Source organism: Equus caballus, chromosome 29 (assembly GCF_041296265.1).
Source record: "Equus caballus isolate H_3958 breed thoroughbred chromosome 29, TB-T2T, whole genome shotgun sequence".
NCBI classification, from domain to species: domain Eukaryota; kingdom Metazoa; phylum Chordata; class Mammalia; order Perissodactyla; family Equidae; genus Equus; species Equus caballus.
The window spans coordinates 20,854,687-20,998,865 of NC_091712.1; the positions used below are offsets into that span (position 1 = coordinate 20,854,687).

Genomic DNA, 144,179 nt, shown 5'->3' on the forward strand with positions numbered 1-144,179 from the left:
CAGGTATTAAATCTTGGTTTGGCTCAAGTGACTCCATTTTGGGCCTGTATTTGTTTTTTAAGTGAATGTGAGTCTTTCTTTTTTTGCTGGGAGAGATTCGCCCTGATCTAACATTTGTTGCCAATCTTTCTCTCTTTTTTTCTTCTCCTCCCCAAAGCCTCAGTACATGGTTGTATATTCTAGTTGTAAGTCCTTCTAGTTCTTCTATGTGAGCCACCACCACAGCATGGCTACTGTCAGATGAATGATTTGGTTCTGTGACCAGGAGCTGAACCTGGGCTGCCAAAGCAGCTGGCTCAATGTGATTTTTTTTTTAAATGTTATTGAAAGTGGCAGTTTTGCCAATGTTTTATAGCCATGTAATACAGGTTGCCTTTTTTCCAGCTTCCTATGACATTCTGCCTTCTCTAATTAAAGGTACTGCAAAGTCACAGGACACAAGCTTGGCTGTATAATTCTATAATAGACAGGGAGTGAAAAATTGGGAAGAATAATCCAATTTACCAAAGTAATATGAATCAATGCAAATTTGTAAATTTGTTAAAATACTCATAAAAACAACAAAACTCAAAGAAATAGCATTAACAATACAGTTGTCCTGCTTATATCAAATCATAGCTCAAATATTAATAGGATACTGTTATGATGTATATTCTTTAGAGCATGACTTTACTATCACACCAAATGCCAGGTAATGACCTTAATCTCTCAGCCCTGTTCTGAGCTTGAACTCCTGAAAAGCCATCATTCATCTGGTACAATATGAGTTCTTTTTGCCTCTATTTGGCATACATGTGTCATTTACATACTAAGTCTGCCTTTCTTTCTTGTTGGACTACCTCAGTTAAAGTAGCACAGTATTCACACAATGGAATACTGTGTGAGTCTTTGGTTATAAATACTTGATTATAAGATAATCTTCCTTATAATCCAGAATATGCTCATGTGTTTTATGTCGGTCTCGGCCTATTGATAGTAATACTGTGAGCTAAGAGTGTCTGAGGCGCTCACCTGAGCCTGTACTACTTGTGTGAGCCCCTGACGACATTTCCCTGAGCAGAGCCAATGTTGTGGCTGGAGGCGGTCCCTGTGATTCTTATTGTGATTGCAAGATATGCCTTAGCAACAACCATCAGGGAACTTCGAAAAAACAAGGTGTATTATTCACACGTCCTGGAGGGCACATGGCACCCCCAACGGCCACACAGTGAGGTCTCTGGTAGACAGACAGGGAGGGAGCATGAATCTGGGTCTCTGCCTTTATTGGGATCCGAGGGTGGGATGCCTTGGGTTTCTCAGGTTCACTCTTTATTGGTGAATTTAAAGCATAAGAGTGGGAATTAGGGTGAGGGAAGGGAAAAGCGGGGTCCGCAAGCAGTTATCCTGGTTACCCAGGGCTTTCTTAAAGGGGAACTTCATGGGTGGGGGCAGCCCGGTTCCTCATCTAGGTGTTTAGCTAGTAATTGTGTCACACAGCTGGCAATATGTTTATTTGAGATGGATGTCTTTGAAATGGATGCCCCTGCAATCAAAAGCTTAATGTCAGGCACTTACATTATAACCAAAAAAGCTTACTGTCAGGCACTTATACCACATTGGGTCAAACATATTAATATTATTTTTGATGTTAAAACACAAACATTTTTAAATCTCACCATTCATGTACTACTGAGAATATGGTCTGTAGATCCCCAAGCTGAGAAGATTGATCTGAAGGGTTATTGAGGTTTTAAATGACATGACATTGTTTAAGGAGCTTAACACAATACTTGAGTAAGTGCTCAATAACTTTTAGTTTCCTTCCCTTCCCTTTTCACTTTATAGATTAGAGTTTCGTAGTCCACTGTGAGCATTAATTTGTTCAGCTCTGCCTTCAGGTGGAACATCTGTATAAATCCAGCTTTGTGAATATTTTTAACCTGAGAGATTTTCCATCTGTTTGGGAGTTATAGCAGCCCACATTATCCTCACTTGAGCTCTTAATGATAGACGTGTGATGGAAACAAGACAATTTAACGTGTAAGCGTTCCTACCCTCCCCATTCCTGTCTGTGCAGATTCCGCCCCTCCCCCACCACCTTAGGTATTCATTTCTTGCCAGTCTAATTCTTGGTATTTTTGTAACACGAAGTTAGGAGACAGGGCGAGGAACCGGGCCAGAGATGCATGAAGAGAAGGGAAAGGATTTTTGCTTTCTGGGTCAGCCCTGAGTTCTTGCTTGTGGAGAATCCAGGTAATGAGCAAAGCAGAAATGAAACTATAAAAAGAAGCTCAGTTCTAAATTGATCTAAATAAGAAAGAGTTTGAGGTGGGGGCAGGCGGAAGAAGACAGAAAAACCATAAAAGGTGGGTGTCAGGAGCATTGGGGGAGTTCCGGGAGACTCTGGAACAAATATGGAGGGTGAAAGAAGTATGGAAGAGAGAGGAGATTTTAAAAGTACTGTTGTGAGTTGTAACATAGATCTCCTTAACACGTCTTCAGAAATGCACGTAAAATATTAAAATTCCTTTTGAAGTTACCTTGGGCTATTGGAATATATATTTCTTCAAATGGAACTCTACACTAAAACTGATTCATCTGAACCCCCCCCCCCCACACACACATACACGTTTTATATTTGGATCATATGCTGTCCTTCCTAACTAAACAGCCAGCATCAAGATTACATATGGATTACTCTTCAAAGCTCAGCAAAATCACTAAGGTTCATTTCCCGGAGTGTCTTCTGTGTAGTTCGTGTAAGACTTTCATTTGAATATACTTTCAAGAAGAGAAAGTTACTAATATGGATATCACCTGTGAAAACAGGTGCTTTTGTCAGACTTCAAAATGCATTTTAAAACTGCTAGGCATGGTTATTTTACACACACACATAAAGTCACAAAGTATTGAAGAAGATGGCTAATTGAGCCTCAGTCCATCCTCCCTTTATCTAGCCACACACCTCAAGACTGAGTTTCCCAGCCTGCCTCACCGCCAGTTGGCTATTGGACTAAATTTGTGCACGTGGAAAGTGAGCAGAGGTGATTGTGCAAGTTCTGCATCAGATACTTAAAATTGCTTGCCCTCTAGATTCTCTCACTACCCCTTTCCGCAGGCTGAACTGAGGACAAGGAGCTGCACCAGTTTCAGCCACTGGATAGAACAACATCACAGTGACAACAACATAGAAGGATCCCAGATCTCTACATGGTCTTTCGCCCATCCAAGCTGGGCACCTCCCCCCTCCCTCCAAACTATTTCTGCACGAGAGAAGTGCACTTTTATTGTTTGAACCGTAAGAAGTATGTGTTATTGTAGCTTAGCCTATACCACAATCAATACATTTAGAATATGTGGCTTTCAGTTTAGGGAGTTTTTGATTAATGGGTAATATAGCTTATATACACTACTTTCTGTATTATGCAAACAATCTCTTGTAGTAAAAAATCCGGTCATCAGGGATCCCATCGTGTTGGAGAAGTACCATTGACAGGCGTGAAAATTCATCTCTTTCTGTACAATTATGTTGTGGTTGATTAAAATAAAGCTCAGATTTGCAAAGCTAGAACTGTAGTGAACCAGCTGATAGCTGTACATTCTTACAGCATTTATTCACTTAAATATAAAAAATATTGAAGGATTCCAGTTTCCAGTTAGCACCTAAGGAGCATGGAAGTCGTCTCGCCCATCCACACAAAAGAAAAATGCCGAACGAACTGAAAATCACCCTCTCTTCATTAGATCCATCAGAGAACTGAGGTCACAGGGCAAAGCTCTGCCCCCAAAACTGTAGAGACAGACAGGTGGATCCCACCAAGAGAAAGCTCCTCGGGAACAGTGCCAGGGCAGGAAACCTAAACTGTAATTGACAAATTGCTAGAGGCTCTGCATGGACAAGAATTAAAAGTTCTGGGTGGGATCTGGCCTTGAGGAGGCAGGGGGCACTTTTTATGAGTTTTACCTCCAGGAACCCTACCAGGTTCTCATAGTAAAGATCAGAGAAAACTCCCCTTCAGTTTCTGTCAGGGGAGGGGGAAATAGCCATTCTAAATACGCCCAGAGCATTCTGTTGTTCTTAACAAGGCCTGCCCTCAAAAGAAATTGTTTTTCGAGATCCTAATCTGCTGAGTTACACCAGAGCCTAACTGACCTGGAGGAAGGGAAACACCCAGCTCCAGCCCATTCTAGCCATCCTGTCCTACCTGAGGTCAGGGGCAATGGGCAGGGGGAGGTCACTGAGAGTACATGTGAAGGTCACAGCCCAGGGGCACAGGCTCACTAAGAGACGGAGACCTAATCATATGACTGTAGATTAGGTCCCTCCACACCTTACCACCACATCAACAGGGCTCCTGTGTAATAACAGAGGAATACAGTTGAAAGAACTGCGCATCTCAGACGATATTTAAGAATAAGTCTCTAGGGAACCTAAAAAATATTGAGTGCCTACTATGCACCAGCATTATGATATTTGCTGGAGATACAGTGGTGTTAAATAAAAGCTCTCCCCTCCTGGAGCTTATATGCCAGTGGAGAAACAGGACAATAAACAACATGATTTCGATTAGTGATACATGATAGAAGAAAAGAAAGTCAATCAAGGTCCAGGAAGTCATGGGGGAGGAAGGCACAGCTATTAGATAAGACAGTCAAGGAAGACCTACCTGAGGAGGTAGCATCGAGCCGGGGCCTGAATGGATCAGAAGCTCGCTTTGTAAGAGCAGAGAGATCCATATTCAGTCCGTTCACATGTTTGCTCCTGACGCTCTAGACACACATGAACACCAGGGATCCCAGAGAAGGTGAGGGAAACATTGTCCAACCTCCAATGTATCGGGAAGATCAACTGCTTGATGTCTGATGCCTAAGGTGATTACAGGGTAATGTGCGATGAGGAAAAGAAAGTCACCAAACCCCTGGATGAGTCGGGCAGTAGATCTGTGACCAAAGTTCCCCTCCAAAAGCCTGTCAATCTTTCCGAGAAGCCCTTCAGAAGTTTGTGACTTATTTGTTAAGATTCCTTTTCACCGACTGATTGGTTAGTTACAGAATACCATAATAATGTTCTCTATTAAATAAAATATTCTGTGATTGGTTAATACATCTTCCCAAGTTTTTGAATAATATAACTTTATTTCTATAAGCTAATCAAATATCCTATTTCTAGCTAGTTAAATATAGTGTCTGTAACAATTCTTATTTCAGGAACTGGGCTTTTAGTCAGCACCCTTAGTCACTATTTTAACATTGTTTCTATGGAAAAGTCAGACCCAAATGATATCAAATTACATCACTTTGACAAACAATGCTCTTTCCAGAAAAAACAAAACAGGATTCCATATATAATACTTTAAAAAGCTGAAAACAATGGTTTTCACACTCTTTCTGAGCAGTGAAGTTCTATATGTAAAATGTAAATTCAGGGCCGTTCTCAGTGAAGTGTGACAGGAGAGCGGAACCTGCCTTCCCCACCGCCATCTCCGTCATTCCTGGATTGATCTGTAATTGTAATATTCATTTTTTATGTAGTTGTTTACATTCCAAAACCAGAGAGGAGGGTACTTTCAAAGCCTAAAGTAATGGTTTGCAAACTGTGCTTGACAAAAAGAGTTGTGTGGAGTTGCCGTAGGAGCAGGGTAGAGAGCAGGGAGAGAAGGAGGAGCAGAGGGAGTCTGGAGTCAGAGTGACCAGAGGCGGTGACTCAGGACCTCAGGCCCACGTGTCAAGAGACATAGGCTATGTCGTGGTGACATACAATCTCAGTGACGTCATGCCACAAGTGTTTGTCTGTCACCCCACAAATGCCAGTGCAGGTCAAAAGTCCTTCTCATTCACCTGGTAAATCCAGGGTCCAGCTGTCATCATTGTGTGATGCCACTATATCAACATAAGGACTCCACTATTGCTGCAGTGGGGAAGGGAGAAATGAAGGGTCCACAGGAGGTTTTAGGGCCAGCTATGTGACAGGCTCCATGGGCCAGAGTGCAGTCAGCATGGTCCCAACGTAACTTCAAGGGGATCTGGGAGACATAGCAGGCACCTAGAACATACAGGGAGCACAAAGTATTTCTACCGCAAAGCCCTACCACTGCTTCAATGAGAGCAGCTGTTTATTTATTTCCTTGTATGTAATGTTTCCAGGGGGTATTTTATTTGATGAAAGAGTTTCCTGGCTAAAAATATGTATGAAGTCACTGACTCAAATATAAAAGTGATTATTAAGATTGCCTGATTTTGGTATACTTCTGAGAATATAAAACTTTCATGGTTTGATCAAGTTGCAGAAGATTGTTGATAGACTGACATACTGACTTGTCAGAATCAAGAAAAAAGGACACCATCACATACAGATGTTGAGTTTCTGTTCTAGAACAAGAGTCCTATAACAGGGCATGAAGTATTGGTGCCTATCCTCCATTCCACCCTTTTTCTAGTTGGCCTTCTTGGGCTACAGAGAGCAGAAACCTAAGATCTACATTTTCCAGACTCCCTTGCAGCTTGGATTCTGAACACAACTTATATTTGACGAACCAGAAGCACTCTGTGTGAGACTTGGCATTTGGAAGTAAGGTAGAAGGCTTGCCCTTGCAGCTGTGCTGTTTCTTCTGTCAGGTCTCCTCACAGAGACATCTGAAGTCTTTTGTGCCAGCATTAGCAAATATTTCAGTGTCCACATACGAGTTCTGTGTGGATGTCAGAGGGACAGTGCAGGCCATCAGTACTGCTTGTGTGAATCATAGTTCTGGAGCCAGCAGAAGTGATAGCTTCTTAATCATGGCATTTCCTGACTGTGACACAGGGGTCATGGTATATTTTGGATCGGGGGCAAGATAGAAGCTCTTTTGGTGGCTCACTCTGTGGTGTACTTAGGGAGTCATTTTTGAAGAATCTGCCTAGAGTTGTCTTGTTTAGCACCACTCTTCCCCCACTCTTAAGCTCTTATTGATTATGTATGTCATTTAATGTCCTGTAATAAATCCCTTCCCGATTAAACTCACTAGAATGGATTCTGTTTGCATCAATTAAGCCCTGACTGATAGAAGACCCAAATGTGGAACAATTATAAATCTTATAATGGTAAAATAAAGAAAAAGATAATACTACGTGGAAACATCTTGATAACTTACTCAAATGGTCTCCCTAACATCCTCTACCAGGATAAGTGCAACTCTTGCTCAGATCTTACTACTTAGCATTTTGCTGGATTTTATAAATGTGCTAAACTTGGCAAAAGATGAAAGAGGAGAGGAAAATAGCCTTAAAAAATTTGACAGAGACTGCAGGTTATCTCTCTTTTTCTTTCTTAGCAGGAATCAGCAAACATTTTCTGTAAAGGGCCAGACAGAAAATATTTTAGGCTTTATGGCCATATGATCTCTTTCATAACTACTCAGCTCTGCCACTGTAGTGTGAAAGCAACAACAGACATTATGTAAATGAATGGGCATAGTTATGTCCTAATAAAACTTTATTTACAAAAATAGGCACTGGCCAGATTTGGCCTACAGATCATAGTTTACCATTCTCTCTTCTATACTAATAGTATCCTCGGCTTTGTGTATGGGGACATGGCCTCCTGGAATAAAGACTACATTTCCCAGCCTTCCTTGCAGCTAAGTATGGTCGTGTGACCTGTGGGATACAAAGAAAAGCAGTGTGGTGGTGGAGGAAGCATGCATTTCTATCTCCTGTTCTCCCTTCTGCTGGTTGAACTGTGGTCCTAATGGCTGAAACTCTAGCAGCCATTTTGGACCAGAAAATAATCTCAGTATAGAAAGCCATTCATTGGGGAAGCAACAAGACAGAAGGTGACTTGATCCTTGACATCTTGGAATGTAAAGTAGGCTCTTAGATTTAAGGAAAAGGTAAACTATTACACCTTGTTTAAATTTTGATTTGGGTTTTTTCTGTTAGTCACAATCAAACAGTCTTAACAGAGAAGGCAAAAATTCAAAAAGCATAGCAAATGAATAAGGAGCTGCCCAGTAAATAATTTTTGCTGAAATAACAAATGACTGTGAATTAAAGTAGGCACTACATGAAATAAGGCTACTGGCGCTTGGTTTAAAAGATCTAAATGTCAACTTTAGGTACAAAATATAAAAATTTATTTGGTTTATGGTATTTGTAATACCAAATTTCTGTATAAGAAATTTTTTGTAGAAAGTAATTTGGTATATTCATGATATGATATAGAGAAAACTAAATTTCATTAAAGGGCAGTAAAACAAGTCTAAATCTAGTTATAAAGTATGGATTAAAAATTTATAACAAAAACACTCAGCAATTATGGGCTAGGCTGCCAGTGTATGTGTTCAGATTTATATCCACAGTCTAGTCACTGTGCTACTGAAATAGTTTTTTCAACTAGTTTCTACAAATATTTCTCTAGTCCAATAATACCATAAAAGTAGTTTTTCTCATCCATACCCATGTCCCTCCTCCCGCATAAAGAGAGTATCTCATTGGTTGCTATTTGTTTTTCTAGGTTAAGAAGAGAAAGGCTGAATTAAGCTATAGCTAAGTTATTTAGAACCTTGCAATTCAAAATGTGGTCCTTGGACCATCAGCATCACTTGGGAGCTTGTAAGAATGGAGATTCTTGGGCCACATTCCATGAGAAACCGAGTTTAATAAGATCCCCTGGGTGACTTTGCATACCCATTGAAGTTTGAGGATTCTGCTTTTCACTTCTTTCTCATTGACATCAAGTAGCAAATACTCTTTAACTTCTGTTAAATCTCTTTCAATCTCAAAAATACTAACAACCTAAATGAAATACTTCTGTATTCCTAAACTACCTACCAAATGCAATAACTCAGGTCAAAGATCTGGAAACCAGAAAAAGAACTAAAATAAAATATATGTCTCACAGGATCATGTTCTTTCCCTTTTATGGGTTCAAAGCACTTCTTTTTACTGGAAAGCACCTGCAATTAGGATCATCTCTGGTCCTGAGGACGAAGAATGGAATTTTAGTCATAAATCCTAACAATAAAATGCCATGTCTGGATAGCCATTTGGAGATCCTACAGAGTCTCTTAAACTCTGATAAATAAAACTAATAGTTTTATTCCTTGAGACATCAATTTATTAAGATTCTGCAACAATAGATTATTATATAATACTATTTTCACGACAAATATGTCAGTTTCATGAGTACTATAATTTAAAGAATATAAAAACTTGTATTACAAAGTGGAAATTGTTTTCTCCCAAAGAAAAACCTCTTGCACCTCTGTTTGGTTAATACACCCAAATCTATGCTTCAGGGATTTGGAGGAGAGCTACAAATGTAACTAAGGGTTTGAAAATACAAACTTTGAAGAAAAATTAAAAGTTTCTAGAATTAAAATGCTGAAAAGAAACTGAAATCTAATCTCTAACCTTTGTCAAAGAATGATTTCCGGCTTTTCACAACTTCTAGCATCAACCAGAAAAAAACGAATTTCATATAAAGCATGAGAGTTTTAGGTAAGACAGAAAATTAATAATGGGATATCCCCTTCTTTGAGAATATTTAAAAATATATTGGGCAGAATCCCATTGTGGTCTATTTGTGGTCTTGACTAGATGTGGAAAGATAGATTCTGTAACTCCTCAAGGTCCATTTCAACGAATAGTGTCTGTATAAATAAAATCCCATAGTGGAAATCAACTCAGGCACATTGTACCTTTCACCCTTCCATTTTCTAAGCTTTGGCTGAAGTATTCAGAAATACTGGCAGCTATATCACCTCTTCTGAAGAAAAAGTAGGTAGTGAGATTCTTGGGCCATTTTAAACTGGCAGTTTTAGAAGACTTTTAGTATATTCCCAATAGTTTTAAGAATTTATATCCTTATATACTTAAAAAGCCCTTTTCCTGCCAGTATGACATACCAATTCACGTGTGAATTAAAGGCCTTGTTAAATGTCTGAGTCAAGAAGAGGAAGATTCACGAGAGATCTGTTGCTTGACTTCCGTGCTGCTTCTTATCTGGCAATTTTAGTGTAAGCAACCACCCCCTTTCGCCTGGGCCTGGAGGGTTTACGGGGACATGTGACTTTCAGTACTAAAATCAAGACAGTTGGTAACTCTACAAGTTAGTAATACATCTTTCAGTTTGTGCGCACGCATGCTTACATGTTACCTGCTCACACACATTTAACGTCATCATTTTCTTTTGGGTTTGACCTCACTTTAGAGCACAAATAATGACCAAACAAATATACTGCCCTTTTCAATGTGTGTGCCAAGTAATGAACTATGCAACTAAGCCAATAGTTAGCTATTTATCAACTCATCTTAAAAAGGAAAGAAAAATATCCATATCCTTATTGTTAAAGGAAAATTCTCAAAATAGAGACATTTTGTCTTGACTATGCTATAGGTGAACAGTTCTTGAAATTGTGCTTCCTTTTCAGTCTGAGGAAATCCATTTTCCAAAAGTAAATTCATTTTAATCACGTGAGGCTGAAAGACCGAACTCTACACCACAACTGGTGGAGGACGTTCTCTGGACTGAGTGGCTCGTCAAGTGTAATGACAGGGATTTTCACTGTCTTGTCAATCTCATTTTTTCCAAACATTTATAAAGTTGTAGAATTGGCTGTATCTTCTTCTTTTAAATAACATCGCAGTGTAAAACAACTGATGCTGAATTATTCAACGTATAACTTCTTAGACCAAAAACGCATCAGGGATGTAGAGGCATTGATTGAATCAATGAAATCTATGACTAGATAATGATACTCAAAAAAGAGTAAGCCCCCTTCCTGACTCTTATGTCATCATTTGAAGCAGTTATTAAGTAAGCTCTTTCCTCTGAAAACATGTATCTAATGGGAAAATTAAGCATTCATCCTGTCTTTCAAGTAACACTATATTTCAGAGTAACCAAAAAGAAAAAAACAAAACCCCACTTGAGAGAAAACTATTTTACAGAAGCATGCCACCTATTAAGAGAAAAGGAAGGATTGAATTAGATTTTAATCATTGTCAATCCCTAATGAAATTATTGACCCAGGCAAAGACTGTCAACTAGTGTTAAAAGCATTAAGGGCATGATTTATGGGGAATCTGACATTCACAGAGTGCCAGAGTAATACCACAAAGATTTCTTCCAAGTCAAAGGAGGAAAACATAAGTGTATGTTCATGGAGGATCAGATTTTCATCACCCTAATCCAGTGGTCAAATTTAGCCCCACAAATGGTGGAGCCATCACATATTCTCTCTCCGGATGTGATACACAATAAAATACAAACCATCACCCATGACATATTCTAGCCAAAATGTTTAACGTGAAGCCAGCAAACTTGTAGACAAAACTTTCAGCATATGAACATAAAAGGGATGGGGAAAGTCCTAAGACAGTACCAGAAGGCACCCAGACAAATTAGGAAGGTGAATCATTCTGTTGGGATTCTTGGTCTGGTCTATTCAACAAGTCAGTACGTAACGGGAAAAAAATTAGGGATGGTGCTAGAATAAAAAAGAACTGAGAGACATAGCAGCTAGGTTCAATGTGTGGGCTGGACTAGACTCTAGTTTGGGCAGAATAGCTCTAAAGGGTATTTTGGGGATTATTGAGGAAATCTGAATATGGATAAGACTACTAGATAAGATAAAAATTTTGACTTATAAAGGTAAAGATCATTAACTTAGAAAATCAGGATGGATGCAAAACTACTTGCAAAGTATTATCTCATTTTAGTAGAAATGCATACCTGTATAAAGTACCTGAAAGCATAATCAAAAAGATAATAAAGATAATCTCCAGCAGTAGGAATACTGTTTTTATTTTCATATTTTCGCTGATCTTATTTTCTAGCTTTCTCAAGGCACATATACATATGCAGTCATTGCCATCCCCTAGACTTGCTGGGCTCCTGCCTCCATTACTTAGTAGCTGTATGACCTCGAGCTCAGATTCTTCATGGTAAAAGGCTGATACTCAGACTGCGCTTAGGACATTGGTATGACTATTAAATGAAATGATACATACAAAAACTCTAGAACAGTGTCTGGCACCTAAGAGCACCATAATTGCTACCGTTATTATTACTGTAACATAATTTGTTACTGTCATTATTTTCTCTCATAGTGAAGGATTCCACTATCCACCCAGTCTCTTAGGGCTGAGAGTCACTTAGGGGCCTCGTGCCCCCTCCCACAGTAGATCAGTGATGTCCATGATTGGCATTTAGGATTGCTCCATTCTTACAGGATAAAAATGAAAGCAGTGGGCATAAAATACAGGCCTCTCATTATCTAGCCTTTTCCCTTTTCTTGGCTGTCTCATGATTTTCTTTTCTATCTTCTAAACTTTAACCTTAAGCTGTCATCACTTGTTCATCTTCTCGAGGATGTCACTTTCAACGGGAATCTACCTGACACTTATTTAAAAACAAAAAGCATAAAACACTCTTCATCTGCCCCCTTCAGGTAAAGACGACATTTAACAATGATTCAGAAAGTAATTGCTTTCCGAAGGACACTCATGATTTAGAAACGCTCCCATCATTCTGTGATTTTGTTCCTGAAAATGACCCGTATTGCCTATTGAAATGTTTATCACACTTTAAAAACTTGGAAACAGAATTTTCAAATTTGTTTTTAAATCTCTCAGAGTTTCAGTGAATTATTAAAGTCATTTTTTAAAAATGAAAATGTAACACTTTGTGATTAATTTGCAAGGACTGATTGACACCAAGGTTACAAGCATAATTTCAACCAAATGTATAATTGGTGGATGGGGCTGAAAACAAGTAGCAAATAGTCAGAAATCCACCTCTTCTGTGTGAATATGTCTTTTCCTGAAGTATATCTTTCAGAGATGACATTAGAAACAAGTCTCTAATTAACCTGAACTTGAGTGCCAATCTTTAAATCATTATTTAATCAAGATTTTTTAAAAGTATGAAGCAATTTAAATTACATTGCTTTCACTAAAAATAGCCTTGTTGGTACTAATATTACTTATTTATTAACAATGATATTTTAGTAGGAGCAAAAAATATTTTTGTTTCATTGAGAGATGAAACAAAATTCTATTAAAATATTGTTTCCTCTTTGCCTTTTAAAAAACTGTGTTGCTGTGTGTTTTACAATTTACATGATATATTAGTGGAATAATACACATATACCACTTACAAATAAATGATTATATATTAGAGTCACTTGCCCAAAATATTTTTACTGATAAAGCTGTATAATAAAAAAAAGCTTAAGGATCATTGTTCTAGGCCAGTTTTTCTCAAAGTATGGTTTGAGAAGCATCTGTGTCAGCATCACCGTAGGTCCTAAGCCCATAAAACCTGACTTTGAGCTTCTACAGTCAGGATCTGGAACCTGCATTTTTAACAAGTGCCACTGCTGAAGGTGGTTCCTAGACTACGTGTTAAAAAACACAGCTTTGAAGGAGATAAAAAGCATTCTGTGGCGACCACAAGTGCCCGTGAATAAGGCATTTAAGTGGTAGCCATATGTCATAGGCAGTGCCCATAATCAGCTGCCTCCTCGTTAATCTTGAGGGAAAGACTTTGCAAAACTGACCTCATCCAGGTGTATAAACCTCTGACACTCAGTGAAGATGTTATTTCCTAAAAGATGACTCTGGAATAACGGCCCTTGTTGCCCTGGAAGGACTTTAAAAATGACCCTGCTTTCTGCAACTTCAGGTGTTGTGGTATGGGTTCATCATTGGAGGATCATCAGAGGATAAACTCATGGAAAAGCTTTGATAAGTGTGATTTCATTCTGATTCATCAGAGGGCCCAAGTTTAATACATTCTTTAGAATAGGTAAGTAAATAAATAAATAAAATTCTAAAAGCACTCCCAACAACTAGCACTACCTTTAGACCCAGGCAAAGAGCCACTGTCCTGAACCCCTCTTTCAAAGGACCTACATCTCACACACACACACACACACACACACACAGACGTAAATGTATTAAAGAACACATGGTACCTCTGTCATTGGGGATTTATCACTCAACAGGACACAACGCAACTCCAAACCCAAACATCTGCTCCTCTGACTAACACCATTCAGGGCCCATAGAAATGCTTCTACACACTGTTTGCTGTGTGTCCTCACAGTAAAATGTGATCACACCCAAATGCTGCAAAGGTTTGGGATGTGCTGCTAAGAGCACTGGAGGTGAACACTGCTACCAAGAGCACGGAGAAAAGATAAATTAATCAACTCAGCAGATCCTGTGAATGCAATATAGCTTTTCCTCCTGCAGTATTGTTTCTCAGAAGTGCCTGGCGTCATGCTCTTGCTTCTCCACCACATGATTCTGCACGTCCAGTATTTAGGGAATCTTTGCAATAGTTGCACCTGGCAGCAAAAGAACATTTTGCAATATTAAGCAATTCATATCACTCCAAAGTTGGTATGCAGATCTAGACAAATCATTCGTGAGATCTCATACCAGCACTTTACATTAACAACCATCATTGTTCAATATGATTTGAACAATAGCATTGCAAATAATTTCATTTATATAAAACATTTTAAATTAATTTTCAAAAAAATTAAATAAAATTTCAACTTTATATAAAATCTTATATTGATTAATCAAAATTTTTCTTTTCTATTTTAATTTTATGTATAATTTGAGTATTTTAGAATAAAAATAGCACTTCATAAATAATATGTATTAAAATAAATTTAAGCTTAAATTTTTCTATATCTATTTTAATGTGCATTCTTGATGAAAATATATTCAAATTTTAGACACTACTTTTAAAATGTAGAATTAAATTTTATTTAAAATCCTTCAGAACACAAATTATGTTAATTATAATAACACAATTAGTGATTTTTGTTGAAGACAAGAAAAATAAATTTAATAGAATAAATACAGAATAAATTATGAATTATGTCTCTTAATTTTATTACTCATCTAAACATTGCCAGCCCAACAACAAAACATCCAGACATGTGCAATAACAATTAAACTAACTCGTCTTTCATATTTTCCCAACAAAAATCATAACTTCACATAGTTTTCAATTTTTCATTATGATGGTATATTCATCAAGGTACAGGATGGGACATATTTTATTTAACAATGTTTTAGCTGATTTATAACTTTTAAATATTTAGACATATGGTACGTGGGTGCTCATTTGTACTCTTGCCTTGGGCTACACAAATATTACAGGCAGGCTTGACAATTGTAACAAACAAAAACAAAACAAAACAGACACAAAACAGCAAGAAGAGGATCATGAAGTTGTAGGGCCACTATCATCTCCTTAGGCTTTTCAATCAAAGTTACTGGTTTTCACCCCACTCAAGATATGCCACTTACAGTCATGCTGTGTCTACTTCTAAAATAAAGCAATGATTCCAGATTGCTGGTCTATTCTAAAGCATTTGCTTTTCATTGCTAAACAACTTCACTGCCAAGTGGGAAGGATGTTCTCCAGATTTAGAGAACCTTCAGAAGATTCAGCAGTTATTGGCTTTTGAGTGTGAGTTCATATATGAAGATTAACATGAAGTATACCTTTTTACCATGATGACAAAGCTGTGCAGACTCATCTATTCCAGGTGACACTGAGATGCCACTTGCTCCTCACCTAGGAAAAACGTTACATACAGAAAGAAAAATGAACACACTGGCATTGAATTCCTGCTAAGTAAGGAGCCAACAGGTGTGCAACTACATATTTAGCTGAGCCTACAGTTATTTAAAGTTCTTTCTCTCTATCCTTCCTTTGTACTTTGTCAACCTTTAAAATAAAATGGCTATTTTACCAGAAAAACAAATTTATTTGAGAATAGTCAAAGAATTGCAATTCAGGATGTGTATGCTATGGTTGACCATAGGAAAATCCAACAAACAAGGGAGAGGACGGTTATTTTATAGAGAAAAAGGAGCAATTGTTTTGAACGAAAGTCCCTTGGAAAAAAGCAAGAGTTCAGGATGGTGATGGCTTCTCATTGGCTGAGTTGCTGAGGTAGTCAATTTCTGTTTGGCATGTAATGTACTCTTCCTGCGACTGATGATTCTTTCCTGTTGGTGACTTCTGTTGTGGTCTGTAATTGACTATCTTTCCTGTAATTGACCATCTTTCCTGTAATTGACCTTGAGTGGTACGGCATGAGAGCTTCCCCTTTGGGCTCTTGACTCCATTTTAAATGAGGTTTCCCTTTATTAATTTCCACATTTTCCCCTTTTGATCAAGATCTTTCTCCAAAAGCATCAGTGATCAAGAGTCAGGTTCTCTGCACGTTGTAGTTTTGTCCCTAGGTGCCTGGAAGGACCTTTCCTGGTTGTCACATCCCACGTTGGAGGGAAATGGTACAGTGGCTGGAAACCATTTAGGCCATATTTGAATAACAAGGAAGGTTAGGAGGGAGAACTCTCAGGCATCCCTTATTCAAAGTGTATAACTGTCCAAGGTCATAAGCATCAGAAATCATCTCAAATTGTTGAGCTAACATCACCTTATTACAAAAGTCATGTTTACAAAGGTTTGACAGGCAATAGGTACAGAGTTCAACAACAAGTATACAAAGCAGGATTAAAAACAATACAACACGCCCTGTTTGTATTATAGTTCTAAACCAGGAGCCCAGACCTGAGGGTAACCAGCTGAATAAATCAAAAGAGAGTGGGCTATTGGGTGAAATTTGTTGCAGCCAATGTGCTTGCTCCTTAATTCTAGGTAATTGGATCTCTACTTCCCCAGGGGTGTTTATTCATGTGCAACAGGAGGTATTTGTTACTGCACAGATACCTCCCTGCTCAGCAAGTGGGTAATCAAGAGCTGTTATGGTTATATAAAACTATTCTGGCCCATGAGTTAAGTGACTGTTGTTGGGTTACAGCTGCTTTAGCTGTGGAATTGGCCAACTGTTCTAATGTTAGAGAGAGATCCCTGATCATTTGTTCATTGGCACTTACCCCAATCCATGGAAAGAAAGCTCTCCCAAGGAGGCAAGCCCAGAATCATGCATGGCCCTAGAAGCTTTTGTTTGAGGCGATTACAGGAAGTTAGCGGAATTGACCGATGAAAGGCTTCAGACTGGTTATTCAGGGAGAACAGGGCAAGGACACGCTGTCCTCGTACTCTCTGGGTATCAAAGCAATGAAATGCCCAAGCATGAAGGCTATCGTCCAAGCCTCCACATATGAAAATGTAACCAGAGAGTGTACATAAAGCTCCTGCATAAGTATCAGTATTTATGAACTCATTCACTTCACAGAGGCATTAGCACTACTTAACCAAGACTCACGCATTATGTCGTTACTTATCAGGAGGTTGCCTAAATATATGGGTATATCAGAGAGTGTACAAATGATCCAATATACACTGGCTATCCCATAGAATGTTGGGTTAAATAAAGGCAAGAAACAAAATTAGATGGGCTTAGTACACTGACTTTATAAAATGAGCCTGCAGAACAATTTATACATACAATGGCATCTGGAATTCCAGTGAAATTACTTATAGGGTAATCTAAGGGGTCATTATTGTCTTGAACGGATTGAGGTTTCTGATGGTAAATCCAGCAATCAGAGAGGTTTCCTCCTTTTGTGAAGGATTAAGAAATACAGACACGGGTGTTATCCTTCCATAGAAGGGAGGGAGGAAACAAAGTGAGAGATAGCAGTGAAAGAAAAGCACACAGGCCTGGTCTGGACATCTTGGGCAAGCTGTCCGCCTCAGACGTCAGCTGCTTCTCTTCCTGGTCCATTTGATTTGGAGGCCCCCAGTGTGCGTACAGGACTAGATGTCAGGTAAAGCCTTCTTCAGCTGTGAGGTATGTACCCAAGGCTCAAGATCCTGAAGTTTGGCTGCATCTGGGAGGTGAGGAGGGCGTAGTATATTCCCTTTCAAAAACATTTCAAGGGCAGTAAAAGTTTGGAGTATCATAGCCAGACATTTAAGTAAACTAGAATTTAGGATCCAGTCTGGCTTACAGGTATTTAACAAAACCCTAAAGACAATTAATACGACTAGAATTCATTATCTACAAAGGTGAAAACATAATTTTTCTCTCCACAATAATCTCATTTTTATTAAAGATAATCATAGTAAATCTAATTTGTTTGTATTGAACTTCAACTGATTATTTAAAGAGGCCAATTTTTCCAAGCAATTCCTTAAATCTATCTGCTCATTTCTTAGTCTATGTACATCTTTCTTGAATATGACACTCTAGTCAAAGCCTTGGTAATGTAGCCAATATTTCCAATTGTGTCCTGTTACAAGGAGAACAGATTTTCACTGAACCCATGAAAATACATATGGCGTCATGAAAAGAACACTTAAAGAGTTTCTGAATTTTGGAGGGATCAGGTAAAGAGAAAAAGATAAATATTTCAACCCCTATTGCAAAGATACACTTTACTGCATTGCTGTAAGTTAAAGATAGCTTAAAGGAGAGGAGAAAAAGGGGTCCTTTACATCTGGAAAACCAAGCATCAAAGCAATCAGTCCACCACTAGAGTTTCAGAAATTCCTGCCCGGTTCAAGGTTACGGGATCTTAAAGTTATCAAAACCTGGATTCCAGAGTACTTGTCAAAGTCTTTTCCATGTATCTCTTTGAAAATGCAACATATTTGTAACAGCATCAGAGTAAAACAATCACTGTCTGTAACTGACAGAGGACTTTTTAAACAGGCAATGGGTATATGCAATTAACAAGGAAATTTGGGTATTTTTGTAACATACATTTTAGATAGCAACTAGAATTACAAGTAATAACATTATATTAGGACATATCACATGTTTAGGAATTTTATACAATTTCTAGAGCACTTTTTAGTAACATTCACCCATACAATATAACCTGAAAAGGTTTATCAGTACTTACTCAACTGTGCTTCTCATGTAATTTGACATACCAAATAAGCCTAATTAGTGTAATATCACTCTTTTTTTTTTTTTAAAGATTTTATTTTTTTCCTTTTTCTCCCCAAAGCCCCCCAGTACACAGTTGTATATTCTTCGTTGTGGGTCCCTCTAGTTGTGGCATGCGGGACGCCGCCTCAGCGTGGCCTGACGAGCAGTGCCATGTCCACGCCCAGGACACGAACCAACGACACACTGGGCCGCCCGCAGCGGAGCGCGCGAACTTAACCACTCGGCCACGGGGCCAGCCCCCTAATATCACTCTTTTTATAATGAAAGGGAACAAATCTTTTGAGATGCCCCAGGAGCCCTCTGGAAAATTTGAAAGTTACATCCAGGTTGAAAAGACTTCATTTAGAATTTAATATTTTGGGAAGCTTGTCAAAAATATCAAAATGTTTGGACACTACCAAATAGGATCACAGATCGTTATGAAATAATACTAAGTATCTATCTGACCAAAGTAAAAATAAAATGTTTAAAAGCAAATATAAATGCTTACATGGTTGTAAGCAAAACTTAACTCCTTTAATACTAAGAAGACTCAGTTCTGTTAAGTAATTAAGAGCCTGATAGAAACACAGGAAATTATTTTGATAAAATACAAAATCTCTGTTTTCTTGGCATATTATTTAAAGGTAAAGAAGATCTCATAATCTGTTATCAAAAGCAGACCAATAACCCATGAAAACCTGTCCTTTACAGAAAAGCAAGCCAAATTTTAATTTTGCATCAGCTTATTTCGGTATTAAAACTCATTTCAATAAATTCATCTTAATCTTAGCCAGCTTGACCACGTATTAAAATTCCTTTCCCAAGATTCCTTTCCACAAACCTTCTACAACTTTTTACACTTATATTTTGTCCTATGTTTTCGTCTTTCCCATTCCATAATAACCAGCCTCTCCTCAACCACTTTCTTTTCTCTCAACAGAATGCATTTCCATTCCTCATACCTTCTTTTATTGAATCACACATCCTACTTTCCTAGCATACACAGATGTTTCCCTTATTGTTACATATATTGATCAGAATTCTTATCCCTTAGAATCTTTAATTCCTAGTGAAAAACTAAGAAGTAAGCAATTGTGAACTATATTAGCATTTTTCCGCTTGGCAAACTTACAAATACCTCTTCTAAGTTTCTAGAAACATGTGCCTTTTTTTCATAGAAAATTTCTCAGCATGGCATAAAATGTGTTCCTAATAGACTCAAATAGCTTTAGTTGCTCTACAATAGGAAACCAAAAGTAAATAAAACTATGTTCAGTAATCAATGTTCGTCTCATTTGGAAATGATTTAGATATTCAATGACTGTCCATTATTTAGTTTAACTTAGTATAAACTTTGATCTTATTTACATTTATTTAAATTACTTGCTTTTAACAATCGCTTGGATTTGACATTAAGTAGCCAACCATCATCTTAAGTTACTTTCTTGCTGACAAAGTTTGTAATAGAGATAACATGAGCTTAATAAACTCTGGTAGAATGAAAGCTGTATGTCTGCATTATATTCAGCATTGATAACTTTAAAGACATGTCTTTTTCAATTAAACCAACAACCTAAAGCCAGCTTTCATTTACTATAGTTTAATCCTAGATCACATAAACTTGAAAACATTTGGGTTAGTTTTGGTTATATATCTGAGGTTTAGGAATATTTAATTTATAAGCATTTAATTTCAAGCCAAATACATAGAGCTCTTTTATAGATCAATCTTAGCAATACCATCCAAAGGTAGAAAAATATCACATACAAACATAGACATATATAACATATAGACAGACACAGAGACCTTACAGCTTTTGTTTTAAAAATTTCAGCCATGTCTCAGGTACAAAGTTCAAAGGAATAGTTGAATTCAAATTATGTTTCCGGCAGATGAGCTAAGTTAAAGTTACTTTCTCAAATAGCCAAAGTTTCAGCACTAGAGATGGTGCAGAAAAGTAGAAAGATGGCACTCGAGGTGAGGCTTGAGCATAAGGCAGAGAAAAACGGGGAAAAAGAAAGAGAGGCCTCGGAAACCATTTTGTCTTCCCTCAGTTTTTCAGTCGTTTCAGCTAATTTAGATACGGTATCTTGTAGTGAGCTGATTTTAGAGTTTTGTGCACGTTTATAAGCCTCCAGGTACCAATTAAAATAAACATACCATTTGTTTTGCTTAATTTTAAAGCTGTAGTCTTCCAATTTTGTTTTAAGGAAAATGAATTTGGGGAGATCAAAAGTTCCCTGTAACAGCCATTGTAATTCTGGACTACTCTTGGTCACTTTGGCACACTTAGTTAAAATGTGCATGTAGAGGGCCCAAAGTTCTCAAATATAAACCCAGCCAGAGTCCTAAAGGAGGGTTTCCCTCAGAACATTTAGATGACTGGGATCCCATTTATGAAATATCCTTTGAAAACCCAAGAAAGTTGCTAGATTCCTAGCCCTGATCCCTGAAGGAATCTAAAAACAAAAGAAAGTTGCTGGATTTCTAGCCCTGATTCCAAAAGCAAACTGAAAACCAAAGAACACTCCTGGATTTTCAGCAAGCCTGAGCCGCAAAAGGAACTGTGCTACCTTCAGGAAACAACCAAATTCTCACCAAGGATGATGCCTTGAACCCAAGGACACAGCCTTAAACCAGGAGGACAAAGTCGCTCCCCCAAGAGGACAAAGCCTCTCTCATCTGGAATAAAGTTGAGGAGGTCAGAATGCAAAGGAAGTAGAGCTCAAAATTGGACAGGAGGCTAACCAAACCAAAAGTAGGCAGCAACTCACGGAAGCGATGAGCACAAGGGGCTCAGTGTAGGTACCTCACTTGGTTCCGGGGGTTGTCTTCTCTCAGGTGTCTTCTTTGGATCCCACTTCTGACACATATATGTCAATCTTAAAAATAAAACAGCCAGTTATTTTATCAGCAAAATGAGTTTATTCAGGAATAGTCAAAAAGAATTACAATTTGGGATGCGCATGCTATGGCAGATCACAGGCAAATCCAACAAAGAAGGGAGAGGAACATTATTTTATAGACAAAAAAGAAGAAATAGGGAGGGGTTGTTTTGAACAAAAGTCCATTGGGGAAAAGCAAGAGTTCAGAGCGGTCATGGCTTCTCATTGATTGAGTTCTGGAGTAGTCGTTTCTGTTTGGGATGCAATGTACACTTCTTTCTGTAATTGACGATCTTTGTTGTTGTTGACTTTTGTTGAGGTCTGTAATTGACTATCTTACCTTGAGTGGTACTGTGTGGGAGCTCCCCCTTCTGGCCTCCTGACTCTATTTTAAATGGGGTTTCCCTTTACTAATTTTCACACTTCAAAGAAGCAACGTAGTTTGATTCAGGGCACAAGCTGTGGTACCTGCCTGACTGGGTGCAAATCCTGGCTCCACCAGTTTTCAACTTGCGACTTAGGGCAATTCTATGCCTAGGTGTCCTGTCTACAAAATAGGTACTAATGGCTACTTATCCCAAAGGGCAGCTGTGAGAATTACATGGGTTAAGTGCCTAGAATAGCGGATGGACATGTAGGAAGTGCTGGGTGTATATTATGCAAATTTTTTAAATATCCCTAATTTTGTCCTCATTTATAAGAGCACTATCAGGACAAATGTCTTAAGCTGACTGCTACAGCAGGTCAAAGAAAAAAATTGCAACATTTGGATATTTCAAAGCTCCCTTTATCCTCGACTTTGGGCTATTTAAATTGCATAATTAATTGTCGCGACACCTGTTTCCTTTTCTCTTTCTTGTAGGCCAAACTCCCTTCTAAACAGGATTTGTGGTGGTCTACAACATCAAAGCACACTTCACAAAGATCAGTGACTGTCAAAACAAAAAGATGGCTAATTACTTGGGATCCCTGTGTCGTCCTAGGTGCAGATCTGACCACTCCCTTCCCACAGCTGCGTGCCTGTGGCTCTGTGGCCCAGATAGCTGGACAAGGATGATTCTCCTCATGCTGGGAGAGGTGAGGGCTTCTCTGGGTGAGCCTTGAGAATTACTTCAGTGCCACACATGACAAGTTTATTCACAACAATTCCTCTCCTCCAATCCCCTTCTCCCTCCAAAACTTTTCTAAAAAAGTGTAAAAGCGGAGGACCTGAGGCGGGTTCGAGGAAGGCCTGGACGGGGGGGAGGAGGAAAGAAAGGTCATGCGGTAACCCCAGTGTGTTTACTCTTACCGTATTTTTTTTTTTGACGGAAGCCCTAAAAATCTCCCTTGAAACCCAGAGGCTTTTGGCATAAAACTTGAAAAAGTCTGATGTAAGAGGTGAAAATGCTGTTTTTCAATCAGGCTCAAATTTCTGAAATAATGATCTCTTTTTGCATGTTTTCAGGAAGGATGTCGGTAATATGGTTACAAAATTTTTAGCAGACACATAAAATGGCTCTTCTATCGTCTTCAAGTTCCCTCATGCATTTCTACAGATGATTTACACATTTACTGCACTCAAGCAATCTTTATATCAGACACTCTAAAACTTTTTAGATGAGGTGTGTTTGTTTCCCTGTGCTTGCTTAACAGGTTTGTAAGCTAAGTAAGGATCATGTCTTTTAAATCAAATTCAATGCAGTTCCTGGCACAGGATTTTGCATGCAGGTGCCCCGTAAATATTTATTGTTGATTATTAAAAAACAAAACAATGAAAAAATAGTTCAAATTGTGCAGGGTTTTTTTTTTTTTTTTTTGGCGTGGGGGAAGGAGTGAGCCAGAAAATAGTAATCTTTAAAAATTAATCACTATTTTCCATGACTATAAAATTCATAAGCATCAAAACTCAAACACCAATACTGTGCCTAAAAGTATAATAATAGTTTTAAAAAACAACGGTTAAAATAAAAAAGAACATAGGCTCAAAAGATATTGTAAAAATAATTAGGCTGATTCTCTGAACACATGCACCATTCTCAGGAGGAGAGGGGAGAAAGCACTATTCATTCCTTCTCCTTTCCAGTTCATCCTGGTTTTGGCAGACTCTAGTCATCTAAAAAGCACTTTTCTTAAGTGTACCCGTGGTAATTAGGATCATCTTTGTACAGGTGTGCATTACATAGGGTACAGGTTTCCTTCAGCCAGGAAACCCCAAAATACAGTGACTTAAAGAAGGAGAAGATTGTCTCCCATAACAGTCCAGAGCTCAATAGTCTAGTCCAGAGCCAGCAAACAGCCTCAGGTTGAATCTAGCCTGCTGTTTCTGTTTCTGAGGCAAGAATAATTTTTACATCATTAAATGGCTGAAAAAAATCAAAGGAAGAATAATATTCTGTGGCATAGGAAAATGATATAAAATTCAATCTTCAATGTCCATTAAATAAAGTTTTATTGGAACATAGCAACACTCATTCATTGATTCATTCATAAAATATTCATTCATTGAAGTCAAGTATTCATTCATAGTCACTATCTATGGTTTTTTCACTACAATGGCAGAGTTGAGTAATTGCAACAGAGACCACATGCCCCACAAAGCCTAAGATATATACTATCTGGCCCTTTACGGAAAACATTTGCGGAGCCCAGGCCAGGGAGCTCTCACTCCTGTAGTCCATTCAGGGCCCCAGATTTCTGTCATCTTGTGGCTCTGCTGTTCTTTAGGTGGGCCCTTGCCACCTCTGTGTTCTAGCCCTTGGTAACAGAGACGAGTTAAAGAGGAGGGCAGCCAATTTCTTTTTAAGCATGTTAAGCAGAAGTCGCACATATCACTTTTGCTCACCCGCATTCCTTTGATGAGCTTAGTCAAATATCCTACACACAGACGAAGCAGGGAGTATGGGTGTGGGGAAGCGGAAGTCAACCAAAATCTTGACACAGCATGAAGTACACAGAGTAATTAAATCTCAAAAATCTACTGAGTACCTGAAGTCTATTGAGTGCCAAATACAGAGAGTCATAGTAGCCTATGGTCAAAAGTCTTCGCTATATTTATTAAAAAGGCCACAATTTTATGGGAAAGCAAACTGATTTTCAAACTGGAATAATCTTCTAGAAGAGACTGTAGTATTTCAATGCACATTTTAAGGATGAAATGTTCTCCAGGCTCCCCTCAGAATCCCAGGATACAGAGTATTTTCATGCACGTGATGAGGTAGATGCTTGGTGATTGTTGGTAAGTTACTGAAGATATTTTGGTATCAAGGAAAAAGATGGGGTGTTGTGATCCCATGGTTACTTCAGGTCCTGTCTCAAGCTCTGTGAAGTAGAACAAGACATTAATCCACCTGGATCTCAGCTCTATTGACTACTTATTATTTATACTTTCTGTATTTATACGTAGTGCAGAAATTGCAGTGACAAAGTATTTGCATTTTTGTGCAAAGTGAATTTGACTAATAGACAATCATTTCGAAGGTTCTCATCTTGACTAGTTGCTTTGTGAAAAATATTTATTCACATTCCACAAAGAATTGAGCAAGAAGAAAGATGCGTTTCACTTTTTCAAATCATCGATGCAGGGACGAATCACTTTTATAAAAAATCTTATATTGCTCATGGTTGGTTATCACTGCATTATGTGATGTGTTTGAAAAGCTCTGTGCAACCATCCGCCACTCTGGAGAAGATGGCTGCCTGAAACTGCTCTCCTGTTTCTGAGCAGGACCTCGGCTATAAACGGCAACCTCACCCTAGGACGGTACTGAATTAGCCTTCTAAATTAGAACCACAGCCAAGTATTTCGATGCTAGACATGTTCTGAAATTAGAAACAGAATAACTTTGGAAGTCTTCGGAGTGCAAGATGGTCTTAAAAATTTGAAGATTAAATTTACTACCATCTATTGGGTGTTTTGTAACATCTTTCAAAGGCTTGTTAGAGCAACCTACATATGGAAAGGAATTCACCACATATATGAGAAAAGTTATTTCAAATCAATGGGAGAAAACTCTTTAATAAATACCATAGGCATAATTGGCCATTCAATTGAAGAAGAAAAATAGCAAATTAGATTTCTACCTCACAACATATACAAATTAATTCCAGAAGGATTAAAGAGCCAAGTGAAAACAATTTTTTAAAGTATTAGAAGAAAATATAGAAAAACCCTTTGTAAGGAAGACACAAAGCCCAGAATCCATAAAGAAAATCCATATAGGTCAGACCTATTGACCTATATTCATGTTTAAACTTTCTATAAGACAAAGGACAAAATAGGTAAAAGGCAGACTTCAGATCAGGTAACATATCTGTAATATATAAAGCATATGTATCATAGGAAAAAAATGACATAAAGAACCTTTATAAATTAATAAGGATGTAAGCAATGGATATAAGCAAATTTCTTCAATTAAGAAATACAAATGGCTTCTAAATAAATGAAAACGTTCTCAAACAATGAGACATGATTTTACTCATCATACAGACAAATGTCATGAAGACCAAATATATGCAATTCTGCATAGCATGTGAGGAAATGGGGACGTTCATGTGTTGGTGAGGCTGTAGGTTGCAGGGAAATTTGGAAGTATCTATCAAAATTTAAAAATCATGTTTCCTTCAACCCAGCAATTTTACTTCCGTGTAGCTCTTCCTAGAGAAATACTTACACATGTGCAGACAGAATCATATACAAGGGTGCTTACTGTTCATAATAGTGAAAATTGGAAAGATGGGAACGTTCATGGGGAAAGGCTAAATGGATTGTGGAACATTAGGTAACAGTTAAAAAGAAGGAGTTACATTTATAGTTGTGCATGTAACATATAAAGGATGCTCTCACTTATTCAAAAATCTCATAAAACAAAACTGTGTTTTGTTTGTACTTGTGTCTGTGAATGCCTAGAGAAAGGTCAGGAAGATGCACATCAAACCAGCAGTGGCCACCCCTTGGGGGTTGTCTCTGAAGGTGATTGGGGGGTCTGGCTGAAGAGGAACTCTCACTTGTACTCTGTTCTTTGTTTGAGAATGAATTTATGGAGAAGACACTCTCTGAGATAAAGGGTTATTTATGTAATTAAGGTTAAATTATGAGCAAAGCGAAAACGCCATGTGAGATATTTGCTACTAATTTGCTCACAATGTTTCTGCAGCTGTATGTGTCACCATTTCTCATGCTGTTCCACCTAGGCACTCCAGTATGTATCTCTACAACTCAAACTGGCCCAGTGTCAGGTGAACCTGCTAATTGTTCGTAAATTTACTATTTTATACCATTTGGACGGGAAGTAACAGGCATTCCTTAGCTTTATAATTTATTTCATTGCCTAAGTAATAACTGGAAAAGACAGTTTAAAAGCAATCATTATTTTCAAAAACTTTGACCAATATTTATTCTGAAATGTCAGGTTCCTTGGTAAAATATCAAAATGCTAAAAATGAAGGCATCTTTTTTAGTTTATTAGAAAGTAAAAATTACTTATATTTATAACTAGACTCTAAATCCAATAGAATGGATTAAGATTTCTGCCAAACCTTACTTGAAATTTTTCTACCTTTAGCAATAGCAATAAGTTACTTCCACATTTTAAAAAATATCTTAATAATAGTGTAAGGCAAGTGTGTGGAAAACTTAGCATCTTCATTTTACACTGTAATAAATTCAAGCTAAATCAACATCAAATTAACCAGAATAAAGATTAGGGCTCAAGTCTTCTGATCTCTGGCCCATGTTTTGTTTTGGTTTTTTCCTTACATATGGCCATCTGCCACAAACTAGACTTTCTTAAATCTTCTCATAGTGCTTTCTAAACTGAAAGCCTTACTTCTGAGAATTATCGTACAGCATTTCATATACTGAAATTGGAATACAGCATAGGAAGCTAAGCGAAATTCATCTTAGAAAAAGGTGAAATTGAATAAAATGTCAAATGTATCTGAACTGAGTTAAAATGAAAAAGAAATTTCACTCTTGCACAGAGGATGAAGCTTGCAAAAATAAAATTTTGGTCTATCACAAAATACATGTTCATTTGTCTATTAGAAAGGGATTCCCCACACTATTTCATTTAAAAATGAATCCTCCATCGCTCTTTCACTTTTAAGCGGATTCTAATTACTAAACTATAGTCTAAAGGAATTATCACATGTTAATTTTTCAGTGACTTAGCCTGAGACTAAGGTGTATATTATTCCTATACCACATAAAAAACATTTTGTAGAAAGATTTTTTGCTGTATATTTTATATCAGATTTTAAGAAGCAAATCTTATACGTAAATATACCTTAAAGTCCTCTAAATGCATTTTAAAATTGTGTAAATACAGTTCAGACTAAAACAACAAAATTCATTTGTCCTCTATTAGCCTGTATTACCGCATACAGCTGGATAAATCAGTAGGGTATTTTGAAATGGCAAGCAAGGACACACATGCCTGTTGTTTTACCTACGACAGCTGACCGAAATATATGTCAGAGGGGCGTGTTACAGCTGACTTCCTTACGCCTGGTGACCACCAGCAGTCAGAGAGACCACAGAAGAGAACCAGCCTCTTTCCTCCTATAAATTTTCAATTTGATGTGCTTTTGTTGTGAAACATTCGCTGCAAGTCTGTGGCTGAAACTTTATGGCGTATCCCAGACCCTAACTCCCTGCCGGGAGGTCCGTGGACCCAGGTCTGCACTGAACCCCACATGCACTACAGCAAGTCAAGGGCACGGCAAGCGCAGGATGCGAGCGCGGCCACCGCAAGTTACATAATAAAAGAGAACCAAGGACACCGGGAAACGTGATCAAATGATAATATTTATCTGCCTGATGCGCAAAAACGTAAACCTTCGTCCCTTTCTCCTTCAGATTGTGCCACTGCCGGGTTTGTTGTCACGTATTTTGGAAGATAACATAATGGAAAATTCAGGAGACTGATTAGTCTTGGAAATAATAGCTCTAGTATTTATTTTAACCATTTCCAGGCCACAGAAAAGGAAGATGCTTAGGCGAGTCACTGCCTCAACCCTGGCCAGCCCCCTTTAGGGGAGAAAAGGACAAATGACACTACAACTTTCAGGTTTGGGGAATCTACTTTCGCTCTTAAAAACAGATGAAAGGTGTCGCTGCGGCAGCAAGGACCGCGGCGAGAACGCGGGCGTCTCGGTGCTCCGCGCCTTAAGGATCTTCTGGCTGCCGGAAGCTCTGTGCTTCCAGTTGCACCCAAATCACAGTTTTCACTACTCCTATATTTGGGGTGATGGTGGGAAGCCAAGCATCATCAATAATAGAATCTGATAGGCACTCTCTCTCCTCGCACTGTGTCCCCGATTGGAATTCTTCCAGGTTCCATTCCCTTTGCTTTGTGCAGATCCCTGGCCCTGGGCTCCGTCTCCTCCACACCTGGGTCACTTTGGGTTGGGCACCTGGGCTCCCCTCGCCCCAGTCTTGCCTCCCTCCACCCGTGTGTCTGGTGGCGAGCGCACCCTCTCCAGCGCTGACCCAGGAAGGTGAATGTGGGGCTGGCTTTGAGACAGCCAGGACCTAGGAAGCCCAGCGACACCAGAAGAGAGACTCCTAGGTCACAAGCACCTCCTTGTAAAATGCTCGCGCGTTATAGGCGCACACCCAAGCTCTAACTTCACTCCGGCTAATCGCGAGGAAAATAACAGGCGCGTTGTAGTGGTCTCTCCTGCCTAGCCACTCGCGGTGAAATTTCCGACACCCGGGCCAGCTAAGACACGGGATTTGCACCACAGCCTCTCAGATCCCAGACCCCGAGCCGGGCGCTGCTTGCGGCTTCTCCAATTTCTCCGCTAAGTGCGAAGGAAATCGCTCCTTTTGCTCCGCGCCTGCGAGGCCCACGGATCTGGGAGCCGGGCCGGCCCGGGAGGACTCCGTGGGCCGGGGGCTCCGGCGGCGCCCGCGGCGGCAGCTCCTCCGCGAGGGTTAACAGCAGTCCCCGCGGCCCGGCGGGCGCGGAGGCTTCCTCCCGCCGGCCCGGGAACGTGGATACCGCGCCCGCAGGATGTTCGCCGGCTGGGCCGGGCAGTCAGGAAACATGAGAAGGCCTCAGTATTCCTGTTCCCGGGCCGCGCGCGCCCGTCTGGGTAAATAAAGCCGAAACGACGGCGGTGGCGGCGGTGAGCGCGCTGGAGCCCGCGCGGAGAACATGCGGCGGGGATGGGAGTGCGCCTAGCCTCGACGCGGGAGAGCCAGCCGCCCTGCCGCCGGCCGCCGGCCCCACCGACACAGGTACAGCCCCCGGGTCGCGGCGTCCTCGTCCGGCCAGCGGGACGGGAGGCTCCCTCTGGCTCCCGAGCTGCTCCTTCCCTCCACCCTGGACGCCTCCTCGCTGCTCGCCCTTCCCCCACTTCCCTCCGAGGTCCGGTGGGGACGCGCCCGGGGGCGACTGAGGCTGGCCCCAGGGTGGGCGAGGAGCCTGGGAGCCCACCTGGCCGCGCCTCCTTTGCTTTAAAATTGTTCCCGCGCAGCGGGCGGGGCAGTTCCGCAGGGAGGGAGCTCCCCAAGCGACGGTTTAGAGTGACTCGGGGTAAGTGGAGAGCACAGGAGCCGAGAAGAGGCGCTGGGGACCGCGCGTGGGCGCCCGGGGAGGGTTCGGAGTGGCGGTTCACACGCCCCTGACCCCTGGCGTCCCGACCCGGCTCTGGGACCTTTGCCGCCCCCTCCCACCGCGCCTGCTGCCTGCAGGCGATCTCTGGGTGGGCTTGGGACAGCCGGGGAAGGGTCCGCGCTGGCCAACCTCGCCATGGATTCGCCAGGAAGAACGCGAGACGTTGCGTGTAGTATAGGAGGACGGGGGTGGGGGAGACGGTGGGGCTAGGAAATGATGTGTTACACAAACAGAGCGGCGTGAACGCAAAGCGCTAAGCGCACTGATTTAAAAAGAAAAAAAACAAGGCGAGTCCTGCCCTGAGAACGGGGGCTGCAAGCGCGGAAATCTGCTTTCACACTTATCGCCGAGGCTGTGTGCACACCCAGACACGTACCTGTCTGCGCGGGAGGACTCGGTCTTACGGTACACGGGGCAGCCAGCAGAAATCTGACTTCACCTCCCCACAAACACTGACGGTAACCGCCGTTTAATCGCTGGGGTCACGGCCCTACATGTCGCGCGTGACCGCTGCCGTGGTGGCCGGAGGGCGGGGTGGGTGGGGGGCGTTGGCGAGTGTGGGCGCTCGGCGAGGCGAGGATCTGGGTATGGGGTGGGGGGGGCAGCCCACGCCTCGGCAGGGCGGGGGAAGGGGGCGCTGGCAGCAAAGCGGAGGCGGCTGGGAAGAAACGGGAGCTACCCCGAGGCGCGCAGATGGGGCGGGCTGGGGCGGCCGCGCGCCTCGGGGCGGTAACTCGGCTGCTCCGCGGCGGCGCGGACTTGCCCCGGACGCCCGCGCGCGGCGGGCAGAGGCTCCCGGCCGGCGCGACCCGGGAGGTGAGCTGGAGGCTTTCTCCGACGGTGGCAGCCGCAGGCCCGGCGGTGCGCAGACAGCGATGCCTCCTTCTGTCCCCAACACCTTTGCAGCCTCTGAAATGGTTCCCCGAGACCCCAGACAGGGGCGGGTGTGGAAGGGCTCCGAGCTCGCGGCTCGCACCCGCGCTGGGGAAGAGGGCAGCCCTGACTGCCGGCTCAGGGGGGCGCGGGACTCCGGCGCCTTTGAGCCTCCGGGACCCTGCGGGTCCTGGAGCGGGCTGGGGGATGGTAGGAAGATTTGGCGGGGAGGGGGAGAAGGTGGTGCATTTGTCCCTGACGCCGCTTAACTTTCTAGCTCTGGAGCCTGCTAACTTTCTCTGCCCTCACCCCTACCCCGAGGGAGTTTAGCCGGAATAAGGACGCAGGGGTTTCAGCCAAACCATCCAGGATCTAGAAAACATGAAAATCCCCGAAATCTCGGTACGGCCTGGGACTCATTAACTGGGGCTTGCGGATGCGGTTGTTCACTACCCCAAATTTTCCCTTCTTTCCAACCCCTTCTTAAGACCCAAGTGGGAGCTCCAAGAGGCTTTATAGTCTTCCGTTGTGATTGAAGAACCGCGCGCGGCCCCGCGCCTATCCCGCTGCGCCATCCGGAGTGTGCTTCTCCCGGATTAAAATCGCGACAAAAAGGCTTGTTTAGGAATTATTTTCCTTTGCCTCTGCGGATAAATGATTCCTGATTGAAGTTCCTTAGGGGCTCGATCGCCGGGGCAAGGAGGAGGGCTGAATCTGTCCCGGGAGCGCCTGGGGGGTGGGGGGAGTGGTGTAGCCAGGTGGGGAGAGACAGGGATTCCCTCGTCCAGGTGCGGCAGCGTCGCTCCTCCCCTGGGCTCCGCAGCCCCGCGCCTGGGCCAAGTTCGGGGCTCGGGACGCGCAGGTCTGTGAGCACTCTGAGCGAGTAACGTGATGCATCTTCATCTCCTAGAACCCGAGCCCTGCGGAGCTCCCGGCGGCCTGGCCGCGAGGCGCTGCGGCCGCCCCGCGCGCCCCTGCCAGCCCGCACCATGAACACCATCGTCTTCAACAAGCTCAGCGGCGCCGTGCTTTTTGAGGACCGCGGCGCTCCGGAGCGGGAGCGAGGCAGCCGGCCCTACGGCGGCGTCCTGGACAGTCCCCACGCCCGCCCCGAGGTGGGCATTCCGGACGGTCCGCCCCTCAAGGACAACCTCGGCCTGAGACGTCGGAGGACCGGGTATGCCCACTCCCCCCCCCTCCCCCCGGGGACCCTGCCTGCCTGCCTGCAGCGCGGAGGGGTGGGAGCGATGGGCGGCGCGGGCGTGCCAGTGGCCACCGGGGCCCGCGGTTTAGGGGTCCGGAGTTTCCCAGGAGAGCAGGTCTCTGCTTCCTCGTCTCACTCATTTTCATTCTAAAATATTAGTTTCTCAAAATCTGGGGGTATCGATTCGTCAGATCAGCTCAAAAGAGGCGTGTTGGAAACTGAGGACACTGGAACTGCCCCTCGGTCCTCCGATCCCTGGACCTCAGGGGAGGGGATTACTTGTCCCTCTCTGGACCGCGGGTGCAGACGCGCGGCGGAGGGCGAGGCAGACAGGACTGGGCAGGATGCGGAGGAACAGGGCAGGGCCAAGCAGTCGGGGCTTCCCAGGTCGGGCCAGCCCCGTGGGCTTCCCCTCTTCTGTCCCGACAGGGCCTCGTCACGGCCCGGCCGCTGCCTCGCCCCGGCCAAGGTGCTGGGAAGGTCGGCTCTCCGTAGGGCGCCCTGGACGCGCGCGGCTCGGCGGGGCCCGCTGCGAGCCCGGAGGGGGAGGCGGCGGGCCTGCCAGGCCGGGTTTCGGTTTAGCGGAGTGAGGGGCTGTTGGAGGGGCGAGAGCTCGCGGGTGGGCCAGCTGCCCCGGCTGCTGACGCTAGGAGGGTCTAGCGGGGCCGTGTCTGGGCGGCTCCAGGAGCGCCCCGCGGGGGGAGGGGCGGCCGTCCTGGCCGGCTCCACCTGAAAGATTGCATCAGCTGCTTGTTCTGCGGCGGTGCTGGTTAGTAAAACAGAGATTAGGTTTCGTCAAAATGTTACTACCAGTCCTTTCGGATGGAATTGCGTTTCAAAGTGTTTAAAGAGGCAAAAGCCCTGGAGGCTGCGGCGCAGGCGCGCGAGCCTCCCGGAGTGGCGGGGCGCGCAGGCGGCGGCGCGGCGACACCTCCCGGAGCCGCGGGGGAGCGCAGCGCCCAACGTCCAGCTCCAGCCTCCCTCGGTCTCTTCCTCTGAATGTGCTTTTCCTCACGTCTTTTTACCTCACCCGATGGAACAATGCTTTCCATACTTTCTAAAGCTCCTTTATGTCAGGAAAAGGCCCCTAGAATGCCACGTGGGTTCTCCATCCTTCTTTCACAAGCCCTTTCTTGCAAAGTTTTCCCTTTTCCCAGAGGATCAAAAGAAATAGGAGAGAGCTCTGAGAAAACCGGGGCAGCGGGCGGCCGTCATCCCTTGCTTTACTCCCGCCGTCCAGTGGGCATCCTTGCCTTTGACCACCGGCGATGGGAAGCCCCAAGGGGCAGGCATGAGTTCCCTGAAAGAACGTTCGAGAGCCGGCAGCAGCCTCTACCCGGCTTGCGAGGCTAGGGCCGCTCAAAGGCGCGGTGCAGGCGAGCGAGGGAAGGGTGACAGTCCTGCTGCGCAGATCTGTAGCTTGAGTAACAGTTTCCTTCAAATCACTTAACTATCGTGACCTAAACCTCTAATCTCTGGCTTCATGATATCCCCCTTTTCTAGATAAACCTAGCGTCCTTCACTGCCACATGACCCCCTGAAACAAGCAGGCTATTTCAAAACGAGATGCCGAGAGAAGGATACTCCCGCCCAGAAATTCTGTGGCTCCCATCCCCGCCTCGCCTCAACCTCGGGGCGCGCGGGGCGGGGCTGGATGCGCTGGGATGCGGGAAGTGGGTCGGCGCGGGGCTGCGGCCGCTGAAATGCGCCCAAATGTGGGGGATCCCGGCGGGCAGCGCCCAGACGGCGCTGCTCACCGGGGCCGCCTCCTCTCCCGGTGTCCCAGGGCCCGGCAGAATGGCGGGAAGGTGAGGCACAAGCGGCAGGCCCTGCAAGACATGGCGCGGCCCCTCAAGCAGTGGCTTTACAAGCACCGTGACAACCCGTACCCCACCAAGACGGAGAAGATACTCTTGGCGCTCGGCTCGCAGATGACGCTAGTGCAGGTAATCGGGGCCCATCAAGCCCGGGCCGGCTGAGGAGCGGGCACACCTCGCTTTTGTGTGGATCTCCACCTGGCGCCCCTCGCTGGGGAAGGATGGAGGGAGACAGCCTGGTCCTGATGCTCTGGCTCCTGCCGCTGAGGGTGATAAGGGATTGGCACGGGGGCAGAGTTGTGCTGTGGGAAGAGTTTCTGGGATTCCTCTCAGTCTTACCCACATCAATTCAGTGCTAATGCTCGGTCCAGGAGGGATGGCGTGGTATTTTGTTAGGGAGGGCAGTGAAAAGTCATCTGCAGAGTTATGAGAAGGTGTCCTTGGGCCATATATAGATGGAAGCAGAGGAGACTACCCGCAGTGATTTTCAGACCTGAATGTCTATCCGAACCGCCCGGAGGACTTGAAACGCAAATTGCTGAGCCCCACCTGAGTTTCTGATTCAGTGGCAGGTCTGGGGTGGGGCCGGTAATTTGCATTTCTAACAGGTTTTTCCGGAGTGGTGCTGAAGCTGCTGGCTCTGAACCACACTTTGAGAACCATACGGAATGGCACCCCACATTAGGGCCCCATATGAAAGGCCCCAGGATAACTTTCAAAACCACCGTTACTGACGGGGCTAGGAGGTGGATTGGAAGGATGAGAAGTGGGGTTTTTTTGTTTGTTTCGTTTTGTTTTTAATAGAAAGTATCCTGGGCCTTAGCTAGAATCCACAAAATTTTGCTGCTGCTATCTTTCTACAGGGGTTAAGAAGGGGCAGATTTCAAATGGTTGGATTACTTTGTCAGTTGTAGAGAGATGGTGTGGGTTTGTTTCTTCTCTAGGGGGCAACACTCCCTTTTCCCTTACATAATCCTATTTGATATTCACAAAAACATGGTGTGGTAGAGTAGTTACTATCAGCATTTTACAGGAGATGTAACCAAGGAATGTGGGAGTTAAGTGTTAGTAAGGGCAGGCCTGGAAATGATACATTTAATAATAATAATATATTTCCAGATCAATGCTCTTTCCATCACACCAGAGTTTTCTTTAATAAATATGGTGATGTGAACTTTTATACATGCAAACAGAACAAATTTATTCAGAAAGAGGGGGAGCAACTAAATGAGCTGAGAAGTTTCATATGTTATAGTAGCAGTACATCGCTGATTTATGAAATTTTGGTCATCCTATTAAATTTATAGTAAGGAAGGACCCCAAGTAAAAAGCAGTATTTAATGATAGACAAAATAAAAATTGCTTTCCAGAATATTTAAGATTGTCGTTTAGGAATTACTGGAAAGTTCAACAAAGCATGAAAGTTGACTTGTATTCAGGCTTATTAAAACTCTAATATGCATTTGTCTGCTTATTTTCAGAATAATAGAGAAGAACATCTGTTCTGCTTCATATTAACAGGCATTAATATTAATAGTGATTTGCTGTGCACTGGAGGAGAAAATTAATTTAGTCTTCTTGGCTTAATATCTGTTTAACATAAAACTGTGAACTTTCAGGGATTTACAAAAGTGATTTCTAAATAAATTATTCCAGTCAGAAAAAGTTGACTTATGAAAATCAATGCACGTGTTCCAATTTCAGTTTGCAGAGGTAGGCTGTTTATTTTGAAAATCCACTGATTTGTAGAGCTATTTGAATCTTTCACAGTGATGTCAGCAGTACAGCATAAGATTATTTTGGATGATTATATAGTCCTTTATTTAATGCTTGCTGTTCTTTAGTACAGAAAGCAAAAAATATTTGTCATATTTAGAACATGTTTAATTATGAAAAGTAACATTTGTCATTGTAGAGACATTTAAATTTTCATGTGCAGTAGCTCTGTTGAGCTGCAATACAAGTAGTTGTAATTTTAGTAGAGAATCAAATTATTTTCTGCGTAATATAGTTTAAACACAAATAACACATTTTGCATTAATATCTTTTTGCAGTAAGATCTTGGTTATTATTACTAAGACTATTATTACATTTTTCTAATTTACATGAGTTTTTCCATGTAATGAAAATTTTTCACATTACATTTTCTTTCTCTTATACTAGTCCTCAGAAAATAAAAATATACAAAAATATGTAATTTTTAAATGGGGCAAAGATAATTATTTATAATAATAAGTGATACCTGCTTAATGATTTCTAATTTTATAGTAAATGAAGTTGGTTTCTGGACCTTGAAGGTGATAAGTGGAAAAAAATCAAAATGGATGGAATAACCAAGGGACCTTAAATATAATCAGTTTGGGTCCAGTTATTTTCAGTTAGGCAGAGTAGGATGTCTAGGTAAGAAAAAAAAATGTGTATGAATACACACACACGTATATTTATAGATATGTGGTGTTGTGTAAGTCAGACATACATGAAACACCCAAAGCAAATTCTGACTTCAAGGGAAACCAAATAAATTATGTAAATACATTTCTGGGGGAAAATGGTATAAAGTTGTGATCTGAATAAAGCTTTTGATCTCTGCCAATTAGACCCCTATTTAATGAGTGAGGTTCTCCCAGTGAATGAATTTCTCCTGTAGAGTCAGCCTTCTTGAGAAGAGTGATCGTGTCTTATTGATCTTCATACCCCTGTTTCACCCCAGCATGGTCCTTTCCATATAGTGAACTCTCTGCACATGTCTGTAGGGTGAATAGGTTCTAACTGGGGAATACCACTGTGATAACCATTCGACTTTCCAAAACCTTTCTGACAGTAGAACGTGTCTTGAAATCTGGCTAAGATATTCTAGTGTTAAAATCCATCCCATTGTAGGGAATACACAGAGTACAGCTTGTCATCTTTAACGCTGTGTGATGGTTGTACAGAACAAGCACAAGTATAACTCATTTTATTATTTTCAGTATATCTGGAAATATGTCATATTTTTATGTCTGTAGACAAATATGGAGTGTTCCTCTTATTTCTGGCTTCAATTTCTTGTTTTTTGCAATATCTTCTATCTCTGTTTCTCATGGTTTATATAATAAGCTGTCAGCAGAATGGTTTTATTCCTTAATAACAAGAGTGTCTTGCATTTTGAGAATTTCTTGTACACTTAATGTTTTTGTTTTAGTTGTGTGTCAAACTGTCAAACGTTTCGTAAGAAGTACTTTTGCCTAATTTTGCTGCTCTTAAATTGATAAGGAAGGGTGTGAAGCCTGGCCAGCAATCTCCGAAAGCCTAGAAACAAAAAGCTGAAACTTTAGTGGAGGAAATATATTTTAGGACCTCAAAGGTACTTTTTCTAATAAATAGAAGCTCTAAGGACATTAACTAGCACCTACATTTTATTCATCCCTGAAAAATGAAGCAGAAATAATTATTTATGCAACTTTCACTTTTTTCTATTCACTAGACTTAGCAACTTGTCTTAATTTGCTATAGCTATGTTTAACTCTCCTTTGCATTATTAATCTGGCATCTTACTTCCTAATGAGATATAGGCATTTTTATAAAATTAACAAGCAGATGATTTGTGTGTGTGTGTGTGTGTGTGTGTGTATTTTGACTTTAACCAACTAAAATATTCCATTGTGCTTGGTTCCTATGGCTGACCATTGTCCAAACATTATAAAATATACTCTATACTCTCACTATAAACAGCTTGATTGTGGAATAATATAAAGTAGTAAACAATTGGAGTTTATATTATTGTACGATATGGAGCTTAGCAAGATCGTTGAAGAGGTTTTTAATAAAGGGCAGATGGGAGCTGTATTTGGTTTTAATATTTCCCATTGTTCGTGTGTGTGTGTATATATATATATTTAAAATATATTTATATTTTTTCTGGATTGCAAGAATGAAATGTCTCCTTGGGATGATTTCTTTCATGATCACAATACAGAGTACTGGGTGGGTGGAATTTGAGAATACATTTTAATGATTGGATGTTAATAAGAAACTCCTTATAGTAGAAATTTCAAATTCCTATGCTCTGTCCATGTACCATTTGGAGAAGTCTGCTGTGTTGTGAGGTTTTGCTCCCTATGTTGACATAGCTCTGGTTTTGCTTCTATTGAGTGCTTCTGCTGAAATATGTATGTGGTTATCACCTACAAGGATTATGGCAACTGTTAAATATGCAACAGAGTCTCAGATTGGTCCTTCTACATTATTCCAAGTGCTATACTACATGGTGTGGAAATGAGGTGCTCAATATTTCAGTTGAATAACCCAGAATAAGTTTGTTAATTCTGGAGGTTCAAAGGTGGACAGATGCCAGCATATTCCTTTGGGTTTATTCTAATGATTGCTCTGTCAATATGATGAATGTAAACACCTCCGTTAGAGTAGGAACGAAAATTATGGAATTTTCTCTTCCAACTTCTAAATATTTGATGTTCTAAGCTTTCACTATAAAATACAGTGTTTTTAAAGCTCTGAGCTTGACATAAAAATGCTGCTGCGGAACCTACCATTGGTAAGGAGGCCTATTTCATGTAAAATAGAATTTGAAGAGAATTTGAATGATAACCTGGAGGAATCTATGGTATGTTAAAGGTAGAAAATTTGAACTGATATTTTTACCTTTGGTGAAACAGATGGAGTTTGCGTTAATTTATCAGGAAAAGAATTGCAAAATAATATTTATGCAGATTTGTTAAGCAGCTATTTGTCTGCTGTTTGCATGACTTCATGCAAGCAGGTATTAAACACCTGGACTATATCCAGCCCTTAGGTCGTACTATAAATTTCTGGTAATAAAATACTGGCAGAGTAAATATATTAGCACATTGGGTGCCATTCAAACCTATGAAATCAGTTTAGTAACAGCCTGTGTTAGACATCAGCAAACCTTTCTGCGAAATCTCCTGATCTGCAATTAATATACTATGGTAGGAACTATGAGTATATAAAACATAAAAAGGATATGACCCCTACATATGAAAAGTTAGTTAATCCCACCATGACTTTGAAAGGTTTCCATTTTCATATGTTAGAATTTTAGCTGTTAGTGCTTTTGAAATTAGAAGGCCATTGCATTTTAATAAAAATATGAAGAGTTTCATAAGAACTGTACTATATGGTGGTTATGTTCAGATTTAAGATTAGTCTGAATTATATGATGTTTAATAAAGTGACAAAAAGTTTGGGAGTTGGAGTCTAATGAATATAAGGGGCATAGGCATAGGGGAAGTTGCAGGCTGTCCTCTGTGTGAGAGGAGCAGAGAAGGACATAAACACATGTATCTGACTGCCAGAGAGAGAAATGGTTGAGAGCAGAAGGTAGGTTAGTACCAACTAGAAGGGAATTAACACTGTTTAGCAGAGTGTGGGCTGTATTCACAGATCTGAGTTTTTAGAGTTGGCAAGGATGTTAAGAGCCATCTAATGCATTTTATAGATGAAGAGTTTGAAGTTTGGAAAAGTTGAGTGACTTATATAAATTCACACAGCATGTTTTTGGCAAATTCAGAACAGGAAACCAGTCTCCTTCCATCATGCCACACTTACAGGATAATGGGGCACTAATGAGGGTTTGAAGAAGTTAAGTGATTAAATTGTAATGGTGCATCAGCACTTGAATTTGATGCTGGTTGTTAAGACCCATTCACGTGGACAGGAGGGAAGTTAGAAAAAAGAATGTTCTAAAATTCCTAGTTAGTAGTAATGAGGACTTGGATGAACATTTTGCCCAGGACTGAGAGTAGAGGGAAGTTTGAGAAATGTAGTGAAGAAATGGACCAGGCATTTCGTGCTTCCATAGGGAATGTTCACCTGTGTGTCATAGTTAGTCAAGTATAGTTCTTCACTGCCAGTCCTTCCGTGTGCAGGGGACACAGTTTATCCATTCCCAGCACGTGACACTGTGGTTAAAGCACGAGAGCTACTCAATTTATATTTATTGAATGAATAGTCCCAGAAGTTGTCTATGTATAGAGGTTGGAGGAGAGTGAGAATTTGAAGTCAGGCTAAAGCATAGTAATAAATGCACACCTTGACAGGAAGAGAGGTTGATGAAGACTAAGACTTCTGAAATGCCGCATAAATTTAGTAGGACAGTTATCATTGCTTAAGACACAAAGGAGGTAATATTGAAAAAAAAAAATGTATGTATACATAAAAACCAGAAAAAACTACGAAGTTTTACCCATGTGGACAAAGAAAAAAAGTGTAGTTTTGTTTTTTCAAAAAGTAGAATTCACCACAGGTCCGTTCAACAGTTAGGGCTTAAGCAATGGGCAAAAATTGTGTCTTTATGGTATACATCTAAAAAAAAGAAAAAAAGAAACTTCCAGTGCAAGGATTGCCACACAAACCATTATAGTAATGTGGGGCATATTCTAGAACAAATTGGCAGAAAGACTTAATTCTCTTTCCACATTGCATTCTTTTAAAGGCAAATATTAGCCTTTCAAGTTTTTAATATACATATATATATATATATTCTGATGGTAGCCCGACATTTTAAAAGAAACCTCAGGTACCGTTTTAGCCTCTAGAAATCTAATAGCACCTTAAAAAAACAATGGAAGTAACTTTCCTTTATTTTGGAGTGTTCATTTCTTTGCCATCAGCTATTTGCTTTGGAAACACTTGGGTTTCAGCTTAAAGCTGGATGTTACGTGGCTTTTTTCCCTCCCTCTACTTGTCTGATTACTCTATCTCCGATGGTTTTGCCAGGTCCTCTTTTATAGTCCAACCTCCTTCATTGCTGGAGGTTTCCAAGGTTTGGTCCTTGAGCGTCTTTCTGTTCTGCCTACTGTAACAACTTCAGCTCTCACTTCTGGGCATTTGACCCAAATCTGATCTTCCTCTCCCTTCGGTCTCAGATACCATTTTTATTTCCTTGCAGCACATCTCACCTGTACGCTTTTCTAGCGTCTCAAACTAAACGTTCCCCAAACCAAATGTGTCATTTCACCATTAAAGAGTTCTGCTTTCTTTCTCATAAGGGCACTATCCTTCTCTTGGTTACATGGGTTTGGTGACTCAAGGTCATCTTTAATTCTTCCCTCTCCCTCACCCACCACAATGTCCCTGAAATTTGTTCCCGTGTCCTCTTTATTGGGAGCACACTTCCCTCCCCATTAGACCTGACATATTCCTTCAAAGCCTAGCTTAAATTCCTCATGAATTCTTGAGTCACATATGAAAGTAACGCCTCCTTTCTTTGGACTCCTGTATCATATTATTTGATGCCTCTTAAGCCATTTATCACATTCTTTCCTATATTAGAGTTATTTGTATACTCTCCTACCTCCCTTACTAGACTGAAAATTTGATGGCAAGTCCTCTTCATTTTTTTTTATCCCCAGAATACATGTGCTCAATCTCTGTAGTAAGTGCTCAGCCTGTTTGTTGAATGAATGAATGAACAAATGGAATGAATGTCTAGTACTCTTACGTCCTGAGAATATTTAATGATCAGAGATGCTGAGAGAGGCTTCAGTCCTTTTTGGGAAATTAACTGTATGATGGGTAATGTTTTTATGTTTTGTTAATTGAAAAATAATACTTTTTTAGGTGTCAAATTGGTTTGCTAATGCAAGACGTCGGCTTAAGAATACTGTTCGACAGCCAGATTTAAGCTGGGCTTTAAGAATAAAGTTGTACAACAAGTATGTTCAAGGAAATGCTGAGCGGCTTAGTGTCAGCAGTGATGACTCATGTTCCGAAGGTTTGTTAATAGTTTTATTTTGCTTTCTTTGCTTTGCCTCTATAATAAGTTCACCTCAGTTGCTATTTTTAAGGTTGATCCCACAAAACACGATGGTGCCATAGTGGTTTTTTTTTATTGCATGGGGTAACTTCACTTTTACAATACTATAAATGACCAACAGAATTACGGCTGTTTCCTCTTGTTTATAGATTTATCGTGTGTCAGAATAACATTTTCTGTGAAATTCACTAAAATTAAAATACCGTAGGGAGAGATTACAGAGATTCCTGCTTTCCTTTGCCTAAAAATTAATCTTGAATATCAAAGATAATTTTGTACACTTCAAATATTCTTCCCTTATATATATTTTTAATGATTAAGTACAACAATTGGGTGGTTGGGGAAAATTATGTGTAAGTACTAGCTAGTGGTATTTTTCCCCCTAGATGGAGAAAATCCTCCAAGAAACCACATGAACGAAGGGGGCTACAATAATCCCGTTCACCATCCTGTGATTAAAAGTGAGAGCTCAGTCATAAAAGCTGGAGTGAGGCCAGAGTCACGGGCCAGCGAGGACTACGTGTCACCCCCAAAATACAAGAGCAGCTTGTTGAACCGTTACCTTAACGACTCTTTGAGACATGTCATGGCCACAAATGCTGCCATGATGGGAAAGACAAGGCAAAGGAACCATTCGGGATCTTTTAGTTCCAATGAATTTGAGGAAGAATTGGTGTCTCCCTCGTCATCAGAAACTGAAGGCAACTTTGTCTATCGCACAGGTAAGTCTGTGCTTTTTGTGAGATCTCATTTAAAACAGAATTAAAACTGCGACAGAGGGATTTATTTTGACAGGTATAAAAGCATAATTTTTATTGCTTTTGCATCCATTACTCACGTATTGCCTGTAATTCAGTTTTAAAGCTTTCATTCTGTTTTTAATTACCAGTATGCTCGTTACTAGATGATGGGAAATTTTCATTCCTCACGATAATTTTTAATCTTAATGATAAAGATTCTTAGAGGAGATATATATTGGCTTTTATGAGTAAATTTTAATGGAGTAGTGTCCTGGATTTCAGCAAGCCAGGCATGCAAATTCTTTGTATTCCATCTTTTTTCTTAAATTCTTTGGTTGCTAATCGTGTTACAAAATGAACACAAGTTAGCGTGGATGCCAATATAGGTCTGGGTTATGTTGCTTTGGAAATTTGACTTTTATTCCTGGAAAGCATAAGTAGAGCTGATAAATAGCTTTGAAAATTTTACTTTTATTCCAGAAATATTAAGTCAATTTCTACCTGTCCAAAAATTTGAGGTGGAGTAGTGAATTTGGTAGAATTTTCTATCTTGACTTCAGTTCCCAGAGAGCTTTGCTTGTAAAGAGTGTTTGAGCAAGTCCCCCTGGAACAAGGGATGTGCGCGACCTACCTCTGGTGTCCCGGTCCTGAAAATGCCATCAAGTGAAATTTAGAAGTGGAAGAGCTGGAAATAACTTCAGAAAGCTTCTAGTCCAGCCAGCTTATGTCACAGATAAGAAAACCCAGACCAAGAACACACAGTTAGTTATTCTTCTCCAGGTCAATAGGGCAGCTGAGCCTGCAGAAGAGGTAGGAGGAGCATAACTACCACTAGACCATTCCTACTGTTATTATTACACCTGCCGCCACCGGTCCTCTATTGCGTAGTTGTGATATGCTAGGCCCTATGCTAAAAACTACGTGAATATTGCTACACTTGGTCCTTATAATATCAAGGAGCTTGATATGTGAGGAATAGGGCTTTAGAGGAATTTAAATTTGGTCTATTTAATATAGCCTTCACATTATGTAGCCAGAAATCTGATTTTCAAGTGTCTATGAATGTATATAAAATATATTATCTATGAGGATTCAGAGAAAATACCAATACATTTTTAAAGACTTAATCTCATTTTCTGTTGCAGAAACTCCAACTCTAACAATGAAAACAACTGCAAACACTCAGAAATAGTCTTGTAAAGAATAATTGGGTCTAGGAAGAAGTAAAAGATGCAATAAAAGACTATTTAGCTAATAACAAAAATTTTAAAACTACATAGTAATGTCTAATCACTGTGACCAGAGCAGAACTTAGAGGTAATTCAGAGCTTGATAAATGTTTATTTACAGAGAAAGAAAAATAAATCAGTATTTCAAGTACAGGTAATTGAAAAAAAGAATAAAAATAAAACAGAGAAAGGTAAAATGGAAAGCTGAAAAATAGGTAATTAAGTCAAGTTGACTCTTTGAAAGCAAGAGTGAAAAAGACAAGCAAAAACTGACACAAATTAAATTTGGAAATGAGACAGGCGATGTAGCAATCAATATATAGTTATTAAACAAAAAATATTTGTTAAAGTTATGATGAAATGGTATGCATAATTGACAACATACTGTATGCAAATGTGTAGATGAAATGAATTGGTATTATCCACACAAATTAAACTATAAATTTATAGTGAAAAAAGTTTTAAGTGACCACTAATTCAGGAAAGATTAAAGTTTTTAGTAAGCCCAGTTTCCAAAGCACATGAATTGGTAGATTCGTTGGATTTTTTTCAAACTTTGAAGAAGTAATTCATTCTCATGCTTTATACACTTTTCTGGGTCATATTAAAATATGAAAAGGATCTCAATTTTTACAAATGTAAACGTTCTCCTGATTTAAACCCAGATAGGATGGAAATCAAATTTTTATTTATGATACTGATACTATGAAACGACATGAGAGGAATTGATAATGTAAAGTGAAAAACAGTTTAAAATTATGAAAACATTGAATACAATTATGACGGTGCAAATGTGTATAGACAAAAACGAGGAAGATTTTTGGAAACAGGCAAAGTTACTTTTGATAAGGTGGGATAATTGAAGATCTCTTATTTTTTAAAAATTTTCTTGTAAATTTCTTTGTGTCGCCCAGCAAAATCAAAGTCATATGTCTATGAAATTCATCCAGTGTGATGAGTCTTCTGAAAATGTGTGCTTTTTTCAGAGGTAGCGAAATATCAAATCAAGGAGAGAATAGCATGCCTGTATAGTTGAGGCTTTTCAAAGTTAAATACCTTGGCCATTTATTTTTATTAGAGCATTCCAAATGCACTTGGTCCATATTATGGACTATTCATTTGCCAAGTTCTACTTTTAAATAAAAACTTACTTTTTAGCTTATTATTACAAGCAGTGAGAAAGCAGCCTAGACATGTAAACTTCTGGTTTTTCATGTGTGTGTGTAAACTTAAAAAGAACAAAATAAAGTTTTTGGTTTTGTGGATGGAGAATTAAGAGAGACTGGTGGTCTAGGACTGATTTGCTAAATTTCAGACTGAAATAATAAATGGCTGTCCTCTGTGAGAACTGAATGACAATGCTGGGGCAGTTGTAGCTGGGTTACCAGTCATGCAGAAAGAGAGAACAGGGGATTTCAATAAATACTTTCTGAGCGACTGCTATGGTTTCTCTGGCATACACGCTTACTCTGAATTCCTTCCATTCTTTCTGGTCCTATCTTCCTTTGCTCACCTAAAGAGAAATCTTCTAAGTGTGCTGTTAATCACCATTCCTCTCTCCCACCCCAGTTCCACAGCAGCATCAACATTTTAACTTTTAAATTCTTTTGCAAGAATAGATCACCTTTAAAAACAATTTATTGGTTTTTCTGTGCTAAGAAATTTTATCCATTTTTCCAGCCATTTTCATAAAAGAGTTGCTATCTCATGATGCATTTAATTAAATATTTGGAATCAAAAAGCTAAATGAAAGCATTGGTGTGTGGAAGGATAATCTAACCCAATTTCATTTCACTTGCTCTCGTTAAATTCTAGGCGGCACAAGCCTGGTTGATTATAAAGTAGTAATCCTAATTGAAGACAGCATTAGACACTGTCATAGTAGCTACAAACATGTTTTTATTGATTTTATCTAGAGATTAAATATTTCTCTGTAATCTGCAGTCTTCTGCATCATGCCAGGCTCTCAATAAATATTGGTTAAAATGTTTCTGACACCAGTAATTATAACATTAGAATTGATCAGAATTATTAAGGGCATTGCTTCTAAACACAAGTAATACTCAAGAAAATTTAGTCACTTGATGTCCTCTGCTGACTTAAGTCATCTCAATTAAAATTATAATCCGTTTTCATCGTATGAGGTTAACGAATGGTGATTTTCAGGTATTTGATGGAGTGAATTCCCATTACAAGCTGATCGCCGTGCCTCTACCCTCTAGCCTCTAGGTGGGTCCACTCCCTGAGGTATCAGGGTAAGGACTCTAGCCGTAATATCTCCTCCATTCCTGTTGAGGCCGTGCTCATATTCTCCAGATGGGACCATCCATGAAAGAGCCATCTGCCACCTATGTCCCCTTACGGAGTGAGTCCTCACTGGAGCCTTTCTTAATTTGGGCTAGAGTTTAATTTACCCTCCAAACCAAGCCTATTGAATGTCCTTCTTCGCTGAAAGAGAGAGAAGAGGTTTCTAACAAGTGTACTGATGGGGGAAAAGCAGGCAAGTCTTGAAGTAAAACATGAGGACTTCCCTTCTTCTTTTGTTCAGTTTAAGGACAAGTCCCTCTTATGTTCTTTCTTTTTGCAGCTCACAAAGATCAACTCGTAAATGGCTAGTACATTTGAATGGTTACTCTCTGAGCCCCATTGCTCTGCTGGTATATAATTCGTAAATTTAATCTGCTCCCACAAGGCTGAGTGTATAAGCTTCATCCTGTTAAACGGTCTAAAATCCCTCTTAATTATACACATCTGGTATTGCAGAAACATTTAGGTGGATAGGGCTCTTTTTTATGTTAGTGTGAATTAATCAGATTAGCTTCTTCTCTACTTGACTAAAGTAAATCCCTGAAGAAATGGAGATTTTGATTGAGAGAAAAAAGAAGTCATTTATTTGGTGCATGGGACCCTTTGGGAGGTAGAGTCCGTTAGCGTGGCCTGTTGCCGTTGGAACAAAATGAGAAAACAAGGGATTTTGGTTACTGAGGAACGAGGAACTAGGAAGTAGAATGAAAGTCTGGGGGGTATGACAAAGGCTAAACACCAGTTCCAAACATTTTTTCTTGGCTAATGATGACCCCCAAGGGGAGGGATGTTGTTTGTTCTGCCTTTTCCTGCACACTCGGGTGCTTTAGAATTTAAACTGGTATTATCAGTAGTAAAACCCAGGTATGCTCATGAGTTCAATCAGCCATTGGATGAACCTTGGGTTTACGCTTAATTTATAGCACAGGTTCTTTGGAGAAATATTCTCTCAGTTGTGAACAGCCAAGTTGTTGGGATGCAGTTTGTTCACATATGAGGTGCTCTTTCACGCATTTGTTCCACATACAAAAATGTTTATTAAGAGCCTCTCCCCACAGGCACTGTTCCAGGCTCCCTGGAGCCCTGTGTTTTGTGCTAGGCTCCGCATCAAAGAGACCGTAGTGAAATGAAGCAGAAGAAAGATTTAAAGAGATGCCTTGGCAGATCTTTTTGAGCAGTGAATAATCACCCCTGATTTCTATGTTTCATTAATTTTAGGTTTGTGTTTGGAGGTAGCTTAAAGGTAGCCTCATGGCAGTCAAGAGAAGGCTTCAGCCAGAGCCAGCTGTTGAGGGTGGTGTGTGTTTCTGCGGATATGCTAGGTTTCTCTCTGGGATTTTATTGACCAGTAAGTCCACTTTGGCTACTTTTTTCTTCTTTTATTTCCCTTTTTGTGCTTGTCACTTCCTTGTTTTTAGTGAAAGAATTAAGCTTTGCCGTTTTGGATTATTCCAGACATTCTTTTCCTGGCATGCAAATGCCTGTTGATGTACTCCAGCGGAGAATAATAAAACCCTCGATCACCAGCCCAGTTAGTGACATTTAAAGGATTCTTGAAAGGTTATCCAATTTCTTGTCTTGTATCTTTACTACAATAGTGCCTCACCTATCAAACACCATCTGGGAACAAGTGAAATTTTCAGATAGAAATTTAAAGTACCGATTTAAAAGATTTATGATTTTCTGCTCTCCTAAACTTCTGTTAACCACAGCATGTAGGGTGTGCATCAGCATCCTCTCTCTTCTCTAAGCCCCCTCCTCCTATAGCTTTTTATCTGCTAGTCTCATCTTTCAAAAGCAGTAATTTTAGGATTAACTACAATCCTAAACTTACCCCTAATGCCTTTGAATAAAGAGTGATACCTTTCTGATAGCCTTTTAAAAAGGGATCTTTCCTCATTACTTATTTCAAAGCAGTAATGTTTTAAATGAGATTTATAGAAATCCTGACCTTGGGGTAGGTATGGGGTTACTCTAGAATTATAAAAACTTAAGTATTATTCTGAACACCACAGATTCTTAAATTCTTAAATATTTATCAGAGATAAGAATGGCAAAACACATTCACCTGGATTATTTCTGAAATTCAAATTAGCTTGATTTTGAAATTAAATTTTCTTTACGGGTTCACTTGTAAAATTTAAATGAGATTGCATAAGGGTTCCACCTACTGTTAACAACTAGAGATAAACGGCCCATGAAAATAGAAAAAGAGAACAGATATTGACATGAGTGGTTTGCCGGCTGGTTGCAGGGGTAGCTCTTCATTCACTTTTCTTTGTTTGTTTTTTGGTATCATGTGAGAGCCTGAAAATGCCTAATGCAGATTCTGAGACTTCCAGCCCCATTCAGCAACACGGCTTACAAACAAATCGAAAGCATATGGCAGCTTAGTTTATAAAATGTACACATTTTTTAGAGCTGTGTTTGATCCTGACATTTTTTTGTCCTCTTAACATTGTGTTTCCTCCATGTGGTGCCTAAGAATGATAGCAACACTGGTTTCACGTCTGTGTAAAGGTAGACAAACTGTTTTCTGAAATGCAGCTACATTCTGTCTCCTCTTTTGTGCTGATACTCACTGCCCTGTATGTATTAAAAGCTCTCTGAGCCCCTGAAATGGTGTTTTATTCATTTTATAGTCCCCCTGGCACTTAGTACAGTGTCTTTCACATATTTGCTCCATAACTGTTTCTTAGATGAATGAGTTAGTGTTTTAATGATTTAGTCTGCCTGCCTCTTAAATCATAAAAGACGTTTTAATGTACACATGTATATGTTGATCTGGGTCTGTGAACGTGACAAGGGAAAGAAAATGGTCCTGAATAAGTTTAAAAGGATAAAAAAAAAGGCAAATGCAAAAAAGTTAAAACCAGAGGGAAAAAAATTAAATGAAATGAAGCTTAAAACTATGAGATGTTTAAGAGATTCAAAATAAAAACTTAGAAAGTATAAAATGAAACTAACCGGATTTTCAAGTAAAAGAGTGACTTTCAGGAAAATGCAAGGATTATAAATGGAAAAGGTTAGCTAGTTTAAAGAAAACCTACGGAAGAGTAAAAAGTATAGCAGATAGACAAATAAATACAAATGGAGCTTTTAGGAATTTGCCTTGACTAAGTAATGATATTTATTGTCTTTCTCCAATCTAGTACATAGCCTTGTAGGTGACATTTGAGAAACAAAGCACAGATTTATATCCACTGATTTGAGCTCTTCTGCCACACTCACTCTCAGAGTTGACATGACAGCTTTGACTTTTTAAGAATGACTATTTTTAATCCTATGATAGAATTGGTGAATGTCTATGCAGAAATTTTACATTTTCTCTCTCCTCCACATATAAGAGTAAAGATCCCATACCTTGTACATATTTTTCTGTTAAAAAGTTTATCAACATGAAATTTCAATCCTGCAGGAGTATTGTCTATATTTTGGCGTTACTGTTCTACTGGCATTCAACCAATTGTAGTTGATTTTCTGATACTCTATGCATTTCAAACTTGCTGGAGTGGTCAGTCACATTCTGGTGCAGTTTCACAGAAGTGCTTGTTCATGTCACTATATTTAAGACTGTGTCAGTATTTCCATTAAGAGACTTTTTTCATTCCCTAGGGCTTCTAAATAAGTCATAAAAAGTCAAGCCAAACTCAAAGCTGGCATAAAAGGGCCTTTTTTTCTTCTATGTATAAGGAATATAAGTGCATAACTCCCACTAATTCTAAATTTAGTTAGGTTTGTAAACTCTTTTCACACTGACAAGAACAAATAAGATCCATTGACACTTCTCCAGCCTGAGACTAAAAAGGATGTCAAAAAGTGTTTACTGTTTGTGAAAATAACAAGACATTCTATTTAATGAACATGGAAGTGGTTTCTTTTCTTTCTTTCTTTTTTGGTTACTTGCTGTTAGTTTTTCCCTTCTGCCTCCCTACTTTGTTTCTAAAATTAAACAGGTATTTTTCGATGTCAAAATTTGTCTTGTTGATATAACAGAATTTTTACTCAGGATAAATATGTGTTTTCTTCCAGCCCAGAATTTTGCTACTTTTAAATATTGGAAGCTTGTGTTCTTGTTTTCTATTAGAAATTATATCATTTATAATTGTGAGCTTTGAGGAAGCAAAAAAATAATGTTTCTTCACTTTCCCAATTTCTTTCACAAAATGTGAATTTTTTTCTGGGTTTTCAGTTTACGTGAAGGATGACGTGTTTAAATAACAGCTACACAATGAACCGTCTCTCCCTTTCCCCTTGGACAGCTTTGTTACCTGATTTCTCTCGTTTTCATTGTACTAAAGAAGGAAATAGTCAAGGATTTTTATAAATCCAGGCGTGAATTTTAAAAGATCCTCCAGTTCAGTCCCTTAATTTTCAGATGAGGAAATTGCTGTGGGCTCTCTGCTGGGCGTTGAAGTGGTTGGTTTTTTGGAGATGAGTGGCTTGGTTGCTTGGAGCTGTCATCCTGATCCTTGGTACAATAAGTGTAAGTGCTTTTGGCAATTTCTGGTGCTGAGTTGACTTTTACTTAAAAAATGCCTAAGGGGCTGGCTTCATGGCCTAGTGGTTAAGTTCAGTGCACTCTGATTCTTTGGCAGCTTGGGTTCGGTTCCCGGGCATGGACCTACATTCCTCATCGGTGGCCATGCTGTGGCAGTGTCCCACATACAAAATAGAGGGATATTGGCACAGATCTTAGCTCAGGGTGAACCTTCCGCAGCAAAAAAATTAAAAATGCTTGAGTCATTAGTATTAAACTTTCGAGAACTTAGGTTAGGTGTGGGTGCATTTAAAAAAATTCTCTGTTGTAATGGCTGCAGTCTTTACACGTGTTGATAGATTGCAGGTTTTCATAGACATATAGTACCCAGGATCATTCTTTGGTTACTTAGGGAAATAGGAATGGTTTGCAGAAGATCCCTAACAGTTAATCCTGCTGGTGTGTGTGTGTGTGCACACGTGTGTGTATAGTGGTAGTAATAGAAATTGAACATAGTTGGGAAAACAAAATAAGTTTTTTTTTTGAGGAGTTTCAGCCCTGAGCTAACATCTGCTGCCAATCCTCCTCTTTTTGCTGAGGAACACTGGCTCGAGCTAACATCCATACCTGTGTTCCTCTACTTTATATGTGGGACACCTACCACAGCATGGCTTGCCAAGCGGTGCCACGACCGCACCTAGGATCTGAACTGGCGAACTCGGGGCCGCCAAAGCGGAACATGTAAACTTAACCATTGTGCCACTGGCCGGCCCCCACAATAACTTTTGAAAATGACCATTGGTATCTTTCCTCTGCCCTGCCCACACAAGGGAGATACTGAGTCATTATCTGAAAGTGGTCAAAAAAAGCTTCAGTGATAATAGCAGTCCAGCTGGAAGGTGGTTTGGGGAAGGTAGATTAGTCTCAACTTTAAACAACAACATCACTCGCCCACTTCCGAAAATTTTGGGCCTTCCCAGTCAGAAAAGCGAGCCACGAACTGTTTTTCCCAGCCCAGCAGGACGCTGTGGTGCAAGGCACCCTGAGTTACTGCCGAGTCAATTCACCTTTAGCATTTCCTCAGGTCTCCACATCACTAGGTGCACATAGCAAAAACAAAACCAAAGTTTAGACCTCATTGTCTCACAGATTTGGGCAGTGCCTTAGCGATGGCAGTGTGGCCAGGATGCTGTCAATTGCATGTCATCTCTTCCACAATCACTGAACTGCAGGTAGGGTTGCAAACAGCCTCTTGTCCACTGACTTCAGTGCTTTGGAGCATCTCTGATACAGTGACCAAAAAGAACATCTTTGACAAGAAGGATGTGTTCCCTTTTTGGTACCATTGTTTATATGTATATTTATATATTTATATTTATATTTATATATGTGCTGTACACGAAAGCAATTTTGCCTTTGATCAAGCCTCATTTAAAGAGAACAAAAATTTTTTAAATAGTGATTTTGAGAGGAGTAGTTTGGTAATATAAAATTGAAGTGGAAAAACAATGCAAATGAAAGTGAAACCTTTTCAGTTGGTGACAGGTGGTCAGAGACAACCATTCATAAAGTGGGAGTTCCAGGAAACAGTTTGCTCTTTAAGTTTGCGCATAGCTGCCTGTGTGTTTAAAATTTAGAACTGATAGTCCCTTCGATGGAGCCAGCCCCAGGTTATAGTGGACAAAGCTCTCAGTATGGCAGAGACATTTCACATAAGAATGCCATGTTCTGCCAAGACTGTCATTATGACACTAAAATGTACCCTTTTGCTAAGGGCCAGAATTCAGAGGCTCTCCTTCCAGTTTCTACACTGATTTAGACAACAGATGCGTAAAAGGCAAAGTGGTATTCAGGATCATTTGTCACATGGCTTCAGGACAGGAGGATGGCTATCTGGCAAGAGCAAGAATTCCTTAAATGTTACTGGGTCTTACATTTCTGAACGTAAAATCCGTGGCCAGAAGTTGCTTGGTGCCAAGTGCCTTTGCCGTGATGTCTTCACCCAGCACAAAGCTGGATGGCTGCGACACTGCGGCTGCTTCAGAATCCTCATAGCCTGCGCCAGTTTGCAACTGACGTTGAGTGCTGCTGTTGCTTTGCATTTTCTTTTGTTGCTGTCTTGGTTGCATTTATTCTCACTGTATTTTTTTTCCTCCTTTAATTCTGCTCTGAGCTGCTCGGTCTATCCAGCTGGATCAAGGAGTTTTTTCACAGCCTTGTCAGTAGTGCAGTTCGTCTTGTTTTAGTTTTTATTGTGTCTCCTGGGTTCCTTTACTTTAGACCTTTCCAGAAATATGGCACCAGTTCAGATTTACTCATAACCCACGGGGCCTCCGGTTTATCTAACCTGTGTACTTTTTTCTTTCAGGAGATTTTTTAATAATTTTTTTCCCTTAAAATGTGCTTGAAAAAGTATAAACATAAATCATCTGGAGGAATAATTCTCAGCTACCTTGAAAGGTGTTTGAGGACTATTTCACAGTTACTATGATTGAAGCAGTAAAATTTAGTTTATAGTTAACAATAACTTTCCTTTCATAAGGAAAATATAAAAAAGCTCAACTTTATGATTTCATGACATATTACCAACCCCCAAATACCATTCCTGATCCCCATCCGCTAACGCACACACTCAGTGAAATGCTCAGGGAAGAACCATAAAAGGGAATGAGCTGTATTCTCTTTGACCTTGTCCTGTCTCTCAGGTACTTTAATTAAAATGATAGCGTTAAAGGTCTGAGACTCACTTGAAGCAATATGAGTTTAATCTGTATTTTGACTGTAGTTGAATTCCTGCTGCTTGAACTGTGGTTTGGAAAATGACTTTGCTGGGCCCAAATTTTCTCTCCAGTCAGCCTCCTTACCTGACCCGAAATTACCCCCGTGTAGATTAGGCCACAGGAAGTTAGGAGTGGAAAGAGCATTGCTCAGAAATCAGGGGCTCTGAATTTAGGCAGAACTGCTAGCCATTGGGTATGTGTTCGAAGGCAAGTCCCTTTATTTACCAGGGCCTCGGTTCCTTGAGCTGTAAAATGAGTGTGACAAAATAATCTGTAAATACCTTTTTACCTCTGATAATCTGAGATTCTGTGAAATGCCTGGGGAGAGAAGGGAGCCCACAGTTTACGGAAAGTCATAGTTAGATGCATACCACGTTATCTCTATTAGAAACAGAACTTGGGCTCTGAGCAACAGGACAGGAACATGTCAAAGGAGCCTTGGGGAGCATGGCAGCAGTAAGCCCCCCTGGTGGCAGTTAAAGGACCCTGCCAGGGAGGGTATTGGCCTCTGAGGGTGGGTCACGAGGCCAAGAGGGGAGAGGACACGTGGTTAAATCTGTCAATGTGTTGTTTACGTCTTGTGTCATTTTTAGGACAATCTATCCCAAGATTATAAAAGTTTGCTTCTACGTTTTCTTCTGCTTCTTTTATTAGTTTAACTGTACATTTATATACGCATAATCTAACTAAATTTTTTTAATTGTATGAGGTAATGATCTGACTTCTATTTTTTTTCCCCGAATTGATAGTCAGTTGTCCCAACACAGTTGACTGAGTACCTCCACCTTTCCTTACTGATTTGAAATGCTGCCTTTATTATATGTGTGTCTATTTCTAGACTCCAGGGTTTCCATCAAACTTTAAAAATATTCTTGTATCGGTAGCACACAGTTTTTATGACTGTAGCTTTATTGTGCATTTTGACGTATGGCAGGGTATGTCTGCTTTCACTTTTTTCAAAATATTCTCATCTAGCCTCTTGAATTTACTTTTCCAGTTGAACCTTGGAATAAGCTTGACAATTCTCTTTAAAAAATTCCATTGGAAATTAATTTGGGATTGCAGGGAATTTATATAATAATTTGGGGAATATTTTTATCTTTCTTACATCCAGTCTTTCCACTCAGGCACATGGTATCTTTCTCCACTTGTTCTGATCATCTTTCATGACATCCACTAAGTTTTTATAGTTTTTTACATAGGGTTTGCATAGTCCTCATTGAGTTTAATTATTTTGTTGTTCCTATTGTTTCTATTGTGGATGACTTCTTGTCTGTTTTGTAATAGTTATCACTCATATATAGGATATCTGTTGAGTTTTGTCTATTTTTCTTATATCCAGTTGGATTGTCAAAGTACACACAAGTGTATATCTTTCAAATAGTAACAGTTTTATGTCTTTATTCTCCACCTCCCTCTTTTCCTCCCTGTCTCCCTCTAATTATTGCGTTGCATAGACCAGATTTCCAAAACAATGTTGAATAGTAGCAGTGATGGCAGACAATAAATGGAATTTTCCTTATATTTTATCATTAAGTATGGTGTTCACAGAAGGTTCTGGTGTAATTGCTTCATCAAATTAAGGGATTCTCCTTCCATTCCTAGATTATTTAATAAGAGATTCCACCCACCCCTAAACACACACATAACTGAATAGGCTATTGCATTTACCAGATGTTGTTTCCACAATTTTTAAGACCATCGTCTAATTTTCCTCTATTAATCTATTTATATAGAGTAAATTTCTTAGTGTTTAACTGTCCTTGAATTCTTGGGAAAAAGTCTATCCCATCATAGTATATTGTTCTTTTCATATATTTCTAGATTCAATTTATTAACCAATTCTCCAGTGAGATTTATCTATAATCTTCTTTTTTTCTAATGCTCTCTTTGTACAATTTGTGTGTGTGTGTGTTTGAGGAAGATTGGCCCTGAGCTAACATCTGTTGCTAATCTTCCTCCATTTTGTATGTGGGACACTACCACAGCATGGCCACTGACAAGTGGTATAGTTATCCACCCAGGATCTGAACCTGGGTCACCAAAGCAGAGTGCACTGAACTTAACCCTTAGGCCTCCAGGGCTGGCCCTCATCTTTTTTTCTTATGGCTCCTTTTTCTTAGCAGCCATAATCCCTGTGGAGATCAGAAGTTACCTGAATCTCTGCTCTGTGCTTCTTAATGACCTTAATGCCTTTGCTGGGAGCCCTGTTGAGGCAGATCTCCTCACTTGTTTAAAGCACATTTGTAGCAGCTGTGTCCTGGAGCCATCTAACCCAGAGGCGCTTTACAGACTCAGCAAGAAAAGGCATTGCCTAGCTCTTCTGACGTCTGTCCTTTAACTGGTAACCTTTGTGATTCCCCTCATGGCCCACTTGCTTTATGACTGTGAACTGCTCACATGAAACATCATCTCTGCACCATCAGAAGCAGCAGCTCACACTCTGCCAGGGTTTTGCCCCCCCCCCCCGCCCCCCCCCCCCCCCCGGACCTATTTCCACCTGTTCTGCGTTGTAGTTCTGTTTGAGTTTCCCCATCAACTTGATGCCATTAGCATTTCATCTTCCGTGAATTTCTCAATGTTTCTGATTTGGCAGTGGTAACTTTCATTGTTTTCGAGCACTGCTAGTCATTTGTTTTTAAATTTACATTCTGTAATTTCAGTGGGATTTTAAGAGAGAAGTAAAGAAAGTCAATTCAGTGCATTCTCTCTTTTTTTTCATTTTTGAGGAAGATTGGCCCTGAGCTAACATCTGTTGCCGGTCTTCCTGTGTGTTTTTGCTTTTGTTTTTTGAGGAAGATTAGTCCTGAGCTAACATCTGTTCCCAGTCTTCCTCTGTTTTGTATGTGGGACACCATCATACCATGGCTTGATGAGTATTGTGTACGTCTGCACCTCGGATCTGAACCTGTGAACCCCAGGCGGCTGAAGTGGAGCACACAAACTTAACCGCTACGCCACCGGACAGCCCCAGCATTCTCTTAGAGGAACTCTGTCACATAGACTTTTAGTAAATGATTTTATCGTCCAAGAGGCTTCTTTTGTTTCTGATACTTTTTAGTGGGAATTTGCACATATTCAGAATTATGCATAGATTCTGAATATCAAAGGAATAATAAATATACAGTAATAGTATACAGAATGGAACATGGGAACTCCTGGAAAATTCGTGATAGGTTTCATGTATGTAGACATGGCACGTTGTGATGGGTAAGACTTTCCAAACTACATTGCTTGAAATAAAGAGCTAAATACAATTTAGTTAAATAAAAAAATGCCTGTAATTATAATATGATATAGTGGTACTTGGCAGTCGTGCACCTAATAAATACTACACTTTTGAAATGTGACTAGAATCCAAATGGATACTATTTTACTCTGCAGTTAAGCACATGGCAGGACATGCTAGAACTAACTTTTCTTTTTGTCTTTCCAGTGGAAAACTTAAATTCTTTGTTTGAGTGAGTACTGTTGGGAATTTTTAAGTAAAAACAAGGAGCTAAGAATTCCATTCCTTTTTGCCAATCTTTCCTTCAAGCAAAGCTATCGATTAATGGAACATTAAATAATCATATGCTTCATATTGGTTTTTTACCCATTTGTACTTGGGTTACTTTAATAATTTTTAGCTAATGATACAGATGTAGTTGATTACAAGTTATACATCAAAATAAAAATATACCATGGGAAAGAAAGGGTCATCATGTTTCAAAAATATTATATTAATGAATTACAATTACATTAAAATTTGCATTATTGATTTATTTTGAAAATGTCAAAATATCTTGACTTTTCCTTAATGCCTTTCTTTCCTTTCTTGTTTTTCCTCTGTCTCATTCCTGCCCTCCTCCTTCCTTTTCTCCCTCTCTCTTGCTTTCTGTTTTTTCTTAAACAATAAAGTACAAAACAATTGTCTTTGTTCAGGGCTCTCCTGTCCAGATTCTTCCTTGGTTTATTCGACTGTGGATGAGCTGACTGAATATCTTGCCACATTTCTATGTCTCTGGGCAGTGGTGGGCTGACCACAGAATACTTTTCTATGAGTTTCCTTTCTTCCTTCAGAGTTATGCTTGATCGTCCAGGTCCAGCTGTCAACATGTGGAAACTGTGTTATGTATACAGTAATTAATTTAAAATGGGCTGCTGTTCCTAATGTCTTTCCTAGAGAAGCACCTCTTTTATTGGAGCACCTAACATTACTTGACTTTAATGCCACTGTCTTAGGCAGTATTTGCAATACTGGGTGGGTCTTTCTCTGGATTATTTAGCGAATGCTTTGGTATATCCTCTGCAGGCCTAGAATCATTCTGATGAGGTCAAGGGCTTTACATGTTATCACTGGTTGATCTCGCCCTTGAGCAGACAGCATAAACAATAAATATCCAGACTTAATTCTCAGCCAGTCATTGCAGAATATCCCTTCACAAGGCTTTTCCTGGAAGATAGGGATGTGAAGGGTTTTCTTTCATGATCCTGTACTCCCTCTGTTGGAGACGCTAATGGGCAGCAGCATATCCAAGTACCTGTTCTAAGAAAATAGTAAGTAAGTGAAGGCCTTGAAACTAAGAGGGACAAGAGAAGTGCCAGAAGGCCAGCTTGAGATCATAGCACATACATTGCCAGGAATGGACAGCTGGTATGCCACTGTCAGGAATGGAGTATGTTGATTTTTAATTAATTAACCATGACAGGGTCAAAACTGATGACTGTAGTTATAAATCAAAGAACGGTTTTTATGACTGTGTATTGGTTTTCTATTGGTGCCTGACAAATTACTAGAAGCAGCAACCTAAAACAACACTGTTTATTATCACACAGTTCTGTAGGACAGAATTCTGGCACTGCACAACGGAATCGTCTGCTCGCATTCTCACTAGGCTGACATCAAGGCATCAGTCACGTTGTGCTCTCACCTAGTGGCACTGGGAAAGAACGCACTCACAAGCTTATTTAGGCTGTTGGCATAATTCCTTTTCCTGTGGTTATAGGCACTATGGGCCCCATTTCCATGCCTCTCCTCTTCTGGAGGCTTCCGCATCCCTTTTCTCTGGTCCCCTGCATTTTCAAACCAGCAACAGCACATTGAGTCTTTCTCATGCTCAAAACTCTCTGCCTCCCAGCTCCACCCCCAACCAGGAGATAGCGCTGCCTTTGAGGGCTCACATGATTACATTGAACTCCCCCAAGATAATCCAGGATAATCTCCCTATTTCAAAGTCAACTGATTGGTAATCTTAATTAAGTCTGCAAAGTCACTCTTAATGTGTAACATAACATATTCACAGATGGGACACCAGGTGGAAAAGTCATGGGGGCAAAATTCTGCCTATCCCAGCAGAGAGCGCTTAGCAGGGAGGTTTGGATAAGGTTTGCCTGTCCAACCTCAGATGTTTAGACAATAAGCATCATCCTTAGTGTGATCTCTTAGTTATAAAGTATAAAAAATATACTGCTTTAAATGTTTTTGGTAGGGATAGTCTATAAACTGAGTAATCAAGGCTTGTGTAAATAAATTAGTTGAAATTTACTTACATAATTATTTACATATAAGCATAAAAAACATACATACTTATTCTCTTTATTCATTTAGTTAGTCTTGCTTTCCTTAAGGATACATACATTTTATCTGGTAACATGTAGGCTAGCATCAGGCAACTGACAATCTGTTTCTAAGGTAGATGGCTGCGTAATTCCCAGTGATGTGATGAATGTTTACCACACACAGTAACAACAATTGCCATTTTTTGAGCACTCACTATGTGCCTGGCATTGTGCTGTTCCTACAATAACTCTATGATATATGTATTACTATCCTTATTTTAAGGATGAGAGAAAGGACTTAAATAGCACAGTTTCCACATAACCTGCGATGTTGCAGAGTCAGGATTCGAACTCGGATCTCTTTGACTCTAAAACCTTGTTCGTGACCACTATCCTTTACTTTTCCCAAACTGGGGAAAGTTACAAAGGTGGTGGTTTATCTTTGAGGGATCCTTCCATCTCTTTTTCTAAGTCGTCTTCTACCTCCTGGCTCCTTTTCGCCTACCTCCAAAGGAGCCTTGGTCTTTATGCTACCCTCAATCCCCAGCCCATCACAATAGGTGCTCCGTCTGCCCCTTCAGTCCTTCAGAGTTCCTGGTTATCCATGTCTCAATCAAAACCTGCAGGCCTTTATCTCAGGACAGCTGACACCTGTGAGGTGATGAAAACAGCATGGTCAAAATACTTGACACTAAGGTATACTAATGACAGTAGTACTAGCTGGTAATTATTGAGCACTTATCAAGTGTCAGGCACTGTGCTAAGTACTTGACATGCATTTTCTTACTTAATCCTCATTACCACCCCATGAAGTGAGTACCACCGTTTCCCACAGGGTATTTTGAAATCGAACTTGTAAATCTCTAAGTGAATGAATGTGTGAGAGAGTTTTAAGGGAGCCTCTGTGGCTACTCTGGCTCATCGTAATCCTTTCCCCATTCTAGAACATTAGGATCAGCCAAGTGGCTCCTCCATCTTTGATAACAACCTTCAGTCCAGAATTTATTTCGTCCCTCTTTTGTCCTACCGCAAACCCTTTCTTTCAGAGTCCCGGTGTGGGCATTCGAGGCTGGAGATGACGCCATTAGGATGGAGCCTTCTCTGTAGCACACACAATAGTGTTCCGGCCTTAGAGTCCCAGGAGGGAGCATAGGGCATCTCTGTGGAGAGGAGAGGGAATCCAGGGACATAACAGTGGCCAGAGGAAGCCAAGCATCTGCCTGAAGCAATCCTCCTGAGAGCTATGGAGTCCAAATCTGTGGTGAAGGTAGATAAAGCAATCATGCAGAACAGGGGTGATGGGGCCGTGTATTAGGGGGAGCTGTTCCTTTGAAAGGGGCGGCAGGTCTGCTGAGAAAACAAGTAGGATTGCAGTCAGGTTCCTTCCCGTAGCATCCTGCATGGCCCCAGAATGCTGAGGGCAGGAGAAGAGGCGGCCCTCACTTACTGCCCCTGCTGGTGCATTGACTTAGGCTTCTCCATCAGCCCTCTGTATAAATCCACAGAATGTAAAGTTGTGCCTTGAATTTCAGAATAGATGCATTCCAGAAACATCAGATTTAAATTGAGTCAAGTTTTCAGGACAGTGCAGACACTTGGTATTTTAAAATAATCCTGCAGTGAATCCTTTAGTCATACGAACAATGTAAGTCAACTTCTGTTTCATAAATTTAGATTGTCAGATAGTGAGTTTTTGTTAAATTTAAGGTTAAACAACAATATCACTTGCCTTTTATTAGGTCTGTCTTTGTCTAAAATATTGCATCCTGCTTATGAAATGTAACTGAAATCACTGGAAATTATAATACGGAGTAGATGAACTGTGACTATCATAGTTTTAAAACCACAAAAATGTTGTCTTTGTGTGTGAGTGTGTGCTCTCAGTTTTTGATCTTCCCATATTAATGAAGATTGTTACTTTAGGAGAAGAATTAATTTTTTTATTTCAAATGCTTTCTCCAAAAGTGGGACTCAATAGCATTCCTTTAAAAAAAAACCTTTCACTTTTCATCTATAATTAAAGCCAAAGTTTTCTTTTAATTTTAAAAGCTTGTCCTTGAACTAAAATAACATGGAACGTTTTAAAACATGGCTCCAAGCTGCTGTAGATACATTTTATTTAAACCACAGAGACTGCAGTTAGATTTCTCAGTGCCAGACAGACTACAAATTATAACTGTAGCAGAAATGACTGAATTTCTGGATGTTGTAGTACCAGCACGGCTGGTTGTTTTTTGGGAACTGTTCCTCCCTTTGGGCTCAGCTCATGAATGACTTAATCCCTCTGTAAGATCAAATGTCATGCCCAATGCCATCCATAGAAAAAGCGGGCGAAGCCTCGTTTGCCTTTACACAAATTAGCTGTGCTGGCCTACAGAGGAGGTAGGAAGAGGCACAAAACGGTGTAAAGTGAGGCTAGAACACCGTGAAACTCCAAAAGTTGGATGAATGATAAAAATATCCTTTAAAGCAGAATGCCATTGTTTATGATGGCAAGAAAAGGGAATAATATCCATGATTGAATTGTAAAAATATTTTCACTAAGGTCATTTTTGTACTTACTATTCTGGTATTAGGTTAGCAAATCTCATGCCAGATTAGATCTAATAATATATTGTGTTGCTCTATGTACTGTAGAAAGTGCATGAACATCTGTTATTTTGTTTGATCCTCATTACAACTCTATGAGGTAAAAATAAGGATAATTATTCCCACTTTCTCGCAGGGTGGGAGAGAGTGACCCATTGATGCGTAGCTACTTAACCACCAAGCCAGGAAGAGAAGTTTGGTCTCTCAGCTCCTCATTCAGGCTCTTTCCACTCAATTTTACAGTGTTTTCCATCCTGGTTAAGTGTACTCAAAATAAAAAATCATTTACGGAGTAGAACTCTCCAAACCAGTGGCTCTTAACTTATTTGGAGCTGTTCCTCCTTTTGTACATGGACGGCTTTGAAAATTGGATAAAAAGCTTTGGATCCTTCTCCAGAAAAACGCACATCCACTTCCCCCACCCACACCCTTTTGTGTAACCCAGATGGCAACAGAGGCATCTCTGATCCTTTAGACGTAAATAGGATTCCCTTGGACACTTTATTCCATGCTGTGGAAGGTTGGACTCTTCTGAAGATTTCTGACGATGCCTGAGGGTTCTGTCTTCACAGCGTATGGAACTGTGTACTTCCCAAAGTGTGTTCATTTATGGGTCGCATTGCCATCCCACACATGTGGTCCCTGTTCTGCATGATGTTGATTCAGATATGAAATGTACTCCCTTCTTCAGTGCCAGAAGACGCCCTGCTCTCAGAAGGCATGTGTGTGTAGTAGACTGTATGGAAAATTTGGAGAGGAAAAAGGACCTTACATCACAGCAGTTCACATAACTTCACAGAGAGCACTACTTGTCCTTGCTCTTAAGTGTCCTTTAGCCACCCCACCTGAACTCTGCCCTGTCTCCTCTGCCCCATGTGGTACCCAGCCTCACAGCATCCCACTAGCTCCATGCTTTCCCTTCCACTCTTCCCTGCTCACCCCTAATTCCCAGTTGCTTCAGAATCTCCAAGTTCTTTCCATGCAGTGTAGTGTAAGCCAGCTGTTTCCAGCCTCAGCTCCCAAGCTCCATTCCGGGCCTACCCTTGAAAGCTCAACCCATCTATCAAGATGCTAAACAAACCTAAGGGACCTTGTAGTTCATAACTTTAATTTTCTTTATAAGGCATTTGTGATGTTAAATAGCATTTTATTTTCTTCAGCTATACCTGTTTATAATTTTAGGGATTTCAAGGATTCCCTAAAGCCCAGCCATCATCCCTGCTAGGTTTGGAACCCCATTTGGAGACAGCTGTGGGGGTCCTGGTCTTCCTGGGGCCATGTGAATTTAGAACTTTCTTGAGGTTCCTCGTTGGAGCAGAGTGGGTGATTAGGCACAGGGCACTGTGAGGACCACTGCAGGGCTGGATCCAGGTCAGGACAGCTGGTGTGGAGGCCGTCCCTGGGCTCAGAAGCCCATGCTTGTGGACTTTCCCAGTCCATTCACCTGTCCAGTTTGGAAACTGAGGTTGGTATGAAGCTTCTGGGAAAAAAGAAAACAAATTAATTAATCCAGCAAAAAACCACTTTGGGTCATGCTTATGTTCTTTACAGAGAAAATGATACATGTATTATTAGAAAAAGTGAAGAACATGATATAAGAATAGAAAATGGCCTAGCATAGTATTAAAAAAGTGCATAGTGATTTTAGGAGAGGAGTCTTTTAGGTAATTTCTTCCATTTGATTCAAATTTGAAACTATGTTATTCTAAGAGATGCGTTCTTTCTCCCAGTGACTCAGCTTCCCTCCTTGCAGCTGGTCTGTGATTTCAAAGCTCTGTTGCCTGGGATCTACCTCTGTTTCGAGGGTATTCTAGTATGGATGGTTTTGTTCTTACTTGTGATTAGGCAGTACAGAAAGATTATCTATCATCTTACTTGAAAAGCAGTGATATGATCGGGCTAGAATTTATCGCATTTCTGAAGGAAACTGCCAGCCCTGGTGGTCTAATGGTTAAGATTTGGTTGTCACTGCTGTGTCCCAGTCGGGGAACCGCACCACCCATCTGTGGGTTGTCACACTGTGGTGGCTGCGTGCTGCTGTGATGCTGAAAGCTATTTCAAACACCAGCAGGGTCACCCATGGTGGACAGGTTTCAGCGGAGCTTCCAGGCTAAGACAGACTGGAAGAAGGACCTGGCCACCAACTTCTGAAAGAATTGGCCACGAAAACCCTATGACTAGCAGTGGAGCATGTCTGATACAGCACGTGAAGGTGAGAGGATGGTGCAAAAAGACCAGGCAGGGTTCTGCTCTGCTGTCCACAGGGTTGCTAGGAGTTGGAATCTACTCCACGGCACTAACAACTGAAGGAAACGCCCTGTTCAGTCCCATGATGTGACTTAGAAATATCACCGGTAAACACAAATGTTAAGAAACTGGTGGAGCTATGGAGTTGAGGATAGACCAAAAATGTCATTATATCCACTGCAATTCTGAAGTTGTGTTGAAGAGCTAGAGGTCTCCAAATTGGAAATTAGGCCCTGTCCATGCTTCCCCCCGGCACTGGAGTACCTTCTGTGGCCCTTGCTGTCTTAGCTGTTTCTCTGGTTGATGAGTCAGAGGAAGGCTCAGAGGATGCAGTATCAGAATGTTAAAGGAGCAACCTCGGAAACACTTTGACTTCTCGAACCAGCTGGTCACCATTACACTGATCTCTTCAAGTCCTTTCTGTCTTCCTAAAAAGACTCAGCCAGGGTCAAAAGGCACTTAATTCACCTTTTTTTGGAGGAAGATTAGTCCTGAGCTAACATCTGCCACCAATTCTCCTCTTTTTGCTGAGGAAGACTGGCCCTGAGCTAACATCCATGCCCGTCTTCCTCTGCATTATATATGGGATGCCTGCCACAGCATGGCTTGCCAAGCGGGGTGTAGGTCCGCACCCAGGATCGCAACCAGGAAACTCCAGGCCACTGAAGTGGAACGTGCAAACTTAACTGCTGCACCACTGGGCCAGCCCCTAATTCACCTTTTTATTTTAACCACTGAGCATTTAAATTTGTGTACTTGAGGCAAATTATATATAAGCTTTTTTCCTGGGAAGGAAGGGCTGTTGTAATATTTGACTATGTTTCGGATAAATCTGTCTTGATAAAGAGTTAGAGAATCTGATTTTGAGAGAGAATAATCCAGAACCAAAACAGAAAGTATAAATGTGATTACATGCCAGGGCATAAGAAATAATGATGTCACAGATAGAAAGACAGAAGAAACAATGAGTAGGAGGAAGAAAATCTAGAGAAGAAAGAACCAAAAAGACTTCACAGTGATATGGGGAAACGACATATGAAAATTCGATTATATTGAGAAAGCAGAGAGCTAGAGGGAGAAAGGAAAGGCAGAATGTAACGGGAATGACACTTATTTCTGGATCAGGTTCTGCCTGCTAACGATCAGAGAATCTTTAAATACCAGGAATTATTGACAAGTGGGGCCTGAATGGACTCTTGAAGGAATTTATGGATTCCATGTTAAGTAGTACTGGGTCAGTCTTTAAACCAGTATTCTTTATTTATTTAGTACTGTGGGACTTACGTGTAATCACTTTATAAGCTTTGTCCAGTCTTCTCCCAGGGGCCCAGGAACAAGATAAGAAGGTACCTCTAAGGGAAAAAGAGTGAAATACGCAGGGAGTTAGTAACGTCAAGGAATCTTTCCTTCTCATGCTAATGTAGAAAGCAAAGACGAGCTGGTGAGAGGGGAATCTGACCATTGTGATCAGTTAGTAGTGAACCCAGAATAAGAGGTTCCTTTAAAGTAGGGAGTAAGAATAGGAATCAAAATACATGGACGCAAATCAAGCCCTAACTTATCTTTGGCTTTTTCATTGTAGGACAATTCTAGGACTCTCTGCTTTCAAGAGTACTATTGAAAACTGTGGACATTTCTGTACTTTTGAAGATCTCTCAGAATTCATTGCATCACTCTGAGATTTAAGGGATGTTTCATGTGTCCATTCTATCTAGAGTCACTTAGAACTGTGCTGTCCAATATGGTAGCCGCTAGCCATCTGAGGCAATTGAGCGCTTGAAATGTGACCAGTCCACATTGACATGTGTTTAAATGTACAAGGGGAAAAAAGCATGGAAAATATCTCATTGATAATTTTTATGTTGATTACATGTTGAAATGGTAATATTTTGGCTATATTGAGTTAAAGAAAGTATTTTATCAAAATAGTTTTATCTTCAGTTTACTTTTTAAGTGTACCTACTAGAAAATTAAAAATTACTTATGTGGTTTGCACGTGTGGCTCACATCCTAATTCTATTAGACAACAATGCCTTAGTGGTGGTGGTGGGAAGCAAGTAAGGGAACAAGTGTCTCATCACAACTCATAGATGTCGAGAAAGAGGCATGAAAAAGAAGGAAGTCAGAGTTCCATTTGGCTGAAAGCTGGCTGATACCCCTTCAGTCCCACTCCGGAGGAGCGCAGAATCCTAATCTTAAAGAAACCCTGGTATCTTCATGGTCGTTCGTGCATATGGCATAGAGTCACATCCACGTATCAGCTCACCTTTGTTTTGTTGTTGTTACCAGATGTACCAGAAAATCAGTGTGAAGAAAAGAACTAATTTGTTGCTCTCGTTAGATTGTGACTCCCCTGCAATATAGATTCTGTCTCATTCATCCCCAGGATCCAGTACATCTGGTTGTGTTCAAGGGATAAGGAAATGCATAGATGAATGAAGGGATAAATAAATGAATGGTACAGAAGAAAAGCATAGATTCTCTAGATTCAGGCATGTGGTCGAAGGTCTTGAGATGGGGAGTGAACTAAATCAGGGAAAAAACACGTGAAGTTGGAAGCAAAGCTTTTTCTACAAGGTGTTAAATATTGGACAGTATGTGCCAGTGGTCCCTATCTTTACAGCCAAAATCTCTTCTAATTGGTTGGTGTACATGTCACACCAACTGTTAAAGACTTTAATGTTCTCTAGTTGGACGTATTTCTTAAGTTTTAACAAAATTTCTTTAAATCAGTGAAGAGAGGTAATAGTTTCCCTCTTCAGGGACAGAATGTAGGAGAAAATTATTTAGAAAATTTATAAAGGCATCATCCACTCTCCCTTTTTTTTAAGAGTACAGAGTTGACATTGGTTTAACCTGCTCTTTTCTAATAGAATAATGCAGAGAACAGTTTAATTTAATCTGCTTGTGGACAATGCAAGTCACCATGCTTTCAAACAGAATTTTTTTAATAGGATATAAGCTCCCATTTAAAAAGAATGTGTTTTTTAAAAAGTAAATTTCCCTTGAAAATACAAGTGGATTAACTAAGACATTTAGGGTAGGGCAGGAAGAAAATTCCATTTTCTTTTTCTTTGAAATTCAAAACTTATTAAGTTAGTTTTGCAGAATTAGCCCACATTTAGTGCAAGTGGATGCCAAGTACTGTGGCAAGTAATTGTCAGAGAGGACGGAGAAGCAGTGGTGTGAAAGCAGGGAAGATGAGCCTCGAAATGGTTGAATTTCCATGTTTCTTTTACGTCTCTTTGTGTGTGCTGGGTTCCCACATCTTCATGTTGCCTCCTCATCCTCCAGGACCATGGCCTTTGGCATCATAGACCTGCTTTCTTTAAGAAAACCTCCCATCCACTAGTCTTTCCTGGGTTCCCTTACCCAGGGGGCCAACTTCCCACGAGTCACAGTAGCACAGTGTCCAGGCCCATGAAAATGCTTCCATTTTAATTTCTTTTAAAATCAAAAGAAAAATGAACATAATAATAATGAATATGTAATAAGCCTGGATTATGTGTGTCTATATATTGATGTACTTGTACAAAAGATAATTTTAAGATCTTTTTATGGAGGAAAGAGTCCACAAAGGCAACACGACCTAGAACACACAAAAGTCATAATGCATCCGGGAGCCCCCACTGACTCCTTGAGGTCCTTGTTTCTGGTTTTCAATGTGACTACTCTTGTAATTTGACAGTTTAGCATCTTAATAACATTGTGTGTTCTAATGTGATAAATTACTCTCTCTCCATCAGTCTGTTAACAAGTAATCATTGAGAATCCTTTCTGCTATGTATTGGAGCTAAAACAATGAATGTGACAGCCAGCATATTGCGGAAGAGAAGCATTGAATAAAGTGTGCCAAATGCTACAAAGAAATACAGCATGCTATATACAGAGGGATCTTGTCTAAGTACGTTTTTAAAATATTTAACTTTTACTATATCCTTACAGAGACTCTTTATATATGTAAGAGCAAATATGAATGTAAATTCTTACTTATTTTTCCCCATTCTGTATAAAAGGTAAACTACTCAACACAATAACAAAAAACACATAACTCAATTAAAAAATGGGCAAAGGACTTGAGTAGACATCTCTCTAAAGAAGATACACAAATGGCCAATAAGCACATGAAAAGATGCTCAACATTACTAATCATTAGAGAAATGCAAGTCAAAACCACAGTGAGATACACCTTCACACCTATTAGGATGGCTATTATAAAAAAAAGAAAGAAATTAACAAGTGTTGGCGAGGACATGGAAAAATTGGAATCCTTGTGCACTGCTGGTGGGAATATAAAATAGTGCAGCTGCTGTGGAAAACAGTATGACTGTTCCTCAGCAAATTAAAAATAGAATTATCATATGATCCAGCAATTCCATTTCTCAGTATATACTCCAAAGAACTGAAATCAGGGACTCAGAGATATTTGTACACCCACATTCATAGCAGCATTGTTCACAAGAGCCAAAAAGTAGAAGCAACCCAAGTGTCTGCTGACAGATGAATAGATAAACAAAATGTGGTATAAACATGTAATGGAATAGTATTCAGCCTTAAAAAGGAAGGCTCATTCCAACGCATCCTACAAAATGGATGAACCTTGAAGCCGTTATTCTAAGTGGAAATAAGCCTGTCACAAAATTCCATTTTTTCTGTGTGTGTATATTCACATTCTTTTTGCTATGGACTCTCTTGCTGATAATGGTTTATGAATTTGAAGAGTACTTTAGGGAGTAGGGAAACTAGCCTGTGATATTTGTAAGTACGAATATTTTGTCCCAATTAGTTATATATGCTTTGATTTTCCTTTTGATTTTTCCCCATGTAGCCTTTTAAAAAAATGTAATTACATTTATCAATCTTTCTTTTTGTGGCCTCTAGATTTTAAGTGATAGAGAGAACTTCCGTACTTCAAAGCTTTAAGAGAGTGTCCCAGGTTTTCTTCTAGTGTTTCTATGAGTCTCAGTTTTTACCTTAAATCTTTTGTCTATTTGGAATGTATCTTAGTTTGAAATATGGTATAATAAGATGTGAAGAAAATAGCAAACTATATTTTTTTCCATATAGCTACTCATTTATCTTAGCACCATTTATTGATCAATCTTTCTCCTCCCTCCCTGGTTGGAAATAACCACATTTTAAACTGAGTCTATCTTATCTTTCTATTCTCTGTAGATTCTTCTTTCTAGTCATGTTCAGTCTCATACTGTTTTAATTATTGAAGCTTTAGAATTTGTTTAATATCTGACTGTGCAAATTTCCCCTCATTCTTCTTGTCTTTTCATAGTTTTTCTAACTATTGTTGCTTGTTTATTTTTCCATATTAACTTTATTTAACTTGTCTACTTGAAAAAAACCCTTTTGTTATTTTTATTGGGATTATGTTACATTTATGAATTAATTATAGAAAATCAATATTTTTAAGATGTAGAATCATCTTATCAAAAATTTGGTATGTCTGTACATGTCTTCTTCTGTGGCCATTAGTAGTGTTTTCCAATGTTCTAAATAGGTCTTGCACATTTCTTGTTAAATTTGTTCCTAAGCATTTTATCTTTTTGTTGTTTTCTTGTTGTAAGTAGGGCCCTTTCTTCTATCACATTTTTCTAACTGGTGGTGTTGTTTATATGAGAAAACCATTAATTTCTGTATGTCAATACTTTACTCTGCTACCACCATAAATTTTCTTATCATTTTTGGTAGTTTTTCAGTTGACTTTCTTGTGTTTTCTAATAATATAATTATGTTGTTTGCTAATAGTAATGGTTTTACTTCTTTTTGGAAATTTTTGCCATAGATTTCTTTCTCTGGCTTACTGCATTGATTGTACTTTTAGTCCAATGTTAAATAACAGTGATGGCAGCACATACTCTTGTCTTGTTTCTGACCTTCATAGCAATGCTTCTATTATTTTCCCATTATGTACGTATAATGCTGGCTTTGGCTTTCAATCAATGCCTTCAGATTATGGTTTTAGACTTTGAAGATCTGAACTGAGATTATTTTCTCTACCACTAACTAACTGAGAAACATTAAGTAAGTTATCTAACTTCGCTGCTTTATTTCTGTATCTGTAAAATGAGGGAAAGAAAAATACCTACCTCACAGAGCTGCTGGTAATGATTGTGAAAGCACTTGATCAGCTGTGCTGTGTAAATGTCCCGTGTTACTTCTTCCCCTCCTGTTCAGGATGCTTCCCTACAGAAGGCTTAGGAATTGTGAAACTGGATTTCCCCTTTGTGGCTCCGAACCGTTTTGTAATTCCATTCACCACACAGTTTCTACATATATTCCAAGGCTGGAAAGAAAAAGCGCTTTTTGAACGATGAGCAAATTCCTTTGCTGACATTTAACCAAAATGTATTCCAAACCTGAAGCCTTTTGGAAGCCTAAGAAAATGTTGGTCACCTTCTTGTAAAAAAGTGAAATAAAAAAATGTTTATGTACCTCAGCACTTCCTGAGTGAGCTGGAAGTGAGTGCACTGAGGTGGTGTTATTTTGTCGTGTTTCAGTTCTGGGAAAAATGAAACCAGAAAATATAGGCAATTTTTCAAGATTTTTGGTTGTGAAAGCTTCCCCCTGCCGCCCCACCCTTTGGTTAATGTTGAGAGAGCCATATAAGTTTGGTTCAACGGCAGATCTGCAAACTAATTCCAGTCAGTGATCCGTGGCTGATATTTTCTTCTGCGTTAAACTGTGTTGTAGAGAATGAACTGTGTGTCTGGAGATAGTGATGGCTGTCTTACTTTTTTAGACATAACACTGCCGCCTGATAGCCTTGACCGAATCTGAAATAATTTGCGCATGTAAGATTTTTGTATCCCTCTTTTGAAATGAGCTTTCGTACTAGTTTCTGTGCACAGTTTTGTTTTGGTCCAATCTGATAAGATTTGCGAATGTACTTTTCCTTTGTAGGAAACCGCCCACAGTGGCTCCGCTCTTTAAAGGGTTTTCGTTGCTTGACGTCTGCTAGATCAGCTGCCCCCTCCCTCCATGGTGGACAAGTGCGACGTGTGGTCACACGTGTGTCCACTGTGTTTACCTTCCTCTTTCAGACAGCTCTGCCAGGACCTAGGTATCAAGCTGTGAATGTTATTTTTTCAAACAGCAGCAGCTGCCTTCTCCACTTGGCTTGCTGTGGCATCAGTGGCTTCAGAGATGCCTCTGGCTTTGTCATGTGGCTGGGCTTCAGAAGAGAGTTTCGTACTCCCTCATTTTCCTGGATTCAGTTCTCTGATGACACGTCGAATCTGAGGAATCTGCCCTTTCTAGAATGATTGTGGATGCAGTTTTGCATTAAAAGCTAAGGAGAATTAATGCATTCCCTCGCCGAGATCGGTCCGAGCACATCATCCCAGTCTTCCAGCACATGTTATGAATTTGTTTGCTGACCTTAAAGCCATGCACATTTGAAAACATATTCCTTTTTAAATTTATATGTATAAAATCATCTTTTGTGAATCTCAAAGCAAAAGCAGAATGAGAGAAAACAATGGGGGAAACGTGCCGTAAGGTACATGGATTGATTCAGTGCTTTACAAGGAAAAGCTTTTGGAAACCCTGGCTTAGCAAACACAAGTGGCAGTTGTACCAACAGTAGCAGTACCATCGTTTACATTAGTTCCCTTTACAGAGTGCTTATCAAAGCAAGCTTAGTAAATTAGAATAACAGCCAAAATAGAAAGCATTAAATGAATCTGTCAAAAACTAGCCCCTTTCCAGACTTAGCCTGAACTGCCAGAGGGAGCTGGCACAGCAGAATATTCATTTGGAGATCCCTCAACACCCCACTATTCCTAACGAAGGGCTCCATCCCTGAGTAAAGCCAATAATAAAACAGGAGTCAGGGAAGAAAATATGTTGGTTTCAGTACGGAAAAATTCTTCCTAATTGCATAAATTAAAATGAGCAACCTAGAAAATGACCGTATGTGTTCAATTTCTCATTTTTCTCTTTAGATAAATGTTAGAGGACAGAGACCATCTCCCTGTTGTTCACTACTGTATTACCAGCTGTTAGCAAAACGCACTTAAGATCTGTTGATTGATTGGTTTATTGATTCATCGCTAGGGAATATAATAAGTACTTCCACCTTTGAAATAATCTTAGTTTGGAGAGGAAAGTATGTATGTGTATCTTTTGTTATGTAAATATAACAGCAAGCAAAGTAAATACAATGAGCCAGAATCAATTCTTGGGTAATCAGGAACAGATTCTATGCCATGGAAATGGTTTACATTACTCCAAAAGCAGAATTTTGCATTTAGTGGGAGATATGGTGGTAAAACATGGAGCTTTTGCTTTCTACCAATAGTGTAAACATTACTCCAACATGTAGTCTCTGGAAATAATTTAGTTAACTCTTATTTTTATATGCATGTTCTGTTCTGGAGACTTGTTGCAAAAATTGATGGAAAGTTATTTTCTTTAAGTGATAGCTTGTTTACAGAAATTCCTTGAAATCTTGATGGTTATTGAAAAGACTGCAGTAAATGTAGCCTGAAACTGCCAGGTGAAGCGCCGCCCCACACCTTCCAAAGAAGGAGCGGCCTTTGTTAGAAAATCACCTCAAATCCGTAAAAGTCGTGGAGAGTGCTCCCTTTGTAAGATGAAATATTTATGTTCCAATCCCCAAAACATATTGTGGATCATTTTGGTGTTTTAAGTTGAGGGTACGTAGTAAATTATTCCAAAATTATGGAGGCCAAATGTCATTCCCTGCAAAAGTTTGTGTAGTATCTATTTATCTGTGGGCAGATGACTGCTCGGTTTAATCAGAGGCAGACTTTGTCAACTTAAGTCTAAGTAAACACAGCTGAATATAAGCAAGTTGGACTGCAAGGTTTTTTTGAGCTTTGCCAACAGCATATGACCTTGGAGAATGCTGCTTTTTTTACTACAATCTGCTTTCAATGGCAAAAGGAATTCCTTTTGTTTCAAATTAACAAGTGATGATTAGAAGCTTGTTATGTTCTAATTTTTAGATGCGAGACGAATGAACATCATACACGCACCCAACAAAAAGCCACCTTCCTGGGAAAGTTATTTCCCCGTTAGGGAGCTGAATATAAACTGCGAGGGTGGAAGCCAAGTAAATGGAGTTTTCTTTCTACAAGAAACCCTTTTTTTGTTTATTTGTATTTTGCTTTTTTGTCTCTGTGCCATTTCAGCAGATTAGAGTTGTGGTTCCAAATGCCACTAGAAAATGAACTTTATTGATTTATCCATTCTTTAAGAAGCATCTGTCCTCAATAGGAAAGAAACTTTGTGCTGTCATTAACTTTCAATTTTCAATAGAAATTCTAACTCACTGCTTTGTGCTTTCCACAAGTCCTTTTTTTCTTCTTCTTTTTTTCAAATACATGTTTCTTTTCAGCCACCTAATACCTTCCTCTTTTAGCCTAGTATGGAGTCCAATATTAAAAATTTTTTAAGGGCACTTTGCGGCTAACATAAAGTTCCTATTAAATATTTCATGTCAAAAGGTGAACTTAAAGTGAGAACTTTGGTAAAAGGTGGATTAGTAGCGATTTGCCTTGAAATGTCTAGCTTTTCAATATTCTCTGATTGGCTAGCAGCCAGATAGATCCTCTGCTCTTTCTGTTCCTTCACTTAAGGAAACTATTTCTTTCCCCTTCACCCTTCGGGTGTACACTTCCTTCTGAGAGTAAATGCAGTATGTATTAAGGGTGTGTGACAATGAAGATTTTTAAATAATTCATTTTTCAAGACTTTGGTATCTCCCCCTTTTTTTCAAGTCACCTGTTGAATGATATTAGTTGAGCATATGGGAAAATATTTAGATCTACGTGCTAAAATACTGTTCTGTAGTTAGATTTATGTAAGACCCATCCTCACTTATTTATTTATTTGCATCCCTCTTTTTTCTATATGCTGATGAATTTCCATGTTAAAATGAATGCTTTGAGAAAAAAATATCAAAATATTTCTAAATATGTTGCTAAGCAATCCAGCAACACGGCTTTCTCTTTTTTGTTAAGGGTGCCATCATACATCTATAAGATTACATCGACATACACACTTGAAGATCCTCAGAGCACCTCATACTCTCATCATATCAAAATCAAGTTCAGTATGGCTTGCCTCCTCCAAAGGGAGACTTGCTCTTCCTCTTTTTTCCCCTAACTCAGAGAATGCCTTCACCGTCCACCCAGTCTCCAAGGCGGAAATCTGAGAGATGGTACAGATTCCTGCCTCCCGCTCTCAAACCCCATCTAGTCATTCAACAAGTCTGCCCCTTGATATCTCTCACATCTTGCCTTGCCATCCACACGGCTACTTCCTTAATCCAGGACTTCTCACGTCTGTCTTAGGTTCCTGCCACATTCCCTCCTGGCTCCTCTAATCTAGTCTTCCACTGAGGCAAAAGGGATCTGTCTAAAATCCAAATCTGATCATGTCTCTGTAAAATATCCTTTAGTCATTCCCCATACCTTTCAGGATAGAGTTCACATTCTTTCTCTTGGCCCCCAAAACCATAAACCCCTCAATGCCTGGCCTCTGCTAATACCTCTGTTCATTTCCAAATTGCCCCTTCACATGACTCATCCATTTCAGCTACGCCAGAAAGTTCCCCAGAGGAGCTGTGCCATGTATGACATTGTGCCCTCATCCAGCTGTTCCCTTTACTTGGAAAGCTTTTCCCCATCTTCACCTCAGAAAGCCTGCTCATCTTACCTCAGACCATGCCTCCCCATTTTCCCTGTCTTGGCACTCAGGTAATGGTAATGTTGGTGGCACCCGCTGGGATGAATGGAGGAAGCTGCCTGCTGCTGGAACCAATTGCCCAGGGCCTCTGCCCTGCTGCCCCAAGGGTATCATGGCCTTTGGAACTCCTTTCTGGATCACCATCCCCCTGCCCCTGCCACTGTCACTCCTCTCCACGCTCCCACAGCACTTCCCATCCTGAGCTCTTGTCATTTATTTACCAAACTGTGAGTGGCTTGGAGATGAGATCCATTTGTAATTCGTATTTCTAGCCTGTCACAGTGCCTGGCATATAGGATACATTCAATCAATGCTTGCTGAATGAACCCATGAACCTGTGAATGAATTAATGAAGACAGCATAGAGAAGAACAAATCTTGTTGCACTTAAAATGAGAAGATCTGGCTTCTAGTGCTTGCCCTATTGTTTACTAACAATTTGGTCTTGGACTTGTCAGTCAGCTTTTCTGAGTCTCAATTTCCACATTGTAAAATGGGGGAAATGATATAATTGTGCCCAAAAAAGAAATGAGATTAATTGCACATGTATAACTTGCAGAATGCTCAATAAATATTGTTGTCTTCACCATGAATTGTGTGAAGTTGACCTGGCCCTTAATTATGCCCAGAAAGGGGCAGAAGGGGGATAAATTGCTATGTACAAAGTATAATTTTCCATTTGACACTCACAAAAAGATAATTTGGTTTTCACTTGGATAAGTTCAGATTCACTGTAATGTGGTTGCACATTCTCTATCAAAGCACCAGGCATCCAAAGATGGCAAAAAAATTCCAAGGGAAATCAAGTATCCCTCCCATTCTGCCATGCAGTTGGAAGAACTTTTTATTGTAATTGTTGTCTCTGTAAAATATCGTGAGTGTTTGCAATAATCTATATATTCTTACTGCAGTCAATCTAAGAATTTAAGAATACCAAGTTGTTTAGGATGAGGCAGTGATATAATTAAGGTCTTTTAGGTAATATGTGTTTTAAGTAGTTATTTTATTCCTTGTGAAAAGGATAAGTATCAGTTACTTACATCTTCATAGAAAATTTTTAATAACAGAGATTAGAGAGGTAGCTTTAAGAATTGGGAATTTCCGAAGCTGTTCCCCCACATTCACATCCCATATTCTCTCTTGAGTAAGGACCTTCATATTTAAAACTTTCTCCAAGCAATTAAGATTAAACACTCTTAACATACCTATATGTTTTCATGAGTATCATGTAAGCTGCTAGTCCAAAAGGGGTTATAGGCACCGACCCCAAAAGTGAAAGGCAGAAGACCAGTTGCTGGCATAATCCTGGAATTTGTCTCGGCATGCACATTCTCATCAAAGATGCCATCCTAATATTTTGCATGTTATGGCTACTTAAGTGACCTTCTCCCAGCCATTGCAAAACTGAAGCGTCCACAGCATGCAGTCTTGCTCTTTTGAGAATTTTCCACACTAGAGCATCCTAGACATAACATGGCTGTCCTTGAGCTAGCTTAGACAATTCAAGTACAAAAGCTATTTTGAACTGTTGTATTACTTGTTATCTGTTCCATTTCAAGCTAGGTCTTCAACATTCATCAACAGTTTGCTGCCATTATAAAAAGAGTATTCGCAATTATGGAATAATTGTAGCTGCTATTTATTGAGTATTTCTGGGTACCTAGTATCTCACAGTGATTATTTCTCATTTTTACAACAGTCTTCATTATTCAATATTTTATACCTATTTTACAGATGAGGAAAAAAATGAGACTCAGAGAAATTAAGTGATTTGACCCAAACCACATGCTGATAAGCAGCAGAACCAAGATTCAGACTCCAAGCTCTCTGGTTCCAAATTTGCTCTCTTTCCAGTGTACCTTAGTGTGGGAGGAATAAAGCGTGCTTAAGTAAATCCCTCCTTCACAGGTGGCACTGTTTACCAGTGAAGCAGTGTGCTCAATTTCTCAATTCAAGATAAACCTAAAAAAGGCATAAATCCCATTAAAGAGCAGCTGTAGGAATTTGAGTAACTGGTTATTCTCTTTCTCTTTCTGTGCCTCAAAGACTACTGAAGTTAGCATGGAATTTCCATTTGAATAATTCTTCAATTAATCATAAACTCTTGACTCCCATTTGTAAAGCAGCCTTTTGATAGATGCTTCCAACACTTGCCCCCCGCAACACCCATTACTTCCTCTTTTCTTCAGTATAAAAATAATCATCTTTGTTCCATTTCTGGACCCACTTTCTGCTTTTCCTAGCCCTGCCAGTTATTTTTATTATTACAATGATTAATCATGTGAATAATTAATTAAACACATTTTCATCATCACTCATCTTTCATGTCTTTATTCTTCTTCTGTGAGCTCCTAGAAGTCAGCACAAAATACAAATTCCTTGGGGCTGGCCCCGTGGCCGAGTGGTTAAGTTCACGCGCTCCGCTGCAAGCGGCCCAGTGTTTCGTTGGTTCGAATCCTGGGCGCGGACATGGCACTGCTCATGAAGCCACGCTGAGGCGGCGTCCCACGTGCCACAACTAGAAGGACCCACAACGAAGAATATACAACTATGTACTGGGGGGCTTTGGGGAGAAAAAGGAAAAACTAAAATCTTTAAAAAAAAAAAAATACAAATTCCTTGTTCCTTTCGCTCACAGTACTTTTTGTGCATCTTCTTGTCCAAGTAAAAATTTATATATTACATTGTCTAATAAACTCTCCATCTTATAAGTTGACTTTTAAACCTCCTAAAGTAAGCTGAAAATCAGCTGGACAATGTATCCAGTTGCTTGGAGTTTGGGAAATAAGAGAAATACTTTTTCTAAAAAGGTGTAGTGACCAACTCTGCCTTCCCACCTCCTATTCTCATCTTGTGCTGAGCACTGTGCAGTTAAATGCTGCCTGAAACAATGGCTTGCTTCTTCATGTGTGTTTTGTAACATCTTGTACTCAGCTCCCATTGTGGGTGGCCTGGGAAATGGTTTCTCCTCTTGTGTGCAGTAGATGCCTTCAGTTCTCTTGGCCATGGACCCATGTGCAAACCGTATGCATAACAGAGAGTGGTGTGCTCCTGGTGGGCATTAACTGGGTGTGCATCTAACTGGATGGACATGTGAAATAACAGAGGACATCACAAGCAATGGTGCTAGGGCACGTTTCTAGGTTCCGGGGCCTTCACAGCTCTTGGTTGCTTGTGAGAAACTATTCTGCCCACGAATCCAAGGCTGGCGTAAATCAACCTCTCTTGCTTCCATCTCCTAAGTGTGGAAAAGTGACTAGAACTCCCACAGCCTTTTAGGGAGGGGAAAAGGCCACTTGCCTGCAAGAGCTTGGGAATCTTGCAAGGAATGTATGATTTTCCTGGCTGTTATACCCCCAAAAAGAAACGCAACTTTTTTGTGCTTCCATAATGAAAATATGTACTTTGTTTTTCTCTTGCGTATGAGAGCCAGGCTCTTTTGTATAATATTTTGATTCAAAGCAATAACTACTATCTTCTTCTCGTTGCTCATTCACCACCTATTTCTGGATGTCTGGAGAGAATTTAGAATTGGGGGATATAATTTTTAAATCACTTTTGGGTATGTGTAGTATATTCCATCACCAAAATCAAAAGTGTGGGTAAGTGGATCTGATTTGTCCTGGAAAATGTAATTTTTGCTTTTTTTCTTTTTTGCACAGCTTTCTACCTTTCCCTCTCTCTCATTTTAAAGTTGGCTTATATTATTGATTGTTAAAATATTACATTCCTCTCTAAAGTCATCAAAAAGTATGGGAAAGGGTAGAAAATATAAGGAATAGCAGAGGGTTGCTTTTAGTCCAAAAACAGTGTTAGGTTCATTGTCCCTTTCTCTAAATCAGTCTTTTTTGATGTCTACAACAAAAATGTTTTCTCTTTTATTTTTAAGGTGTCTTATTTACTTGTAACAGCATATTACATTTGTAAGACAATATGTATGACAGCTGCTTGCATTTAAATATATGTAAATCGTGTGAACATGCCGCTCTTTTGTATTTAAATTTCCATGAAATGACTCTGCAAGAACTTTTCTGTATATTGTACTCGTTCACTTTTCCTGGTAGTCACTGAGCTCTGGTAGTTTTTTAAATCTAAGATCATTAGAGTACTTAGTCTCTTTCTCCGTGGTTTCTTTGCTTTATGCTTAAGTACTGTATTTTTAGTATCTTGTGATGCCCACAAATACCGCTCCCAAATCTTACATTCTCAAGGCTGTGGTGTGGCCTTGTTATTGTAGTAGACTTGCTACGTCTAATTTGGGTAGGCATTGGCAGCGGTGGTCCCAGCACAAGATGACCCCACATGCTCTGGGATGGAATGAACTCAGCTCACCCTCTAGCAGACACCCAGCCAAGAGTCCCTCTCAGTTCACGACCTGTCCCTGGACCTGTAGGTGGCTTCGAGATGGCTACCATTAGCACTTTGGTCCTCTGCAGCCCTTTGATCCCAGATCCTCTAACATTCTGCTGCTGTTCAAAAGCAAAGCCATCAGCAGGTCCTAGACAAGGCCCTCTGGATCCCCCTTCCCCACCACCTTCCACGCCCTGCGCTCTATTTTAGTGATTTGGTCCTAGTGGTGGCCAAGTTGTTTGCATGGCAGTTCTGTACCCCTTTTCCCTGTTCCTCTTTCGAGATCATATGGCTCCAGCTACCTCTCAGGGCTGCTACAAAAATAACAGATTAAAAATCACCAAAAACTGTTTGTTAAACCTCATCAGTGTGTCAGTGTGTAATAAAACAATGCTCTGTTCTTTTGAGGCAGGCCTGAATATAATATTCTACTAAGGGCAACAGAAACTAAGTTTACTTTAGTTTATAAAAGCTTATTATCCTACCCTAGAAAGAAAAAATTCTGTTAGGTTGAATAATTAGTTTTTGATGACCCCATGTGGATCACTATTTGTCACCCTATTTTCCCAAAGGAAAGATAAAAAAAATACGAGACTTAAAAAAATAAAAGGCCTCACCGTCACAGCCATATAGAGCTGGGCCAACATGTTTATTTTCAAAACAGAAAACACAGATCTTATAACAGTATATTATTACCGTAGCTGTTCCAATTAGAAGAAGGCAATTTGATTATTCTGAAGTATTCTGTAATACATTACCCTAAAAATCTTGGGTTCCTTTATTCTGAAGTTTACATTTGTAATGACTCTCCCTGAATCGCATGTCATAGCATAGCAAAAATTATGATAACTGGGGAAAGTAATGCAAATAAAGTGAAGTGTTTTAACCCTGCCCCGTCCCAAAAATGTTTTTAGTGGTATTCATGTTTAAGCAAAAATAGACAATAAAAAGTATTTTTTAAGCTGGAGTCACCCATTTCTGAATAATGTTTTCCTATAAAAGTGTTATATCTGCTACTCACATGAAGGCAGACTCAAGAACTCGGTTCGTTAGATACTGCCTTAGGACTGTCATTTGACCTTTGCTGGAATAGGAGAAATCCGTAACGATTTTTGAAATGTACCAAAGAACTACTGCCTCGTGCTGCTACACTTGAATGAACACCCAAGATTTCCAGCATGCTTCTTTACTAAAAGCAGTCTACTTCTAATGCTGCACAGCAGTGTTTCTCATGGGGCAGCCCCCTCACTATCTCCATCAGAACACTTGGGGCGCTTGTCCAAACACGGTTCCTCGGCCGCATCTGTGACCTGTGTAATCACAGCCTCAGAGATGGGGTCCAGGAACCTGTCTTTTGGAGAATTGCCCCTGTGAACTTTATTCTCTTCTCTACACCATCCTAAGAGGATAAGTTCGAGGCTAGGGGGTGATAGTAGAAACCTTGTATGGGGCTTAGTGCCTCCATGGAACTTGGAGTGGCCTCAGTGACTAATGAAGGATAACTGACAGCATCGTTTCTTTATGTCAGGAATCATAACACCATAGCCTTTACCACATGCCAGGCACTGTTTCAAGAGCTTTGCACTTAACATCTCATTTAATCCTCACAGCACCCCCGGGAAGTAGGTGTTACTACGATCCCCATTTTATTGGTGAAGATGCTTTGACACAGCATGCGTAAATAACTCACCCAAGGTCATTTAAATAGTGAGTCAGCTGTTTTCCTATGGTCCCAGCACACATCTCTGCTTAGATAAATTATTGTACAAAGAAGTGGTTTTTGATCTGTAAAATGTTTTTGTTTTCTCCCCAAATAGATCAACTCGTTAGGTTTAAGCAACTTATCCCCTAATTCATTCTAGAAATCTTTTGTATTCCAAATTTAGATGATAATAGTGGAATAAGATATGTATGTATTGGAATTTAATAAATGGTTTGGGACGGAGATGCCCAGACAAATTTTAGAGTGGACGTCTCTGGCAAGATTTAGAGGGGAGAGGGGTTATTTGGTATTCTCTTGGTCAGAAGACCTCTTGACTAGGGGTGCTCTTGGACCTCCAATGATAGCCAAGGCCTGGCAGGGCATTTACCCCACCTTTATGCTGAGTTCCTTTTTAACTTCTCCTGCCTTTCAATACCATTGTCAAAAATCTTCCCAATTTTCATTTCAAAGTCCCTCCCCACCCCAGTTTAGACTTTAAATGACTGTTTCTGAAATTAAAAGCAGAAAATCACAGAACCTTTAAATGTAGAAATGTGTGAACAGAGGACACTGACATGCCAAGTACAGTTTTAACATTTTAAGCATATTAAGAACATTGAAATGTATTTGAAATGTAGAAGAAGGTCTGGTAATACTGTTCATCTTATGTCTAAAATATGTTTCTTTTCTATTAATAAATACAGCAGATGAACTGTCAGTAGAGAAACTGTCATTTGCTACTCTTCGGAAAGATCCAAGAAGTTTGTGAACGTCATCTCTGTTATTGTGTCATTTCTGGTGCTAACGCAGTCAGACAGGTTTAACACCAAGATCTCCTAGTCTGAAGTGTCATTTCTGGAGATGGTAATTTAAGGAGTTTGAAAAGCATGGTAATAATGTGAGCCAATGCAAAGATACACTGCAGTTCATATATCAAAGGAAAAACACTTTTTTGATGGTTTTTCGGAGATACTAAAGAGCTCAAAAATACATGGATTCTAGCCAATTTCCAGATTATTACAAATGCACATTTTTCCATTTAAAAGGCCTTTTTGCTGAAGAAAGTCCTATTAGTACTTTGTAACCTAACACCATTCAGCTATGTATTTATTAAACAAGTCAACCTTCTAGAACTGCAGTGTGGCAGCTCTAAAGTTGATCTCGGGTGAGCCCTTGTGCTCTTAAAGAACTTCGAGGATGAATATCAATATTGGGATATGGGGACAAAATTAAAGTTTAGCTAAAAATCAGAGTAAGTCCATCCAGTTTTCAGAACTAGTAGCCCAACTCGCATGTAGAAAAGAGTGCTTACACAAACAATTAATGCTCCTTGCAACACAGAGACGTTATTCATGCATAGTTAGGAAGTCATTTTCTGAGACTTTGGCTGGAAACCTAGCTTTCATGGATGAAACATTTTGGGTAACATCCCCAATATTCCCCTTGAGAAAATGAAGTAACAAAATCCATTAGACACTTACAGCTAGTGGATACTCTTTAATGTGGCTCCAATGCTCTGTCTTGGCATGTTGTGGTACTTTGGCACAAAATAACATCAGAAAAGCGATTTTGTTTTTGAAGATGATAGATTCTGCACACTTAATCCATTAATCTGAGCTGATGGGCTTTGCCCAGAGTTAAAATATTTCATCCTTACATAATGGTTTTCATATTAAATCTCTGAACAATACTAATTTTTCTGGTGATGCATTCAACCCCATGTTCTAGATGTAAAAAATAAAGTGAGAGAGAAGGGCTTTTTTTTTACTTAACAAGAATGTATATAGTGCTTGGTATATGTACTCAAGCTCTCTTCTAAGTGTTTTAGAAAATATGAAATCATGTGATCCTCCTAAGAACCTTCTGAATCTAGTAGTGTTAGCGGCATTTTATAGGTGAGAAAGCTGAGGCACAGAGAAGTCAGGCAGCTGGCCAGCTGTCATACAGGTAGTAAGTAGCAGGGCAGGGGTCCAACTTCTGCTGTCTGGTTTCGGGGTCTGGGCTCCAACCACTGCACTACACTGCTCTATGCCTCATACCAGACCACCCTCATAGTTAATAACGACAAGCTGCAAGTAGAAATGAGAATATTTAACATTTCCAGACCCCTTTTCTGGTCACTCACCAACAATTTCCTCCCCATAGACTTCATTCTAATCTTCAAAGTGAAGTTGCAGACTGAAAGTTTTAGACTTCAGGAAGGTGGAGCCTTTGAGATCACAGAGGAGCAATCTTGGTAGATGGGGCTGTGCAGAATAACTTAGCATCAAGAATATTGACTATATTTAGTGAAAAAGATTGAAAGTGAAGTTAAAACATTATAATTGGGTGCTCTCTGCTTATTTGAAAAGTTACTTTCGAGTTACAAATCCCACTTCCTACTCCTTTAGTCCTTCAGCCCAGAATGATGAGGTCAGAATAGCTGTGCATTTCAGAGGAACAAAGATACAGCTGGGAGTTAATAAGGAGCCACCAGCCTCAAGAACGTAAGATCTGCATAATAAGGAAAACCGTTAAGGCTATAGCTCCCTGACAGATGAGTCAAGTGACACTCTTACAGGTTTACCCACAGATGTGGGTACTCCTGGAACAATAAAGATGTTCTGTTGTTGTTAATGGAAATACAACCTCTCCTGACAGCTTTGAGATGTCAGCCTACCCCCATCCTAACCAGGGAGCTCTTCACTATGGTCCAGAATAGAGGGTGTGATTGCTAATTTTTATTTTCTAGCAGGAGATAAATGGGAGAATGCATTGACAGAAAGACAGCTGAAGGTGGGGACCCTGTGGATCCAGGACATCTGGGCATCATTAGCCATAGCGAGAGGCCAGCCCACATGAGAGGTGGCAGGAAGGAAAAGAACCTTTGGCCAGATGGTGAAAGTCATAGCTGGAAGAAACACTGGCCTGATTTTTGGAAAAGATTTTTCTTCAGACTCCGAAATGATTTTGGAAGCCGCTCATTCTTTAAGGCCCTAGGATAAATAATTTAGCTAGTATATTACAAAAGGAAAAAAACAAAAAACAAAGCTAGATCCATCCATGAAGATGAGGTGGGTTGCATTTCATAATTCTCTCTATTCAGAAAGCTTGCAAAGCTCCCCCTTCTCGAGGCTCACAAAACCCAGGCTCCAACACCTCTTCCGTGAGGGCAGCCCTGATGTTCACCAAGCGTAAGCTGCAACTTCTGCCTGTCAGGCCGAAGTTTTAAAGTGGAACTTCCTGTTTGGTCAGTGGGACTGGAAGAAGCAGTTTAGTCATCAGCAGATGTGTTACAGGTTCTTGGATGTGTTTTTTCCCTTGCTTTTTGGGAAAAACACTTAGAATGATTTATCTTCACTCATTCAAAAGCTCTAAGTACCCCAAAGAGAGGATAATGACAAAAATTTCCTCTCAAAGTGATGCAGCAACAGCTGTCCAGGAGTTATGGAACAGCAGTCACTCCGGGTGATAGAAGAGTGACTACAGGAATATCACATTTATCAAAATGTCACTCTAATTAACGTGTGAGGAGAGCTCAAGATCTTAGATGCCCTGTTTTGTGAGTTGGACAAATTTTTTGATATTAAGGATTAAATCATGAGGAGGAAAACAGTCTTTTTTGTATCTCTATCGTCTAAAATACTAGCAAAAAGTACAGAAAAGGGATTTAATAGGTTATCATCCCTCAGGCTTTCCGTGTAAACAATGCATTAGGGCTTGCCCTGGTCCTGGAACGTGGCTTTATCCACAGCAATCACTCAGCCGTTAAAACCGGGACCTTCGGAGCCGGCTGACCTGGAGCTAAGTCTCAGCCCCCATTGCCTGAGTCCTTTGCAAGTTTCTGGACCCTGTAAGTGACAGTGTCATTTGTAAATGAGGGCCATGGTGCTGTGTCACAGGGTGACTCTAAGTATTTACCCAGATAACATTTGTGGAGTTCCCGGCATGGTGTCTGGCATAAGAATAAGCATTCAGTCAGTGTTAGCAATTGTTATTGTAAAGATAACCCCTTCTTGTAACATTTGAGTCTCTTAATATTCAAGTTCAAACTGGATGAAGCTGGATTTTGAATTCTTTCAAGCTGTTTCTGTTTCACAGGCAAAAACCACTGCCGCATCAGGGAAGGCCAAATGGTAGATTATTATCTTATTTATTAACAAAGGGTAAGGCGAAAGTAGTTCAGTGGAAAAAGCTAGGTATGAAACATGCACAAGAATGACCCCTTTTAAAAAAATGTATAGAAACTTGCTTGGAAGGCCACATATCCACATGTTAACGTTAGTTATCCCTAAATGCCTTCTATTTTCTCTTTTACACTCTTTCCTAGATCTTTGGCAGTGAAGCTGTATTACTTTCTTGTTAGAGAAAAACAACAAAAGCTACTTTCAAAAGGAAAGAAACGTAGAGCCGCAGGGGAACCGGTCTGTAGGCCTGTGAGTGAGCCCGGCCTGGATCTAGTGCGTGGGGAAGTTGAGAGAGAGACCAGCCATGGGAGCAGGGCATTGCTTGTCCATTTGGTGGAAAGTGCTACAAATTTGGAGCAATCCATATTTCAGACTCTTCAGTGAGGTTTTATATCTGCCCTACTAACAAGAATCTTGTTCTTTATCTCACCTGTTCCAAGTATGTACATAACTCCAGAAACTGACCCGCTGTCCTGGGGGCACTCAGGACCTCTGACATCAGAAACACACTAAACCCTGTCTGTCCACACCTGCTGTCACCAGTAACAGCCCCAAAACTGAGTGTGAGGAAGCGCAGTTGTCAAGAATCTGGAGCTCTCTCTCCATTTTAATTTAGGGAAACATATAATATATGAGTTTTAGATTGATTTAAAATAGTCATATTTTTAATCTTAATTTTATTTACATTTCAGGGTGTGAGTAGTATTTTGTGGAACATTTAAGAACATTCCTAATTTCAGGGCTTATTGACTAAATTCGAAAAAAATCTCAGAGCAAAAGATTTGACTCCATTTTTTGTCTCCTTTTATGATTATACGTATTACTTCAGGAATATATATCAGAATTAATGTCTCTAACTTGCCTTTATCAAAGTTGAATGGACACTTTGCCCAGAGTGCCTCATGCTTACACATCGTGACGTGCAGAACTGAATTTTCTATATAATTGTTTCTCTACTTAACTTTATAAGGAAACACATGTCCAAACTGAGGATAACCCCAGTTTAAGTTTTAACATGGCTTGGGTTTTACAGCATCCAAGATTTTTCTAACTACGCATCTCTTTTTTTCTTTCCTTTTCTTTTTTGGTCTTAAAACACGCTCTTTTGGCTGGGTGAGTAAGTTGTTCCTGCCAACCAGTTGCTTTTATGGTAATTGACAGCGTAGCTGATTTTTGGAACCTTAGAATCTAAAAAGGCATTTTAGCTTCGACTTTGGAGAGGCTGAGCCAAGCTACTTGAAGAGTAAGAGATGCAGCTGGGCCGAATGTAGGGCAGTCAGACCCCAAGTCTGTGCATGTTAATTAACAGCAGTGAATGTCTGCTCCAGCTCAGACTTCTGATTTCCCTCTCTTCAGCAGCATTCGGAGTCCTTCCTTCTCCCTTGAGATTGTTTCTTGAGATGCTGCGTGCCACTTCCGGAGGGCTGCCAGTGAGACCACCTGTCTGCAGTGGGCAGAAGTGGCCTTGAGCCTCCTGAGCACCCGGATGGGACAATAGACCCACCACTCCGTAAATACTGTCTCTTGGCTGAAAAAACACAAAATACTTGAACCAGATAAGAGCCGGCAGGTTTATACTTCAAAGGAAAAGAGCCTAAGAAAAAAACACCTTCATGTGGAGTACGATTACTTCATATAATGAGTGGATTGTAAATTTTCTGAGTTCCTCTCAGATGATATCATTCTCTAAAATAGCTGGGGCATTTCCCTAGCATAACGTATAGAAGAAAAATCTCTCCAAACTTCCAGATCTTTCTAGCCCTTTGCTTTCCTACAAAAGCACCAATGTTTCACAGTAAGAGGGCCCCTGTTTGCTATCTTCCTTCTGCTAGTTCTTCTGGGAACTAGAACACAGGAGGTGGCTTTTGGACGTGTAATATCCTAGTGACACCGGGCAGCCCACCAATAACAGCAACAGGAAAAGCGTGCCCTTCTAACACCAGTTTATGTTTTGAACCAAAACCACTCTGGACATAGAGACACCCCCCTCAAAGTGGTAGTAGTCAGCTTTTTCTGGTTGGTTTGAAATCTTTGACACTGAGCTTTGTTACATGCTGTGTTTTTTAGCATTGACCATTGATGGAGAAGCAAATTGTTTCTTCTATTCATTACTTTTTTATGAATCTTTCCTTCTGTTGCTGGGAAAGGAAACTGAATCCACACCTAATGTCATTACATGGAACGTGCCCATCTCCCTTAGAAATAAAATATAGAATTCAGTCTTTTGAATACTGCCGAGTACATTGTTGAAATTCGTGAAACTAATTAAGACTACCTGGACGAGGATTGGAGTCTGTGTTTTTACATTTCAAAGGTATTTTCATAGGCACCAAACTGTAAAACACATACACCCAAGGAGTAAGCAGAATTTTATAATTTCACAGTTGGCTGTCGTAAACTTGTTTCTCCGTGGAATGAGTTCAAGGGGGCAGCCACAGGGAGTGTTAGCTGCGTCCAGCCGTCCATGGGGCTGCAGGACACACAAGTTCACTGTTCATCTTAAATAGAAGCTCTCCGTGGACATTAACAGTGCATTACATGTTCTCCTCCCACATCCAGGCCCCATTCATTTATGGCATTTCTGGGTTCTGTAACCCATCACGTACCTCCTACCACAGGCTTCCCTCTTGTCATCTGTGCAGTGGTGGCTCTCAGGTTGACGATTCAGGTAGGAATCAGACTGTCGTCCCCTGTGTATCTGTGAGAGCACTCCGCTTGTGAGCCAGAGCATCAGTTACATGGGCTTTTCTAAATTCTAGTTTTTTATTTCCCTCAATGTTATTTAAGCTTCATGGAACTTATTCTGCTTTTGCCAAGTCTTTCCATTGAATAAATATCTCCATAACCTATTGCTTCACTTTGGCAACAGAGTTGTTGCAATTTGTGGGCAAAACTGAGCAAAAGCCTAACTCATTTTTTTTCTCTGTAAAATGTCCAATGTTGCTGGCTTTCCTCCTTCTAAACAAAGGCCTTGACTCGTTCTCTGTCCTGGTAGCACCTTGTCTCTGTCATTACTCAGTGAAGATTTATAGTTACAGTTACTGACTTAACGAACACACACAGAGCCACTGATGCTAAATAAGCTAAGACATAAAGTGCTTCGAACAGTGCCTGGTACATAGGAAGTGATCTGTCGACTAGGATTGTCAGAGTTCTGTGAATTAAAAGTTGTCGTTCTTTTCCTCTATTTACATAAGTAATATTATAATTCCAAAATTATCAAAAGCAGCAGAGATGTAGCTAACCATCCAGGCTGAGCTAGTAGGGGCCAGGACATCCAGAGGGTGACCATCCAGCAGCTCACAGATCCAGTTATCTCCCCGAAAGGGTCCCTAAAATGACAGGAGACCAAAGAAAGGAACCAACATTCGTTGTTCCCTTTTGGACCAGGCACACATTATCTCGCTTGTTCTTCATAACAACCTCATCGTTTATTCACTAAGTGCTTTTGTTTTGTTTGCTTGCCTGTTTTTTTAAGCTCCCTGGGTCCTTAGGTGAAGGGTTGTGCAAAGAGCTCATAGTGACCCAGTATTGTCTCCCGGTCTACACTGTAACGCCTGACTCAGGGTGTGTTGACAGGGTTTCCTGATTCTTTTCCTTCACAGAGGGCATCGAAGTTTAGCTGCCTTCTCAACATGGCCATGTAATTATTTTCTCTTGACCACATCTTCCCTGGGAGATTTTGCCCTGGTTGGACTATATTATGATCATGTCGGTGTTCTTTTTCTCAAGTCTCTTCTAGTTCCCTGACTCTCTTAGAGTGCAGAGCTGGAAATTGTGCTGCGTGGCCTAACTAGCCTTGAGCAGTATAGAGAGAAAACATTGCCTTCAGAAGTATTGGGATGGGGGAAGTAAAAAAAAGAAAGGACCGAGGGCAGGCAAAGACAGCTTTCTATAGGCCATGTAACTACAATAGGGCCTTGAGCAAACGTTGTGTCTTTCGTGATTCCTCTGTGGGCGCAGTGCCTCGTTCTGTGCTACTTGGTAATGGTGGTGGTGGTTGTTAATGGTGGTGACTTAACCACTGTCTGGTTTGGAGTCTCATAGGCTGATGGGCAGTCCCAGCCCCCTTCCTGACCCCTTTCCTGCACCTTGCTGGTTGCCCCTCTTTATCTTCCATACAGCTTTCCCTCCACTATGTCTATTTTTATGTTTCTAGTACCATATTCTTTAGCTAGAGGAGCTACCTAGAGAGATTTCATCAAGATCAAGAACTCATTTCATCTCTGTTTATATGGAAGTGGTATTGGTGGCCATTAGTGTTCTGAGTGCCAAATCTAAAGCAAAGGTGAGAGTGCAGGAGCAAAAGGTCACACCCTAACTTTCATTTCCTGCAACAGCAGCATGAGGAGTTGGTTTGGAGCTTGAAGACTGGTGCCTGCTTGTTCTAATCTGCCAGGAAATCCTGAGTTGCTGTCAGCATTGGGTCTGTTACCCATTTGCTAAGTAGCGAGAGGGAACAATTTGCCAGTCTTTTTTCTGAGATGACGGTTTGATTCCCATGAAATCACAGACTGTTGAGCCTGAGGCCCCCAGAAGATCTTCTAGGAACTCTCTTGTTTCATAGTCGAGGAAACTGCATCCCGGACGTTGGGGGGCATCGTAATCTGCCCAAAGGCGCACAGCAGGTGAGTGCCGGGCCAGACCAGAACCTGGCCCCAGCGAGAGTTAGCACTCTTTTCCCTAAACCATTTGCCTCCTCATGAAAAGACCCAATTTCTCAGAATAAATTCACCTCAGATTTTTGTATATTTATGAAGTCTACTTTCTATTCTTTATTACCTATTCTCATCTCACTCCCGCTTCTTTGCAAAGAGTTTTTTTTTTTTTTTGCATCTTAATTTAAACTACTTGATCTTTGTGAAAAAGATAATTCTCAGCCGTATTTCCTGATAAACTTTTATTCTTGGTAATTAATGATGAACCTCTTGAGATTAAAAAAGAATGGAACATAATTGAATTTTTGCTTTTCTTTACAGACACTCTGGAAAATGGATCCAATAAGGGTGACAGGTGAGGCATACTCTGTTTTTATTTGCCACTTGTGCTTTTCAGTGATGGTATTTTTCTACGTACACTACAGTGAATTTGATCATTTTCTTTCTGTTGTGCTTAAATCCAGTGCAGCTAATAGAAGGGGACCGAACAAGGACGACACGTACTGGAAGGAGATCAATGCAGCGATGGCCTTGACAAATCTTGCACAGGGGAAAGACAAGCTGCAGGGGACCGCCAGCTGCATCATCCAGAAGTCGTCACATATAGCAGAAGTAAAGACGGTCAAAGTGCCCCTGGTTCAGCAGTTTTAAGAGTTTGTTGCTTTTCTGATCTATGGCTGTTCTTCACATCAGTGTTTTTTCATAAACCCTCATCCTAAGAGCCAAAACAGGAGTGAAAATGACTCCCTTTCAAACTTCTTCTTATTTTTGATTATCCTAAATATATCACTTAGTTGCTTCTGTAAAAGACATATAAATTATAAAAAAAACCTCACTTTAATCCCAAATATTAACTTATTTTATGTTACTCAAACTATGCATAAAATGTCTGCATTGCCATTACAGTAAGTGCCTTGCTTCCCGAAAATAAGCTACAACGTGGGCATGGTAGAGCAGCTATGCCTCAAAATGACAACGCCATAATGCTTATTAGACTGTGTGTCTCATTCCAGATGGGCCGAACCATTCCAGGACTGAAACCCTGACTGCCGAAAGCCCTTGAAATGTATTCAATAATTCACATGTTAAAACTTGGAAATCTATTCAGCCCAAATGAAACGTTCCTTTAAAAGAAAAAAGTCTGCAGTATTTAAAATTGTTCAGTGTGCTTTTCAGAGTGACAGTGAGAATTTTATGCATGTCTCTTGCCTGCATATCTATGTTATAAACTTCCGAAATGAAAGGTACAGTGATCCCATAATTGTACATTTAAGAAGAATCGCAGTGAATCCATTGTGATTGGGAAAACTTTTCCAAGCACTGCTTGAGAACACCACAATGCCCTTCACAATTGATTTGGATTTTATTTTTCTCAAGTTTTGCTGAAGTTTTCAAACACTTTATTAGATAAGGAACTCAAAATTTTCCTGTGTAGAATTAAATCTATAGTTTAGTTTTAAAACATAATCTTGTTTGCATTAGAGTTCCGTGTTCTTTGTGCTGGAAACTGTTTTTCGTTTGGAATGGCTAAAAACCTTTTATTTGGTTCATTTCAAATTACAGTTGCTGATGGACAATTTTTATTGCATGAGAACAAGACAATGAAAGAAATGTATCTCTATGTGAATATACATATACACACATAAAATTGATTTTTAAATTTAAAACATATGGAAAACAAAACATTCAACAGTGTCTGAATTTTGCCAAGTAGGACATTAAAGTAAAAATTATGTGAAATCGTGCATTCAAAGAAAGAACATTTTGTTTCTAAATTAGACTATCATTGAGTGAGAATAATCAATATCAAGAAAGACTATCTTTTTCAATCAAACAATAATATTCTAATCAGCTTGGGGAGACTTGAAACTCGAATAAACAGTGGAGATGCCAAATAGAGTATGTGTGCTACAGAGAAGTAAAAAGGACTTGACTCTTTTATGGTGGGATGTTTTTTCTGGGTATGTAATCTATTTTGTAATTTTTTTTAACTGGAAAGCATTTTTGTGAGTGTGAGTGAGAGCCAGTAGGGCAGCCATGTGGTGACATTTTTCTTTATTTTGCAAAATGCTTTTAAAACCAAAGGCTGCTCTGGTTGCTGTATGGACAATATCAGTCTTGATATAAATTGTAGGACACTTTTTCATGTAACATAGTATTTGGGGGTTGGGTTTATTTAGTGTAATGAAGATAATTTGATATAAAAATATTTTGTATATATATATTTTTACTTTGTTTTCTAAATTGCTGTTTGCAGTAACAGTAAGTGCAAAGCAAGATATGTAAGTTATGACTGTATGATCAGATGAAGTATGAGTTCTTTTGGTTTATATCCATAAATAGTTACAGATCTATGATTAAAAACTTTGGAATCTTTATAAAACAGTTTTGCCAAAATGTGATCATGTCAGTGAAAACTAAGGACAAGTACTTCACTCTTTTTCATACTATTATAAGTTATTCTGATATTAAATATTTTAATAAAATTGTTTTTGTTTTGACATATTTCAGTTAGATGAATGGATGCTGGTTGTTTTTTATTTGAATTAGTCATAATTTATTTTTGCCATCTTTTTAAAAAGAATCAGCAAATTTGTTCTATGTTATAAACTATAGATGACAAGCCAATATAGGACAGCTAGTCACATGATTTTTTTTAAAATACCAAAGCTTGGAGTCTAGCCTATAAACACATCAAGAAGATTTTATAATTAGCACATCCTTGGCAAATCTCCAGTTGCCATTACTTTTAATTTATTTTTTCTTTTGCTGCTTTAACATTTTCTGGAAATTAAAGTCCCCCCAATCCTTTAAAAGAATCTTGAACAATGCTGAGCCAGCAGCTGAGAATCTAACTCATAATTTATGTTGTAGAGAAATAGAATTACCTCTATTCTTTGTTTTGCCATATGTAATCATTTTAATAAAATTAATAACTGCAGGAGTTCTTGACAGATTTAAAATAAAAGTTAATTTCTAGAACTCAATGATCATATGAATTTTGTTTTCCTTTGAGAGTTGACCAGGTGGAGAAAGAAGCAGAACAGAAGCTTCCATTATATGTTGTAATTCTCCTTGGGTTGGGAAGGGATATGATATGGGAGCACTGCATTTGTATTAGGGTTGAATTTCATCACCTTAGACCACCAACCTACCTTTTAAGAGCAGAGGAAAAGAGAAAATGATGCTAACTGTTAAAATACATAACTTTAAAATGAACGCTTTCACTAAACACCTTCTCTCAGTAGCTAATACAGTAAGCATTATTACTCTGCGCTGTGTACTAGGGAGAACTTTGGCTTTGAAGCTAAACAGATCTACGTTAGAATCCCAGCTCTGCCACTTACTGCTGTAAGATCCAGACTCAGTCACTCTCGGCTTCAGTTTCTTCATCTGCAAAGTGAGAGTAATGGGTTATACCTTGTAAAGTTTGCTACAAGGTTTCAAGATAATATACAATGTATAAAGTACCTACCACAGTACCTGGCATTTGATAGGTGCTCAATAAATGGAGGGTATTATCACATCATTATAATTTCTCTATATAGGGTTTACGTGCAAGAAAGTAGAAATATAAATGGAATATGAGATATGGGTAGTTTAACAAAGAGCCTTGGGAAAGGAAAGATGTCTGACATGAAAGATTGCAGTGAAAGCCAAAAGTTGCTATCAGAGTTAGAGAGACCTTCAAGGAAGATCATTTTGGTATCATTAGTTTGACTTCCTGGAGAAAAGCATAAACAGAACAAAGCTAGAGAAGAACAGATGGCCAATAGAAAACACAGCATGTGTGATGGCTTCCTTCGTTCAGATCAATGAGAATCGCTTTTCCTTCTATTTGTCCTGCTTGATCCTGTTCAGAAGGACTAAGAACTCTAGGTGCTGTCTGTACTCTCTGCCTGCTCCGAGCAGCAATGTTTAACAAACAGTGGCAACAGCCATGGTCTGCTTTTAAACTCGTCCAGTTCAGTGGCATAACATCATGCAAATAAACACAGAGAATACGAGCAAGTCGCCCAGACTCTTCTGTCTGGGACGGCTTAGGTCAGCCATGCCTTGGAAGGCAGTGTGGCGTGGTGGGAAGAACTTGGGCTGACACAACCTGCCTTTGCCCCTTCATTCCTTAGTGACTTTGGGGAATAAGTAGAAGCTGTCTGTACCCAGTGTTTGCATCTATAAAATCTGACCTATGAAATTTACCTTCTCCAAGGATCTGTTGTGAGGATTAAGTAAGACAGTAGATATGAAAGTGCTTTGCAGACTGCTTGGTACTGTACCAATGTTAAGGATTATTAATGCGTTCCAGATGACTCTGGAAGGCCTAATATCCCATAATTTTTGGCAATGTAAATTGTGGTTTTCATGAAGCATATAAGACCCCTAGATTTTGTCAAATACGTTATGATCTCCCATCTTTGGGCCTTCCTGAGCACAAAGAGCCTTTTGGTCCTGTACTTCTTTGTAACAATTATGATCAGAATTAGGTGATTGATTGTCATACTGCAGAGATAGAATCCTGACTTCACCACTTCCTAGCTTCAAGATTCATCTCAGAGATGGACTACAAATTTGGTTTGGGAGGGTTGTGCATTAGCCATAATAAACTTTTTTTTTAAGGTGAGAAAAACAGATTTCTGAGTTTGGAAAAATAAGCTGATGTGTTCTTATGTCTTTACACAAATGACTCCATGGAAATTCATCCCATGTAAAGATTGTCTCAATAAGTCTTCTGAAACAAATTTCAGCCCAAAGCCAGTTTCTGGAAATTTGATTTACAGTGAATGTAATTCATTACTTTTAAACAAAATTTTAATTCATGTTTTAAAAAATTATAAATGTAACTTATGCTAGTTGTAGAAAAAAATAAGCAGTATAGATGATACAAGATAAAAAGCCCCATGCCCTATCTCTCCCACAGCCCAAAGATAACCCTGGTTAACAATGTCTGGTGTATGCTTCTAGAAACTCTGTATATACAACTTGTACTTTTTCATCTTGTGCTTCTTACTGTATTCATACAGCTCTGCAACATTTTTTTCCATTCCATCTTGTATGTATGTGTATCTGTGTGTGTAAATAATATATATATATATCCTATGTATATATGTATCATATGTATATGTATACGTACGTATACAGCAGCATATGGAGATTTCCTTATTTTAAATGAATGCATAGGATTTTATTTTCGATCTATTGTAATTTATCCAACAAATACCCCCTGACGGACTTTTGAGTTAGTCCCAATTTTTAGTTATTATAAACAGTGCTATTCAAAGTGCTGTTTCACATTGAGGTAATGCGCTTACACCAGAATATAAATCAACATACCGCTTTCTTAATCAAGAGAGTCTTTCTATGAAAAAAAATCTGTCACTTGAACTCATAGTGCTCTTGGAAATGTAGTTGATTCACCTTCTGGCCCCTTCTCTCCTTGCAAACTAATAACAAATAGTGGATTAGTATCTCCACGCAGATCATATTTGAGAAGCACTGTTATAAATACTGAGGCAGTGAACATTCTTGTGCATGTATGTGTTCAGACACTTATACTGTGGAATAGATACCTAGAAGTTGAATTAATGGGTCAAGTGATAGGTACATTAAATTTTTGGAAGGATGTTACCAAATTAACATTTAAAAGTCCTACCAATTTACACTTCCAACAACAGGGTGTGGATATCCGTTTTTCCTCAAGTTGGTCAAAATATTGAGTATTACTAAACTTTTTAATACTTGGCAATGTGGTAGGTGAAAAATAATATCTCATCATTGTTTTAACTTGTACTTTTTTTTGTGAGGAAGAGCGGCCCTGAGCTAACATCTGTGCCAATCCTCCTCTATTTTCTATGTGAGATGCCACCACAGCATGGGCCACCAAAGCGAAGCGTGTGAACTTAACCACTACACCACCAGGCCGGCCCTGCTAACTTGTACTTTTTTAAGATGAGTGACATTGTGCATAAGCTTACTGGCCATTGGTATTTTCAGTGGACTTCTTGTTCATGTCTCCCTTCCTTTCTCCGTTCTCTCCTTCCATCTGTCTTTCCTTCCTTCCTTCCTGTTTCTGTTGTCCATTTGTTACTGACTTGTATGAGCTCTTTGTATATTTAAAACTTCAGTACCTTGTCTATAATATAGGTTGCATATATTTCCCCAGTGCTTTATATATTTTTTATTTTACTTATAACATTTTGAAATTCAGAAGCTGAAACATCATATGTGCATATCCATGGGTTGTATAGAAGGGTACTGCATGTATCTGGTCATCAGAAAAGCAGTACAGCTCTGCAACCACACCACTAAGGTTCAAATCCTCTCTCTTCTGCTTACCAGCTCTATAATCTTAGAAAGACGCTTAACCTATCTAGCCAGTTTCCTCATCTGTAAAATTTGGATCATAATAATACCTACTTCCTATTGTTGTGAGGACTAAATTAGTTATTATATACAAAGCACTTACAACAATAGCATCTGGTACATAGTGCTGAGGTTGTAAAAAAAGTCATCCAACTTTTCTGCTATTAGTTTTATGATTTATTTTTGTATGTTTAAATCTTATATCCATTGGCAATTTATTTTGGAATAAGAAAATGAGCTAGGCACCCTCCAAAATGAAATACTTACGTATAAATCTAACAAAATATGTATAAGATCTATATGAGAGAAACCAAAAAACTCTGATGGATGAAGTCAAAGATCAGAGAAGAACCAAATAAATGGAGAGAGATTCCATGTTAATGGATGGAAAGACTCAATATTGTCAAGATGTCAGTTCTTCCCAATTTGATCTATAGATTCAATGCAGTCCCAGTCAAAATCCTAGCAAATGCTTTTGTAGATACTGAAAAACTGATTCTAAAGCTTATGTGGACAGGCAAAGAGCCAGAATAGCCAACACAATATTAAAGAAAAAGAACAAAGTGGGAGAACTGACACTACCCAACTTTTAGATGTACTATAAAGCTACAGTAATCAAGGCAGTGTGGCACTGGCAAAAGAACAGACAAATTCAACAATGCAACAGAATAGAGAAGCCAGAAATAGACCCACACCAATATAGTCGACTTATCTTTGCTTTATCTTAGCTTTCGACAAAGAAGCAAAGGTAATACAATGGAGAAAAGATAGTCTTTTCAACAAATTGTGCTGGAACAACCGGACATCCACACACACACAAAAATGAATTGAAACACAGACCTTAAACCTTCACAAAAATCCTTTCAAAATGGATCACAGACCCAAATGTAAAATACAAAACTATAAAACTCCTAGAAGATAACATAGGAAAAAACTTAGATGACCTTGAGCATGGTGATGACTTTTTAGATCTATTACCAAAGGCACAATCTATGAAAGAAACAATTGATAAACTGTACTTCATTAAAATTAAAATCTTCTAAAAGATATTGCCAAGGGAATGAGAAAACAAGCCACAGAGTGGGAAAAACGAGATGCAAAAGACACATCTGATAAAAGAGTGTTATCCAAAGCATACAAAGAACTCTTAAAATTCAACAAGAGGGGCTGACCCCGTGGCCGAGTGGTTAAGTTTATGCACTCTGCTTCAGTGGCCCAGGGTTTTGCTGGTTCTGCTCCTGAGCGCGGACATGGCAACACTCATCAGGCCATGCTGAGGCAGCCTCCCACATAGCACAACCAGAGGCACTGACAACTAGAATATACACCTGTGTACTGGGGGGCTTTGGCAAAAAGAAGAAGGAAGAAAAAATTCAACAAGAAAACAACCTGATTTAAAAATGAGCCAAAGATCTTAACTAGACACCTCACCAAAGAAGATATACAGATGGCAAACAAGCATATGAAAAGATGTTCCACAGCATATGTCATCAGAGAAATGTGAATTAAAATAACAATGAGATACCACTACACACCTATTAGAATGGCCAAAATTCAGAACACTGACAACACCAAACACTGACAAGGATTTGGAGGAACAGGAACTCTCATTCATTGTTGGTGGGAATGCACAATGGTACAGCCACTTTGGAAGACAGTCTGGCAGTTTCTTACAAAACTAAACATACTCTTAACATAAAAAACAATAATTGCGCTCCTTGGTATTTGCCCAAAGGAGTTGAAATTTTATGTCCACACAAAAACCTGACAGCAGCTTTATTCGTAATTGCCCAAACTTGGAAGCAACCAAGATGTCCTTCAGTAGATATAAATAACCTGTGGTATGACCAGACAATGGAATATGATTCAGTACTGAAAAGAAATGAGCTATCAAGCCGTGAAAAGACATGGAGGAAACTTAAATGCATCTTATTAAGTGAAAGAAGCCAATCTGAAAAGGTTATATACTGTATGATTCCAACTGTGTGACATTCTGGAAAAGGCAAAACTATGGAGACAGTAAAAACATCACTGGTTGCCAGGGGTTGAAGGGTGGGTAGGAATGAGTAGGCAGAGCTCAGAGGATTTTGAGGGAAGTGAATATAATCTGTATGATACCACAATAATGGATACGTGTCAGTATGTGTTTGTCCAAACCCATAGGATGTACAACATCAAGAGTGAACCATAATGTAAACTATGGACACTGGGTGATAATGATGTGTCAATGTAGGTTCATCACTTGTAACAAATGTAACACTCTGGTGGGGCATGCTGATAATAGGGGAGACTATGCATGTGTAGGGGTAAGGAGCATGTGGGAAATCTCTACACTTTCCCCTCAATTTTCCTGTGAACCTTAAAACTGCTCTAAAAGGATAAAATCTTAATTAAAAAATAAAAAACAAGTAAACTAGGTATCTGGCTATCCCCCAAACACCACCCCTCCACTGCAAAAGAAAACCTAGCTGATTTCTCAAAAGTATTTATTAGATAATGCACTAACCTAATTATTTGCTTCTGAACTCTTTATTCAGTTTCTTACTATAATAGTGAAATAGGGTCCTCCATTGCTGCTCTTCTTTCTTAGAATTTTCCTGGCTTTTTCCTCATCTTAACTTTTAAAGATATTCATGATAAATTATCTTATCAGCTCCCCACTCCCCCAAAATTGTGTGGGTATTCGTGGATTGCATGACTATAAAGATCAATTTACACTTTGCAATATTGAATTTTATGGTCCAATTTTCTTCTTTCATTTGATCTTCAACCGAGTTTTATTTTCTTTCATGTGTCTTATTAACTTTATTCATTGGTGTTGATTTTTGTGTTGCATTGTGGGTGGAATTTTCCACTTTTATATAATCTTATCATTTGTTTGTAGGCAAACTATTGATTTTTAAATATTATTTTTGTTAGCCAGCCACCTTAACTAGGATTCTATTTTTTAAATTAATTTTCCAGCTGTTTCACCTGGATTTCCAGGTATACAATCATATTATTTCCAAATAATGAAAAATCTGCTGACTCCTTTCTGATATTTATACTCTGTTTATTTCTGACATTTCCAGAACAATTTTTAACGAAAGAAGTGGTAGCCCCTTGCATTTTTCCTCATATGAATTGGATCACTTCTAGTGTTTAAATACTGTATATAACAATGGATGTCAGCCTGACATAGTTATTCTTTTTCTTATTTTAAGACAATATTCTTTCATTCTTGATTTACTAAAAGCTTTTATTATAAATGAATGTTGAATTTTTTTCTAAATATTTTTATTAAATTGTAACATAGAAAACTTCACAAATCATAGATACACAATTCAAAAAGCTTTTACAAAGGAAACATAATTGTATAATCAACACCCAGATGAAGATAAAGGACACTGTAAGAAGCTCCCCTAAAAGTAAACATTTTCCCGACTTTGGCCTATCTTTGAAATTTAAATAAATGGAATCATAGAGTACACTCTTGTTTCTGTCTTCTTTTGCTCAGTATTGTGTTTATGAGATTCACCCATCTTGTTGCATATAATAGCAGTTCATTCTTTTTATTGCTATATACTATTACATCATTATGTGAAGGCACCACAAATTATTGATACATCTGACTGTTGATGGACATTTGGGTTGTTTTTTGGGGGGGCAATGACAAATCATACTACTATAAACATTCTTGTACATTTCTTTTGGTAAATTTATGTATGTATTTTTGCTAGGTAGGAGAGGACTTGTCGAGTTATGTTCAGTTTTAGTGGATATTATCAACAGTTTTCCGTAATAGTAACACCAGTTTACATCTCTACAAGCTGGATAAGAGAGATCCAGTTGCTCTACAAATTTGCCAGTTTTTAATGTTATAGCCATTATGGTAGAATTGCAGAGGCATCTCATTGTGGTTTGATTTTGTGTTTTTAATATTAAAATAAAATAATATTAAATATACTCATATTATTTAATATTTACATTTAATTGACATTTAATTTGTGGTTTCAATGTGTATTGACTATTTGGATATTATAGAGTGCCTGTTCAAGTTTTTTTCCCATTTTTGTATTGGGTTGTCTGTTCTTTTCTTAATGATTTTAAAGTGCTGAGGCAGCATCCCACATAGCAGAGCCAGAAGGACCTACAACTAGAATATACAACTATGTACTGGGGGGTTTTGGGGAGAAGAAGATTGACAACAGATGTTAGCTCAGATGCCAGTCTTTAAAAAAAAAACAGGCACCCAGAGGCATCCTTTCTGCTCACCAGGCTGCATAACTGCAAAAAGGAGAAAGAATCCAGCCAATCATCCCTCAGGACTTTGAGGGTCAGGACATCACCCCGTCAAGTGCTGTCTTCTTCTCAGAGATCTCTGTATGTTCATAAGCCAGACTTTCTCTAAGAACTGGAGCTTGATTCCCACCTTGGGGTTCTCCTCTACAGCTCTCCAGGTTCTAGTCTGGACAGAGGGAAACAATCTCCTTCCCTCCCATTCTTCCCTGCTCCCCTCCTCCTTTCTTTTCTCTCTCTCTCCCCTTTGCCCTCCTCCCTTTCTTTCTTTCCTCAAAGGGCCAATTCCTTGCTCAACTCCACAGGCTCTGCCTGACAACTCAAGAGCAGCTTCCCTGCGGAGCTGAACCGGAGCTGGCAGTGAGTGGCAGGGCAGCTGAGATGAGCATGTGGACGGCCATTTTCCCAATCTCTGTGTCTTGAGCTACACATTTTAAGTACTATCTGTTGAATCCTCAAAATGAAAGATGAAGTAACTAGAACTCTTATACTCTCATTCTCACACACCATTTAAACAATTTTCTTGTTAATTTTACATTGTCAGTATTTACACTACTTATTTTATTCTCTGAAACCATAACTGCCACAGTTACTGAAATGGGTTTAATGCTTACTATGAGTCCTTTCATATACTACTTCCCCTTCCTGAGTTCTATATTTTGACATCTTTTGGTTGGATGGATCTTGTCATTCCTTGTTTTTGTTTTTAAAGATGAGCTCATGAATACTGTATTCCCTCATGTTGAAGCTCTCTTCTGCTTCCCTATACATTCACGGTAACTATATAGGTATACAAGTCTGGAGTCTTACTTTCGCCCTCAAAACTCTTGTTATTGCTCCACCACTAATTGATTAATTGAATATTATTGTGGGAAACTGATGCCAGTCTTATATTCCCCCCGATACATTACTTTCTATTTTTCTTTTTGTCTGAATGCCCATACAATTCTTTGTTTATACTTAAAGTTCAAAAACTTGACCAGAATATGTCTCAAGCATTCTGAAGCATTCTATGTCTTCTGGATCTGCAGACTGAAATCTAATTGATTTCAGGAAAAAAGGTTCTTATACCTAAATTATTTCTTAAGTTCGCTTTTTCTGTACTCTCCTTCAAAATTGCCAATTTGCCTTATTCATTTATTCAACTATACATACCTATACTACGCCAGGCACTTTGCCAGGTGTTGGGTATGAGTAATGTATGCTAACAGAGTACGGAGAATTCTAGTTCCTTCTCCTGTGTCAGTCCTTCATTCTTATTTTGAGCAGTATCAGGTCTTCCTTTTGCAGTTTTCACATCTCTGTGTTGTGTTTTGCTTTTTAAATTATCTTCTATTTCTTTCCTGCCCTCAGGAGGCTCGCTTTTCATATCCTCATTATTCTCTTCTCTGTGACAATTTTATCACCTATATCCTCTTTGACCTTGCTTTTCAAAATGTATTTCCTCTTTAGCTTCTTTGTGTATATAGAGGAATAGTTGTCATAAATGTGTTTCTTTTCTTGGAAAATTTCTTTTCATGCAGGTTCTTCATTTGCTTTTTGCTCGTTATGTTTGCTTTTATCCTTTTTGAGAATAACATTCAGGGCCCACTTTTTTCCTTTATACTTACTACTCCTTTTTGGTGAAGAATGGTTGTGGGGGCGGGGAGGCCACTGTGTCCCAGGCAGTTCCAGCCCAGGTATGTACACCACGCTCGTATTTCTCACCAAATCTGCTCTGTGTCTGTGTGAGGGCACAACTGCCCTCTCCAGGATGGGCAGGTCCCCCAGGCAGGAACTGAAGAGGATCATGTCTTTCTAAGTAAGGGATTATTAGTTGACTACTTGAGGATTTTGTTTCACTTACTTCTAGGCCAATCTATACCCTCAGAGAGGTATGCATCAACTCTTATATTATCCGTCAATTTGGCCAAAATGTCATTGCACACAACAAATATTCTTCATATTCTGTGGTTGGATCCAAGCCAACTCTCATCAAAGATGGACCTTTGCTCTCTGGTTTTCTTCTTGTTGACGCTTGTGGAAGGCTCTAGCAAAGGGAGCGGAGTAAGCATAACTTTGCTCAACCATCTTCTACCAGAAGTCTCAGGGGAAATTACATTCTTATTTTTCTTTATTGTGGTCTTAAAAATTGCTGTTCTGATATTTCATTTTTTACTTTCTTTTTTGTACCTTTGCTAGCAACTCTTTCTTTCTCTCTCTCTCTTTTGTCTGACAAATGATCTTGCCTAGACATGGTTTCCTCCTTTAAATAGCCTCAGTCTTGCCTTTCCTAGTGTGTCACAAGACCCCCTGAGGTCAATAATGAATGGAGTGGCTATGAAGAAGTGATAACCTCTATTTCCTGTTCACTTTCTCACAGGCGGTTAAGCTTAAACGTGTGCTATAAAATCTCTTCAACCAACAAGCCCAACCATTTATCACTATAGTCTTAACTACCTCCGCTTTTTGGATATCTTAACTCCCCAAAGGACTGTCAATTTAACCATAACTACCTAACAACTGCCAAGCTTCACTTTATGAGCTGCCATTGAGAGTTTAGCTATTTGAGGCTGATTTTTTAAAATTTTTATTGGCACTTCACAGCATTTGCTTGATTTACAGTGCTGTAAATAACCACAAATTAGGAACATTTCTTTTCCTTTAAGGTGTAGGCAAAGATTAAAATGGATACTGGATCATCTTTCTCCATATATTTAACTCCGTGCCTCGTCATTCTTCCAAGTTGGTCCAACCTGAAAAGGTCAAATGTGGTCAGTTCTTGGTGGTGGAGAGACCTCTGTGGAAAGAAAGAGTGGATTCGTTGAGGCAGCAACTCTTTTCTTCCCCGGCCTGAGCTGCTAGGGGCTGCTTCTCCACCAGCCCTGGAGTCTTAAGACAAAGACTTCGATGACGAGCACGGTTTCATGCATCTTATCTAGTACTCTGCGTTTTTGCAAAGGTATCCAAAGTGGGAGAAATCCAGTGGTTAAAAAAGAGACATCAAATACTATTCAGCCACAAAAAAGTATGAAATTCTGACACATGCTACAACATGGTTGAACCCTGAAGACATCATGCTAAGTGACATACGCCAAACGCTAAAGGACAAATGTTGTACGATTCCACTAAAGTGAGGTACTGAGAATAGGTGAATTCATGGAGACAGCGAGTAGATTAAAGTGGGTTTAAACAGTTACCAGGGCCTGGCAGGAGGGGCAATGGGGAAATATTGCTTCATGGTTACAGAGTTTCTTTCTGGGGTAATGAAGTTTTGGAACTAGATAGTGATGATGGTCAGACAACATTGTGAATGTAATTAATGCCACTTAATTGTACACTTAAAAATAGTTTACATGGTTTTTAAAAAATTATATATTATTTTAAAAAGAGAGAGAGATGTTGGGAAGTCACCTCAGGACTTCACTTCCTCCATACTTACCTCCTCAGAGGGAACCCTGAGTCCTCAGGTCCTTAGGATCCTGCCCCGGATCCCTTCTCCTCACTCAGAATTCCGAGGCCCTTTGCCTGTGTCTCGGGGCCTCTCTCTCCATCACCCTCCATTCCTGGTCCTCCCCATGGGGGGGCCACCTTTGACTCCTCCCTCCCGTCCTCCCCGTCTCTGAGCAGTCCGACCGCAAGTCCCTCTCACTCACTAACGAGGCTGAGTGACACTCCCTTCAACAGCGTTCCCTGCCCTGGGAAGGTGGGTGTGACCTTCCAGCCAACGCGTGCGAAGATTAACGAAACACACTCACCGATTCTGCGCTGGCGTGAAGGCTCTCACCCCGCATCCCGTCCGGAGAGACTGACGGGCACGCGGCCAAGCAGGCGGCTTCCTGAGTGGCCGTGGCCCTGAAGAGCCACAGCCTGGGCCCCGCCGTCCGCTCAGGAACCAGTGCTCCACATCACCAGGTGGGCTGGTGACCAGTTTGACCTCTGCCCCAGCTCTCAATCCCTCAAACCAGATGGGCAGGTTTGCTGCGATTTCCCCGCCAGAAGCAGGAGGCAGGGGCGGCGCGCGGGAGGGGCAGGGCCGGAGCAGCCGCAGGGCAGAACCCAGCAAAGATGGAGCGCGGCCCCCAAACAGCGGTTAAAGGAAACATCGCTCCTCTTTCTAGAACGCTATAGAAGCAGGCGCAGATACTGCTGGAAAGCAAATGCCAGGCCAGGGGCTAGTTCTGCCAGGGTAGAGAAGACAGTAAGCCGTATTGTGTAGTTACAGGAAAGCCACCCATTTGTGTACAAAATGAAATGACAAGGACAGAGGTGGGCAGAATCAGAGGCCTGGGCAGAGGCCCTGGCAAAACCAGAATTTGGGGCAAATCCTCATTAATTCAGGAAATTGGTCTTGAAGTAAATTGATGTTTAGTGAATTTGCTTTTAGATAATTGGACTCTCTGGCCCAGTGACTCCCAGTTAGAACCCACGCTGATTCATATAAAATTTGTTTTCAGATTTCTCAGAAAATAGTATTTGTTACATAGACACAGCAGGAGAGAGCCAACATGCCAATATATGTATTCAATATTAAAGTTATTTTACCTAGTCTTGACGTATAATTCCAGGTTCTAGGGAACACAGGAAGTAACGTCTAATTGGATTTATCTGCTTAAATTTGTTAAGAATCATCAGAGGAACTTTCGCCTGAGCAGGTGAGGGTGGTGAGAAACAGTGTGGCAGAGCTTCTGAGGCAGTGAGGACCGGTGCAGCCACAAAAGTGCAGGAGCATGAAGGGGGTATTAGCCTAAGAAAAACATTATTCGGAAGGAAATCCACTACTGAAAACTCTACCATCGTATATCATGCACCCCAAAGCCAAATACACCGGAAGATTTTTGTTTATCCACTGTCTGGAATTTTCCATAGTTTTGCCATTGGCCAATGGAGAAGCAGCCTTGGCTTCGAGCTGGCTCATTAAGGCCTTTCAGAAAGCAGCCGGTGGACTTAGCATCTCATCTAGGAGGGAAGGCTCCTGATCACCTTAAACCAGAGTGGAGCGGACTGCTTCCTGCACCGCACTCTTAGTTCAGAGTCGCTCCCCGAAAGTCTCTGGAATTACATTTCGCTCTCTTCTCTGCCATTGTGGTCCCCAGAAATATCCTAAAGGAGCACACAAGTTCTCTAAATGGGCCACACAGGTTTGTTTTACTTTCTTGCTCCTCTTTAGTTTTTTGACCCTCGTCCCTTCTTCTCCTTCTTTCCCTTTTTTATTGTTTTTCTCTCTCCTTTTTCCTCTTTATGTAGCTACTTGGTAATTTGTCTCTGAAGTCAGCATCTGGTAATAAAAACAAACATAAAACACACACACACACAGAACACCCGACAGCCTGGATGTGAAAATGTCTTTCTGGAAACGCCTCTTGACCATATTTGGGTATCTTGTAGAATGAAATTGACAGGACTGGGTTGTGTTTTAATGTGGTTTTACTGTTGAATCTCCAAGGGTTGGACGGTGTCCTTGTTGGTAGGTGGAGTCTCCCTGGAAAGATGGAGTGATTCCTGGGCCAGTTTCTTTGGGAAAGAATCTTGAGCTTCGAAAAGGAAATTGGAACCAAGACCATGGACTTAGATGGGTGTGAAAGAGGGTTCAGCTTTTCTTGATCTGAACATCACAGGGTCTATAATGTCTGGGAGACCACTCCAGAATGGTGGTTGTTAAACATGGCATTTTCGAACTGACACCTGGAAAATGAAGCCTCAAAACGAGGCTGGATTTGATACCTGAGTCTCAGATGCAGCTACAACCTTTGGGCCACAAGCTCTACCTTGCAAGGTGACCTGCCTCTATTTTCAGTATTTTCTTCATTTACTTCCATTTGGTTATCCTCATTCATGATTAAAGAATTTTTCTCTGGGAGTCAAGGAAAGAACCTCTTTGCTAGTATTTAGGTCTGAGTGTCTTAAGGATGAATGAGTCTCTGAGGCCAGCATGACCCTACAGAGGAGGGTCTGTGACAGGGGCAGACTTGGGCTTTCTCTCAAAAAAGAGAGTCCCCTTCTAACACTAACTTCAGAGTGTTTTGGCCTTAATTCATAATGGAAGTTGGTATTTCTTTTGGCTTTTCTTGCCTGATTCACTTCATGATCTCCTTCTTCCTTCCAAAAACATTTGCAGCCAGTTACTAATTTTTTGCTCAATAGAATTAAGTCAGTTAAAAGAAATCGTGTCCCTTTCTAGCCAGCAGCCACCCCTCCTCCCCAGAATCTGCAGTTAGGGTATGCTGCCACCAGATGGTGCAGTACTTCAACTTTTTGTTCAAACCAGTAGTTTTAAAACCCTGGTCCTGACCTGCTGTGTCAAAATGAACTGAGATCATTTTTAAAAATACAAATTCTCATGCCTTGTCCCAAACCTATTTAGTAAAATAAAATCCGCGAGAATAGGATTCATGAATTTTTGTTTAACAATTCTCAGGTAAATCTGATCCACAACTGGTTTTTAGAATTTCTGATACAAACCATGACATGCATTTATATTTTGCTTAAAATTCAACTTTTTAAAAATTTAACTTAAGGTCCCTCTGCTTTATAGTAAATTTTCCATCTTGAATTTTCCAAAATATAGAACTGTTTATAAAGTTTACAAAGATGGCCTCCAAAACTATCTTCTTCTCTCAGAATTTTTTTTTCCTCCTTCTCTCTTCATTTTAGGAAATTTTCTTAAGCTTGTGTTCCATATTACTAACTTGGAATGCCGAGATAGCAATTCAGATCTTTTATTTCATCTTGAATTTCATAGCATTGCTTCCTTATCCTATTTAGCTTTTTAAGAAAATCTTAGCTTGATGACTGATTTCAGTCCTATTTCATAGAATCCACATTTTCTTAGATTTTACTGAGTCCATCGCAGAGGCTACCTAAAATTGACTTCCTTTTTCTGCAATAAATCTTTCATAAAATTATGTTCCCTCTGCCTTTTGCGTACTCCGTTTTTATTCTTGTATTAGAGACTTTCTTCCTAGGCCCATATGAGTCAGAATTCAATCAGGAAAATATAAACACTCTGGATCTTGTCCACAGGGACGTTATATACAGAGAACTGGCCACAGAGGTGATGGAGGAGATGAGAGGTCAAGCAGGGATGCTGAGGCAGCCACTCGAGACTGGAGAGATGAGAGCAGCGGTGTTAGCGGAGTCTGGAAACCAGGCTACTGGCTGAAGCCAGGACCTCAACAGCCTGCCTGGGGGTGCTCGGACCATGAAGGGAGACGGTGTCCTGTCCCGTGGGAGCTAGAGTCACAGGGAAGGCATGGCCACGGCTGGAGGGGCCTTCTGGAGAACAAAGAGAATATCCTGGCTTCTCCTTTCCTCCCACCCTCCAGTTTCTTATTGGTGCCTTTCTGGCACAATGGCACAAGACAGCCTTTGATATACAGCAGTATCATAGGGCATGGATCTGAGACCAGGGAGAAAAAACAACCTCCACATTGTTGGCTGCTTTTGCTTCCTTTCTACCCTTTTTTGAACAATGAGGGTTCTATACAGGCCTAGTGTTTGTGCCAGAAGGATTCCTCTTGGAAGGCATCTTACATCCCAAGCTGGCGTGATCCACTAACCAGGGGAACGAGGAAAGGCTGTGGGGCTCTCCTGGCAGCGGAACTCCTCTCTGCTTCTGGCAAAGCTGCTCCGCCAGGCTCCAGCCCCCCAGTGTCTGAGCCTCCGCGTGGTCTGCAGCCTCTTCATCACAGCCTGCGGGAGCAGCCTCACCTCACAGCCGCAGCTGGCCCCCTTGCGGCGTGGCCACCTCAGCAGCCTCCTCGCCCAGCCACTCTCTTTTTCCTTGGCCTTATGCCTGATGCTGCTGCCTGAGAAAATTTATAATGCCTACCACCGACCACCCCCTGGCAGGGCTCCCAGAGGCACACGTTCTCCCTTCACCCAGCTCCAAAAAGATACTATATTAACACTTCTGCAGAGACCTCCTGGTCCAACGCGGCTGCCCCACCTCCCACCCCCTTGCTATGGCTGTCTTTGTCTGGGGCTGTGGGCCACGCCTCCCTTATGCTGGTCAAATGTCCTCCAAGAGGGGTGGCCCTTCTCTGTCTGGTCCTCTCCCCTTGCCATTGGACTCAGACGATATTCATGGAGTTTGAGATCCCCTCAATTTACTTCCTGCAAGGCCACCACAGCCAGGACTCTGTGAGGCTCTAAGGACACAAACTGAACAGAAGACAGTCCCTGCCCCACTAGGAAGCCAGGCAAATAAAGAGGACAGAGGAAGAGCTAGCCAGGGACGGCAGAGCTTGCAGAGCGTGCAGGTAGGCGAGGCACAGCACCTAGCTTGGGCTGGTGGTTGGGGAAGGCTTCTTGTGGGGGGACATGTGAAGGAGTCCTGTGGGAAATATGGGAAGCGGGTTAGTCTACTGTTAGACAAGGGAGGCACAGGGAAGGAGGGCCTCTGAGCTAGAAGGAAGAGCATGACCAGAGGCTTAAAAATGAAAGAAAGCCAGGTGCACCCACAGGCCAGCACGGCGGGGGCAGGGGCAGACGGTGGAGAGTTGAGGAGCAGGCATGGGGGACGTTCTGAGAGTTGTGGCACCAGATCTTGGAGGGCCTTACATGCCAACGTGTTCAGACTTTGTGTTGAGGGAAATGGGCGTCCAGTAGACACGTGTGGGAGCCTCACGTGTGTTTTAGCAAGAAATCCTCCTGGCTACAATAAGTAGAATGGTTTAGGGGGAAGCCAGTCCAGAGACTGGGAGACCAGTTAGAAGGTCAAGGCTAGAGCTAAAGGCGTCCCATACTAGGGGTGGCAGAGGGGATGCGGAGAAGTGGATGGTTCAGGATGGTTGATTGGGGGTGGGGTGTCAGGTAGGAAGAGACTAGAATGATATTGAGATCTTTCTGGCTTGAGTGACTGGAAGAAAGCATAGAAGTAGCCAAACATTGAATGAGAACCAGGTCAGCGGTATTGGGAGGAAAGATCTGATTTCTTTCTTTCTTTCTTTTTTTTTTTTTTTTTTAACGTGATGAGTTTGAGACACTTGTGGAAAGTCTGCTTCAACTATAGGGCTCTAGAGAGCAGGTGCTACCTGCAGATGGGAAGAACGCTTGTTGATCTAGATAATATTGATGTTCCAACCAACAGCATTACATTACTACATAAATTCCACAATGCATGACACAAGTGGCAAAGAATACTGAAAATGCTCTGTCTGGAAATGATTCCAGATGTTGTTTCCAAGATCATGACAGGAGCATAGGTTAGTCTTGAAGATGACAATTTTTATTAGAGTATGTCCTGTAGTGACACCTGTTGAAAGTTTTACAGGTCAGCAGATCCCCCCAGAGGCAGGAGACAGATCTAAAACGCACAGGGAAGCATCAGCCTGCGTGCACAGAAGTCCTTCGTGGAACTGGCTGCTTTCTCAGGAAGCTCTGCCTCACAATTACCCAGCAGGACAAACAAGACTGTCTCTGAGCAAACCTGGCCAAGTCAGGAACTGTGAAATTTGGTCTCTATCAAAAAAGTCCCCAGAGAGCCTGAAACTCATTTTGAGCTGTTTCATAGAGAACCCATTTGAAGAACATGACTGGCCTCCTACAGCACCTTTAAAATAACAACTTTCCATTAAGCTGTGAACACTAAGGAAAACATTTCTCACAAATATTTTTTAACCAACTTCCAACAGAGCGTTGCCTTATACGGCTGCCCTGGCTGGAACACTGCGCCCGTTCTCTGAGGAGCTCTGGGCCTCCTGCAGACAGGAGCATGCTCCCAGGGCACGCCTCTTTGCAGCTTTTCTAGGAGGAAAATGGGGTGAGAATTCTCCACACCATTTGAAATGTGAAATATTCTTTGGCTCTGCTTCATAAAAACACATAGTAGAATGAAAGTAATGGTAAGGTGAATATGGATTTACTATTGAAATTCCATTCTTTCTTAAAAAAAAAATAGTTATGAGGACTTACGAGATACTAGGCACTGTGAGAAATGCTGGAGATATGAAGCTAAATTATAAGGTCTCTCTGTTCTCACCAAGCTCGCATTCTAACCTGGAGAGAAGGAGAGTACACAAGAAAACATACAAAGGAACAAAATGATTTCAGCTTGTGCTGAGTGGTATGAAGCACCACAAACAGTGGGGCATGGAAGAATGTGAGGAGTTGGGGCCAACTGTGCAATCAGAAGAGTTAGGAGTGGTTAGTTCAAACATTTCACTTAGGAGAATAATATTTCATGATGTGAAAATTACATAAAGATCAAATTTTAGCATCCACAAATAAAGTTTTATTGGAACACAGCCATGTTTATGCAGCGTCCATTGCTAATTTGCGCTGTAACAGCAAAGTTGAATCATTGCAACAGAGGCAACATGGTCCGCAAAAGCCGAAATATTTACTATGTGGTTCTTTACAGAAATAGTTTTCCGATCTGGTCTAGATTTAAGAAAATGAGAAGGAAATGTTAAGAACACAAATTCTTCAGTTTTGAAATTAAGAGTGTTGTGTTTTTTAGCGTTACACTATGAATAGCATAAAAAGTTGAGGAACTATTCTTCTAGTATTCAAAAACTGCTATCCAGTCGAACAAAAGAAGTCTTTCTCATCATTGCCAAACAAGTGATGTTCTGTCATATTTATACATTACTTCACTTTCTTCTTAATCTAACAAAAATACCAACTGACATTCGTGATGTGAGTGACTTCTTTGTTGAATCAGACAGTAATCCAGCATGATGCGTAACCTGATATTGTGATGCTATTACTGCAAAGAGTATAAAAACCAATAGTGGGGAAGAACATCAAGGAATATGGTAGAGAGGAGTCTCCAGAAATTCATCTCTACACTTAGACAACAGTTGTACTGTCAGAATCTGTCTGCTGTCATTATTGTGGAGCTCTGCAGGCTATTCAAAGGCTTGCAGCCTCCAGGGACAGACTTAGGCCATAAATTGAGGTTAATTTCAGTCAATTTCAGCAGTTAGCATGGTAGTGGCTGCCCACCCCCCAGTCCCATGGCAGGCAGCCATGCTAACATTCCTGGAGCAACTTTTGGGAGCCAGGGTAGCCAAGAAAGACCTTGGCCCCAAATATTGGGGATCTGTGTCCTAGTCACTGATTCTTGCAAACACAGAGGTGGGCCACCATTGTTACAAGGCTCATCCACTGGCTGAAATGACTTCCAAGGAATTTAAAGAAACAGAACCTACTTTTGCCCTTTTTTTTCATTTTCATTTTCATTTCCCCTTTGTTTTCCCCTTTTTTCCCTTTTGGAAGCCAGGCATTTAAGGATTAGGACATTCAAAAGCAACCACATATGTGGGGCAATTTAGAAAGTCACCACATATGCCCAAGAAAAAACGTAGTCTCAGAAAAAAATTTGAGATCTTAAGTTTATACCTCAGGCTGCTCCCCAGCACAGAAACACCTTGTAGGAATTAAAAAAAAAAAAAAGCAAACGCTTGAGAACAGGGAGAATCTAATTTCCAGAGTTGCCACATTATAAGATTCAAATGTCCACTTTTAAATCAAAAATCACAAGGCATTCAAAGAAACAGGAAAATATGGCCCATTCAAAGGAAAAAATAAATCAACAGAAAACATCTGTGAGGAACACCAGATGGCAGACTTACTAGACAAAGACTTTAAAACAACTGTCTTAAAGATTCTCAAAGAGCTAAAGTAAGACATATATAAATTCAAGAAACTGATATATGAACAAAATGGAAATATCAATAAAGAGAACATAAAAAACAAAACAAAATGAATTTTTGGATTGGAAATTAAAATAACAGCAATGAAAAATTCACTAGAGGGATTCAAAAGCAGATTTGAGCAGGCAGAAGAAAGATCAGTGAACTTAAAGATAGACGACTAAAATATCACATCTGAGGAGCACAAAGAAAAAAGATTGAAGAAAAGTGAACAGAACCCAAGGGACTCATGGGACATCACCAAGCAGACCAACATATACATGGTGGGAGCTGCAGAAGGAGAAGAGCGTGAGAAAGAGGGCAGAGAGATTATTTGAAGAAATAATGGCCGCAAAACTTCCCAAATATGATGTAAGACATGAATCTACAAATCCAAGAAACTTGATGAATTACAGGTACAAAAAACTTAAAGAGACCCCTCACAGGAAGACATTATAATCAAACTGTCAGAAGACAAAGAGAGAATCTTGAGGATTCAAGAGAGAAATGACTTGCACGTACAAGGAATCCTCAATAAGATTTCCAGCAGAATGATGGTCCCAGGGGCTGGAGGGAGGGTAGAATATGGAGTTATTGTTTAATGGGTAAAGAGCTTCATTATAGGATGATGAAAAAGTTCTGGAGATGGATAGTGGTGATCTTTGCACAATGTGAATGTGCTTAATGCCACTGACTGTGTACTTAAAAATGATTAAAATGGTAAATTTTATGTTATGTATATTTTGCCACAATAAAAAATAACTGATAGTGGTTTTGCAAGATAAAAAGTCACACTGAAGTGACAGATGTATAGAATTTAGAATAAAGAATATTGTATATATTATCATATATATTTATATTTTATTACTATTTATGAATTGTGTGCCACTACACATCCTTTATATCAGTAAAATTTATAATAAATGCATGTATGTATATACATGCATGCATACATTTTTTAGGGAGCCAGTTGTTAAAGATTTACAGCACACCACTATCCACAACTCTATGTGCTCCTGGGAAACCCTTGACCCCACACCTCACCCCTGTCAGCACTCACAGCCCCTCTACCACCACCTCCTGCCTTGGCACCATCAGGATTCATCTTCTTATACCCCTTATCCTTGTTTATGTCAGTCACCCCAAGACTCCCAAGTATTCCCTCTTCCTCTGGATATGAATTCCCAGATGGCTTTGCAAACTGCCCCTTCTGAGCCCATCTCCCACTTCTCTACATGCCTTGCCCTCTAGAACTCAAGGTCAGTCATCAGCAAAATCCCTGAAGCCCTCTACCTCTTCTATAGACATTTTCTTCACCTTCTGTCCCTAACTAAAACTTGGCTCTCCTCTGAAGACCCTGCATACCCTGAAGCCCTCCCAAGGGGTAGCTGCTTTCTTTCCCACAGCCCCTATATCTGGAGGTGGGTAGATGACCTCCTTGTCCTTATTGCCACATCTATACCATTCTCCCTCCCTCCTCTACAGGAATACTCAGCTTTGAATCCCATATCATCAGATTCTATATCTCTCTACCCTTCATTGTTGCAGTCATCCTCTCCTCCTATCCCCTAACCCTGATCCTTACCCAAGATCATTCCAAAACCCTGGCAATCCAGTTCCTTCACTGCCTCCGCTCCACTGATCTTGTCACCACCCAATCTCAGCCACTCACTCTTTGGTCATACACTTCACTCTGTCATTAACAGGAATCTCAAATCCTCCTTCTCGGATTCAAAGCTCTTGCCCTCTGTCCAATACCAGCTCTCTTTCCAGTTCATTCGCTCTACTACCCCACACCAACCACTCTTAGACAATAATGGAACTTTCAGTCCGTTAACCCTACCATCTTTTTCACTGTCCTTTACCTCCTTCATGTTCTCAGTTTGCTCTTCACTCAGCTAAAATTTCAGCCACATTCTTATATATACCCATAATGCCTTTGCTCTTCTCTTGCTTCAGGATACTCCTGTGGCAAAAACCTAACCATGGTTAAATCCAACTCTCTATCTATTTGGCATAGCTGTCTGGAGGTGGTTTAAAAAAACACAACCACGCTCACCGGTCTTGTTTTAATTTGTGATCAATTAACTTCTCATGGGCACTTCATGTGATCTGTTGGTTATACCATATCTTTTCAGTCTATCCACTCTCCCACTATCCCAGAAAACCTAGAACACCACTTCATGCTTCTTTCTTCATCCTCCCTCTCAGCTTATGATCTTGCTTCTTATTTCACCAAGGAAAATGAAAGCAATCAGAAAGGTCTCCCATTAGTTCCAACCACCACATCCATCCACAAACCCTCTTTTGTTCCTGTATTCTCTTTCTCTCCTGTTACAATAGTACACCTAACTGAGGCCAGCCCTTCCATCACTTGTGTGTTAGACATCACCTTCTCTTGCCTATTAAAGGACATTGCTCCAGCAATTCATCCCTCTTCTGTTCATTTTCCTCTCTCTATTGGATTATTTCTGTGCAGCACTTCACTAAGATTTTCACCCATACTATTCCACCAAGACTGCTTTTGTTCATGCCGATGACAAACTCCACTTTGCTAATTCCAGTGGCCAGATTAGTAGTCCTCATTCTACTGGACCCCTCAGGAACATTTGACACCTGACCATGCTGTCCTTCCTGAAGAGCTTTCTGCACTATACTTCCAGGACAGTCTCTTTCTGGCCACACCTTTTAGTCTCCTTTTCTGGTTTTCCTTTATCTCCCTGACTACTATATATTGATGTACTCTAGTTCCCAGTCCTTGGATATCTTCTCTTATCTGTCTGTAGACGTTGCCCTGGTGATCATAAACTGTTTCATGGCTTTAAATAGCAACCACGTAATGGTAACTCCCTGATCTATATCTACAGTCCGAACCACTGCCCTGAACTCATCTATACAGCTGATACTTCCATTTGGATGTCTCCTAGGCAACGTAAACTTAATATGTCCAAAACCAAGTTCTTGATGTTCCCATCCAAGTCTGCTCCATCCACAGTCTTCCCCTTCTCAGCGAACGGTAACTCTGATGAAAAATCTAGAGTCATTCTTGAATCCTCTATTTCTCTCATATCCTGTATCCAAATGGTCAGCAAATCACATCAGCTTTTCCTTAAAAATAAATCAGAATCTGGGGCCGGCCCAGTGGCACAGCAGTTAAGTTCGCATGTTCCGCTTCAGCAGCCTAGCGTACGTGGGTTCAGCGTGGGTTCAGATCCCGGGTTGTCAAGCCAAGCTGTGGTAGGCATCCCACATATAAAGTAGAGGAAGATGGCACAGATGTTAGCTCAGGGACAGTCTTCCTCAGCAAAAAAAAAAAAAAGAAAGAAAGAAAAAGAAAAAGAAAGGAAGAAAAAGATTGGCAGCAGAAGTTAGCTCAGGGCTAATCTTTCTCAAAAAAAAAAAAAAAATCAGAATGTATTTTCTCATCACTTCCACTGCTACCACCCAATGCAAACCTCCATCCTCTCTCATCTAAATTACTACAAAAGCTTCATAGCTGGTCTCCTTGATTCTTCTCTTGTCTGCAGTTTATTCTCAAAACAGAAGCCAAAATAATCCTGTTAAAATTTAAGTCACATCGTGTCCCTTCTCTTCTCAGATTCCTCCAATGTCTTCCCATCTCACATAAATTGAAAGCCCAGGTCCTCATTGTGACCCACAAGGCCCTACATGATCTTCCCCCGCCCCTACGAACTCTCTAAAAGCACCCCGCCCTGCTCTCCCCTCACTCAGTCTTCCGCAGCCGCTCTGGCAGGCCCCAATCTGTCTCACAGTGTTCCCCTGGTGGCTCCCCCTGTGGAAATGCTCCCCTTCTCATGCCCTTCAGGCCTTTACTCAAATATCGCCTTCGCAGTGAGAACTCCCCTGGCCACCCCATCTAAAATTTCAACTGCCTCCGTCCATCCTGCTATTTCCTTCTTATCCTTGTTTCAGTTTTAAGTCTTAACATTCACCACTACCTATCATATATACATATGTATATATGTATACCTATATATCTATACCAATACTATAATACTACAATGTAATATATAATAGAATACATGCATAATATATAGGATATAATATATAATATAATAACACTATGCTAATATATATGCTATCATATATATTATAATTATCTTATATATTACATATAGCTATATATCGTCACTAAACTACAAACACCATGAAAGCAGGAGTTTTTTGGCCTGTTTTATTATGTATTTTTGCATTGCTATGTCCTCAGCACTTGAACAGTGCCTGGCACACAGGCGCTCAATGATTGTTTGCTGAATGAATGCATGAGCATGATACAGAGGACCTGGCAACTGCCATTAAGTGAGTGTGCACGTGTCTGGAGGCAGGCGGATGGTGTGGAGGATGCGAGGGCCCAGTATTGAGCTTTTCCACTGCAGACTTGGGTTTTGTGACTCAAAATAGTATCATCATGTCTGAGGACAGCCAGTGGGTAGGGAACATCCTGCAGTCATTTTGAAAGGAATAATCATTTCCAAACACAGATTTTCTTCAGAGACTGCAAACGAGGACAGAGATGAGGTGACATTGGCAGTGTTTGAGAGTGACTTTCTTAAAATGCTTTTTTACCTGTATTGGGATTAGAGGAATCAGTGAAGGCAGCAGAGAGAAGGCCTGCAGGCGAGAAACAGAAGCCTCGTGTGAGGCAACAACGACAGAGCAAGGCCAAGAGAAAAGTGAGAGAAAAGGGCTAAGAGTGACACAAACTTTGGCTTTTGTGGCGTAACCCAAATATAACTGGAACCCACTTGGCGGAGCTTCAGCACACACGTTCGATTCAAAGAGCCACACTCGGCTGAAAAATATACATGAAATCAGTTCCAACTTTTACTCAGGGAAAAATTACCCAGAATGTGGCGAGAACGACACTTTCAGTGCGCAGCCAATCCTCGTGGGTCCTTTCTTTGAGGCTCCTCCACTGAGCATTCACCACAGACATGGCAGCTGACCCCAGAAGCCTCTTTCTCCCTCCCTCTCACCCCAGTCGAAATCTCCCCCATGGCCCCAGCCTGCTATTCTCTGTTCTCCCTCGGTCTGTCCTCCCTTTCATCTCTAGTTTTCTGTCTCATGAATAATCTTGTCCTTTCCAATGTCAACCCCATGTCCTCACTTGTCCGGTGGTGTGTGTCTCACCCACCGCCTCAATTCTGCATCATCAACCCAGGCTCTGGGCTGACAAAGCGAGAATTCTCTTGAGAGAGACAGAAGAGGTCCAGGAAAGGCTGTGACCACAAAACATTAATAATTTTCTCCCCCATCACAGCAGAATAAAGTCTCTTTTCCCTCTCTGGATTTCAAGTGTCTTAAAATATCTGATTTCAAAAGAAGGAGGAGGAAGAACCCCTTGGAAAGACAGAAATTCTAGTGAAAAGAGAAATCCCTCTCTGACTAGGGATGTTAGCCAAGTGAGCTAAAAGGCCAGGATTCTTTTTAACCGTCCATGCCACAAGATGTAAACGAATCTATTTACTCAGCAAAATATTTCCTTATTACATTTTGAGTAATTTCCCATTGAAAACAAACAGTGCATGTCAAAAAGCTTCACGAGTCCCCCGGGCCCTCACGGCTAGAATGGGCCCATCTCAGCCATCTTTCCTCTTCTTTCAAGAGAGAAAGCCAGACAAGTTTATTTTTACTTTTGTCTTTCTATTTTGATTTACCAAATGCCACCGCTCAATTGAGCTTTGAAAAAGGAAAACAAAAGCATCAACCATCTTAGTTTAGATTGATGACAGAACATCTGAGCCGAGAGGGATCTTGGCGGGCGGCTAATTCGATCATGTTTTATTTACTGATAGGGGAACTGGGAGCTGTCAAGGTTACCGACTTTGACGTGGATGTCCAGCTCTCATGAAATCCTCATTAATTAACTGTTGAAAAAGAAATAAAATCACTTCCCTTTCCTTTTTCGAATGATTATCAACACAAGTCATTGGACAATCTACTCTTTCCCCACCAATGTAAAGTGCCACTCTTGTCACTTATGGAGGGCTCATATTTAATTTTACTCTGTTATATCGAGCTGTACATTCTGGCAGGAAAGCCTCAAATTTTTAATTCCCGTAATTTTATGATTAATTTTAATATCTCACGTGATAAGGTCACATTCCTTACCCTTTAAAAATTATGGTCTTTTATATATATTATTCTGGGTGAAATTTAGAATCATTTAACAGATTTTGTTAAAAACCTCTATAAGGATTTATCTATTAAGTTAGGGTACACTTAACATGACTGCAATTTTATTTATTTTTAAAAATATTCCTCTTTTTAAATTTGGCTGCTTTCTCCGTAAAGGTATAATCCAGGTGTCAAGTGCACTCTGCACGTTTTTTAACATTCAGATTGAATTGTCTTGAACCCTCCCCAAAATGCAGTGGGAAACCCAGAGTGGGTGGACCCTCAAGGACAGGTGGGACGTCGGTTGTAAGCTCCCCAGGTGATATGCAGAATGGTGAGAACCAAGAGCTCTTCAGCGGACTCACTCACTTGGGTCCTGCCGGACGCCAGTTGCTTGGGCTCCAAGAATACAGGGCTCTTACAGGAACGGATGAGAGCAGTCTTTTCATTTGGGCTGGGTGGTTTCCTCAGAAAGGAATCAACTAATCTTCTGCTGGAGAGTTCATGCTAGTTGTTAGTTTTCTGAGACCCAAGTGAAGGAAGAGGGCCAGCGTTCTCACCGTGGAGGACAACAACTTTCATTTGATCTCTGTTTGCAATGTGACACCTCACTCTCACTTTTCTGCTCTGCCAGGTCTGCTCAAATCCAGAACCTGTCAGATTCACCGTCTCCAAACAGAAAATCTTCAGTTTCCTGCTGGAAATGGAGAGAAGTAGTAACGTGACTGTAGGCTTAGCTTTCACCCTTCTCTACTTTGCTAAGTCAGGCACCATTTTCCTGCTTCCAAAATGTTTCTGATATATCTACTTTGCTATCATTTTCTATCCTTCTCTGGTTGTCTTTGTGGATTTAAACCTTTTGAACATCCCTTTAGTCATTTTAGTGGGGTTTCTGGAAAGAGTAGAGATAAGCTCGTGTGTTCACTACACCATGGTTCCATTATTTACTTTTTAAACTTTTTCTATCATTTATTTGGAGGTGTGTCTTTTAGAAACAGCATATAGTAGTATTTTTAAACTCAATTTGAGTCTTTGTTATTTTCTCTTTCTTTTTTTCTTTGAGGTGTGATTTCCGTATAGTAAAGTGCACACATTTTAAATGTACAGTTGGATGAATATTTACATATGCATGCACTTGTGTATCCAACTCCCAAATCGAACTATGGACCATTTCCAGCGCCCCAGCAGGCTCCCTTCTGCCCCCATGTTGCAGTCTGTGTTCTCTTGGAGGCAGACTTTGAGACAGTGTTTAGTGTCTGGGTTTAGTCGGCATGTTTATCTTGGAGTATCCTAGGAACAATACCTACAAAGGAAGGAAGGGAAGTAGGACTGGGTGAAGGCGAGGTCCAGGTGGGACACAGGGCCCACAGATTCTGCCGAAACCGCAGGAAGCTCCGGAGCTGAAAGGACCATCAGGTTTGTCCTGAATTGGGCCAAAATGGCCAGTCCTTTGCCTTTATACCCCTCCCTGGATCAGTTATTGGATGTGGACTGTCTCTGGAGGAGTGTGACCTTGGACCAGGCAGCTCTCTGCAGCTGAGGCAATCCCGGAAGCACCTGACAGCTGAAGGCAGTTCACTGACTGCACTCCCAGCAGCTGGAGCAAAACATCCTTCTTTGGGGGAGAATCTGGGCCGTGCCTCCTCATGCCTACCATACCCTTCTCATCAGCACCCTAACTTGTGTTACCATAGATTAGTTTTGCTTGATCTTGAATTTCATTTAAATGGAATCACATGGCATGCACTCTTTTCATTCTAATCTATTTTGTTCAACATTATGTCTGTGAGGTTCATCATGTTGTTGCAGATAGCAGAAGTCATTCTTTTTCATTGCTATATAGTATTCCACTGTAAGACCATACCACAATTTATTTATCCATTCTTCTATTGATGGATGTTTGGGTTGTTTCCATTTTTGGCTATTATGAATCATGTTACTATTAACATTCTTATATATGTCTGGTCTATGCCTTTATATATCTTATTTTGGAGGACATAAAAACTCATTTTTCTTGGTATGTACCCCAGGAGTGGAATTGTTGGATCATAGGATATATACATCTTTAGCTTTAATACATATTACTAAATAGTTTTCATAATCTTTTGATATCATTCCCATTATATCTTTGCTTTCAATGTCATTGATTTTTGCTTTAGCTTTATTTTTCCTTCCATGCACTTAGGGTTTAATTTGCTCTTGATTTTCTAATATCCTGAAAAGAAGACTTCACCCATTGATTTTCAACTTTTCTTTTTCTAATATATTCATTTAAAACTATAAATTTCTCTTTGGTCAGAAACTGCATTCCACAAGTTTTGTTATGCCAAATTTTTCTTATTATTGAGTTCAAGCTGTCTCACAACCAGTACTGTGATTTCTTTTTTGATACATACGTTATTGAAGTTGGAGATTTTCTACTTATCTTTCTGTTGTTGATTTCAAGTTGAATTCCACTATGGTCAAAGAACCTTTTCTGTCTGTTCTTAGTCATGTGAAAATTTTTTTGAGATTTGCACTATGATTCAGCATATGGTCTATTTTGTTAAATGTTCCACATAAACTTGAAAAGAATATATGTTCTGCAGTTTTTGGGTGTGATGCTCTATATGTGTCCATTAGGTTCAAATCCCCCATGCTTTTATTAATTTTTTTGTCTACATACTGCTATCAGTTATGATCAGTTACTGAGAATGGTGTATTAAAATCTAACTATAATTATGGACTGTCAATTTCTACTTTTAGTTCTATCAACTTTTGCTCTATATCTTTTATAACTGTTAGATATATATAAATTTAAAATTATTATGTCTCCTTGATGAATTAGCTCTTATGTCCTTATGGGAATCTCTCTGTTTCTATTAACATTTCTGGCCTCTCTTTTTTGGTTAGTGTTTGTATGGCAATTTTTTGTCTTCCTATTTTTCCATCTTCCTGTGTCCTTATAAACAGAGTCTCTTGTAAACAGTATTGTATTTCAAATATGTCTCTTGTATACAGTATGTAGTCAGTTTCTTCTTTTTTTAACCAAATTGGCAAGTGGGCCTCAGCAAAGACAATAGCTGCTAATTGCCTGATCCTCTCAGAACTGGAATTCCGACTCATATAGTTCTCTTTGTTTCCACAACTCTCCTATGTCTTTAAATATTTATAATTTTGGAAAATTTCAGGATTTCCCTAGTTATTGCAGTGAGAACATTGGGCCGCCATGACCTACAACATCCTGCCGTGAAGTGCAAGTCTCTGAGTCTTTGTCACTTAATAGCAAGTTTGACTCTTCACAGTTAATGTGATAACTGCTTTATTTGATCTAACTTATATTTTATGTAATGCTTTGTAGCTATTTTTAATTTTACTTTTGGATAGATTTATCCTAAAAGGATAAAAACTCTAATAATTATTAGAGTTAAAAACTCTAATAATGGAGACACCGTGTACAGATGTCCTATGGCTCCTTGATATCTTAAAAAAAACCAAAACCGTTGACCCCTGTCTACCACATTCAGTGAGAAATCTAACATCCTCTCCGAGATTTTGGCAAATTTGGGGGCTTGACTTTTCACGGTGAATTTGGCTTCTGATTGCCTGTGTCTTGCACCCTCGGTGTCCCTGGCAGCACTTCCCGTAACTGTGGGACACTCACAGCTGCAGTCTGGCCCAGACGTGCCCTCTAGTCTCTTTTGCTTTACTCTCCCTCAACCTCCTCATCACTCCAAACCTTTCGCGAAGCTTCACTGAAGACCTGAGGTGGTGACAGGATTGTGGATTACAGCAGTGCAAGAAACACAGTGCCAAATGAGTCAAATCTCTCCTTGAAAGTTCCTTGATCACCTGACATTGGAGATTTCTTACCAGCCCCCCTTCTCCACAGGTGGCTCTCCTCTCACTATGTAAAGTTGACTTTTTTCTCTTTTGGGACCTTTACTGCTGCATAGGTCACGTTTTAGCTCTCCACCCCTATTCAAGTCTATCTACCTTAGTAGATCTCAAAAACTCCTTAGCATACTATGCTGGGAAAGGAGCTTGTGTTTTCTGGATGGTAAGCTTACCAGCGCCCAAGTATTTGCATGTGATTTTAAGTTTCAGTCTTTCCCAAGCTGTCTCTATATGTTGAAAGGACCAATATAAAGACTTCTTTTTTCTTTTTGACATGACTTACACTATAATTTTTTTATTTCTCTTCATTCCTGTGTTTGTTCTATAGGAGGTTGCCTTTCAGTAATATTTGAGCCTAAATTCTTGATCACCATTAAGCCAGAAATCATATTTATCCACTGTCCTTCCCTCAAATGAAACAAGACATTTAACAGCCTTTTATTTCACATGCCCCAGCTCCAAACTACTGTTGAAATAATCTAAGTTTTGGGATCCAAATTACTAATAATAATTTTTTTCATTATATATGTTACCTTTGAAGTAAACTTTATCAATCTTCCTAGGAGCAGTAGCCTAAAAATATTAGGGTCAATGCTCCCTCTCCTCACTTCTAAACATCATACAGTTGTCCCCCTTATCTGCAGGGGATACGTTCCAAGACCCCCAGCGGATGCCTGAAACCGTAGATAGTACCGCCTCTCTATATACTATGATTTTCCTGTACATACATACGTGTGATGAAATTTAATTTATAAATCAGGCACAGTAAGAGATTAGCAATGATCACCAATAGCAAAATAGAACAATTATAGCAATATACGGTAATAAAAGTTACTGTAGATCTTAGCAATCTCAGTATACATTTTTTTTTCTTTCCTTCCTTATGGAGTTGAGAAATTTTACCTTTTCACTCAAAGGAAGCACTTTACAGCTTCTCTTCGGCATATCTGAATTGCCAGCCTCACTACTCTGTGATTTGGGACCATTATTAAGTAAAATAAGAGTTACTTTCACACAAGCCCCACAAGACTGCGAAAGCCGATCTGATACTGAGACGGCTACTAAGTGACTACCAGGTGGGTAGTGCACACAACGTGGAGACGCTGGACAGAGGTGATTCACATCCCGAGAGTGATGGAGCGGGATGGCGAAAGATTTCATCACGCTTCGCAGAATGGTGCTCAATTTCAAACGTACGAATTGTTTATTTCTGGAATTTTCCATTTAATATTTTCAGATCACTGTTGACCACAGGTAACTGAAACCACAGTCAACAAAACTGTGGATAAGGGGGGACTACTGTACTTGCTTTTGTAGAAAGCATGTAAATGCTGATGCAGATTTCTGTTACGTACAAGTCAATGGGAATTTGGAAGGGAAGGGGAATTCTCTGCATCCTTAAATGCTGGAAAAGTTATCTGCATCTGCAACTAGACATCCATTCGCTTACTTTTACTGAAGCAAGGCATCCTATTAAAACTCATTCCTTAGATTATTTCACATCCAGTCTTTAGATATAAATCCATACTCTGTCCCCTAATCCTACCTAATTTACTCCCTCAACTTTCTCCCCCAATGTTGACCCTCCCAGTACACTCTTAGGCAACCATCCCGGTACTTGCCTGGTAAGAGTTTATTCAAGGAATGCAAATTTATTTTAATATTCACCCCAGCCTGTTTTTATTTTTAAATGCCTACTACTTTTCCACAGCATAACACAGACTTTATTACTAAAATTCTGTTTAAAATTGATTTTTTTTTTGTAAATTAAATGTACCAGCAGAGCTGTTATTTAAAGGAAGCTTTCAGTGAATCATTTTGCACAGTAAAGAATTTTTATGCAATGTGAATAAACTCCTACCCCAACCCATTTCCACCTCCTCTTCCCACTAACAACAGTAACAAAAAATCTGTTTTATAAATTTGGATTTCTGAATAATAAATGAGGCTTACCATATTTCATTTAAAAACCAAATATAAACATTTACAGACTCGGCGCTAAGGCTCTCTCATATTCGTGTAAATAATTATGCATTCTCTCTATTTGAGAACTTACTACTTTTTTTCACTCCTTTCACTTTCTCTTTTTTTTCCCCCCCAGCCTGTGCAGATGCTTACAGGGAGCTGAAATGAGAGACAAGAAAGATTAAAGAGAAATGTTTTTCTTTGTAAATGTCACAAAACTCTTCATTTTTCTTCCTGGGCTCAAAGCTCCTTTAACTTTATTCTGTCATTATTACTGGCCACTCAGAGATAAAACAAACACGCTAAATAGCATGTACACACTGGCCGATTTTTATGTCTGCCGCTCTCTCAGGCACGGAAGCCAGCAGCCTAGAAAAATCCATTCATTTGCTAGAGTTTAACTTCCTGGCAGAAACCGCCACTCCAACATGAACGTCCATTCCCATTTCAGGAATTTCTCTGCGCGGTACTTTTCCAGCTCTGCTCTCTTGCTGGAGTCAGTAACGATGACTGTTATGGGGATGAAGTTTCCCAAAATGAGAAAACCTTGCAGTGAAAGATAAGCTTTTGCAGTTGTCCAAGAAACACAATAAAGCGGTGTTATTGAGCAGCCGTGCTCGCTAATAGGACCTGCTTCTGATGATTAAGGGAGAGTGCTCAGGAGGTTTCATGCTGAAGTAATTAGCGGAATTTTTGATTATATTCTGACAAGTTCAATACAGAGCTGTTTGGTTACTTTCTACTGTTGCAACACACATGGAAAACACATGTGGCATTGACGGGAGTTTGCTCTACTTTAGAGGTGTTGATAAAATATTTTTTAAAATGTAATTCACAAGCCTGTAACATTCCTCAACCCTACAGGATGTGAACCCGCCTCCCAGTCAAAGGGTGAAGTCTCTGCAGAGAACCCCATTGCTACCAAGCGGTCTGTACCACCCCAAACCAGCACCACCCTGCCCCAGCCCTGACCTTGGCCTCAACCCAGGCCACTGCTGGGACCCGGCTCAGCACAGGAAAGCTCTGCATTCCAGAGAAGGAAAACACCAAGCTGGGGCCTGCTCTCGTTCTCTTCTTCTTCCAGCTCCTCCAAGGTTCTGTGTTCCTGGAATCCGCACACCGGGCTGCCAGCAGAATCCAGTTTTCAATCGTAGAAGGCAACATATAAAGAACTAATGAACACAGAGTAAATAAAATCACCAAGTCCGTGTGAGTCCTCCCCCTCAACATTTCTCGTATATCTTGAATCCATCCATCATCGCTATCAATCTCTGAACCCCGGCCATCATCCCTACCTTGGATTAATACAATAATCTCCTAAAACATCTCTTGCCTCCAGTATTCTTTCCTTCAAAACGTCCTTTTGCTGCAACCAAAGCAATATTTCTAAAATGCAGATGTGATCATGTTTCTTTCCTCCTCAAAGGCCTTTGCTGGCTCTTTGGGCCTTCAGGATGGAACTCAAATTCTTTGGCATGGCTTGAATGGGGTGACCATAACATTTTTTCATCCAAACCAATTACTACTGAGAGTGAAGGAGAGGAAGGGGTAATTGTCATGCTGGCACAAGGTGTAACTAGAGACTATCCCAGGGCGAAAGGGGACATATATGGTCACCCAGAGCATGAAGGGCCTTCATGAGCTGATCCCAGCTGGTCTCTCCTACCTCTTCCCCATTTTGGAACAAACTGTTCTCATTGTCTTGAGTTCCCTTCTCCTTGCCACCTGCCCCTTCACAGGGGTGGTTCTGAGTTGGTCTTGCAGGTCCCTTGTTAGGCAACTCTTCTCCTAGGAAGCTTTCCCTGACCTCTTAAGACCAACCTAAGTGCTCCCTTTGGGTACTCTCCCTTCCCTTGTGCTGACTACAGCCCTGTTGTTTACTTGTCTTTCTGCTCCCATAGATTGCTATGCTCCTTGAGGGCAGAGATCCTGATATGGTTGGCTCTCAAGATGTATGTTATGGACTGAATGTTTGTATCATCCCCAAATTCGTATCTTGAAATCCTAACCCCCAAGGCAATGGTGTTAGGAAGTAGGGCCTTTGGGAGGTGATTAGGGCATGAGAGTGGAGCCCTCATGAATGAGATTAGTGTCCTTAAAATAGAGACATCTTTCACTCTTTCCACCATATGAGGAAACAGGGAGAAGACAACCATCTATGACCCGGGAAGCGGGCCCTTCCCAGACACCAAATCTGCTGGTGCCTTGATCTTAGACTTCCCAGCCTCTAGAACTGTGAGAAATAAATTTCTGTTGTTTGCAAGCCACCCAGTCTATGGTATTCTGCTGCAGCAGCTCAAACGGACTAAGACAACATATGAGATGACTGAATTTATGAACTCCAAGGGCCACTGGAATTGACGAGGCAGAGATCTGGAGAGAATTCAGGGAGACGGTATTGGAGCCAGCCTCTGGGTGGTACTAGGGAGCCTGAGGGAGGTGGAGGAGCAGCCAGAGGAACCTAAGGAAGGCTCTGGGGTACACAGCACACCCTGACTTGGGCTTGCTTTGCCCTGAAGCAAATTTCTTCTGGCACAAGAGAAATTATTATCATCTTTAGTGGCTGACAAGAAAAATGTAATTTAAAATATAATAAGGGCTTGGAAGGGAGTGAGGCTTCTGGGGTGCTGCTGATGCTCTTGTCTGTGATCTAGGTGCTGATTACACAAATGTGTTCAGTTTAAGAAAATTCATTGAGCTGAGAGACGCACTTTTCTGTATGTATATTATAAAAGGCTTAAAAATAAGATGAATTTTCTCCCTAAACCCCTTTTCCAAACTGGATAACTTGGGAATCACAGGGTATTAAATATAAGAAGTCCTGCATCCTGCCCCCAAGCCATAGCATGAATCTGGAAAGCCTTCCATAGAGCTAAACGCATCTGAAAACCTTCTAGACTTCCACCCCCGCCACAGCATGGGGATTTGGCGCTTTGAGTCCAAAGCCAGGCAAATCAAAATGAACCAGCCTGCTAATTGCTTAGGTGGAAGTTCAATGTTCCTAAGATATACTTTCATTTGTGTTAATTGTGCATGTGTTTCCAATGAAAATTCCAAATGTGTGTTCGAGCTCTCCACCCTTTGGGGATGTTCACAAACATGCTCCAGTCTACCCAGCGCATGTGCGTTAACATTCAATTTGAAACACACCCTGCGCCGACATGCATATTTATGGCTCTGCCTCTCCCGTCAGTCGGCCATACCCCTCTCCCCAGCTCCATGCCCTCTGTTTCCATTTTTGTTTTCCTGGAGGCTGACTTGTCGAGGGATGCCTGGGGTTTTCGGCGGCCCGTCCCCGTGGTCCTAAAATGACACTAGCTGCTGACATCCAGTGGCTGTTTGGCTTCATTACAGATGTATATTCTGCCTAGTTATGCTGGACCCTGTCCCTTCGGAAGGGAGCCGTGCCCAGAGCTGCATAAGGACCCTACCGCAGACAGAAGAGTCAGGCTGCTGCCTTGTCAGGAGCGTGGGTCCTGCGATCTTTCAATTGGTTCGTGCTGTCAGACTTTGAAGAATAAGTGGAGGGCCTGAGACCCAGCCGGACTCCGGGCAGAGGACAGAGCAGACCCCTTCCATTCTGCCTTCCCCTCCTCTCTCCCCTTCCTGCCCCCTCCGCCTCACCTCCCCCTTCCTCCCCTTAAAGGCCTAATGGGTAATCATTTCCTGACAAAAAAACTCGAATTGTGAAACAGAAGCCATTTTAAAAGAAACCGGCTCCACATTTTATTATTTTTCCAGGGAAAACAGGTTTTGCCTTTCCCCGGGCCTCGGTGCCATGGTAGGATATGAGTTGTGACAGGCCTGAAACACATTCAGAACAGTAAACGTGAACCCAGGCCACAGCACCCTAATTTAAACCGGGGGTAGTCTAGGCAGGCAGTGTTTACCACTGCCCTTGGAGCACAAGTGGCTTTATTTCAGAGGAAATCATTCCTTTTGAATCCGAGACTGAGGGGGAGAGAGAATATAAGAAGGAAAAAAGTTTGGTTTCAATATGTGAAATTGGTTCCCCTGGGGGAAACTTTAATTCTTGTCAAATGTTTAGGGAGAATGCAAAAGAGAAATTTTCCACATTTGCAGATGCATTCCTCGGTGCTCCGACTCCGAGTTTCTGTGCAAAGCCTCTCATTCCCATTTGAGGTGCTTCTGGAGGGGAAGAGCCCTGGGATGGCCTGGGAAAGGGGAAGGAATGCCTAGCAAGATGACAAGGTGGCTGTGAACCACAGCCAGCAAGATGAGTCTTAGGAGGAGAGGACTGAGGCGGGGCAGGCCAGGCGGAGGTTGGCCCTAAGGAGTGGGGCAGCCCTTCTCAAGATGGACAAGGCTGAGAAGGTGCTTCTCATAAAATTGCCTTCCACCTGCCTTTCTTCTGGCTGCATAGGATCTGCAGGACCCAGGTGTCTGTGTGCTAGGAGGCGGGCCAGGCCAGGAGCCCTCGATGCCACTGGGAAGGGGGTGTTAGAAGACAGAGCGCTCCACTGATCCTGCTGGGCCGTATAAATGGAGCCATGGTTAGGGTCGTCAAAACTACGTCTGCCCCCCCAGGTTCTGAAATCCAACGCTCCCGGGATAGAACAGTCAGGAATTCTAACAGGCAACTGGGGCACTTCTGGGCACAGCTGGTGTTTTGGAGAGGAAAGGAAAACTCAGTGGGGAGAGCTGCTGACTCCAGCCATGAGAGGAAAGGTCTACGGACATTTCTCCTACAAAAATAGATCACCCGGCAGGTGGGTGAATCATCTGGAGATCAGCAAAGGCTGTGACAACCGCAGAGTTTAAATTGAGATGGGCCATGAAATGAGATCCTACTAGATCCCTTTAGCAGGATACATATGGGTCTCTCCACTTTGGGGGAGTTCAGAAGGGTTTTGGGGGACTTAACTCTGGGCACGGTCCCCAGGGACAACTGGCTTCTCTTAGGCTGTTAGGTGCACTCAGGTGATCAGCCACCCTTCCTACGTTACCTCCCACATCATTGCCCAAGCTCTAGACTGAGGTATGCCCTTGAACTTCCCATAACCCCCTTCTCACACTGTTGTTTTTATATGTTTAAAACCTGTCTTCCTAGTTGTACAGCCAACTATCGGAGGGCAGAGTTCTGCTGTGTTGTTCACCTCTGAATCCCCAGTGCCTACCTCAGACTGGCACATAGTAGGTACTTGACCCTGCTGAATGAATGAATGAATGAGCTCTCTTGCTTATTGCTAATGAAGAAGAGTGTCGGGAAAGGAGAAAAAAGAAGAGGTGAAGGTTTGTTAATACCAGAACTGGTCTAACATTGCTTAGCATGGTTTAGAAAAGAGCATTGAAGGAAAGATCCCTCGAGGCCTTTTTCCACAAGGCTAAAAGAAGCCTTGCCTGGGCAGCTGGAGGATTCCCACGGGGCAACCGGTGCACCTGTCTGCCATGTTGGGGTGCAGCGTTTGGAGAGTGGGTTGCATGCATGGGGAGAGCTGCCAGAGGCACAACAAGGAGAAAGCAAGGAGCAGGCCCAGCTCTGCGAAACAAGCAGCCTCTCAGAAGATAGGAATGATTACCCCAGTTACTGGAGCTCCCACAAACTTCCCTTCCTCACCCTTTGGGTTGAGGCACACAGGGCTGCCATTAAAGTTCGGTGTTATCTTGGAGGGCAACCTAGTCGGAACCAAGGGGGTGGGTCAGATAAATTCTCTGATGGTCAACAAAAGGCACGTTGGTACTCTGAACAAAGGAGAAAAGGGGCCCCAAAGGGAAACCCAGGAGGACGCCAGCAGCAAAGGCAGCAAAGCAAATAGGTTTACAAGAAGGGTATTTAGAAAAGAAAGCTGCGCCCCTCACTGCCAATATAGGCTCCTTCACTAGATTTAGTTCTGTTATTGACAGCATTTCCTGGTTGATAGATGAAGAAACCACAGTGGACATGTTATGCAAGGATTTCAGCAAAACATGTGACAAGACATCCAACAATATTTTTAAAGAAAGTATGGTGAAATCCAGGCTGGATGATTACAAGGCTAGCTGGATTTGAAACGGGCAAACAATTGAATCTGAAGTGTGATTAATAGCCTGATAACATCTAGAGAGTTATTTCTAAACTTTAACTTTTTTTTTCTTTTTTTTTTTTTTGCTGAAGAAGATTAGCCCTAAGCTAACATCTGTGCCAATCTTCCTCTACTTTATGTGTGGGTTGCTGAGACAGTGTGGCTGACGAGTGGTATATGTCTGCACCTGGGATTTGAACCTGCAAACCCAGGCTGCCAAAGTGGAAGGCACCAAACTTAATCACTATGCCCCAACTTTAGCTTTTTTATCAGTGACTTTTATGAAGAGAGAAAAGATCAACATTGCAAGAGAAAAAAATCAAGAGAGATAGCCAGTGCCACAGAAGACAGACGCAAGATTCAAAATGCCATCAACAATCTCAAATATTGGTTAAAATTGATGGAATGAACTTGAACATGGAAGAAAAGCAAAGTTTTATATTTAGTGTCCAAAAATAAATCACAGAAGAACAGGATGAAGGAAACTCAGGCTGGCATAAGTTCCTAAGAAAAAGATCAGAGGATTAAGAATAACTAGAATGTGAGCAGAGGAGGAAGACCGAATGAGGAGAGTTCTGAAAAACGCAAGAAATTACTGAAAACATAGGATGTGTTGCTTGGAAAAGGAAGTTTGGGGAAATGTGAGTACTCTCTTCAAATATTTAAAGGATTGTCTATCAAGAAGAAGGAGCTGAGGCCAGCCTGGTGGCCTAGTGGTTAAGTTCAGTACACTTTGCTTCAGTGGCCCAGGTTCAGTTCCTGGGCGTGGACCTATGCCACTCATTGGCAGCCATGCTGTGGTGGCGACCCACATACAAAATAGAGGAAGATGAGCACGGGTGTTAGCTCAGGAGCAATCTTCCCCAGCAAAAAGAGGAATATTGGTAACAGATGTTAGCTCAGGGTGAAGCTCCCTCAGCAAAACAGAAAAAAAAGAAGGAGTTGCGGAAGGAAGTCAGGAGCAACAGGGAGACAGACTTGTTCAACAAGAGAACAAAGGACTTCTTAGCAACCACAGCTGTTTAACATGGGCTGCCTTGTGAAGCAGTGAGCTCCCCGTGGTGGCAAGACTGGATCAAAGTCATCTGCTACGTATTTTGCAGAAAGTAATCCTGCAGTATATGGTACATTGAACTAGATGGTTCTTGAGCCTCCTTTGGTCCATGTCCTCTGATTCTAGAAGCACTAAAGAGACTCTCTTAATAGTTCTTAAGTGTATGGAGCCCCAAGAGTTGCAACACATCATCTTGATGAGAATGCACGTTCTTAGGAAATAGTAAGTAAAATACTGAAATGAAGCCCAAGTGGATAGGATATTTGTGTGTGGCATTTGGGGGCAGGTGGTTCACCCTGTGGACAAGGATACCTGTGTACTAGTTTTGAAATAATGGGCAGCAAATGAGAAAGTCCCACAGTCCGCTGTGGGAAGGTAGCCTAGCACCTTCAGTGACTTCCAAAGTTCCTCTCAGACTTTCGATTCTGGGTCATTTTTTTTTTTCATCCTTTTCCCTGCCTCGGTCTTGGCGAGGACACAAATCATTAGGTCGATGAGTTTTCTTTGTGAATCACTCTCAGAACAAGCAGTTGGTCTGCCATGTCATAAAATATTTTTCCACTTAAAGACACAAAGGAATTTGTTGTGAACACAGAGAACCCTGACATGCTGTTCTCTTGCCAGCAGTCCCAGAAATTGTCTGAAAGAAAGAGTCGGAGGAGAGAGGAGAGAAAGGGGTGTTTCCATACTCTTCACGCACGGGGCTCCCTAGGCAAGCCTTCTTCAATTCGTCTGGCTGGTCTCATGAAACATTCTATTTTGTACCTTCTGGGGCTGTTGAAGAGGCGGAGTGGAGATTTACAACAACAGTTGTTCATTCCAGCCCAACTGGTTTGGCACAGGGAGGAGCTGTGTTTTTCAGAACAGCTTTTCGACATTCCTACATGAGCTGAAATGCATGAAAATTTCAGTTTTGAAACAGCCAGATGTTTTTGTCAGGGAAGAAATAGATGAGCTAAAGGAGACTGGGAGGATAAATCTGGGGCTTGGGGAGGAAAATGGCACTGCGGGGAGCTCATGTCTCTCTCACAGCTCCTACCAGCCACTCACCACGATTAGCCTACTTGTACCAAAGCCAGACCCCACTCAGCATTTTCCTTCCCGAGGATCCCACTTGGGCTGCAGTGCTGCTAACGGTCTGGGAGTTGAGGGAGACGCTCACCATCTTCCACTGCAGACACTGAGATGGGAAGGGCAGATGGCCCAGAGCAGAAGCCCTCAGGACACAATGGGCCCAGATGAAGCACACCCACAGCAGGCTGCAGAAGGAGTAGAAATAACATTAAGCTGAGAAATGGGGCCCTGGGTTTCTCAGCTACTGATTTTGTCATCTCTTTGAGCCCCAGTCTCATCATCAGTGAAACGAGGGGCTTAGAATGGGTGATCCCTAATGTCTTTTATAGCCGCTAATTCAAGAAACCTCCCACTCCTCTCTTCCTTATAGACACATAATACATTGAAAGTGATCATGAGGAAATAACTTTCCCACTGCCAGTTACTGGAGAAAAGATAGAAATGATTTTTTTCAATAAAGGTGGCATCATTTCCTTATTTGAAAAGCATTATTACTTTGGTAGATTCATTGAATTAAACCTATATTACAGTAAACATGGTCACAGGTTTTTCAAAATTGTTTTGTTTTCAAATATTCTGACCTGTTATCTTACCATGAATTAAGAAAGCATGGTCAGGTACTTATACTGATGGGAAATGGAGAGAGGCAGCAAGGCACAGAGCTCTTATTTCATATAACTGTTTTCCTCCTGAGTACAAGGTTTTCTTGTCAGTTCTTCACGTCTTTCCTGATCAGTCTTCCTTTGGGTTCTTGAGCAAGAGAAGCCCAGGAATCACATACCTCCTTCCCCCTGGTCTCCAGGAGTTCTGAGTCCTCCTCAATGGGTCCAAGACATTTCTTGAGCTACACTAGGTATCTGTCTGCAGCTACAGCCAAGAGCCAAGAGCTCCGGGCATCTTAACTGATGCTTCTTGGTGGTCTGGCACCTGCCAGCATTTCCGCTCTTGCTGCCTCTATCCTCTGTCTTACAAAATCCTGCTTGGTTATAGGAGGGAAAAGGACTTTGAAAAGTGGGTGCAACTGAGAGTGATTTGAACAGAGAGCTGTGAAGGTGCCTATCTGTATGTGTACCCGCCATCCGCCATCCTGGTGTGACTTCCAGAGCTACACATTCAACTCCAGTGCCGCTCTTTGCCTGACGAGCCCCAGCTTCCCAGGCAGCTCCCCATGCTTTCCAAGTGCTACTAGCACCTGGGTGATTTGTTTAACATGACTCTTGTAAAGTTGCTGCCTCTCCTAGAGCCGCGTCAGCATGCCTACCTCTTCTTCGGATAGAGCCAAGAGCAACTATTAAAAATGTGTTTGAAATTACACATTCCCCGCTCTCCTTGACAGAGGAGCTTTGCAAAGCTCGTTAAGAGAGCTGGAGAAAATTCCACAGCACATTTCTGAGTTTATGGTTATTATTTTGCATGTGCTGTTGAGCTAATAGAATATGACTTTGGCCATCCATGATCCAAGGGAAAATGGCCGCCTAAGTCCAGAGGCTTTACCACCAGAGCAGCAGAGATGGCTACCATTTTGGCCATTCACCCCCATCTGCTCCACTTGCAGACTTTGTGAAGAAGAGAGCCAAGGAGACAAAGATAAAGAGGAAAGGAATAAATTAGGCGGATTCTGGAATGAGTCCTCTTTCTTCCCTCCGCTTTGTTCCTTCTCCCCCTCCCCCTTCTTTTGCCCTTTCAAATGTTGGATGGGCTGATTTAAGCTTATTTTACAGCTTTTCTCTGACTCTGTGAAACTGAGCGCTACCAGAGCTGGACTCTGAGACTTGTAAATAAGCTCCTAGAGGGGCCTCGCTAAGTGGAAGCAGCCTGTTCAGTTCAATTTTCTCCTCTGGTTACCATCGATGACCTCCAGACATCTCAATTTCTTACATAATCCTTGAGCAAGCAAAGCCACTGCTCTGTTGCCTCTGATGGAAAGAATGTTACACTTGACCTTCTCCCTTGCTGGTGTATGAGCCTGACAACGTGTGAACCAGCCCAGCTCAGATCAGGAACCACCACATTGAAACTCCAGATACAGCCCTCATGGTTTTATATCTTCTCCAGAAGATTTGAATGCCTGGTGAATGTGTTGCTAAACAGACACATTAGAAGTGAAATTCCCTACCACCTCATTGAAACTGATCCTTTGCTGTAAAAACAATGGAGTCCAGTGACGCTTCTGTCAAGCAAAATGTGAAACAACACCATTTGACCTCAGGCCAGGTGAATAATTTCAACCAGCAAAAGTTAAAACATACTGAGGCCGTCTAACAAGAAACACATATTGAGATATCTAGCATGTGGAAGAACTTCAGCCAAATTTTTAAAATCCATTAAAAGTGGGAACTGAACAGGTCAGAAACACCTGATTTCCAGTATTTTATAAATTTCTGAAGCAAAGAATGGAAGACTTCCCCCTAGTGCTACGAATATAGCTTCATCTTGAACCAAGAGTTTAGAAAACACGTAACATCCCTTTCTTCCCATTCAGCTGTGTCCCCCGTTCTTGATTTGAGACACCACCATTAAACAAGCCAGCTGTCCTCTATCGGAGCAACAGCATAGTTTTCTTTTCTTTCAGATTGAATTTAGATTCTCTCAGTCTGAAGAGACTGGAAGAGAAAGAAAATATTCCTATGCTACTAAATCAAATATATCTCGATAAAATAAATGCTGAATTCTGAACAGGACATTCTATAACCAACACCAAAAGAATTCTTTATTCTTCAAAATTTTAAGCACAATTTCAGGTCAAAGAGTTAAAAAACAGTTTCTAAAAGACAATTCCAAAACTACATCCATCTGTCTAAAAAGACCTTGTTTCCAAAACCCTGTTGTAAGCTTTTTGTTTCCTGGATGTGGTCTTCTTTCCATCTCAAATTTTACATAAAGGACCAATCTTTACTCACAGAGCATCTAAGGAAAATTTTTCATCCCAGAATATTTTCTCTTTTTGATTTCCAAACACCCTTATCCCCAAAGCCGGATCTTTTTGTTTGTGATAATCACTGCCTACAAAGATCTGACCCTTTTACCTGAAAATGTGTGTTATTCAGATTAACATCAACTTTATATTCAACTAATTGTTCAAAGTTTGCAGGCCTTAAACAATCATCTTCTTCCTTCCATTACTTCCATCCTTCCATCCCCTGAAGGGGACATTTGCTCTTTTATTTAAGAGATATGTGGGGCACTCGGAGTCCTGAGAGCTTGGGGCCATCTGGTACATGGCACACAGCACATTCCTCAGATGCAAGGGCTCCAGTGCACTGTCCTTCATCCAACTGGAGGGCGGCAGTTGGCTAATGAGGAACTCATGCATCAGTCTAGCAGCTGGAACTTCAACTGTTGGTCTGGAGAACTAGCATTTTCTAACTGACCATAACTGAAGTGTCCCTGATTCGGGACAGGAACTCCTCTCCTTGAAATGTACCAGTGATCAAAGCACGGAGGCAGGATTCGGTCATTCACTCTGAGGCAGAAATGGCTGAAAAGAAGACCCACCCCACAGAGGCAGAGCCCTGAGAATGAGGTAAGGAACGACCGATTTTCCCAGCGGACAGCATCTGAAACCTCCAGCCATTCTTAAGTCTCTAGGCTCCACTTTGCTTTCACTGCGGCTCTGCTCTGAGAAAGGCAAAAGGGTGCGGAGAAACTTGTTGAGTTTCAGATGGCTCTTACAACCACCATTTTCAGGAGACTCACAGAAGCAAATTCCTTTGAAGTGCACACAGAATTTAAGGAGAAACAGAAAGGTACCTGGCCGAGCCTGGCTGGGTTCTGAGTTGTCTGTTTATCCTTTTGAAAAGCAGGTGGCTCGGGAGTGCTGGCCTCACCGCCTGGTGACAGGCGCTGTGGGTCTCTGTCGGCTCCCTGAGGCTGCTTGTGTGTGATAAGGGGGCAGCTGGTCCCCGAGCGCCGAGCGGACTTTGGAAGAAGGAAGAGCAGCTCCACTCCAGTCACACGCGTGTGAAATCATCGCCTTCTGACAAATAGAAAAGAGCAAAATGTGTAGGGAAAGATATTTTTAAAGTACCAGTGTTGGAAACAAACAATTGCGGGGAGGGGAGCAAATGTAGGTTGAAAAAACTCAGTTTATTTGGTGTGGAGAGTTTCTTAATGTTTTTCAAAAAAAAAAAGGAGAGAAAGAAGAAAAAGAAAAGGGGAAAAAGTAAATTCAAGCATAAAAGGACTTGTGAAACTGAAATCAATCCACCGGGCATGGGGAGACTCAGCTGTTCTAGGGGGCCGCTCACTCCCATGTGATTTTCCTTCTCTCATTATGTTATTTTCTTAGAGCTAGGCTAATTACCAAATTAACACCAGATTACCAAGTGGAAAAATTTTCTCATGCTTCAGATTATATCTACAAATTTCACTTCCCCAGGAAAGGCCCCCTGGATCTTTCTACTAGACCAGACTCCTGTTAAATCTGTCCAGCACCCTGAGGGTTTCCTTCACGGCACTCACCACGAACAGTGTGTGGGTGAGCATGCGATTTTCTGTCTCCACTGAGCTGCAGGCCACGTGGAGGTAGGTGAGAGTCAGTGCTTGCTCACTGTTGATCCTCAGCCACTAGCACAAGGCCTGCCACACTCATTCATTCACTCATTCATTCATTCAACAAACGTTCATTGTGCTCCTTCTGTGTAACAGGCTCTGTGCCAGGCACTGAGGACACTGAATGGCACGCGGCAGAAAAAGCCTTCTTTGTCCTCAGGGTGTTTGAATTCAAGGATAGGGGTAGGGGTGGGAGAAGGAAGGCCAATATAGCAGTAAACAACTAAATGAACAAGATAACCGCAGATACTAAGTTCCACGAAGGAAGTAAAAGAGGGTGACACGTTTCTGAATGCAGCCCTGGGCTGGGTGTGTGGGGGTGGGTAGGAGACCAGATGGAGTTGTCAGAGAAGCTTCAGAGAGGTGATGTTTGAGCAGGGACAGGAGTGTGAGGAAGTGACCAGCTATGCAAAGATCTTGGTGACAGAACATTCCATGCAGCTCTACTCCCTCAGATAACAGTGAGCTAGGCACAGCCGTAGGAGTGAAAGAAAACCAGTGTGGCTGAAGCTTAGTGGGATCTAGGGAGAGAGGTAGGAGATGGGGTGGGCAGAAAGGCATCCTGCGGGTTACCCAGGCCATGACCAGGAGCTTGTATTTTGTTTCAAGCTCATGGGGAATCACCAGAGATGTTTAAGCGAACAAGACATCACCATGATTTAATTGGCATTTTCCAAAAATCGCTGACTCTTGCACAGAGGGCTTTATGGGGCTATGTACTGAAAACAGGGACATCCTAGTTCATGGGTTGAAAAATCCCAATGGCCAGGTCCCTGGTATGGGTCTTCAAAACAGCTGCCCAAGGGGACACTTTCATTTGGGGGGAGTTTTGGAGCAAGTTAGGCAGAAATCTTGGTAGTTAGAACAATCTTTCAGGAACCTGGATTCCAGACTTAGGGACTCTGGCTCAGACATTTGAGGGTGTCTCCACGGCTACTTAATGGTAAACCTTAGGACAGAAGGTGTGGGGAGAAGGAGGAAGAAATAGCTTCTCTAGCTGTCGTGGTTTGACTTGCTCCCTTCCTGCAAGGCTGAATTTACAGATAAAATTTAGTTATTTTCTTCAGTAAGGAGATCTATCTCCACCCTGTTCATCTAGCAGGGTTGGGGGACAGCCGTAGCAAGTGTTAGAGACCATTGCTTCTCAAAGTTACCCCCAAAGCACTCTGCCATCTAGGGGTGAGTGACAGAGATTCCTGGGAAAGCAGCCTGTTCAGCGGAGGCCTAGAGTATGTTAAGTGTCGTCTTGATTTAACCTGCTATTCCATAATATACCTAGGTTTGTTTTAAAATTTAGATTATAATGCTTTAAAATATTTTATCAATTAAGTTGTTTTGCTTTTCCCTAACAATATTCTGGTAAAAAAAAGAAAAAGCCCATCCCTCCCAGGAGGTCTCTAGCGAGCTGACACATTGATGCCACATCTGATGGAGGCTGGGCCTGAGGGAAGGAGGTGGGATGGGAGGAGCTAAGAATCCTGCCCAGGTTCCAGAATATGCCTGGATTTTTAGGTGGTGCTCATGTCCTTCATTACACTCCCCTCTCCAGAGTGAACCTCTGTTCTTCCTGTGGGACTCTTGGGGTCCGAGAGTTGGTTCTAAGTTCTACAACTATGGCTGCATCCATCAGAGCAACCTCTCTTCTTTCTTGCTTCTGCAGAACCGCTGTGAGCTGCGCTTTAGTGGAAGAAAACCTAAGGGTCCCGCATCATTCTATGTCGGTTGGAATGAACTGGGCATGAAGTCCATGTCAGTTTTTCTGTTTTGCAAAATCAATGCAATTTCTCACTTGCTGAGCCAACCGCATGATCCCAGCCAAATCAGCCATCAACTGTTATCTTTTTTAAACTTCAAATAATGAAGTACTCTTGTTTTCCTGAAATGTCTTGAAAAGGTTATTTCTAGGCTGACACTCTGCTTGCCAGCTTTTATCTAGAAACACATTTTTTATATAGTCGCTTCAATTCCCTCAAAGAGAAAAGAGCCAAGAAAGAGTAAATAAAGCAGTGGCTGAATTTACTACCCACCCGTCAGTTCCCGGGCCCTGATGAAGCCCCAGCCGTGCAAACACAGCCTTTGTAGGTGGTGGCGCTGGCCAGACTCTCTTTCAAAAGGTACCCTTGTTGCCCTTCAGGGTTTAGAGTTGAAAAGGAAAGCTTTTCAAAACCATCAGAAAGTGAAAATCAATCTAAGTGCATCCATGTAGCACAGAGTGTCAGAATTCATAATTAGGGGTCATAAATCTTTTTGCAACAGAGCAAAAATAAATAAGCTCGTGCAAGCACAAATCTGAAGGCAGCGGGCGTACACACACTCCAAGTGTCAGCTTTAATTTATTTCTTCACTTGGAAAGGGGAGACTTTGAAAGCTGGCTGCCAGTCTGGAGGGAGCCTCTTCGACTCTTCTTCTGGCCCAGACAAAGGCTTGAATGTTGTAGGGAGAAATCCAAAGAATAACACAGGAAGTTTTGACTTCTTACATGGAGAAAGAGTCCTTTGGAAGAGAAGGAGGGAGCGGGGAGAAAAGAGAAAGAGAACAAACCTCTTCCACAGTAATCTCTTTTGGATAATCCAAAATGCTTGGCACGTTAAAACAGAATCCCAACCAACAAGCAAACAAAGAAAGAAAAGTCTGATTTACAGCATGCCGTTTGACACAGCTGGAGGGGGCTTAGGAAAGACGTTCACAGACCATTTTAACTGCAATGAGGATTTTGCGAGGACAACAAAAATACGTGTATAAATTTGTACATATGTATTCACACAATTCAGAGTGTACATAATCGTATTGCTTGTGAATGGAAACAACATCATTAAAGCATTAAAATTGGAGGGGATCAATAGTCATGGGATTTCCTGAGAGCTCCACGTGGAAAAAGGTCAATGGAAACAGTACCCATGGAACTGATTACTTGTCGTTAGACTCAGCAGCATGAAAATAAACTTTTCCTTTCTCTTCTGCTGTTACTCACTTTAAGGCACCCAAACAGAAAGCTTCAAACGAGCAAAGTCAAAAACTCCTCCAGGAAGATTCTAGTGCCTGGGAAGATGTCTTCTGCAGCAATTTTCAACAGTAGAGCGATGTCAAGAAGTTTATGAGCTGAGTCAGTGTCGTGCGTACAGGCTGCCTGTCTGTTGAGTCATCAGGAATCAGGCTGTGGGTTAGTCATGGACTCCTGGAGTCTCCTCTGAGCTTTTGTGTCTCAGTTTTTCTTATCTATCAAACAATAAGACCTTTCTTTCCTAGCGAATCATTTTCATGTTTTAAATAAGTTAAGACATTGACGGCACTTTTAAAGCATGAAGTGCCTTAAACATACAAGAAATGTAGTGTTCCCAAATTACTCTAGGCAGCCCAAGAAGAGGGGACAGGGCAGAGGGCAGCTAATTACCTGCACAGGACAGAATGCTTTTCTAGTTTCTCTTGAAGGCCAGTATGGGATGGAAGCGGGTATGTGGAGAAAGCAGCAGGTGACGCTGTACTGGATTTGCATTTAGCTAGCTGTACTGGAAGGACTGGAGCTCGGAGGCATCAGCTTGCCTCGTAGCACCCTGCCTCTTCCATGCGGAACTCAGAGGAAGCCTGACTTGCTAGAATGGCAGTCTCATTTTTTCAGACCCATCTGTCATCTACTGTCAAGAAGAGCTAGAGAAATTGACTAGCATTTGGAATTATTCTTTGGGGAGGAAAATACTGGATCTTCTTGCTAGACTTTCCATCATTTGAAAAGACGAAGCCCATCAAGTTATCTAATGCCTACCTAGAATGCCAGTGCTATAAAGAATGAGGCAGTTGTGGGGCCGGCCTGGTGCCATAGTGGTTAAGTTTGAGCACTCTGCTTTGGTGGCCCAGGGTTCACATGTTCAGATCTCAGGTTCAGACCTACACAGTGCTCATCATGCCATGCTGTGGCAGTGCCTCACATACAAAGTAGAGGAAGATTGGCACAGATGTTAGCTCAGGGACAATCTTCCTTAAGTGAAAAGAGGAAGATTGGCAGATTGGCAACAGATGTCAGCTCAGGGCCAATCTTCCTCACCAAAAAAAAAAGAGAAAACAAAAGAATGAGGCACTCGTACTATGCCTTGATCATGCTAAGTTGTGGCTCCCACAAAGAGTCTCCCAAGTACCCAAAGTCAGTTGAAAGGAGCCTCTTGAACTCTTCTGACACGTCTCTTGAAGATGGAACAGAGAATCTGCATGCAATAACTCAAGGGCTTAGGTTTTAGTCACTCCTGCCCCCTTCCCTCTCTCACATTCGATCTGTTCCTGCAACCAGCAGTTTAGCTCCCATCTGCTTAAGAGTTTTGTTTCATCCGAGGATCCTAACACTACAATATTTGCAAAATATTGTGGAATAAATAAACTGTTATTCCAACAATATATAATCATTAACCAATCCAGGGCATGTTAAAATAATTCATTTTTCTTCTGCTGATGTCCTCCCCTTAAGGCTGGTCCCCACTGTCACCTAATCCCACCAGGAAGAGAAAATCATTCCCTCTGTTCAGCAGGGTCACTTCTTATTAAGTTCCATCAGTCCTCCCATGTCCCTTATTCATGCCCACGAACTTCAGTGGCATAGAACAATCGACATTTATTCTTGCTCTCAAGTTCAGGGGATCCACTGGGCAGTTCTGCTGATATGAGCAGGTTTGGCTGATTTCAGCCAGGCTCACGTGGTCAGGTCACGTCAGCAGATCAGCGAGGGTGCCAGCTGGGATGAGCCGTCTCTGCTCCGTATGGTCTCTCCTCCTCCAGCAGGCCAGCCTGGACTGGTTCGCATGGCTACTGAGCAGCGTTCTGAGTGAGCAGAAGCACGAAAACCTCCTTACGCTTAGACTGATGCGCCATTCTTCCAGAGCATTCTATTGGCCAAAACAAATCACAAGGTTGGCCCAGATCCAAGAAGTGGAGAAACAGGCTCCACATTTTGGTGAGAGGAAGTTGCTTCTAAGTCACATTGCAAAGGGTATGGATGGATTCAGGGAGAGGTGGGGAATTGGGACCACTTTCATCGTCAATCTGCCACATCTTTTCCCTAAGTGAATGGGACACGCAAGCCTTATGTTCCACATTAGAAGAGAATGATAACTGTGTCTACATTAAAGCCCAGATGTTTGTCCTGTCTAAACTCGAAGGTAATAATTTACCAGGAATGGAAGCCCATAACAGCAAGTCCCAAAAGGAAAATTGCTGATTTATTTTTCCTGAGGGGGTTCTGGAATATGCCTCCTAGTGAATAAAAATCTTCTCATGAACTGAAACAAGTTGTAGAAGCTAAATATATACATACACATGAAGTGCGATTAAATATTCATTTTAATTTCAGCTTTAAAGTTTTGGGCTTTTTCCTATCTGGCCTTAAAGAAAAGCAACTTTCCCAGTGCAGAGTGGATGACCCACAATGTCTGTTAACAACCGAGGAAGAGTTTTCCAGCTTCTTGGTAGATGTAAGCTGGTCTGTGCAGACTTCATACAGCTTCCTGTTAACGCAGATCTGCTGGGTTTTAATATATTCAGCCACCCTATGAACGTGCTTATTTATCCCTTGGATGTCTGGATCCAATTTGACAGCCTTTGGATTTTATATAGTGTAACCATCTAGTCACTGACATAATTTTAGATTTGAGAGCCAGGGTTAGAAACGGTCCTGCCAAAGCCAAGGAAAATTGGACTGGGGAAAGAGCTTCTGTTGGGTCCCTCCACAGGGTGACCTGCCTGAAACAGAGGCCTGGGTCACTTCAAATACACACAGGGGGTGAGCTTTCTTTTTATTGGAAATGGAAAAACCAATGGACTAGCCCTATGGCGAAGAGGTTATTGGCCACTCCATATGCAGGCCCTTTGCCATGTGACCTTGTAGCTCTTCTTTCTAGGTGGAGTGTTCTCCCCCTTGGCTTTGGGCTCTACCATGTGATCCGCTTTGTCCAACAGGGTATTAGCAACATGATGCACGAAGAGGCTTGTTCTCTTGAGAACAGCATAGTCTTGAGAAGAACATGCTGTGGGCAGCTCAGCAATCCCAGGAAATGCGAAACACCTGAAATACCCTTCAACTGCTGAGATCATCAGTGTTGCCTCACTTGGTCCACAATTTGGAGCCAGCCTGCCCCAGCTGACCAGCTCGCACATGATCCAGAATAAAAGTTTATTTTTTGGTGCCACCATGTTTTGGGATGGCATGTCATACAGCAGTTTGTAGCAATAGCTCACTGATATTAGTCCCCATGGAAAGTAGAACAGGTTATCAATTACAAGTGGAAGCCTGACATTCAGTGTGTGATGCAGGATTTTTTACAGCTGCAGTATTGGGAAATTGTATTTCATCAGTGTGACTTGATTGGTCCTCATTGACGTTCATCATATGAGGGCCTCTCAGAGCTCCTCAATAACTGAGACAAACGTAAATTCGACATTTAAATTTTTTTCCATTTTTACTATAGAAATATTCATACCCAAAAGAAAATAGGTTAATGAGCCCTCATTCAACCATCACTCAGCTTCAACTTATAACTAGAATTTTGCAAAATTTATTGCTGCTACCCTATCCACTGTTTCCCCGAAAACTAGATATTTTAAATTCCAGATCCACTAGACTATGGCCTTGTTGAGTTCCTAGAGTCAGTTAAAGTAGAAAAGATTCTCTCTCTCCAGCAGGAGTTCTTAAATTTGAGGAGAACGGCTACCTCTCCAGATGGGCCGAATCGTTGATTTGCTTATGTAGGCACAGAAATCAGACAAAATGTCAGCTTCAATTTTAGCAGTACTAGAAGTCACACTCGTTTAAATGACCAGGAAGAACAACTCTGCCTTTCAGGGAAAATGTCGTGGGTGGCTTAGGGCTCCATTTCTGAATCTCGGCTGTCTAACAATTTCGGATGCGCCTGCCAGCCGGCCTCCTCAGCGGAGGGCAAGCACCTCGGGGTACATAGATTGAGTAGTGGTTCTCACATTTTAGAAAATGTACGAATTGCCTGGAGGACTTTAAAACCCAGACTTCTGGGTCCCCTTCCAGACCCACTGGATGGCAGTCTCTGTGAAATCTGCATTTTCTTTTTAAAGATTTTATTTTTTTCCTTTTTCTCCCCAAAGCTCCCCCAGTACATAGTTGTATATTCTTCATTGTGAGTTCTTCTAGTTGTGGCATGTGGGACGCTGCCTCAGCGTGGTTTAATGAGCAGTGCCATGTCCGCGCCCAGGATTCGAACCAACGAAACACTGGGCCGCTTGCAGCAGAGCGCGCGAACTTAACCACTCGGCCACGGGGCCAGCCCCTGAAATCTGCCTTTTTAACAATGCTTCTGGGTGATTCAGCGCCACTTGTCCACAGACCACATTCCTGAGAGGCACTGGCTGAGGAGCGCCCAGGTCTAGAGCAACCATCAGAGGCTTAAAGTGAGTCTTCTTTTCTGGAATTCGTATTTCCTTTCCATCTGTAAGTGGGGGCGGACTATAAAAAACCTCTGAAGTCTCTACCAGTCTAGAAATCTGCCATTTCTAAGATTTTCAATTTCCTTTAGGGCTTGTGCACCTCTACTAATTTGTAAGACTGCTGTCCCGCTGGGCTGAATTTGAAAGGTTTAGGCTCTGGGGGAATTCTCATCAACCCAAACCGAGGAGAGCAGGCCAGAGTCACTGCCCCGAAAGTTATTCAGGCTCCACAGGTAGCCGTGGAACAGATAGTCAAGCGTTATTTGAATTTCTAAACCAGTTCTTCCCAGGAGAAAT

General features: G+C 40.9%; 1 protein-coding gene and 2 long non-coding RNA genes across 6 annotated transcripts; 1 reads left to right on the forward strand and 2 right to left on the reverse strand.

Annotated features, from left to right (window-relative positions):
* Positions 1-9,059: 9,059 nt before the first annotated feature.
* On the reverse strand, positions 9,060-31,030 carry LOC106782757 (uncharacterized). Its single transcript, XR_001380065.3, has 4 exons — positions 30,707-31,030; positions 21,617-21,724; positions 15,490-15,562; positions 9,060-14,312 (listed from the first exon to the last, which is right to left on the reverse strand). It is a non-coding gene; the product is annotated as an uncharacterized lncRNA (long non-coding RNA).
* On the forward strand, positions 29,149-92,498 carry MKX (mohawk homeobox). Of its 4 annotated transcripts, none has more exons than XM_023632370.2 (7): positions 29,149-29,951; positions 32,114-32,380; positions 34,194-34,353; positions 41,803-41,956; positions 42,385-42,720; positions 89,833-89,866; positions 89,976-92,498. In XM_023632370.2, the coding sequence occupies exons 2-7, from the start codon at positions 32,193-32,195 to the stop codon at positions 90,160-90,162; spliced, it is 1,059 nt and encodes a 352-aa protein (XP_023488138.2). In that variant the 5' UTR covers positions 29,149-29,951; positions 32,114-32,192; the 3' UTR covers positions 90,163-92,498. The 4 variants fall into 4 exon arrangements, with proteins under 4 accessions (XP_023488138.2, XP_023488141.2, XP_023488139.2 ...); XM_023632373.2 differs by having other exon boundaries at positions 29,731-29,951; positions 89,981-92,498; XM_023632371.2 differs by lacking the exon at positions 29,149-29,951 and adding an exon at positions 30,225-30,788.
* LOC106782740 (uncharacterized) lies at positions 62,753-70,590 on the reverse strand. Its single transcript, XR_001380032.3, has 3 exons — positions 70,010-70,590; positions 65,193-65,260; positions 62,753-63,141 (listed from the first exon to the last, which is right to left on the reverse strand). It is a non-coding gene; the product is annotated as an uncharacterized lncRNA (long non-coding RNA).
* Positions 92,499-144,179: the final 51,681 nt, after the last annotated feature.

Excerpts from the sequence above, each read along its gene's own strand:
- MKX (XM_023632370.2), top strand. The coding sequence starts at position 32,193 with ATGAACACCATCGTCTTCAACAAGCTCAGCGGCGCCGTGCTTTTTGAG. Across the intron at positions 34,354-41,802 it reads CGCAGATGACGCTAGTGCAG|GTGTCAAATTGGTTTGCTAA; the intron begins GTAATCGGGGCC and ends ATACTTTTTTAG. Across the intron at positions 89,867-89,975 it reads GGATCCAATAAGGGTGACAG|TGCAGCTAATAGAAGGGGAC; the intron begins GTGAGGCATACT and ends GCTTAAATCCAG.